At 41.4% G+C, this 144,179-nt stretch overlaps 2 protein-coding genes across 7 annotated transcripts; one reads left to right on the top strand and one right to left on the bottom strand.

Moving 5' to 3' along the window:
* Nucleotides 1–47,358: 47,358 nt before the first annotated feature.
* LOC142095291 (uncharacterized) lies at nt 47,359–66,479 on the top strand. 6 transcript variants are annotated; one of them, XM_075178244.1, is made up of 5 exons: nt 47,369–47,412; nt 51,371–51,570; nt 55,663–55,709; nt 59,800–60,006; nt 64,610–66,479. In XM_075178244.1, the coding sequence occupies exon 5, from the start codon at nt 64,672–64,674 to the stop codon at nt 66,289–66,291; it is 1,620 nt and encodes a 539-aa protein (XP_075034345.1). In that variant the 5' UTR covers nt 47,369–47,412; nt 51,371–51,570; nt 55,663–55,709; nt 59,800–60,006; nt 64,610–64,671; the 3' UTR covers nt 66,292–66,479. The 6 variants fall into 6 exon arrangements, with proteins under 6 accessions (XP_075034346.1, XP_075034348.1, XP_075034343.1 ...); XM_075178245.1 differs by lacking the exon at nt 51,371–51,570 and having other exon boundaries at nt 47,359–47,412; XM_075178246.1 differs by lacking the exon at nt 59,800–60,006 and having other exon boundaries at nt 64,615–66,479.
* An 18,735-nt stretch (nt 66,480–85,214) lies between these two features.
* LOC142095290 (uncharacterized) lies at nt 85,215–122,855 on the bottom strand. Its single transcript, XM_075178241.1, has 3 exons — nt 122,749–122,855; nt 93,682–93,728; nt 85,215–92,907 (listed from the first exon to the last, which is right to left on the bottom strand). The coding sequence occupies exon 3, from the start codon at nt 92,843–92,845 to the stop codon at nt 91,205–91,207; it is 1,641 nt and encodes a 546-aa protein (XP_075034342.1). The 5' UTR covers nt 92,846–92,907; nt 93,682–93,728; nt 122,749–122,855; the 3' UTR covers nt 85,215–91,204.
* Between the last annotated feature and the right edge of the window lie 21,324 nt (nt 122,856–144,179).

The raw sequence follows: 144,179 nt of genomic DNA, 5'->3' as shown, positions 1-144,179 counted from the left end.
CTGTACTTCCCGCCCCGACCGAATTTGTCGGGGGCGTGTTTGCGCTCAAATCGCCACGCTTTGCAACGCACACTTCCGGAATGCTTGTTTCCGGTACGCTTACTTCCGCTGAGTGCGCGCTTCCTTGCCACGTGTACCCTTCTTGTTGCCACAATTTTAAACAGTCATCATGTTCAATTCTCGTTTTTGTTGATTTAATCAACCGCACTTTATCTCTAACATTATTTAACACCTCTGAGTCAAGAGTACCTATGTTTGGGAAAGGTTTCACACACTCCCGGGTCATCTTGACCCATTTGTCTCAATATGCCGTAGCATACGCACCGTATTTATTATACATAACATATTTTGCCGAACCAACCGGCCATTCATTAGGCAGCACAACATGAACTATCTCTAGCGTTTGCTTCGTATCCATTGTGAAAACAACCTATTTCTCAACGCTACACAAAAAGACTTTTTACCTGTTCTCCTTTCAAACAGAACTTACTAGAGATTTTTTTATTCATGGACGTTTTCAACAGGCATGTCCCCTTAAAGATATCAATGCCCTTCCTAGTTTGGGTACTTTACCACTGTTAGCACCCGATATCAATCAAGAATATCAGTGGTTGCAGCGTATTTCCTCCCACATCTCCCAAGTCGCAATCACGGCTGCACTAAATCAACCATGCGGTCCGATCGCACCGCTTACGGATATTAACTATCTGTAAGCTTTGCAATTAATATTTGGGAATGCCGCGAAAACCTGTTATTTTCGCTTTGAGTATGCCATGCATACTCTGTGGTGTCTCTTTATCACCTGCTCTTTGTTAGAACAGAACACCACTCACACAAAGGTTTCTTTATATCCTGCTCAGCCCTAGAACAGAACCTTTGTTGTCAGGTCACCTTTTTTACCATGCCCCGTCAGACACACCTGAACTAAAGCGCTATCAATTTTCAACAGTTCCACACTGCCCTCCCAATACTTAATCAAGGCCCTGATATGCGGTCCAACCGCACTGCTCAGAGATACTAGTTATCTGTGAACATCGTGATTAGTATTAGGCACACGTGTAAAAACCTATAGTTGCCTATAGTTACCAGTATATTTTTGCCTTTATATATTCATTCACATACACACACATAACCTTTGTTTTCTGTACAGAAAATAAATTTCCCAAACAATGGCACTATCTTTTCAGAGATTTTACCAAGTGATTACACTATGCATAGCTAACAGACTTTGATCATGACTATTTACACACGTGGCAACAATACCAGAAGTTCACACTAAACAGGAAGCACACATACACTAGGCAATGCAGTACCCTTTAAAACATAAAATGACAATAAAAAGAAACATTTTTCTTTCTTGTCCCTAGATTCTAATTAGCGTTCCTTAAGTCTATGCAACAACGGACATTCGGTTTCGCAACACACAGTGAACCACAGGTCTTAAACGTATTACGTTCTTTCCTGCTTTATGCGACGCGTCCGTCAATCCACCCTTTGTTGAGGAACCGAATATCGTAAGCGTTGCATACCTGCCGGTAACGTAACTCCTAACTCATGAACCCCCAAATTATTAAAGTAATTGTATCGTTTTTAAATAAGCATTGCTCAATCAATTGTATGTGTGTCCAAAGCACATGGTGGTTTATTTTAGCAGATGTAAATAGTCAACAATTTAATACATTAACATATTATAATACAGTACAGTACAGCACAGCCAATACCAAAAGTTACATACATACATACCGCAGCAATCGCTGCGCTTCCATGGGTCCCAATGGAACAGTGTATCTGTTAGATAACTGTGGTCAGAGTAGACTGAGAGCCAAAGGAAGCGCAGCTATATTATATACAGTATAGTGTTACACTTGAACAATAGAGATGACGTAGATTGTTTCTATAGGTCCAGACGTTGGGTGGGTCCATGCCAGACAGGTAATAGGTTGATTCAATCTAAGGAATCCAAAGGTGGGGGTCTTCTCTCCAGGGGGTCTGCTCCTTTCATAGCCAGTATCATACAAAGGTTTACACTCTAATATCAATAACTAAAGAATGCAATGTGCGATCTCTTCGCTGACTGCACCGGACAGCTGCTGATGATTAGGGCTTCAATATGACATCAGGCATGACACCTTTCCTATAACCTAAACCTTTAATGACAGTACAATGTACATATAATCACTCTATATATATATATATATATATATATAGACTAATAATAAACCGAATACTATCTGCTCCTGAATTACAGTGTAACAGAACCAATATGAAATTATATAAATAACTAATGTTGTAATGAGAGTGTGTGCGTGCGTATTTTACCGTGCGAACACACCACGCTACGTAACACGTGGCGTACGCTTCGCAATACGCACGGCAAACCAATATTAAACCAATATACTTTCTTTTATCCAATTATACGACTTCAACAGGACGTAGTCTTTCCAGACGCAAAGAGTGGGCTGGTTCCTGAAGATCTGACAGCTTGAGTGTTTTCCTCTGGGCTGGCTGATGCTGTGGTTGCTGGTGATGAATGTTGTCTAGCAGCTGTGATCTTTTCCTCTGAGCTGGGTTGTGCAGTCAATATCGTGAAGACTGTTGTCTGGCAACTTGGCTCCGGGTAATGGAAATGAGAAATGTGCTCACAAATTTATCTTCAACATCGTTTCCCAAGATCACATCGGTTGGAAGTCCATCCATAATTGCAGCATCTCGAATCTCCTGACCATCTCCATCAACCAGATACACCCTTGCTACACTAACTTTGTCAGTGTGACCCTGCAATACTGTAGCAATATCAAAAAGATGTGGGCTCATTACAGTGATTGAGGCCCCGGAATCACTAAGTCCTTCTCCCTGCAGGGGTCCTACTTAAATTGGCTACAGGTTCCTCCACATGATTTTGCAGAATCTTTTGGTCAAACAAGTGACTCTCTCCGCTGAGCCACTTTCCCCAGCGCCATGCTCCTCTAGAATGTCTTGTGTGTGAACTGTCTCTATTGGCTCACCTATGCCAGTTAAACAAGCCAGTCCAGCCCCAGGACTCGGATTAGGGGCATGAGTCTGGGGTGCTTGGGTTGTGGGACAGTCCATCCTCAGGCGGTCAATTTTCCCTCAGCCAACACTCTCTCCAGCCATGGCTCTGGTGGTCTCTGATAACTTCTCAAGTCAAGGCGGAGCGGGGGCTGGCTAGATGCACCCAGCATTGTGGGTTCTTGCTTGGAGGGTAAAGAAGAGGGGTGTTCCCCTGTTACTGTTCATATAGCCCTTTGGGGCTGGCTGCTAGACTGGCGTTTCTCCCAGTGTGGCCGGACCGCCACATTAGTTTAGTTGTTATGCCCACATATTGAAAGGGTTAACTTTTCCTTTATGCTGTTTCACTATAGTATCTTATAGTTGTCCTTCTCTAAATGTCTGTAGAAAACAGAGATCATTGTTCTAAATGAGAGCTCTCCTTTTTATATAAGCTTACTAGTATATTCAGGGTGCATTGCTAAACTTGTATGAAATCTAAACTCTGGACTTGCTACAATTATTCTATTACAGCCTTATATGTATAATCAATCCCATCTCACAGTTATACATATATTTAAAATATGCGGAATGCATACCAGGAAATTCCAGTTCTCAAATATTTAGTTAAAATAACTCTGGTGCATTCCAGTCTGGGATGCTGAAGCTCACATATGATCCAACATCAACCAAAGTCCTCCTCTATCTCCTGGACATATGTCACCCCACTTTATTGTGTAAATCTGTTAGGAACTTACCTTGTTCCCGTTCCGCTGCGCTGTCAGCGTGATCTGACAGCGGTGTCCGATCTGTTCGGCGCTTCTTCTGTTAGCGCTGCCGCACTTCCGGGTTCTCCCTGCTGCCGATCATGTGACTCCTGGGCGGGGAATTCAAACTCCTATATCTCCCCTGCTCTTTCACGCTGCCTGTGTCAGAGCAATGTGTTTCCTGTTCCTGGCTACAGTTCCTGTGTCCTGACTCCTGTGAACCTGCTCCCTGTGTATCCCTCTATTCCTCCTACTCCTGTGTACCTACCTGGCTGTGACCTGACTATTCTTTGGCTTATCCCTGGCACTACGCAACTGGACTATCTCCTGTGTACCGACTCGGCTGTGTTACCGACTATTCTCTGGATCTCCCTCTGGCACCGTATACCTGATCTTCTGTGTACCGACTCGGCTGTGTTACCAACTATTCTCTGGATTTCCCTCTGGCACCGTATACCTGATACCTTCTGTGTACCGACTCGGCTGTGTTACCAACTATTCTCTGGATTTCCCTCTGGTACCGTATATCTGATATCACCAGTGTACTGACCCGGTCGTCTTTATGGACCCAAATCCTGCCACGCACCCATTGGCTCCGTGCATCTACCGGTTACTGTTCCAGACCTACAACGCCTGGAATTAACGGTTAGTGCCTGTACTTGCACCGCATTGTCTATTTTCTTGTCTGCCTGCCATCACTTAGAACTTTCTCCCTTACGTCAGTAGGCTAATCTGGGGGCCGCGACCTGCGGTTCTTCGGCAGCAAAGTCCACACTACCTTGCGGTGGTTCTTGGTGAAGACCGGAAGGCCGTTAGACTCCGCGCCCTAGGTAAGCCTGTGCTAATACTGACTAAGGCATCATAATCATAACAAAATCATGCCATTATACTGACCATTCAGCAAAAACAGCAGTAAGGAATCTCTATATAGAAAATCACAATTTGGCTCTGAATTACACAATGTCAAATCATCAGTTCTTGACTATCCACCCTATAGATGCACATCATCTTCTGGATTTTTTTTAATTATGTATATACTATATTAAAAAAAAATACCAAAGGACCCCATGGTCTCATACAGTTATATAACCTGTATTGTATTAGCTGTGTGACAGAGGGCATAAAGGCGGAATTGTGAGATTCAATATATATAAATTATGTAAGTGGTGTCCTATTGTTATCTATTAATTATCTATCCTATGCTGCCAATTGTAACATGAAGTCATCTGTAATATAATTATGTTATATATTCAGTCAGGCAATCACACTGTACAATTAAAAAGTTTGTGTATATGTATTTTTAGTAGTATAGTATTTTTTAACCATAGTTAGGGAAAATGTGGTTATTTCCGTATTCTGACATAATAAGATTAGCATATGCTGGTGCCAATTTTGACCCCATCGTGGTGCCAGCTAATTGAATATAAGAGGTATAACCATATTTAAAGTAATTATATTCCAAAACCACTTTCAACAGGTTCATTACAAATTCATTAGGTAAATGTGTTGTCCTTCTGCCAATCAGTACTCATCTGAGTGCTTCAACACCAGCTACATGCGGTATAATAATGTATAGGGAGGCCACATCCATAGTAACTAACCAGGCTTCTGCTGGTATGTCTGTTAACTGATACATTTTTGGAAGTAGATCTGTTGTGCCCTTAAGATAGTATGGGAACTCTATTACATACATCTTTAAATATGCATCAAAGGACTGCGCAATTGGTTGGAGTAATGAATCCATCATTTTATGTATTTTTGGACCGTATAGATTAAAGGACATTTGGAATATTCAGATTTTAAACATTCCCCAATAGTCTCCTCCAACCAACCACTTTGTATCCCTTGATCTAAAAGATTGTCAACTTTCATTTTTATCACCTGTGTGAGATTATAGTTTAACTCCTTGTACAGTGTTATATCAGCAAGTTGTTTGTTAATCTCAAAATTGTAATCCACTATATCTTGGATCACAATTGCACCATCTTTATCAGTAGGTTGTATAACTATCCGTTTATTATTTATGAGAGAATTTAGGGCCATTCCTTGCTCTCTACTCAGATTATCAAAAGGATATTTAGACCCATTTTTGATATTTATTTCCTGGTCTATTAGTCTTAAGAAAGTTTTAATACTTGGATTATTTGATTAAAGATCAAATATACTTTGGGACAGGAAAAAGGTCTGGTATTCTTGTCTCTCATATTTAATGAAAAATATTCCCTAGCCTTAATTGTTTCCCTAATTTATAGTGATCGACTGCCCACTGAAAGTCATCATATTGTATAGTTGGAACACAGGTGCGATAGTTTGGATAGCACTTGATTGAGTTGGGGGCAGCGTGTGTGTAAACCCCGGAGTCTGTGTGTTATAGGCGTGTCCACAGGTGCAATTGTTCGGATCGGACTTGCTCTTGATACACCTGGGGGTAAATGTATGAATCTCCAGATTCTTCATCTCCGGCGTGTTCAGCCTCTTCAGCGCTTAAATTTAAAGCGGCGCTGCATTGTAAAGGGAAGTTTCCCTTTACAATGCAGCGCCGCTTTAAATTTAAGCGCTGGAGAGGCTGAACACGCCGGAGATGAAGAATCCGGAGATTCATACATTTACCCCCAAATGTTTTACTCAGAGACTTGCCTTCACTGGTATTGCTTTGGCTCTGGTTTACAGTATTGCATTTTTGTATTTGTATATGTATGTGCCAGTACACCAAAAGATAGATTTTATAAGTTTGTTCTGGCCAGAACTGGATGTCTTATGTTGTTATATATTGAGCTTATCACGTGTTAATAAAAAATTCTCACTAGTCCATTTTAAAACATCTACTTGAGCATCTACCTGTTTTGCCTATTATATTATACACCTATGTGCCTGGGGTTAATTTATCTACAATTATTATGATTGATGTTACGGACCCCCTGTAACGGATTATCTGGATCTGCTACTAATCTTGATTAGCGCTGGCTTACCAGATGTGCGGAGTCTAACAATCTCCCCGTTGTTCACCAAGAACCGCCGCAAGGCGGGATGGGCTTCGCTGCCGGGATTCGCAGGTCACGGGCCTCAGGTTCGCCTCAAGTTGTAGTATAGCGGGAGGAGGAGCATGCAGAGAGAGCATAGTCAGACAGCCGGGACTGGTACACATGGAGAAATACAGTACAGAATCAGCGAGCAGGTTCAGCATGAAGAATATCCAGGTTCAGTACACGGGCTGGCAGCAGAGGTACAGGACACAGGCGATGCAACGTCAAACAAGCCGGGTCAGGGTCATGAGACATCAAAGAAGAGTAAGCAAGCCGGATCGGTACACAGGGGCTGGAGAGGCCAAATAGTCCCACAGTCAAATACTGCTGCACAGAAGTTCACATAGGAGATGCAAGCACAGTTATCCATGAGAGAACAGGAGCCAGGAAGCAGCCAAATTGCTCTGACACTCACCGAGTGTCAGAGTGAAGATTAAATACTAGGTGAGATTCAAATCCCCCGCCCCGAGTGCGGCTTCCGATATCCGACAGAACAGCACTGGAACGGAGAAGAGGTATGTCCATAACACCCCATCTTTTCACCTCCCCAATAAGGCAGCAAAGACCTATAATTATTGGGTAAGCGCTGGAAATCCTCCTTTCTGTTTTGCAAGGAATTTACTGAATCTGTCTTTGATGTAGATTTTGAAGATAGTGTGTCTATTTTAAATGGTGTTCTACGTCTTATGTTTCTTGATGTTCTGAAATTATATGCCGTAGTTGTCTCACCCATCAGCCATCTCTATATCTTGTGTGTTTTGTATGTCTTGGCAACTAAGCAATGCGCTGCAGCCAGGAAATGGAAATCTAGCTTCGATGGGAGTCTGTCATCATTCATCAGGGGGTAGCAAAGGAGAAAGGACTATGGATCTTTCTTGACGGAACAAGGAAAGGAGAGAGGAGGGCCCTAACTCTGTCCAAAAAGGAGGATATATTTGGGAAAGACCACCACCATACATGTAAAAATTAACCATGCTGACTACAGCCACGGCAGCAGGAGGGAGAGCTAGAGGAGAACACTTTGGAGAACTTGCTGGGAGTGAAATACCACCTACAGTACACCTTACAGGTGTTCTTTGATTAAGGTGAATATTGAAGTGGTGGCCACTTCCCTAAACATTTCTCACTAGTCTTACTTAAGTGGGGGGGGGGGTCATGTCCCTCTCCCATTCCCCTCTACCATTCCCTCATGGCTGTGACCAGGAGCCAAAAGAGCATCATGGGTTAAACTGTAAATATCGGGGTGAGGAGAGTCACTGAGTTTCAAAGGGGGCAGAAGGGACACCTCTCCAGAGAGAGCCCACAAAGTGTCTGAGTTGGAAATACTCAAATAATTTTGGACGGATGTTATCATCATCAACAGTTATTTTAATAGTGCCAGCAAATTTCATAGCGCTTTACAATTGGGAACAAACAGTAATTAAACAATGTGACTGGATCACTATTAAATAACTTTTGGTAAAAAATTATTTAAAGCAAATAGCACAGGGCACTTATTTATGTAATTGCATCTGCACTTATTTTTTTATATTGTTTATATTGTGGGATAGGTAATCGTTACTTCTGAGACCAGGGAAGAAATTTGTCTATTGTCTAACTTTGCTGTAGGAAATGCCTATTTCTGATGCATATATCTGACACAATGAGCCTGTGTTTACCAAGCCTTTGGTGTATTGTGGCTTGGGAAACTAGCTTGTTGTATGTCCCTTTTGTTGTTGTGTGAATATGAATTCCGAACGATCTGATGAAAGGCCGTGTGTTAATTACATCTTTTGATGTGTGAGGTTTAACTTGGAGACAGGAAGGTTGTAATTTAAAACTTGCTGCCATTTCCTGCATCTCAAAGGTGCAGGAAATCGCAGCAAGGGGTTTTAAGAATTTTAAAGCCAAGTATAAGTACTAGTGACTTTGCAATGTTTGTAAATTTATGTTTGTATGAATAGAGTATATCTTGTTTCTAAAAATAGACTATTTCTGCACTGTATAAAAGATGTGCTCTGTGAGCATGTAATCATTCTTCTAACTTCATCTGACCTGACCACTGATAACTTAAATCAGTGGGACTGTCCTTGTCAGGACACTTGAGCAATAAACATCTTGCTTTAAAGACCTGCTTGGAATTATCTTCAATATTGCTGTTTCCTGTGATCTACAGATTAGACCCTAAAATCTAATCCGTTCTCCGGCTGTCTCTGCGGTTTGGACCCAAGCTATTCCAGTACCACCGCTCTGCGCTACCCAGCAGCCTGGTTAGTGTGATAGGCCAGGGGGGATCCATTCACAGCATCCCTGATCCATAGTAAGAGGTCTGGAGTTACCAGCCAGGTACCCCAGCAACGAGGTACACTAACAGCATCAGTGACCCAGAAGAAACCCGGTACTGGATGCCGGTAAGGAGCCCAGTGGTGGCAACTTGTTTAAGCCCCTCCTACTGCGGCAAGAGGGCGCATTTGGGATAATGAAAGGGATCGATGGCAAAGTAAGCCCAGCTGGTTCCCAGCAACAACAGACAGGGTGGCATGGGCAGTCTATCCTGTCACAGATTTCTGGTGGCGAGCGGTGGGATAACCGCAGGCGGCTTTTCGTGAACCAATCAGGAGAGCCGAGTTATTCAGGAGAGGAGTAACTGCAGCCAGGAGAACGCACAGGATGTCTGATTACACCAACGTGTCCAGGGCGGATCTCGAGACTCTGTGCAGTGCCAAGGGCATTGACATCAGCCATTCGCTAAACAGGGCGGAGATGAGAGAGGCACTGAGGGAATGGCACAGACAGCTTGGTACCCCAGACGTCCAGACAGAAGAAATCCCTCATCAACAGCCTGCAGAGACCTCTACCCAGCAGACTTCACCCGTACAGCCAGCCCCTCTATCCTATGATGAGCGCAGGGCTGCCGGGCTAAAGATCCAGCTGGAGGCCTTAGGGGACAACGCATCTGCAGCTGAGCGGGCACAGGTCATCGAGGCATGGCGCCAAGAGGGAAGGGCACCAGCTTTGCAGCCCAGGGGGGGAGGCGCCCCCTAGAGGATCAGGGCTGTTATCTTTACCTTGCCCTAAATTTGAGGACTGTGTTGGGAATATTGATGAGCACCTGCAGGTATTTGAAAGGACCTGCAGGCTACACGCTGTGCCCAGAGAGGAATGGGTTAAGCATCTGGTGTCCACACTGCAAGGACGTGCAGTGGAGGCCTACCATGGGGTGCCCACAGAGGACTGTGCGGACTATGATGTAGTGAAAAGGGCACTCCTTAAATGGTACACTATTACCCCAGAGACCTATCGTTTAAAGTTCCGGGACTTTACAAAGGAATTCCACGCCACTCATGAGGACTTTGCCAACCTGCTGCGGGAGTTTGCCAGGAAGTGGGTGCGCGGGGCAGGTGCCCAGACCGTGGATGAGGTAATAGACTTGATGTGCCAAGAGCAGTTTCACCGACAGTGTGCACCGGAGCTGAAAGAATGGGTGCTGGACCGGAAGCCAGGCACCCTGGAAACAGCCACACTGGCAGAAGCGCCAGGTTAACAGGCAACCCCAAAGGACTGTACAATCAGGGGGACACCCCTCTTCTACTCAACCCCAAAAGCAAGTACCTAACCCTTCGGGTACCATTCGCCAGCCACCGCCCCGTCCTGTCCCTGGGAGTTATCAGAGACCACCGGAGCCCAGGCTGGAGAGAAAGTGCTACAGCTGTGGGAAAATCGGTCATTTAAGAATGGACTGTCCCACAGCCCCAGCACCCCAGGCTCGTGCTCCTAATCCGAGTCCTGGGGCCCGACTAACTTGCTTAACTGGTGAAGGTGAGCCACTAGAGACTGTTTTCACCCCTGCCAGCCCAACGGAGTGTGGCGTGTCTGAAAGTGACTCAGCGGAGAGAGTCACCTGTGTGTTTAAAAGACCCCTTAAAAATATGTGGAGGCACCTGCAGCCGGTCCAAGTGGGACCCCTGCAGGGTGAAGGACTTAGAGACTCAGGGGCCTCAATTACTGTTGTGAGTCCCCATCTTATTGATCCTGCTGCTCTATTGCAGGATCGCACTGCCAAAGTTACTGTGGCAGGTGGACTAGAGAAGGAAGTGCCTGTAGCAAGGGTGTTTCTGGACTGGGGAGATGACCAGGAGTTGCGAGATGTTGCTGTTATAGATGGCCTCCCAACTGATGTGATTTTGGGCAATGATGTTGGGGGTGGAATTGTGACCGCATTTCTGAACTCTCTTACCCGGAACCAAGCTGCTAAGCTACAGTCTTCAGGATCTACACCTGCACAGCCCAGCCCAGAGGAAAAGACCACAGCTGCTAGACAACAGTCATCACCTGCAACCATCGTTTCAGCCAGCCCAGAGGAAAAGACCACATCTGCTATTTCTTCAGGAAACAGCTAGCCCTTTGCCTCTGGAAAGACTATGGCCCCTAGCTACGCAGAGGATGTTGTCTCTTGCCAACCTGATCTTGTGGGGGTGCCCGGTGATTCTCCTGTCCCTAGCAGTATGCCAGCTCCAGCGGTGAGTACAGATGACCACAGTGACACCCCTTTGACTGACCCCACTTTAACTGACCCTAGTCACCCCAGCATAGACTCCCCTGCAGCGTATCCTGACTTAGATGATAGTGAGGGCCGCAGGGAAGAGTTCAGGGCAGCGCAGCTCTCTGATCCGTCACTGGAAGGCATGAGGCGCCAGTCTGGCGGCATCCTTCCAGCGAGGGAGTTAGGGAGTGTGACCTGGCATAAAGGGTTGTTGTACTGTGTAGCTAGGAAGGTAGATGGGGATAGACCAGTCTGGGAACAAGTTCAACTGGTGGTACCATGGGGCTTTTGTGCGCAACTAGTGACAGTTGCTTATGAAATCCCTATGGAGGGACACCAGGGCAGAGACCGAACACTGAAGCGCCTGACACAGAACTTTTTCTGGTCTGTAATGTCTGATGACGTCCGGGCCTACTGTAAGTCCTGTGATGTGTGTCAGCATCTTGGGTGAACCAGTGTTTGTGCTCCCCTCAGGTCCTCACCAATAATTGGGGAACCTTTTCAGCAAGTGGCTGTGGATATAGTAGGTCCCCTGCCTGTGCCCATGTCTGACACTAACCCCTTGCCTTGTACTAATGCTTCTGTAGATGAGTAAGGTCGAGTGCAGGGTTACCTAGAGGACATTTCCAATTTCAGTAAGATTTGGGAAGATAAACTAGATCAAATAGGGCTGGTTTTAGGGAAGATGGGGTGGGCACGTTTGATGGTTAGGGCAGAGAAGTGCCAGATGGGGATGTCAGAGGCACAGTACCTGGGTGATCTTGTGTGGGGAGGAAGGGTTAGGTCAGAACCAGCTATGGTAAAGACAATCCGAGCCTGGCCCCAGCCCACGACCCAGTTACATGTACCGACATTCTTAACGACTGCAGGGGATTACAGACGCTCTGTCCCAGACTTTAGTACTGTAGCGAAGCCCCTGACAGATCTCACTAAGCATAAACTCCCCAAAATAGTTGACTGGAAACCCGCTTGTGAGCTGGCATTTCAGTCAATAAAGGAAGTTTATGCTCCAATACTGTTGGCGCCTAATTATGACAAGGACTTTATTGTGCAAACTGATGCGTCACAGTATGGACTGGAAGCAGTACTTAGCCAGGTGGGGCCTGATGGGCAAGAGCACCCCGTGGCCTATTTGAGCAGAAAACTAATAAACTGGGAGGTGTGGTATGCAACAATTGAGAAGGAATGTTTGGCCATTATGTGGACAGTGAAAAAACTACAACCTTATTTGTATGGACAACGTTTTACTGTGGTGACTGATCATATTCCTTTAATGGGGCTACAACACACCTCAGGGGATAATGGACGGTTGTTGCGCTGGAGCCTTGCACTTCAAATTTATGACTTTGACATAATTCACGAGCAAGGAAAGGCTCACAGCAATGCGGGTGGACTGTCTCGGCAGGAAGAGCCAGATCCGTCGGATCACCTCCGGTAACCCTAGGATACTGCGGACCAGGAGCCAAATCGTTGGACATGGCATCCTGGTTGCCGCATGGACAAGGGGAGGGAGGGGTGTTACTGGATCACTATTAAATAACTTTTGGTAAAAAATTATTTAAAGCAAATAGCACAGGGCACTTATTTATGTAATTGCATCTGCACTTATTTTTTTATATTGTTTATATTGTGGGATAGGTAATCGTTACTTCTGAGACCAGGGAAGAAATTTGTCTATTGTCTAACTTTGCTGTAGGAAATGCCTATTTCTGATACATATATCTGACACAATGAGCCTGTGTTTCCCAAGCCTTTGGTGTATTGTGGCTTGGGAAACTAGCTTGTTGTATGTCCCTTTTGTTGTTGTGTGAATATGAATTCCGAACGATCTGATGAAAGGACGTGTTAATTACATCTTTTGATGTGTGAGGTTTAACTTGGAGACAGGAAGGTTGTAATTTAAAACTTGCTGCCATTTCCTGCATCTCAAAGGTGCAGGAAATCGCAGCAAGGGGTTTTAGGAATTTTAAAGCCAAGTATAAGTACTAGTGACTTTGCAATGTATGTAAACTTATGTTTGTATGAATAGAGTATATCCTGTTTCTAAAAATAGACTATTTCTGCACTGTATAAAAGAGGAGCTCTGTGAGCATGTAATCGTTCTTCTGAATTGTCATCTGACCTGATCATACTGGGACCTTCCACCAGTGTGTGTGAGCAATAAACATCTTGCTTTAAAGACCTGCTTGGAATCATCTTCAATATTGCTGTATTCCTGTGATCTACAGATTAGACCCTAAAATCTAATCCGTTCTCCGGCTGTCTCTGCGGTTTGGACCCAAGCTATTCCAGTACCACCGCTCTGCGCTACCCAGCAGCCCTGGTTAGTGTGATAGGCCAGGGGGGATCCATTCACAGCCTCCCTGATCCATAGTAAGAGGTCCGGAGGTACCAGCCAGGTACCCCAGCAAGGACACGCTAGCAGCGTCAGTGACCCAGAAGGAACCCGGTACTGGATGCCGGTAAGGAGTCCAGTGGTGGCAGCTTGTGTAAGCCCCTCCTACTGCGGCAAGAGGGCTCTTTTTGGATAACGAAAGGGAACGGTGGCAAAGTAAGCCCAGCCTGTTCCCAGCAACAACAGACAGGGTGGCATAGGCGGTCCATCCTGTCACAAACAATACTGGGTAATACATACAGACAGAGAAGTAAGAGAACCCTGCACGCAAGCTTTCAATCTATGGGACAATGGGAGTTAGAAACACAAGGGCACGTGCTACATCATATTACACACTGGATCAGTTAGAATGCAAAGGTAAAATTATTAGGTGGGCTGTGTGATCAGTCACACAGCAATGTTGGTCAGAGGGTTTTTGTCTTGTGTTAGCTGTGTAGAGGGTGGTAATAGGGTAACCTATGGAGATTAATATGGTGGTTGAGGAATATCATAAGCTTCCCTGAAGAGGTGGGTTTTCAGAGAACGCTTGAAGGTTTGAAGACTAGAGGAAAGTCTTACTGTGTGAGGGATGGAATTCCACAAAATGGGTGAAGCCCGAAAAAGTCCTGTAACCGGGAATGGGTGGATGTGATGAGAGTGGAAGAGAGACATAGATCTTGTACAGAACGGAGGTGTCGAGTTGGGAGATAGTTTGAGACAAGTGAGGAAATGTATGTCGGTGCAATTTTGTTGATGGCCTTATATATTAGTAAAAGAATTTTATATTGGATTCATTGAAATACAGGCAACCAATGTAGAGACTGACAGAGTGGCTCAGCAGAGGAAGAACAGTTTGCAAGCAAAATCAATCTAGCCGCTGCGTGCAAAATAGATTGTAGGGGTTCAAGTCTGACTTTGGGAAGACCAGTAAGGAGGGAATTGCAATAGTCGATGCGGGAGATGATGAGTGCATGAATAAAGGTATTTGCAGTGTCTTCTGTGAGATATGTGTGTATTCTGGACATGTTCTTTAGATGTATGTAACATGATTTATATATAGAGTTGATGTGGGGAATAAATAATAGTGGTGAGTCAAGGATTACACCTAGGCAGCGAGCTTGCGGGGTGGAATTTATGGTCATTGTAAAGCAACGAGCATGTTGTATGGCGTTACAAACCCTTAATTTAATCCATACCTGAACTGCACTTTTTAGCCATATTGTTATCAGGAAGTATCAGTGATGTAACTATAACATCTTTTTGGAAAAATACTTCAGGGGTTAAATTCTACCTCCACAGGAAACACTCAGGAGTTAAGTGAATTAAGCTATCATTGTTATTTCTGTTTGCTCCCTATTGTCCACTAGTGAGCTCAGCAGACAGCCAGTAGCTGGACTCAGCAAGGGTCACCTGAGGGAAGACACAAGGGGGAGGTAGGGGAGGGGGCTGGATAGTGCGAGAAGCCCACAAATTGAGACCTTTCGCAACTCTCCTAGGCAGTGTTAGGAACCCCTCCAGCCAGTACAGCAAAACCCGGAGTCTGCTTCGAAAGTCCGGTGTTCACTGTTGCCCCTAATGGTGGGGGCAGACTTGGCTGCAGAGTGTCGTGAGATGTGCACTCACTGGGGAGAACCCAGGAATGGAGTTACCGAGGCCGTAGAGTGGGAAGTGCAGGAGGGAGTCTGGTGAGACACTGAGTGGATGGTGTCAAGACTGATATATCACTCGTGGCCACTGGAATAAATAAGGAACAGTTGATAGAGAAGTCCCCTGATACACAGTGACTCCTGTACCGGTGCTTGTCCGGAAAGGAACAGAACTTGCAGTGATAGGTAAAGATGATGAAACTGAACGTAGGCAGTAGCCAAGGGTAACTACAACCCACAGTACCGGTGAGAGTCCAGAGATTTAGGGGTAACAGTTCTTAGGCAGTTGCCAGGGGAACTACAACCCACAGTACTGGTGAGAGTCCGGAGATTGGATGGAAACAGTTCCTTGACGGTTGCCAGGGGTAACTACAATTATAGGCACACGGTGATATATGTAAACAGTCAATAGTACCTGTGGCAAGGCTGAGTCTGGAGCCAAAAGGAAGATGGTTGAAATCTGAGCACAGAGATGCTGTAGGGGCTGCGTCTCCGTATAAGGTAGGATGAGCAGAGGAGCTGCAGATCACGCCGGAGCTATGCCTGGGAGCACGACTTTACCGGGGTCCAGGAGATAGTTGACTGGAACTGGTGAGTAGATAGTAGAATAGTCAGGAACAGAATCAGGTCTGGCTCACGGGATATCAACACAGGAGAAGAGTCAAAGCAGAGCCAAGTCGGTACACAGGGAATTCCAATGAAAAGTAGTCAGGAACGGAAACGGTCAGGTACACGGGAATACACTAAGATGGCAGAAAACAACAGAAACAGGTAACAGGGCAAACACAAGGGAGCAGAACACTATGGTAAACATATTACCGGCAATCCTGCAGAGGATTAGTCGGCTATTTAAGGAGAGCAGAACCAATAGGCTGCAGGTGATAATGAGGAAATCAGGTGAATGAGGTAGGAGAAACAGACTGGCCAGGTGAGGCATAATATAGAAATGACAGCATGAATTGAGGGCAGATTCTGACAGAGAACAGACCTAACTGACCTTATCTAATACCTATCTAATCTATCTAGCTAATCTATCTGATCCACCTAAACTAATCTATCTATTCTATTTAAGAACTAAACTAACTACCTATCTAAACACCCAGTGGCTATCTAACACCTACCAACTACCTATCTACCTATCCCTAACTAACTAACTATCTATCTATCTAGTTACTCTGACAGAGAGCCCAGTGAGTCATAACAGTTCCAAAGGTGGGATTAGGAGGTGATAGAAGAGGCTATCCTGGTAGCTGGAGACAGTGTGACTGACTTTCGGCCAAGAGGTGATGCTCTGCCAAAGATTCGCTCTGGAACTTATCTCACTTGTTGGAACTGCTATTGTTAAGGAGCCGTGCTGTATTTATCCTGTTCTGCAGAATAAATCATCCTTCTATTTTTCCTCTAATACTGTGTCTGGTTGATTTGGGAACCACGTATCTTCACACTAACATTAATTACATGCACACACTTGCCCACATCTACACCATACAATCATACCAATCTCATCGTACCCACTCCCCTCCACCACATTGTCTGCCTCACACATACCCCACCGTAAAGATCCACCATACGGCATAAGAGCAACATCCCTAATGAAGTCCATTTGGAAAGGATGAAACTAGTCAGATATAAGGATATAAAATCTCCAACAAAAATATGGCTCCATCCCCCAGTGCCTGTGTGTTCCCCCATACAGGAACTAAAGATAGTGGAACACACTCTGCCTTCCACTGATGACTACAGAGCAGCTGGAATTGCCCGCATCTACTACCAACAAGAAAACCTTTAAAAATAACTGTTCTTATAAGAGCGCAGCCTTTACACCACCCCCCATCTATTTTTTCACCCCCCCACACTGAAGATCAGCAGCGCTCCCACCTATACTATCACCACTATTATCATATCAAACACGCCACTGCCCTAAGAGCATAACACACATAAACATTACAAACCTGCATCACTAACACTATAACTAATATTTGTTGCTCAAATAGAAACAAAAAATCTGAGAGCTATATAACACTAAATACTGAACATTGTGAACAATAGAGCTACGTACCCAGGGGTTATAAACATATTTTTTATCTCTGCAGAACTTATAAACTCTGGGAACCTTTCCAGCTATAAACAGATAGCACGCAAATATGCTATAAATCCAGGTTCTATCTACATTACACACTTTAGACCATTTTTTACAAAAGAACACTGCTCAGTATAAACATTGTAAACTGCTGAACCCGGAATATTTACACTGGAGCTATATAGAGTGTGCAAATGAGTCAGACTATAAACATTGTTAGCTATTAAATGTCTGTTTACAATACAAGCTGTTCACATTGTGAAAAAGAGAGATAACACAACAAGGAAAAAGCCTTAAAATCACAAGACACGGAAGAATAAAATTACAAGGATAACAAATACAGTTTTTGTTGAGAACAACCCCCAGGACTTCCCTATATGCACAATACATTCTTCATTATCACCCCAAAGGGTAAACCCTTCCCTCACTACCACTGCGGCATGGAAAGGTCCAGCAAACCCAAAACACAAGACAGGAAATTCTACAACCTCCGTCAGGCAGCAAACACCACACAAGACCCTTCACTCACAAGTGTAGACGGCCCAGATCCTCTCTCTCTATTTAGTCACATAGACAACTTATGGCTTATACAACAGCTCTAGATCAGCATCAACTGTGCAAATTGTAACAGTATTCATTCTCTTTACCAATAGTATTTTTATTCTGGTTATAAACTGAATCCCCAATTCCCATATTGCTCCATTACTGAATGATCAGCAACTGGGCCATTGTATTAGTATTTCAGGTTAGATAAATTATTTTTGCAATTTTTTACTTGCTGTTTTTATTACAAAATATCTTTTTTATTAAGCCTACCGGTGTCTTACCACCTACAAACACCTAACAACAACTGAATTATCATAGGTATCAAGTGATGTCATCGCCTCATATGACATATAATGTGCTGGAGGTGTGGCCAACAGTTTTGACAGCCTCCAGTTCTCGGAACACATAGGGTCTGATCCATGGAGGGACTTGCGCCCATTTACATAGCGTATCTTCCATGAAATAACTTTGCCCACGCTCATAATCTGACATTACGCCAATGATCCCAACTTCATGCAATTCATGTCTGATCGCAAATGACTGACTAATGCCTACTATACACCTCGAGAGGTGGAATGGTAAAGGAAAGGGGTGGACTAACGTAGACCATTTACAGCAGGGGTATTTGGACACAGATGCGTCCCATTCAAATCCTGACTTTATTGTAAGAGCGCTTCTTTTCAGACGTAAGGTTTACATCAGCTCCAGTGCAGGTGTAACTGAAGGATGATAGTGATGACCAAACTCGGGATTGTCTCTCATAGTATAATGTGATGATTGTCAATTTACCTGCACACCTGACAGCACTCATCTCATCAAACACTATCACATCATTGGTTGGAGACATCTATTGTGTCATTTCACTTCAAATGACCACATACCGAGTTAAAGACGTAAGTGAAACTTTCACATGAGAGTCTCAGCAGACGCAAACAAAAATTTTTTTTTTTTGCTGTTTTAAGCATTTGTATATGTCAGCATTGTTTTTTTTAAATAAATAAATAAATAAATAAAATGTTTTCTGCTCCCTTCTGAGCATAACAGAAGCTATTTAACAGAAAAGATATCAAAGATGGAAGTTGTGCTGCTAAGAATTGTTTGGTTATAATGCCAAATTTTAAAGAGCTTAGAAAAACCTTCAATGCTGTATTTTTTATTTAGCCATATGCTCAGATATAGTGACATTTTGCATAATGTGTAATTCTGTAGGATGAAAGACGTCGTTCCCGCCAAAACCAGCAACTGCAACACCGTCACCCGCCCAGAGAGCATGTCTCCAGGCACATATCAGCCTCTTTGGGATTTCAGGTGCTGAGGTGATCCATCACTATTGGTTTCCACCTCATGTCATCATGGACACTCTGCGCATTGTGCAACATCCCTATATCAATACCACCACTGACCAAACTATGGGCGATGTTACATTTCTGTGCTTCTGGGCAGGGCCGCCGAGAGGGGGGGGGAGCGGGTACAGTTTACCCGGGCCCGGCCATGCCAGGGGGCCCGGGCCGGGCCCTCGCTGCTAATTAAATTTATTTTTATTTTTTTATTATTTTTCTCTGTTGCGCTATTTTTTTTAAAACTTTTTTTATTTTTTTTTCCCGCGGGGGGGGGGGGGGGGGGGGGTTCATGGGAGCTGGAAGAAAAAAAAATAAAAATAAAAAATACTCACGTGATCGCGCGGCGCCGTGTCCCTCCTCTCCTCCATTCACACTGACTGCTGGGCGTGACGTCATCAAGTCACGCCTGTCAGTCAGTGAGGAGCGCCGCAGCCAGCAGGAAGAAAGAAGACAAAAGAGGAGACAGAAGAGCAGAAAAGAAAAGAAAGAAGTTGACAAAAGGTAAGTAAAGAAACGGAGAGGCAAGGGGAGGAAAACAGGGAGGGACAGTACTATAAAGAAAGGGGACAGAGAAACAGAGGAGGAAAAAAAGGAGAGAGCCACAGAGTAATAAAAAAAAAAGTGGGAGAGAGGAACAGAGGAGGAAAAAAAGGAGAGAGCCACAGGGGAATAAAAAAAAATTGGGGAGAGAGGAACAGAGGAGGGAAAAAAAGTGGGAGAGAGGAACAGAGGAGGAAAAAAAAGTGGGAGAGAGGAACAGAGGAGGAAAAAAAAGTGGGAGAGAGGAACAGAGGAGGAAAAAAAGGAGAGAGCCACAGGGGAATAAAAAAAAATTGGGGAGAGAGGAACAGAGGAGGGAAAAAAAGTGGGAGAGAGGAACAGAGGAGGAAAAAAAAGTGGGAGAGAGGAACAGAGGAGGAAAAAAAGGAGAGAGCCACAGGGGAATAAAAAAAAAATTGGGGAGAGAGGAACAGAGGAGGGAAAAAAAGTGGGAGAGAGGAACAGAGGAGGAAAAAAAAGTGGGAGAGAGGAACAGAGGAGGAAAAAAAAGTGGGAGAGAGAGGAACAGAGGAGGAAAAGAAGGAGAGAGCCACAGGGGAATAAAAAAAAATTGGGGAGAGAGGAACAGAGGAGGAAAAAAAAGTGGGAGAGAGGAACAGAGGAGGAAAAAAAAGTGGGAGAGAGGAACAGAGGAGGAAAAAAAGGAGAGAGCCACAGGGGAATAAAAAAAAATTGGGGAGAGAGGAACAGAGGAGGGAAAAAAAGTGGGAGAGAGGAACAGAGGAGGAAAAAAAGGAGAGAGCCACAGAGGAATAAAAAAAAATTGGGGAGAGAGGAACAGAGGAGGGAAAAAAAGTGGGAGAGAGGAACAGAGGAGGGAAAAAAAGTGGGAGAGAGGAACAGAGGAGGAAAAAAAAGTGGGAGAGAGGAACAGAGGAGGAAAAAAAAGTGGGAGAGAGGAACAGAGGAGGAAAAAAGTGGGAGAGAGGAACAGAGGAATAAAAAAAGTGGGAGAGAGGCACAAAGTAAAAAAGAAGGGGGAAAAGCAGCATGGAGGTCGCAGTGTGAGCATAAGGGGGTACAGTGTAGTTGTGATGAAGGGGCACAGTATTGTGTGTGTGATGGCACAGGGGGCTTGTTGCAATGTAGTGTGTGTGAGGTAGGTGGCGGCTAATTAATGGGCGCTATTTTGTTTGTAGGGTGATGGTGAGGCAATTTAATAGTAGGGACTATTAATTTAAGATGGGGTGGTTTGGGGGCTATTGAATCTTGGGGTGAGTTTAGGGAGAATGAGGTCTATTTATTAAATGTGACTATGAGTTATTTAATGGCAGTGATGGTTGTGGGAAATAGGTATTGCTGGGGCTGTTTGCAGGAAGTGAAATAGGTTTATTTATTAAATGTAAATAGTATTATTTTAATGTTGGGGCTGGAGGAAGGCCTAATTATTAATCGTGGGTGCTATTGATTTAACGCCGGGGCTGGCTGTAATTTTCTAAATGTAGCCATTTTTTTTTCAAAATAGGTCCTTCAACATTTCTGGATCCGGACAAGCCACAACTAAAGAAACCAGCAGCCACAGGTGGAGAAAGTGAGAAGAACAGGTAGGAGAGAGCAGCACAGTGTGTGAAATGTTGTGATTCTAGTAGGGACAATACCAATTTTTGGTGAATGTTGTGCCCAATGTAAGGTGTAGGCCAAGACTGAACTGTTTGTGTACACACTGCATTGTTTGTATACTACACTGTGGTGGTAGATGTCCTGAAAGTCAGGAGTGCTTGAACATATGTGACGCTCCGGCGAATTGAGAGCCTAGTGGTTTTTATGTTAGCCACGCCCCAATGGCACGTTTGCCACGCCCCAAAATGCATGACCACACCTCCCAAAATTTTTGTACCGCCGTTTGGCTAGCTACGCCCCTGAATGCATGACCATACATTTAAATTTTTTTGCGCCGCCGTAAGGCGGCGCAAAAAAATTTTGGGGCTTATTTGACTATGAGGGGGGCCCCATGAATTTGTTGTACCCGGGCCCTGAATTCTTCTTGGCAGCCCTGCTTCTGGGTCATCCAGACCACAGTAGGTGTGACAGACCTTTTACCTGCTTAAATGATGATGAAATAACGAGGGAATAGCCTACACATGTCCATGAAATAGCTTTTGAGTCGATTGTCCCATTACTTTTGGTCCCTTAAAAAGTGGGAGGCAGATATAGAAACCGTTGTAATTCCTACACCGTTCACCTGATTTGGATGTAAATTCCCTCAAAATGAAAGCTGAAAGACTGCAGTTAAAGCACATCTTGTTAGTTTCATTTCAAATCCATTCTGGTGGTGTATAGAGCCCAAAATATGAGAATTGTGTCGATGCCCCAATATTTATGGACCCGACTGTCTATATAATGCACTTCTTATGCATGAGTGTATATTGTGTTATACAGTTATTACATTATTTTAAAATCATGAGATTCCAATGTGTAATCACTAGTGTAGTTACATTTATTTATGACAATCATTAAAGTGTTTTGAATAGTTAATGCATGTATTATGTATTATGATATAATAATTACCTGATGGTGATTATTGTGTGGCTTGGGGAGGACTTCACCAGTGTCCCACACCCTGCACTTGTTGTTCATCAACGCAGACCAATGCTGTGCGCTTCAGAGGTGTCAGGTCCAACAATCAACGCAAACAACCTAGCGCACAGAGATATGATGATTAAATCAATGCAGAGTAAGGGTAGGTCAGCGTCTGCAGCCGTGGAGATCAGTGAGATTACTTGGTGCTCATTTGCAACACTGTTTGGGGCATTTTGTTACAGCAGACAATCGGAGGTTGCAAAGGTTGTAAAGACCGGACTCTCATTGTGGCGTCATTTGGAATTTGACATCGAGTGGTACCGGATGCAGCTTATTTATGTGTAAGTAACGGATTGTGCCGTCTTTATTTACATTGTTCTAAGCTGATTGTGTTTTTCCTTTAATACACATATGGAACGGGATGAACATCGGTGAGACCCGTATATATGAAATTTGACAAGAGGAACTACGGACAATACAGGACATTGTGCTTTTAAGATGCAGTCCATAAATGTGTGGTAAATTAGGTGTTATATACATGTATAGATGAATTGGCTGAGCGCTGCAGTGTATTGATAGTGTGAGATATCCTGTCTGCCCTGTCTGATTCCACTGCGCTGGTGACCTGCTCTGCCCTGTATGCTTCCGGGTGAGCAGCGCCCGCATTTCATTGCATGTGAGTATTGTGCTCAGATATGTAATTTAACGGTTGTCTTTTGGTTTTATTTCCTCTGGGTGTAGAAATTTTCTCTCCCTAACGCTTGGTTCCCTTAATCGGGCTGTGTGATTTGTGTACAATGGCCGTTATGATATGCTGCAGCCAGCGGCAAACTTATACATTGTAACTGGGCTCTGAAATAATTATTTCACTTGTGTAGAAAGCTTTAAAATGTTCCTGTATCACAGTAATCCGGAAAAAGTGGTATTCATGTGAATTGCGACTGCATAGCTTATATGGTACTTAACTCAAATTTGTGTCTATTGCCACATTACAATTGATTCGTCCTGTGTGCTATACTGTACTTTGTGGTGTGAAATGACAGCTTTGAATATAACAAAAAATAACTGCACAAAGAGGATTTAATGCCAAATGTCTCCCCCATGGAGGCAGAACGTCTAAGAACATAAATTATTATTCATGTCACGATTGGAATCAGTAACTGGGATATAATCTGCCTAGAATTTATTCCACCTATAGAATAAGTTTGGTGTCTGGATTTTTATATAAACAAATGGACCTGTAACAAATCATTAAAGCACGGTATGTCAGAGCCAGTAGCTGCTGCATTTCCCTCCCTAGGCTTATACTCGAGTCAATACGTTTTCCATTTTTTTTGTGGTAAAATTAGGTGCCTCGGCTTATATTCGGGTCGACTTATACTCGAGTATATACGGTATATATATACATACACATACATACATACATACATACATACATATGCTGTTCATGTGTGTATTTAGTTATCTTTCTATTTATTCCTCTTTATTGGGTACCTATTTGATTGTATCTAATGAGATCTTCTTTAAATATTCTAGATATAGATCGGGAAAGATTAATAATGTAGGCATACATCCAATCCTATATCTTATTTTGAAGATGTAAGCTATAGGGATTAAATATGTCTAGTTCATTACTATATTGTGTTTTGTGCTTAATTTCGTGGTACAGAGTTTTGGTTTTCAATATCTGTACACTTACATTTGCATTTTGGTGTTTGGTAGTATGATAGGAGCCTAATGCCTACCGCTAATGTTTTATTGATATTTCCATTTTACTTAGTATTTTACTCTATGTGGGATTACTATTGATTCATATCTTAATTAGGTTCTGGTAAAACTGGTCAATTAATTTTTTTGGAGTTGATCCATATATGTCAGTGTGAGAATAAGAGAGGAGGGATTGTTTCCTACACCTCTAATTAAGATTTTATGATTCAGGAGGGTGTGAGAATCATTTTTATTTTTTATTTTTGTTTAATAGTATTTTGTATTTGCTACTGTGATTTTTATGTTTACAATTTATTATATCCGTTCGGTTTTTTTTAAACCTTAAAAGTGACACCGCTTTTGCTATTGACATATGAATTAGTGTGACGATCAGTATGAGATTACAAGCATTATACTTATGATCCAAGCGGTGAATGCTGTGTATCCAATGGAGAAATATATGTCTAAAATGAGACTATCTTCAGCTTTTAAACCAGCGGTTGACTAATTGATCAGGATGAAGGTTTATAACAAAAACCTACGATGTAGTAATTACACCGCCTCTGATGAAATCACCCACAGGTGATGAAACGCGTCAGGCTGAGTGAGATCTCATTGTGCCATTTGACTTCTTACTGCACGCGAGTCTATTGCTGCTGTTACATTCATTTGTGTATTCAAGTTACAGTCATCGGGAATCAAGCTACTTGCCGTTTCTTAGCCCACAAACACTTTCCTTAGTTCCAGCACGGTACTTATCTACAGGAGCTCCAGTGTTTCTCTTGGGGCAACGGACTCGGATCCAGTGTCCAGCGCTGGACAGATATAAGTGTGCTGATTCAAGTGTTTCCAGGCTCCTGCAGACCATTGTACGGGGTTTACTCTTGCGACCCAGGTCTGCACTACACGCCGCTCATTGTGGACAGCGGGACATTCATCTTTCATTTGAGCCGAGTCGTGGACTAACGGTAATTATTCATCCATTCACTACTTACCTGCAATCTGAGGATTTTTGACATCATCCCATTGGAGGGGTTATTTGTATTACAACTCAGGGATTTCATTATTCATGACATTTGGTGTGGCCACACCGCTATTTCTACTCCCTCAGGATTGTGGTTATTTGAGTCATTGGACGCTTTTATCATCCAGTCACTTAGAATCGTGACTTAATAATCACCGATGTATCTCATTGTCAACTATATCTGAATATTCTATCATTATTAATATACATATATTTATATTTTTTGCAGCATTAGTCACCAATACATCTCGCTTGTCTATAGTTTTTATATTTTTCACTGGCCAGTGATTTCTTTCACTATTATGTTTTTATGAATAAACAGTTTGTTGTTTGTATCAGGTCCCACAATACCTTGGGTCCACCACCTGCCATCTTTGCATGTTTGCTGCTGTCACAGATTTTATCTTTAAGGCGTCATTTAATATTCTGCCACCTGTGTGAAATTTGCAAATTTTATGTTGCTATGGATTTTTCCAATATATGCAAAATACTAGTGCAGACAGATATATAGATATGTATGATTATTTATTAGCTAATGGTCACACAATAGACAGCGACACTGGCATAAAAGTTTTTTCATAAACACCAAGGGCCTATACACCAACCATACACGTTCTTAAACTTCTTGTAATATCTACTGCATCTTATGTATGATGAAATAAAGACACAGACACGTATGTAAATTTGGCGAAAATAAGGTCACAGTTTATTTATTTAACCAAAAAGTTGTGGCAGCGAAAGCGAGTGCAGGACAGCTACCAGTCAATATAAACAAACAAAAAAAGTGGGGATGGGCAGCCGGCCCTGAATCCCTGGCCCTACTTTAATGGCGTCAGAAATCTCCTGGCCTCAATAAGGGCACGCTTCCACAAGCGGTACCACGGGCACATTCACAAGTGACCCTGGGAGAGACAAGATTGAAGGGGAAGGAGAATCTGCGGCCTAATATACGCCATGTATTAGACTGCTGGGCTGCACTGCTTCCACCCAACGCTGGCCTCCTCTAAAGGAACAGCCAGACCGCCACCCAGACCTTTTAGAGAGAACGTGGTTTAAAGCTCAGGAGGATTAGGCTCAGAAATTCGATGATTAATTAAATAAATTCTTCTCCTAATTAGGTAACAACTGTTGATTCGAAGATAATATATAGCTCAATATCCTGCAAGTAAAAATGTAACTTCAGGAAGCAATGCTTCACATTGAAAGCCAGGTTACAGCTGTTTAATTAATGACAAAGTATCAATTAGAACGGCCTTTGATATTGAGACTCTAAATGATTATACTAAGTATATGCTACTAGGCTTCACTGGCTACTGAATCTATTCGCTTTTACAAACTTGTGTGTTCTATATCATTGGTGCTTACAATTACGCACAGTGAATTACTATATTGTATACACATCTTCACTGACTCACAATTTTGAGAGAAATTGAATTTGTAAGAACACAAAATAGACTAAAGGACCTTATATTCATTTACAGTTGAGATATTATTGCAATATTGTGACCTAAGATTCTGGTAACAGGTCTATTTGGAAACAGAGATGTCTTAGTGTATAGGAGCGTGCATAGGCAGGGTTAACCACTAGCATAGTATACAGATTAAACAGACCTACTCATCAGCTGCAGTACGGGCATTTCACATCATCCTGCGGATACAAATATGCTAAGGTTCAGTCTATATCTGACATACCATCATTTATCTGAAATATTGGGGCAGTTCTCACGAGTAACATCTGAATAGACTCGGATTATAACAATAAGATGTCCCTGCTAAGCTGCAGATCGTGCCGGCTTTAATTAGATTTGTCAATTACTATAGTGATCACAGTGGACCTTAGTGTCTAAAAGTCAGCACTTTATGATCGGAACATAACAGTACATTTATTAGCTGTCAAGTCCAACCATGTCGTATTCTGCATGCTATTAGGATTCCTTAAGGGAACAATATAATCACCAATTGATACACATTAGCTATTGTTATATCAGTAGTTGCATTTATTTTGCAACATGTAACATTCAAGTATCAAAATATACCTGTGAGAGCAGCTTCATGCAATTGATATAACTGACTAGAGACTGAGCCTGGCAAATAGTACTGAATCCCTAAGAGGAACATTGAATATAAGAATATACTCCTGAGCTTCCCACAGACTCAAAATTTTAATATTTCGCTTTTTATGATTTTAACCAAAATCAGTAAAATTTGTTTTTATGTGCGTCTAAATTGTTCAAGTCTAAAACTGAGGACAAAGTGATAGATTTAAGGGAAGGCTTTTATATTGGTTATTTACCAAGTGTAGTCACATTATAAACCATATACATGAGATGTGTTTTCCATAGATAGTATCTCTGTCCTCTCTGCTGTATACTAGGACATAATACTACTGGATGTAGCACCCTTATTTGGTCATAATAATATTATTATCCTATTTAGGATTAAGAAAGATGCTAAACACTTGGAAAACGGGTAAATATTGCAAATTAAATGTAGAATATAAGTCACTTTAAAAAGGAGTATAAAACAATCACTTCTAATTGTGGAGTCCATGACCTCGATGGGTCAGAGCTGTTTTGGCAGCACGAGGGGGGACCTACACAATATAAAGTCAGGTGGCTTTAATCTATAGTGTATATATTATATATACACACAACACAGTTATTTCTATCACACTGCAGTGTGAATCTAGTAAACATATATTGTACTATTGTTACAGATATTTCAGAAATAATCCAAATACTCAATTTATTGTGTATGCGCAATACTGACCATTCAATTCAAAAAGAACAATGGTAATTTCAAATTACTTTTGCAAGCCTTTTATATCTTAAAACCACAGACTAATACGTAAATAAAAGCATCATATAAGACTTTAGACCAATAATATCACTCCACATACCAGGATCTCTCAACATTTCCCCTCACCGCCAAATATCATCATCATCACCATTTATATAGCGCCACTAATTCCGCAGCGCTGTACAGAGAACTCACTCACATCAGTCCCTGCCCCATTGGAGCTTACAGTCTAAATTCCTTAATATACATACAGAGACAGACAGAGAGAGAAAGTCACTAGGGTCAATTTTGATAGCAGCCAATTAACCTACTAGTATGTTTTTTTGGAGTGTAGGAGGAAACCAGAGCACCCGGAGGAAACCCACACAAACACAGGGAGAACATACAAACTCTGCACATATAAGGCCATGGTCGGGAATTGAACTCAGATATAGGCATTAATCCAACTGTACCCCAGCTTCCCTGTTCCCTAACATGTATAACGGAGGGCACATTTTAGTGAAATAAATTACGCGTTGCAATACATTTAAGACATGTTTCCCCACACACCTTAAGCAACACAGTCTGATAAAGAGAAAAACAGCTTAATTTGTCAATATATATTTATGCACTATAGCTCATTTAACTCTTAAGCATCCTATCATTATTTTAGAATCGGCTTTATTTCAACTTTCATTTTGTGTGAATTGTTTATCCATATCACTATGTCTAGACAAGTGCCATTAATGTTATGCAATCAATGTGCAATACTAAGTGCGCCAAAGACCTAATCCATTTTGGATAGTGGGACTGTGACTGGATCACTTATAACTTCTGGTATAAATTTAAAGGAAATAGCGCAGGGCGCTTATTTATATCATTGCAAATGCACTTATTTTTGATATTGTGGTTATTTTTAGGGGTGTGCACCGGCCACTTTTAGTGTTTTGGGTTCTGATTTGCTTGAGGTTTTGGGTTCTGATTTGTTTTGCCAAAACACCTGACGAAAGGTTTTGGTTCTGATTTAGGGTTTTAGGTTCTGATTTATTTTAAAAAAAAGCATAAAAAGCGCTAAAATCCAGTTTTTTGTTTTTTTTTTCACTCCTACGCTATTATTAACCTCAATAACAATCATTTCCACTAATTTCAAGTCTATTCAGAACACCTCACAATAATGTTTTTAGTCCAAAACTTTGGACCGAGGTAGCTGGATGTCTAAGCTAAGCGACACAAGTGGGCGGCACAAACACGTGGCCCATCGTAGGTGGCTGTGTAGGCTTGAATGGCCTTTTTCTGCTCCTCCATCCTCTGCAGCATATAGAGGGTGTAGTTCTAGCACGTCAATACCTCTTGTTTTCGATCATGACAGTGCATTTTAATTATTTTTGGATTTGGCCGCAACACTGAACATAGTTTAATATCTGATACGCAGCTATCTGGACTGCGTAGTGGAGTGGCCCCGGTACCCAATTTGGTATCGGGGCCACAATACCTCCTTCAACTAGTCTAAATTCCACTGCACAGATGGCGGACACCGGACGCACGTCTAACACCAACATAGCTGTGCCGGTGACATGGCCTGCAGGAATATCTCTGATGGAGATAGAACTAGGCCCCAAAGAGCACATAATGCCAAAAAAAGAGTTGCAAGATGGAATTGTCCATGGGCCCTCCCACCCACCCTGGAGTTATACAGCAGTACCTAGTATTTTTTGGTACAGCAGCAACAGTGAACGTAGTTTGACTTTTAAATAGCAGTACCTAGTATTTTTTAAACTAATTTTTTTATATTTATTTTCAATTATTTTTGGATAATTTTTTTACAATTTTTTTATATATTTTTTTTATTATTTTTTTATAAGAAAAATTAATTTTTTTTTAGAACTTTTGGATAATTTGGAAATAACAATGCCCTTAGCAGAACAGAGCACAGGACACAGGCAGCACCACTGGACTCAGCAGGACAGAGCACTGGACAAAGCACCACTGGACTCAGCAGGACAGAGCACTGGACAAAGCACCACTGGACTCAGCAGGACAGAGCACTGGACAAAGCACCACTGGACTCAGCAGGACAGAGCACTGGACAAAGCACCACTGGACTCAGCAGGACAGAGCACTGGACAAAGCACCACTGGACTCAGCAGGACAGAGCACTGGACAAAGCACCACTGGACTCAGCAGGACAGAGCACTGGACAAAGCACCACTGGACTCAGCAGGACAGAGCACTGGACAAAGCACCACTGGACTCAGCAGGACAGAGCACTGGACAAAGCACCACTGGACTCAGCAGGACAGAGCACTGGACAAAGCACCACTGGACTCAGCAGGACAGAGCACTGGACAAAGCACAAAGCAACACTAAACTGAAAAGCAGGACAGGAGCTCCCTAACTACAACCTCCCTCACGAGTGATCGCAGCCAGAATGAAGATGGCGGCCACGAGCGGTGAATTTATGACATCCGAGTCTCGTGAGATCCGACGCGAGACTTGGATGTCATAGCCTTGGTTTGGCTTCATTTGCCGCCCGGAAGTTCCCGAACAGTGCTCGGATCCCGTCGGATCCGCACTGTTCGGGTGGGCACGGATTTCCGAAATCCGAGCCCGATCATCTCTAGTTATTTTGGTAAAGGAAATATCTTTATTTCTGAGACCAGGGGAGGAAATTCGTTGGTTTTTTTTAACTATTGGAAATTCATTATTTCTGAGGTATATATCTGATGTAAAAAGCATTTGTTTAGGAAGTCTTTTGTGTATTTTGTAACCTTTGTTTGTGAATTCTCAAGATGGCAATAGAGCGGAGGAAATGTGTATTCTGCAACTGTCTGAAGAAAGGACCCATATTAATCTCATGTTAATTAGACCTTTTGATGAGTGAGCGTCCCCACACACCTGGAGGTACAGGAAGGTTTAATTAGACTTGCTGTTAGATTTCCTCTGTGTTTAAAACAAGATACAAGAATTCACAGCAAGTTTTAGGATATCACAGATAAGTGTAAATTTTTTAAGCTTTGCATTGCATGTAAATCCACGTTTGGGTAAACATATATTGCATCCTGATACTAAAAATAACTCAGACACAGGGGATTGGCTTACCCTGTGAGGCTGTGCTCAAAACTGTATAAAAAGAGAGCTCTTGTACACTGAAATGTATCATTCTTGTTTCTTCTGATCACTGGTACCTTACACCAGTGTGGACGCAAATAAACATCAATTGCTTCAAGGACCTGCTTGAAAACTTTTCTATGCTGAAAATCTTGTGACCTACAGATTATACCCAAAATCCAGTCTGATCCCGGTTGTCTGAGGTTTGGACCCAGATTTCCAGCACCACCGCTCTGCCCGCTGCCCAGCAGCTCTGGTCAGTGTGATAGGCCAGGGGGATCCATCCACAGCAACCCTGATCCATAGTAAGAGGTCAGGGGTGCCATCAAGGGGTTAACCTAGCAGTGACAGTTACCCAGAAGGAACCTGGTCTTGGATGCCAGTAAGGGAGTCCAGTGGTGGCAGTATTTGTAAGCCCCTCCTACTGCGGTTAGAGGGCGCATCTGGCATAGCGAAAGGGAATGATGTCAAAGTAAGCCCAGCCAGTTCCCAGCATCGACAGACAGGGTAGCATAGGCGGTCCATCCTGTCACAGGGACCTATGGTCCCAAAATGTACTAATAAGGGGTCTGACTTATTAAGTTAAGCAACAAATTTAGTAAGTTTTCTTACTCAAGTTTTTCTTTCCCTTGAGAAAGTCCGGATTCATATGAAACGCGTTGAGTCCGCCCATTTTAACACAGATCCAGGAAACCCACAGCAGTGTGTACATTCCACAGTAAAATGCACGCGATATCTCCATTGATACAGACACACACTGATCACTGAGCCTCTCCCCGCTGGGTACCCAGACCGGACAAAAACTCAGAGTAACAGCAAGTATTTGAACTATATATAATCTATCTAACTTACCAACTCAAACTTGGACATTTAAAGATAACAATCAAATTCTGTAAGGTGACTTCGAACCCAGGAGGATTAGCCATCATCCTCAGTTGGGTACTGTTTACCAATCACCCCGCAGTCGGGCATACAGACAATCACTGTGTGAACTCTTCATAACTAACGGGGAATCCAATAAGACTGTTAAAGATGTGTTATTACTATCAGATTATTTGGTTTGAAATTTTAAGAGCTGTATTAATTTTAGTGAAATGTCAGATCTCGTGAGCTTTGGATTGATATCATCATGAGCAGCAGCTATTTATATAGCGCCACTAATTCCACAGAGCTGTACAGAGAACTCATTCACATTAGTCCCTGCCCCATTGGGGCTTACAATCTAAATACCCTAATATACACAGACAGACCGAGAGAGACTAAGGGCAATTTAATAGCAGTCAATTTACCTACCAGCATGTTTTTGGAGTGTGGGAGGAAACCAGAGCACCTGGAGGAAACCCATGCAAACACGGGGAGAACATACAAACTCCACACAGACAAGGCCATGGTCGGGAATTTAACTCATGACTTCAGTGCTGCGAGGCAGAAGTGATAACCACTAAGCCACAGTGCTTCCCTTGTGGTTTCATCTGCTATTTTAGACAAAAGAGTGTAAGAAAGAGTGTGGCTGCTACACCCCAAAAATCGTGTTAATGCTGGAACTACAGTGTTAGACAAGGTGAAAGAGGGAATTTACATAGAAAACAATATAACAGCTGTGATTAGTTTATTGCAGCATATTTCTGTAGAGGTCAGTCAGCTAGAATAGTGTTCCGCTGATCAAATGGGCATCAGTCTGTCAGAGTGTTTAGAGTAGTGGCTATTGACTGATATATATATATTATATATATATATATATATATATATATATATATATAATTACACACATACATATACACACACACACAAAAACAACAGGTATAATCTGCACTCTCCAAACACATGAATAATGCTGTACTAGCTACTTTTCTATATTAAAGACAGAGAATGTTAGTTCCACATATTGCAATATATGTTAGGCTGACCAACTCACACCAAAATCTTCCCAATGTGGTCAGTTCTCACATGATCAACTGCACTGCTATGCTTTTAATCAGGGCTAAAGGCTTACCTTCACACAGCTGTTAAAGGCAAGTCGTTCTCAAGCAATAGCAGCCATGGGAGACCTGGAACTCACCTGACACAAGTTGGAAGCAAGTAATGTAAAGAATGGGGTGCAAGAGTGATGGGACTTACATTGTATAAACAAAGATTATATATATATATATATATATATATATATATATATATATATATATATATATACACACACATACATACACACACACACACACACACATACATGAGTGAAAAGCACACCAAACAGACAGCTCCTCACACAGGTTTTGCTGAATCACTTTGCCGTTTATTCACTTGTCAGGATGGATCACACAGCTTCTGTAATAGCTTCAGCAATCACATCAGGTATCACACCAAAACAATTTCAGAATATTTACAAAGTCCAACAGCCCTAATGCAGGCTAAACAGTTAGTTCCATAGCTGGACACAGACCACTTACTGGCACCAGTCGTATCTTACAACAGGAAGGACAGGTTTAAATACACAAAGCCCCTCCACTTAATCTAATTACCTCATTAAACCATGAGTTTAGCCTAGGAGCAAATTTTCAACCATGTTGCCAATCTTCCCCTGCAATCTTCCCAGGAAGTCACCTGTCCCTATGTAGGAGAGGTGTGGCAAACAGGCCTCTTTGCCACATACCCTTCCCCTTAGTGTCACCAACCTTGGAGACCCAGACACTAGACCGCTGAATATATACCACATCATGAATGGCGCTGGGAGTGACCTCGGGGTGAACCTTGACAAGCTCTTGTTTCAGCATAGCAATTGCTTGGTCTTTCTCCACTACTATCTCTTTAAGAGCTTCTACTGCTCTTTCTTTTGCCTCAAACAACTCTCGCAATTCTTTTCTCAAGGACAGTTTCTTGGGCTTTTATCTTTTCTACACATTGCTGCTTTGAGTCTCTCAACTCTTTCAAGCCAGGAGATTTCTTCTCTAAAAGTTCTCTCCATGCAATCATACTTTGCCGGATAGTCTTCTATGAAAACATAGTCTTCTATGAAAGTTTTCTCCAAACATTCATACGCTTTTCTGACCACATAGTCTGACCCAGGTAACACTAGGCTTGCGCAGAGAGCATGAGATTTTGCGATTTCATTCCCACTCTATAAATGTCCATGACATTTTTCCTCTATCAGTTTTCTCCCATTCACTCTGCTGGGACTCAATTTCAGACACACCTGTTTATAAAAATTTCTTTCTGACACACTTTTTTCTCTCTTGTTCATCTTGAAGTAAAGAAAATTTATACTGACAGCAATTGCAATTGATTTCTATTTGCAGCTTTTAAACATCAAACTTTTCACTTCCAACACTTTCCACAGGCAATTAGAAGGACATACAGGTGTTTTAGCCTGAACACACAGGTAAACAGCAGACTTCTGAGGACCGCACCCAACTCACAGCTCAGTGAATAATCAAGGTGTGGTACTACAATGCCCAGCAATTTTTAAAACTTTGGCTTTCCACACAGGTAAAACAAACAAGTGCTGACCAGTTTCACAGTTATTGCTCCAAACTTCTCTGCAATTACAGCAATCTCCTCACACTGCAACTGACAGCTTAATACACAGTTTGGTGTGATAGTGGCATTCAATACTTTCCACTCACCACACTTGCTTCTGGAGACAGCTGTGCATTGGCGGTCCTTTACAGATCCCATCATGACACCACTTGTGGCAAGAGCACCCTTCTTGTGAATCGGGCCCCTGCAGATATCAAACACGACAACTACTTGTTGTAAATCAAACGTACATTTATTGTTTGCATCACTTTAAATGGCAACATTTCTTGTCAGGATGACACCAGTAAGCAATACCCTTTGCTTGCACCTCCTGGTGACCCTAGTACTAACTAAACATACTCCAGCTCTCTCATAACTGGCCAACTAGCCCAGCATCAGTCACAACATAAAATGAACAACACCGTTTTTTAACCCCCACCTAAACAATGCAAACCAATCACAGACAATAAACCAAATAACACACATATGGCACACCTGTGTGGTGGTGTGCTATGGGAAAGACTGTGTGGGGATTAACTCAGCATGCACCTCTCCCCTGCAGCATTTTTCCCGGGACCTCACATGTCCCTATGCAGGAGAGCTGTGTCAAATAGGCCTCTTTGCTACTATGTATATATATATATATATATATACATTCAAGATAGAGAGTGTACTCACTACTCTGATTAATTTTCTTTACTTCAGTCCAATATCCTTACATATTAGTCAATGTTTTGGTCTAATATTTACACCTTTCTGAAGACAGCCTTTCACATAGAACAATAGACAAGACAAATTTACATAGAACAACTTTGTGATTATCTGACTTTATATAATACACAAAGGTTATCAGATGTAGCTCATCTCAGTGGATAAATTACAAGGCTGCATGGAGTTGTTAGGGCAGATGTATTTGCCCATATCCTATTGAACTCCATTGGTCATTATAAACAACATGTGTTCCACCCTGGATCACATGGGGAAGTTATAATACCCTGGACTTCCGTTTTTTAAGTCCTAAGAGACTCTCCAGTTTTTTTAAAGGTGTTTCTCTCTTATTTAATAATTACTACGGCCATTCTCTTATTCTCTTATTCTCTTATTCCATATATCCCTAAGGTTACTGTCTGTGCATATCAACTATTGGGTATCTAATTTTTAATGTGCTATTTTCCGATGTCGAACAGGTATGTGTAAGTTATGCGTTTCACTGCAGATCCATACCAGGAAATTCCAGTTCAAATATTTGGCCAATATAAATCAGGTACTTTCCAGCCCGAACAAGCTCACATATAATGCAACATCAACCAAAGTCTTCCATCTCCTGAACTTATGGGTACTAAGACTAGGGATGACCGCACTAAGTGGGTTAATAAAATTGACTAGTATTTAACCCCAATTTACTGATTCTGTATTCCAGAATTTATATAATATACTGACTGGAGGGTGCTCCCTTATACTAGTAAGTTAGAGTAAAGAACCAGGGAAAGAAAGTATATGTGGAGGCACTCCGGGGTATAAAATTAAAATAACATTTTATTGATATACATTAAAAGTATTAACCTGATACAACTAGCGAAATAATAGTAAAAACATGTGCAAGGTGAAGTTAAAATGCAGACATAGCTGCAATCGCTATGTTCACACGTCGTGTATAATTTATCGTATATAATCATCATCATCATCATCATCATTTATTTATATAGCGCAACTAATTCCGCAGCGCTGTACAGAGAACTCACTCACATCAGTCCCTGCCCAATTGGGGCTTACAGTCTAAATTCCCTAACACACACACACACAGACAGAGACAGATAGACATAGACTAGGGTCAATTTGTTAGCAGCCAATTAACCTACCAGTATGTTTTGGAGTATAGGAGGAAACCGGAGCACCCGGAGGAAACCCACGCAAACACGGGGAGAACATACAAACTCCTCACAGATAAGGCCATGGTCGGGAATTGAACTCATGACCCCAGTGCTGTAAGGCAGATGTGCTAACCACTACGCCACCGTGCTGCCCATATAATGCTCTATAGTTAGTAGTGTAACTATAGAGCATGATACACACATGATACACATTGCTAACTATAGAGCATGATATACGTGTAAAAACATGTGACCATTAAACTAGCTCATTTAGAAGGCAAAGATATATATAGAGTGATACTAGCCATAGATAGCTGAATCGCCGCATTAATTACTATGCGAGCGATGCTCTCTACCATACTATTTCCACAGGTATTCTAACACACTACCTTGTCCCAATTGATACTTATTCATTAATTAGGACAATCATATTACTTTTTGGGCAAGTGAGTGCTCTAATACCAATCAGCAGAATAAAATATAAATATTATCAAGAAATGTAATACTTATCTCAATATAACGACGTGTGAACATAGCGATTGCAGCTACGTCTGCATTTTAACTTCACCTTGCACATGTTTTTACTATTATTTCGCTAGTTGTATCAAGTTAATACTTTTAATGTATATCAATAAAATGTTATTTTAATTTTATACCCCGGAGTGCCTCCACATATACTTTCTTTCCCTGGTTCTTTATCTCCTGAACTTATGTCATCCCACTTCATTGTGTGAATTATGCCTTGTTATACTGATCATTCAAAAAAAGACCAAAAATGAAACTCTATATAGAAAATCACAATTTGGCACTGGATTGCAGTGTAACATCATCTGTTTTAATTATGTTATATAATAAATTAATTATATACCAAAGGACACTGTGGTCTCATACAGTAATATAACCTGTATTCTATTATTGTATTATTATTTTCATTAAGCCCGTTTGGCATTATAGTGTCCAATTGATGAATTCATTTTGCCTTCTTTTTTAACATTAGTTCTCTATCACCTCCTCTAGATGGTAACGATACCTAATCTATAAGTAAACATCTCAATATTGAAGGTGAAAATTAGTAGAACAATGAAAAGACTAAATGATTGTTTTTATGGATAATTATTGTGAAATCTGGAGGAGCTGCAGCATGTTGTGAAGACACCGCAATCTATATTGATGAATTATAAATGAGGACATTTTCTACCACTACATGATGAAAAGTTATTTTTGATTATATAAGAGAAAACTGTGGACTATACTTAGTAAAGTAATATTGGTATAACCACTGGAAGATACCCATCATAAACACATTTTTCACCAACTAAAGGAATACTACCCTGTGATCTCTATTTGGTCCTTGTGTTCATTCTAATGACAATATTAGTGATTGTATAAGTTGTATATATAGGACTTGTATATATAGGACCCTATAGGGTATTGGGAAATCTCCTTGTGATAGCCTTAAATAGAATCTGATTCAGAGTGTGAAAAAATACTATGTGGTATGATAATGGTTATTTGTAGCAAAAAAAAAAACCTTTCAACGTATATGCACTGTGTGAGGCCTCTAGATCAAGGTCAATACATTTGATAACTTGAGGTGCTTTGTGTTAATTACCTTATTTTTTTTTCATCTTGTCTTCCCTACCAATGTCTCAAAATAGGGTTAGACGTCTTGATGAGGAACTATTGAGGCAGAAAATACTCAAATTAACTTTATAGATGATTATGCAGAAAAGGTATTTTTTGGTCAATTGGAATTTTCAGATTTACCAGCAGAGAGTCCACTAGATCTATATCACAAACTATTGAAACTATGTAAAAGGGAAAATGATTTGATACCACATAGCCAATTTCTCTCTAATTAACACAGGAAGAATAAAAAATCTCAAAAGGTTTTAGAGTACACAATACACCTATAATTGTTAGAAATAATGCCACATTTTGTAATAAATGGTGTGGGATTCTATATAAATGTTCTTTGGACCTTATACTTTTGATGGTTGAAGAGGGTTGCAATGAGTTGCCAAAATCCCATCCTTTGTTCATTAGGAACAGTGTGGATTTATCCCGGGCCGTCAGGTAATCTGATTCATATCATCATACTAGGAAAGCTTCGACCATTATTCTTTTTCTTGATGCTGAGAAGACTTTTGAGAGGATTTCCTAGATTGTTATGCCCCGAGCCTTGTTAGCGTTTGCTATATCTGGACGCTTCCTTACTGGTATTAAAGCCCCGTATTCTCACCCCTCAGCAAGAGTCATGATCAACGGCTCTCCTTCTGACCCTATTTCCTTCTCTAATTGCACCCATTAAGGCTGCCCCCTTTCCATCTTATCTTCGCCCTCATCATAGAGCCTTTTGCTGCAATGATTCGAGCCTGCCCTAACATAAGGGGTGTGCGGATGGGGGACCTCGAAAGCTAACTCTCTCTCGTTTGCTAATGATGTCCTCTTGACCCAACAACATTCGGGAACGTTGCTTCCCAGCCTCTTCCAAATTCTACATCATTATGGTAACCATTATGGCTTCAAGATTAACATTGCCAAATCGGAAACTGTATTGCTCAATATACCCTCATCTCCCAATTCAACTTCTAATGGCAAAGAATTGAAATTAAATAAAATTAAATTGGAGTCTTTATCACCAACTCCTATTACTCCCTGTACCAGGAGAACGATCCGTTTTTGTGCAAAATTTAAGTCGGAGCTCTTCTCTTGGTGCCCTTTAATTATCTTGTGGCTGGGCAGGATCATTTCTGTCAAAAGGAACCTCCTCTATAAGCTTATTCATTTCATACTCTTCTCATCAGGGTTCCCCTTCTGGAACTGTCCTCTATCCAAAAATGCCTTTCTAAGTTTGTCTGGAATGACAGGTCTCCCAGGGTCAAACTACTGTAGCTCTTCATAAGAAAACCACTAAGTGTGGTGTCAGGGGCTTCCTGAATTTGAAGTTTTACTACTGGGCTGCCAATCTGAGCCAGACTGTAGCTTCCTTTGCTTCCACGGCATCTCTGTTATGGGTCGACCTTGAGTCCACTTACCTCAAACTCCTTTTTCTCTCTTGCATCTGAGGTCTTCCTAAGAATTTTATATCACCCCTCATTGGCCACTGTCCCACCCTGTCCTTTTCGGCTATAGTTTTGGGAGACCTGCTGGCCCCATCTCAACATACAGCCATCTTCCCCTTCCATCCTGCTTCTTTGGGGGAATCCTGACTTCCTTCCAGGGCTCTCCAGCACTTTCTCAAATGCCTGGTTTGCTTCTGGTATCCGGTTTATTGGTGATCTTTTGCATCAAGGCATATGTATCTCCTTTGATGATCTGTGATCTAAATTTGCAGATCTCCGTCCAAAAATATTTGAGTATTTCCAACTCAAGCCCTTTGTGGGCTCTCTCTGGAGAGGTGTCCCTGCTCCCCCCTTCGGCCCGCTTTGAAACTCTGTATCTCCCCTCACCCCTCCACAAATGTATAATTTCCTATATTTACTGATTATCCCTTAATGCTGTTTTGGCTCCTGGACACAGGCATGAGGGAATGGGAGAGGGAGCTGGACCACCCCTAAGGAAGACTAGTGAGAAATTGTTAGGGAAGTGGCCACCAGTTCAATATCCACCTTGTTAAAAGAACAACTGTAAAGGTGTACTATAGATGGCACTTCACTCCCAGCAAGTTCTCCAAAATGTTTTCCTTTAGCTCTCCCTCGTTCTGCCGTTGCTGTGGTTAGCATGGCTAATTTTTACATGTATGGTGGTCTTTCCCAAATATATCCTCCTTTTTGGACATAGTTAGGGCCCTCCTCTACTCACTCTTTTCCTTGTTCCATCCAGAAAGATCCATAGTCCTTCCTCCTCTGCTACTCCCTGATGGACGATGACAGACTTCCAGCTAAGCTAGATTTCCATGTCCTGGCTACAGCACATTGCTTAGTTGCCAAGACATGGCAGCAGACTGACTCCCCTAAAATGTCTGTCCTATGGTCTTATATTTGGTTTACTGCCTGGAGGAAAAAAATCTGCCATCATTTTCACGATAAGGATGATATTTTACATCAGATCTGGGCTCCCTGGCTCTACTTGTAGTTTACAAATTCGCCTACACTCCCCGTCGCTTTGTCCATTCTTTCCTTTGTCTCCATTTCACAATGGTTCCTTATATGCTTGACATTCCGAGTTGTGCCCATCCCCGAGGCAACTTTCTCTGTTTACTTCCGATTTGTAATTTTCTCCACTGGCGTTGACTAATTTCCTCCCCTAGCTCAATTCCTCCCCTTCCCCTACTCCCATTTTCTATTCTTAAAATGTTGTTTCAACAACTGAGCAATTATTGAAATAGTATTATTTTCTGATTATTTTATTGCTCTGTGTTTCTGTTTGGCAGTTCTTTGTATTTCATTATAACTCTGCCTGTCTTTGCAATATTCCATTTATTGATCAATGTCTGTATTTCTGTTACAATATTCCAAAATAAAAAAAAACTTAGAGAGTAGCTAGAGAAATGTGATAATTTAGAACAACAACCTCTGAGAGACAATAAATCAAACAAATGAATTGATACAATCCAATCCCAGATTGAAAATTACGACCGTGAACTAATAATATTTAAAAGGAAAACAATTGAGACAGTGAATAATAGTTACAAAATGCACAAGATATATGATTGGCTGATGGCTGAGTCCACTACGACACGTAACTTCAGAACATCAAGAAACATAAGACGTAGAACACCATTTACAATAGACACACTATTTAAAATCTACATCAAAGACAGATTCAGTAAATACCTTGCAAAACAGAAAGGAGGATATTCTGCGCTTACCCAATAATTATAGGTCTTTGTTGCCTAATTGGGGAGGTGAAAAAGAGGGGGGTCCTTTACCTCTATCATAATAACTGTAGATAAATTAACCCCAGGCGCATAGGTGTATAATATAATATGTAAAACAGGTAGATGCTCAATGAAAAAGTAGATGTTTTAAAATGGACTAGTGAGAATTTTTATTAACACGTGATAAGATCAATATATAACAATATAAGACATCCAGTTCTGGCCAGAACAAACTTATAAAATCTACCTTCTGGCAAACACATATACAAATACAAAAATGCAATACTGTAAACCAGAGCCAAAGGCAAGTCTCTGAGCAAAACATTTGGTGTATCAAGAGCAAGTCCTTTCCGAACAGTTGCACCTGTGGACACGCCTATAACACACAGATTCCGGGGTTTACACACACGCTGCCCCCAACTCAATCAAATGCTATCCGAACAGTCGCACCTGTGTTCCAACTATACAATATGGTGACTTTCAGTGGGCAGTGGATCACTATAAATTAGGGAAACAATTAAGACTAGGGAATATTTTCCATTAAATATGAGAGACAAGAATACCAGACGTCTTCCCAGTCCCAAATTGAAAAAAATCAAGTTTCTTTAATACTCAATCAAATAAGTATTAAAACTTTCTTAAGACTAATAGACCAGGAAGTAAATATCAAAAATGGGTCTAAACATTGTTTTGATAATCTGAGTAGAGAGCAAGGAATGGCCCTAAATTCTCTCATAAATAATAAACGGATAGTTATACAACCTACTAATAAAGATGGTGCAATTGTGATCCAAGATATAGTGGATTACAATTTTGAGATTAACAAACAACAAGTTGACAATCTTATAGATCAAGGGATACAAAGTGGTTGGTTGGATGAGACTATTGGGGAATGTTTAAAATCTGAATACCCCAAATGTCCTATAATCTCTACGGTCCAAAAATACATAAAATGATGGATCGCCCTTCTGGCAGCCCTATCATATCTGCAATTAATTCAGTATTTAAAGATGTATGTAATAGAGTTCCCAAGCTATCTTAAGGACACAACAGATCTACTTACAAAAATGTCTGAGTTGACAGACATACCAGCAGAAGCCTGGTTAGTTACTATGGATGTGACCTCCCTATACATTATTTTACCGCATGTAGCTGGTGATGAGCAATGATTGTCAGAAGGACAACAAATCCCCTGAATGAATTCGTAATGTACCTGCTGAAAGTGGTTTGGGATTATAATTACTTTAAATATGGTTATACCTCTTATATTTAATTAGCTGGCACTGCGACGGGTTCAAAATTGGCTCCAGCATATGGTAATCTTTATATCTCAGAATACAAAAAGAATAACATTTACCATAACTATGGTTCAAAAATACTATACTACTAAAAATACATATTCACAAACTTTTTAATTGTACAGTGTGATTGCCTGTCTGAATATATAAAATAATTGTAATACAGATGACTTGATGTTACAATTGGCAGCATAGGATAGATAATTAATAGATACAATAGGACACCACTAACATATGTTATATAGATTAAATCTCACAATTCCGTCTTTATGCCCTCTGTCACACAGCTAATACAATACAGGTTATATAACTGTATGAGACCATGGGGTCCTTTGGTATTTTTTTAATTTTAGTATATACATAATTAAAAAAAATCCAGAAGATGATGTGCATCTATAGGGTGAAACGTCCAGAACTGATGATTTGACACTGTGTAATTCAGAGCCAAATTGTGATTTTCTATATAGAGATTAATTACTGGTGTTTTTGCTGAATGGTCAGTATAATGGCATGATTTACACAATAAAGTGGGGTGACATATGTCCAGGAGATAGAGGAGGACTTTGGTTGATGTTGGATTATATGTAAGCTTGATCGGTCTTCAGCATTCCAGACTGGAATGCACCATAGTTACTTTAGCTAAATATTTAATAAACGGAATTTCCTGGTATGCATTCCGCATATTTTAAATATAAGTTTAATATATGTATAACTGTGAGATGGGATTGATTATACATGTAAGGCTGTAATAGAATAATTGTAGCAAGACCAGAGTTTAGATTTCATACAAGTTTAGCAATGCCCCCTGAATATACTAGTAAGCTTATATAAAAAGGAGAGCTCTCATTTAGAACAATGATCTCTGTTTTCTACAGACATTTAGAGAAGGACTACTATAAGGCAGTATAGTGAAACAGCATAAAGGAAAAGTTAACCCTTTCAATATGTGGGCATAAAAACTAAACTAATGTGGCGGTCCGGCCACACTGGCAGAAGTGCCAGTCTAGCAGCCAGCCCCAAAGGACTATATGAACAGGAACAGGGGAACACCCCTCTTCTTCAACCCCCAAGCAAGTACCCACAATGCTGGGTGCATCTAGCCAGCCCCTGCTCTGCCCTGTCTCTAGAAGTTATCAGAGACCACCAGAGCCACGGCTGGAAAGAGTGTTGGCTGATGGAAAAATCAAGCAACTGAGGATGGACTGTCCCACAACCTAAGCTCCCCAGACTCGTGCCTGTAATCTGAGTCCTGGGGCCTAGCGATTCAGGGGCCTCAATCACTGTAGTGAGCCCACATCTTATTGATCCTGCTACAGTATTGCAGGGTCACACTGACAAAGGTACTGTGGCAGACGAACTGGAAAGGGTAGTGCCTGTAGCAAGGGTGTATTTGGACTGGGGAGATGGTCAGGAGATGCGAGATGCTGCCATTATGAATGACCTCACAACTGATGTGATCTTGGAAAACGATGTGGAGGGTGAAATTGTGACCGCATTTCTCATCTCCATTACCCGCAGTCAAGCTGCCAGACTACAGTCTTCACGATATTCACCTGCAGAAACAGCCCAGAGGAAAAAAACCACAGCTGCTAGACAACAGTCATCACCAGCAACCACAGCATCAGCCAGCCCAGAGGAAAAGACTCAAGCTGCTAGATCTACTCTAGCTACCAGCCCACTCTTTGCGTCTGGAAAGACTACATCCCCAATCAACACAGAGGATGTTGTCATCGGCATATCTGATCTTGTGTTGGTGCCTGGTGATGCTTCTGCCCCTAGCAGTATGCCAGCCCTGCCTGTGAGTATAACCGACCACAATGACCTCCCTTTAACTGAACTCGCTTCGACTGAACCTAGTAACCCCAACATAGACCCCCATGAAGAGTTCAGGGAAGCTCAGCTCTCAGATCACTCAATGGAAGGCATGAGGTGCCAAGCTGGTAGTGGCCATTCAGAGATGGAGGTGGGGAGTGTGACAAGGCGTACAAAGTTGCTGTATCAATTAGCCAGGAAGTTAGATGGGGATAGACCAGTCCAGAAATAAGTTCAACTGGTGGTCCCACGGAGCTTTCGTGTTCAACTGAAAATCCATATGGCTGTACACCAGGGTAGAGACCGAACACTGAAGCACCTGACACTGAACATTTTCTGGCCTGGAATGTCGGATGATGTCCAAGCATAGTGTAAGTCCTGTGACGTGTGTCAGTTGCTTGGGTGCCCCAGTGCTCGTGCTCCCCTCAGGTTCTTGCCAATAGTTGGGAAACCTTTCCAACTAATGTCTGTGGACATTGTGGGTCCCCAACCTGTGCCCAGTAGATCAGGGAAGAGATACATCCTCATTGTGGTGGATTATGCCACCAAGGTACCCTGGGGCTGTAACTCTGTCCTCCATAACTGCAGAAAAGGTAGCGGACACATTGTTAGAAATATTTAGTAGAGTAGGGCTCTCTAGTGAGATCCTAACTGATCAGAGGATACAGTTCATGAGTGAACTGGTCCAGTTTCTCTGGGCAAAGGAAAACTCATCCAGTCACAGTATGAATAAAACGTTTTGCTCCCTCTTGTCTATAGGCTTGTAGTAGGTTTTGGTTAGAGGGAGGAAACCCTGATATTTAAAAAGAATTGTGCCTAGTGTAAACTTGCCTGACAAATTCTAATGTGATGCAAAACCATTGGAAGAGACTTGGGGCTAAACTACTAAGTATTGTGTTTGGCGGCCGTTTGAACCCACCGCACAACCCTCCAAATTTCCAGCAGTTTAGTGCCTTATTTCCTATAGGTCAGTTTGAGGCTTCAATGTAAAACCACCACAATACTGCCTGAAAAATAGACAACTTTTTTACCCCTGCTTCTGATAGACTAGTTAGCTCAAACATGCTGTTTGAGATATCTTGTCATTCATAACATAAGATCAGACACCATTGACATATGAATCACTGTGGCAATCATTATTTATTTATTAAAATTAATTATAAATGGCTTATGGGGGCAATTTTTATTTTTCATTATATCAAGGGGGGGAAATATTATTGTCTTATTATGTTATGGGGTAATATGAATATATCATTATTTTAATGGGAAATAATATACGATTGCTAACGGGGGCAATAATATTTATGATGGGGACACCACTTATTATTTCATGATGGGGCACCATTTATATTGCACACATGAGGCACTAAAAGTGCCCACATGCATATGGGCACAAGTGCATGCTGGCACTTGTAGAGCCATATAATAAATGTTGCCCCATCATAAATAATTATTACCTCCCTTAGCGATCAAATATTATTTCCCTTAATATAATTATACAGTATATTCATATTGCTTCCATAATATAATGAAAAATGAAATTTGTCCCCAAAAGTTATGTATAATTAATTTTGTGCCCATAATCTGTAAATAATCATTAGCGATGTATTTCATAAATCAATAGTGACTCCTCTAATTTTATAAATGGAAATATAGCTCAAAAAGCATGCTGCAATCTTGTCTCACAACCACCTCATTTGTTTTGGCTCCTTTGCAGGAGGTTTTCCGGCGTTTTGCTAAACCGCAGCTCAAGAAATCTGATGGTTTGTGTATTATGGTGTTACATATCGGGATGGCTATTTGTACAGTGGTGGCTTGTAAATCTGTGGTTTTTAGAATGTTTGGAAAATATGGAAAAAAACTGTGGTTTTCAATCCGCCAGATTTTTCGTATATTGGTGGTTTAATTAATTTTAATGAATTAATTAATTTCTTCTAGCCGACAGGCTGTTATACAGCAGCGGGATTCCGGACATTACCCAGCTGTCTACTAATAAGACAAGTGTTACAGATATAAGATTTTTTAGTAGTTTTTGGTACTAGTGATCTCCAGAAAGTACAGATGGAATAATGATACATTACATGGTCAATCAGTGCTTTTTTTTATACAGTCTTGAACACAGCCTGGCAGGGGGTAAACCAGACCCCTTTTCTGATCAGGCACTAAAAAGTCTGAATTGTTTAATTCAGATATTTACCATCCGAATGTGATATATCCTCCAAGCTTGGAGTTAACGCGATTGTAAACTTCACATCAGTCTGTGATATCCTCAATCACTTGCTGCATGTATTACTCAGACAGGTTCTAAGATGCAGGATGAAAAGCCACACAAGAAAGAAAGGCAGTAGCCCCCTGCTGTGTACAGGCTAAAGTGTTTCTCACTTCACATGAAAAGGTCTAATTAGCCTTTATGAGTATTTCCTCTCGAAGTTACACAACATATTTCCTCAAAAAAAATGCCTATTGCATCAGAAAAAAATACCTCGGAAATCAGTACATTTATAATATACAGAATAAAAAATCAGTACATTTGCAATGATATAAATTGGCGCCTGTGCCACTACTTGAAAAAATTCTACAATACGTGTTTCTACGTCATCTAGCCACAGTATTTATTGATGATAGGTTTGTTTTATTTAAGAAAGTTATTTTCACTATGGAGTGTCACTATCTGTCTCCATACTGGGCTAATGTGTCCAAAATAGGATCAGATTACAAGGGGAAGCTGTAGATCAAAATATGATCGGAGCAGTTATTGATATCTTTTACCACTATTAAACGATTACACAAAATTATACTCACTTTATGAAAAGGATAAAGGTAGAAATTTGTATGTTTATAAGACAATGAAGTGCATTTCATACATATATAATATAACATAGTACAGTGCACAACATGTCATTACACCACCGTACACAGGTAAATATTATGTATATGTTTTATATTGTTTTACCTTTTATTTTTATAGAGGGACAGTTCTGGGAGGGAACATGAACAAATGGAATCCTGGGAGTGTCTTTATAAGTGAGCACAGCAGCTTATTGCCTAGTGCGATATATGCAGTGAGCACAGTGCAAAGCCCGGAGTGAACAACCAGGTATGTATATACATATTACACACAGTGATAGTCCTGTACTCTATGTATATCTATCTATATATCTATATATACACTGACACACAGCCAGGTATGTATGTACATATTACACACAGTGATAGTCCTGTACTCTGTGTATATCTATCTATATATCTATATACACACTGACACACAGCCAGGTATGTATATACATATTACACACAGTGATAGTCCTGTACTCTGTGTATATCTATCTATATATCTATATACACACTGACACACAACCAGGTATGTATATACATATTACATACAGTGATAGTCCTGTCCTCTGTGTATATCTATCTATATATCTATATACACACTGACACACAGCCAGGTATGTATATACATATTACATACAGTGATAGTCCTGTACTCTGTGTATATCTATCTATATATCTATATACACACTGACACACAGCCAGGTATGTATATACATATTACATACAGTGATAGTCCTGTACTCTATGTATATCTATCTATATATCTATATATACACTGACACACAGCCAGGTATGTATGTACATATTACACACAGTGATAGTCCTGTACTCTGTGTATATCTATCTATATATCTATATACACACTGACACACAGCCAGGTATGTATATACATATTACACACAGTGATAGTCCTGTACTCTGTGTATATCTATCTATATATCTATATACACACTGACACACAACCAGGTATGTATATACATATTACATACAGTGATAGTCCTGTCCTCTGTGTATATCTATCTATATATCTATATACACACTGACACACAGCCAGGTATGTATATACATATTACACACAGTGATAGTCCTGTACTATGTGTATATCTATCTATATATCTATATACACACTGACACACAGCCAGGTATGTATATACATATTACACACAGTGATAGTCCTGTACTCTGTGTATATCTATCTATATATCTATATACACACTGACACACAGCCAGGTATGTATATACATATTACATACAGTGATAGTCCTGTACTCTGTGTATATCTATCTATATATCTATATACACACTGACACACAGCCAGGTATGTATATACATATTACACACAGTGATAGTCCTGTACTCTGTGTATATCTATCTATCTATATATCTATATACACACTGACACACAGCCAGGTATGTATATACATATTACACACATTGATAGTTCTGTACTCTGTGTATATCTATCTATATATCTATATACACACTGACACACAGCCAGGTATGTATATACATATTACACACAGTGATAGTCCTGTACTCTGTGTATATCTATCTATATATCTATATACACACTGACACACAGCCAGGTATGTATATACATATTACACACAGTGATAGTCCTGTACTCTGTGTATATCTATCTATATATCTATATACACAATGACACACAGCCAGGTATGTATATACATATTACACACAGTGATAGTCCTGTACTCTGTGTATATCTATCTATATATCTATATACACACTGACACACAGCCAGGTATGTATATACATATTACACACAGTGATAGTCCTGTACTATGTGTATATCTATCTATATATCTATATACACACTGACACACAGCCAGGTATGTATATACATATTACACACAGTGATAGTCCTGTACTCTGTGTATATCTATCTATATATCTATATACACACTGACACACAGCCAGGTATGTATATACATATTACATACAGTGATAGTCCTGTACTCTGTGTATATCTATCTATATATCTATATACACACTGACACACAGCCAGGTATGTATATACATATTACACACAGTGATAGTCCTGTACTCTGTGTATATCTATCTATCTATATATCTATATACACACTGACACACAGCCAGGTATGTATATACATATTACACACATTGATAGTTCTGTACTCTGTGTATATCTATCTATATATCTATATACACACTGACACACAGCCAGGTATGTATATACATATTACACACAGTGATAGTCCTGTACTCTGTGTATATCTATCTATATATCTATATACACACTGACACACAGCCAGGTATGTATATACATATTACACACAGTGATAGTCCTGTACTCTGTGTATATCTATCTATATATCTATATACACAATGACACACAGCCAGGTATGTATATACATATTACACACAGTGATAGTCCTGTACTCTGTGTATATCTATCTATATATCTATATACACACTGACACACAGCCAGGTATGTATATACATATTACACACAGTGATAGTCCTGTACTCTGTGTATATCTATCTATATATCTATATACACAATGACACACAGCCAGGTATGTATATACATATTACACACAGTGATAGTCCTGTACTCTGTGTATATCTATCTATATATCTATATACACACTGACACACAGCCAGGTATGTATATACATATTACACACAGTGATAGTCCTGTACTATGTGTATATCTATCTATATATATATATATACACACTGACACACAGCCAGGTATGTATATACATATTACACACAGTGATAGTCCTGTACTCTGTGTATATCTATCTATATATCTATATACACACTGACACACAGCCAGGTATGTATATACATATTACACACAGTGATAGTCCTGTACTCTGTGTATATCTATCTATATATCTATATACACACTGACACACAACCAGGTATGTATATACATATTACACACAGTGATAGTCCTGTACTCTGTGTATATCTATCTATATATCTATATACACACTGACACACAGCCAGGTATGTATATACATATTACATACAGTGATAGTCCTGTACTCTGTGTATATCTATCTATATATCTATATACACACTGACACACAGCCAGGTATGTATATACATATTACATACAGTGATAGTCCTGTACTCTGTGTATATCTATCTATATATCTATATACACACTGACACACAGCCAGGTATGTATATACATATTACACACAGTGATAGTCCTGTACTCTGTGTATATCTATCTATATATCTATATACACACTGACACACAACCAGGTATGTATATACATATTACACACAGTGATAGTCCTGTACTCTGTGTATATCTATCTATATATCTATATACACACTGACACACAGCCAGGTATGTATATACATATTACACACAGTGATAGTCCTGTACTCTGTGTATATCTATCTATATACACACTGACACACAGCCAGGTATGTATGTACATATTACACACAGTGATAGTCCTGTACTCTGTGTATATCTATCTATATATCTATATACACACTGACACACAGCCAGGTATGTATATACATATTACATACAGTGATAGTCCTGTACTCTGTGTATATCTATCTATATTGAAACAGCCACTGGATCAGTTGTGCAAAATAGCCTTTTAGATATATGATATACTTACCCTTTAACTATTTGTTTGAATTAGATTTTTATTTCTTTGTAGTATGTGTGATTAGTGGGGGTTAATTCAAGAAAGTGATCACATGGCTCTGTGACCCTGTTTAACTAGCAGTCCAAGGCTGTGTAAGCCTGTTAGGCTGTGTTAGGAAGTGAGGATTTCTTCCAAGTGAGGATTTGTTACAAGTATTTTAAAAATGTAGATAGTATAGTAAGGATTACACAAGAGGAGATCATTCTACCTGGAGACACTGCTACATGAGGAAAACATTTAACAATCATCTGTGAGCTCTGATATCCTCCACCACCTGCATTGCGCACTGACTGTACACACTCTGCTGATCTGTTTCTCAACCTTATTTCTTGCAGCTGCTGTTTTATTTTGACAGCATAAGTGAAACCAACACTTGTTGCTCCACTTGCTGAGAATCTTTAACTAGTTCCCTTGCTCCCCCCTTGCACACTGTTCATACACAGCCACCTCAGTACACCTTCCACTGTGACTAATGTTATATAATCTCTCTCCACTCCTGCCCTATGTCACTGTTTTACTGTTTCTTACTCACCCATCTTTTATCGGGTGTAGTACCTATTTATGGTACTGACTACCCCGACAGAAGACATGTCGACATGAGGACTCCGACCTGCCAAAAGAAGTACTTACCAGAATGCAGATGTCTTCACATGACGGCTTGCTGTCTTGCCGGCTCCCGAAAATGACGTCATCCTGAAGCGCGACTGCCCTTTAAGGTGGCGATGGGCGGAGCCGCCTGTCATTTGTGACAGGTAAGTACTATTTTAAGGGTTAAGGGTGTTAGGGATATTAGGGTTAATCATTAGGGTTAACCCCTAACCACTAATATAGTACTTACCTGTCATAAATGACAGGCGGCTCCGGCCATCGACGCCTTAAAGGGCAGTCGCGCTTCAGGATGACGTCATTATCGGGAGCCGGCAAGAAAGCGAGTCGTCATGTGAAGATATCTGCATTCCGGTAAGTACTTCTTTTGGAAAGTCGCCCTCCTCATCAGTCGAGTCCTCGTGTAATCATGTCTTCTGTCGGGGTAGTCAGTACCGTCTTACTGACTACCACCGCTTTTATCTCTACTGTTCTAACTACTTCCCATACCCTTGCTGATCCTTTTACATCTTTTCTTCCTCTTCACTCTCCTACTACTTCTATAGTCTCTCAATTTACTCACCTGTCCTGTTCTCAACTGTTTCTCATCTCACTTATAACCTGTCACAGTCCTTACCTTCTGCCATACTCTCATTAGTCTTTTCCAGGCAATTTTTTTCCCCCTCCTATTTCATGACTCTACAAGGTCTCAGTTGCTACATCTCCTGTACCTTATTACTCTCCATTCAACACTTCCACCCATTCCCTCTCATGGATCCCCACATCACCACTGCATACTACAGACCCAAACCTATCCCCTGTCGCTCCCCCCTCCACCATATATCACCCTGTCACCCCGAACATCCAATCCCTCCAACCTTCTTCCAATCATTCCTCTTACTTACCTTCCTCTGTCCTGTGAACTCTGGAATGCAAGATCAGTTTGCAACAAACTCACTCCCATTCATGACCTCTTCCTCTCCCATTCCATTGGTCTCCTGGCCCTTACAGAAATGTGGATCTCCCCCTCTGACACTGCTTACCATGCTGCACTCTCCCACAGGGGGGGGGGGGGGTGGCTCTCCTTCTTACACACTTCCCATCCTGGGGACCGCCAAGGAGGTAGTGTACAGTCATGGCCAAAAGTTTTCAGAATGGCACAAGTATTAGTTTTTATAAAGTTTTCTGCTTCAGTGTTTTTAGATCTTTGTCAAATGTTGCTATGGTATACTTTATAAAAAGAGTCAATATTTGCAGTGTTGACTCTTCCTTTTGAAGACCTCTGCATTTTGCCCTGGTATGCTGTCAATCAACTTCTGGGCCACATACTGACTGGTCACCCATTCTTGCTTAATCAATGCTTGGAGTGTATCAGAGATTGTAGGTTTTTGTTTGTCCACCCACCTCTTCAGGATTTATCACAAGTTCTCAATGGGATCAAAGTCTGGGGAGTTCCTGCCCATGGACCCAATATTTCTATGTTTTGTGCCACTTAGTTATCACTTTTGCCTTATGGCTAGGTGCTCCATCATGCGGAAAAGGCATTGTTTCTCACCAAACTGTTCCTGGATGGTTGGGAGAAGTTGCTCTTGGAGGAGGTTTTGGTAAAAGTCTTAATTCTGCATCTAGCTTGCCTGAGAATACTGGTCGTGACCTATGCATTCTCGTCAGTAACTATAACAATATTAGTCGTACAGGACTCCAGTTAGCTATGGGAGCTTTGTAGAACAATTTTGTGTCAGTGAATGATGTGGCCATGTATAGTCGACTCTCAGCTGCACCAAGTACTATAAAGTTGGCCAGATTCTGTCCCAAAGGCACTTAATAGGTGTCAGGCAAAGGGGCACATACCCCTTGCCCAAAGACCCAGCCCACACATCTCCATGAACCCCTCTCCAGAAATCATTCCAGAAATGTGAGGTCTGCACAAAACCACCTGACCCATGCAGGTGCCCAAGTATTTTGATCTATATACAATACAATATGATGGTCTTCAGTGCCATGCATAGACAACAAGGAGACATGAGTGAAATGCTAATATGGGCCACACCCTCTCTCCCCATAGAGACATACTAGAGAATTAATGTGGCCATTAAAAATATTGTGAAAGAGCTCTTATGTTATAGGTGGAGTGAAATCATCAGGAGGCAGCACCATGCATACACTGACAGTGTAAATGCATCCACTGGAGTTGGCATGATGTATATTCAAGGGGTGTGGCTATCTCGTTACTGTAAGGTAGACGCAGCACCCCATTCACAAACAGAGCAGCATGGAGTAGACAAACCGTCCAACTGTACATGAAATCGGGACACAGTTTAGACAGCACAGGACAATCCCCCAAAATAAGGATTGTCTTACCAGAATCAAAATTGATGGCAAACAGTGCTGCTCTCGCGTCCTATTTTTACAGCTTTCGCAACCTGCTGCTGATGTCTTAATCACATTTGCTGATTGTCTGGATCCTGGAATGTTGAGGCCCTGCTTGGAAAAAACATAGGTACTATTCCCCTCCTGGAAAGCTGAGAAAATAGTGAACACCCTAGACTGCTTTAGCCCCCAACCAGACCTGACATTAAATGAATAGCATTTTTTAAAACCATCAGTCCTAAGGACAATTTCCCAAGTTCCACACGTTATTAGTAATGACGTGGTTCAAAGTACTTAAGACAATATTCACCTTTTACCCACTGGTATTTCCTGTCAGTGGGGGCCCAGAGAAGAGGCTGACATTGATTACATCATTGTGCCATTGAGCAATTGCGTTAATGAGGTGGTGGAGATGGGAAACTGACCTACAGAAAACAATCAGTAGTGCAGGGGATGGATGAGGGCACAAAGTAACCTACCACCCCACCCTGGTACATCTCCGATTTTTCAAACCCGCAGGTTAGTAAATCTAGCCCTAAGACTTTGAAGTTGCAGCAGAGCTATCTTCTTCAGTCTAAGGCTGAAACTAATTTTGAAACACACCATTATCTTGTCCCAGAATTTTCTAATTTTCCTAAGTGGATCTAGATTTCATAGATTATGGTAAAAGGTAACACTTTTTCACTTATACATATTTGTATATGTATATATTTTTTGAGATTGAGAAATATAAACTATTGTTGTGATATGTGCTTCTTGGAACATTGTAGAGTAAAGAAACGTCATTACCTTATCAAAATTGCCTAGTACTATCTCTGGGTCATCTAGGTTAGCAGGTAGTAAGGATATTTTATTTAATATGGACATTATAGGACATTATAAATGGCAAGTCTGCAAGTACATGAAAATAGTGTGTTGAAAGCTACCCAACACCAGTTGCCATATAACCTCAATTCATTAATTCCTCAATAACATAACATTAATATCCCCCTAAAGCCCACTAATATATTATGTTACTACTTATATCCTTGCCCAACACAGTAACCGGTTCTGCAGAATGCTGTGGCGAGCAGATAGGTGGAGAGACAATTGTGGGATAGAAGGAATGGAGGCAGAAAGAAAAGGAGATGGTCAGTTCAGGAGGCTGATCCGGGTGCAGCAATTACATTGAGGTCCCGAGGGAGGGGTTAGTCCCTGGTGATCTGATCACCAGACTGGTGCCCTCAGCATGTACTCAAGGCTTTGGTCCCATCTGCTCTGAGGATGTGCACAGGTGAGAGATAGTGGCCCAGTCACCCATTAGTCTGCTGTATAATGTGGACGGGTGACTGGGCGAACTAGTAGCGTAGGTCACTTACCCCATTTTTACCTTAAACTGAGTACGCAGCATCAATGTATATATATGTCTAATGCACTTCATAAGGCAAATGTGGAGGAAGAGTATTTCTCTGGGCCTCCACTATTTCCTCTATATTTACCTGCTGTGCACTGCACAGTGTCTATGTAAAGTGTACACTCATATCTGTTGCCATTATGTAATTTAAATTGTTGCATTATTTAATTTAATAAGGAAATAGTTTTGTTGTATTTGGTTCTGTTGTCTCTTTTTAATATTGTAAGTTTTATATTGTTTAATTTCTTACATTTATCATTTGTGGCTGTATGATTTTCATAGAAAATCAACCTTAAATGATGTTTGCTCCCAACTTTCCACACACGATAGACAGAGCATGTTCTGGACCTTTCTAGGAAGGAGTTGGACATGTTTTGAGCTTTGTAGGAAGGGACGGGCTTGTTGTGTATTTTTCGTGAAGGGTATGGATTTGTTTGGGGTTGATGGGAAGGGGTTTGATTTGTTTTGGAACTTAGTTGCTTATTTTCAATTTCAGACTTCGCAACGCTGCCCTCTAGCAACAAGCAAAGGACAAACAACAAGGTGAGCAAATATATCACACATACACACAAAGAGGTCACAAGTACATATAGATAATAAAATCAACAACTATACATAAAGAGATAAAGATAGCAACATAAAGATTGGCACATATAAAACAGACACACAAGTCAGAATTTTCACTATAGGTCAAAGTAGGGCTGGGAAACAATTAAAACAAACATAATGATGATACATTATACAATAGAAAGTATGGTAGTTACTATTCACATACAGCAAAACGTCAAATTCCATATTGCAGCTGTTGGAAGCCTCATAGACAGTTTATAGATCGACAATACTTTTATTTTAAATAAACTGTGACCTCAGGGAAGACAAGGATCCTCAATACAGTGACTGTGATACAAGACGGTCACTATTATGAGCTGATTAATGATTCCTGTATATTCTGGGCCTGATTCTTTAAAGGACATAAACTGAGATTCTGTGCATATAATCAGCACAATTACTCTGCGTAGCCCCAGAACTGGATCATACGCCACAAATTGCAGCAACGTTCAATTTATCTTCAAGCACAATGGACACTTACTACAGCCTATGATTTCTGGGAGGGAACAGGGTGAGGAGGGGCGTATACAGGTAGTTAATGTACAGCAAGGGCGCGCCAAGCTCCAGCGCACGCAACAGTGTCAGATTCTAGCTCTGGGCATCTCTCAGGAACGTGATTTTCAGCCGTATCTCTTGCTCCAGCTACAGATGGAGTCTAAGTGCCGATTACTAGTGATGGCGGCTGTGTATACAGCTAGAATATGTGTTTGCAATCAGGAGCAATAGTAAAAAGATTTTATATACAGAAGACATTCATAACATCCTAATATATGTATTTCATTGAACAAAAAAAAAAAAAAAAACCACTTTATTTTTTATTATTTTATCATTAATGCCTATATTATTATCAGGTGATATTAATTGAATAGGTTTTTTTTTCCCGCACGTTTTCTTGTGAGTTTATACTCCACATAGGTATTGGACGTATCCTGCAGTGTCTAGTAGAGCACAGCAGACCTGCACCCCGAGTCATGACCACACTTATCTTCACATCCGCTCCTTGCTGAATTCATTTGTGCGTATACCCGATTTACTCGCTCTCCAGTGATAGCATTTGTCAGGTATCACCAGCAATCGCTTTTGCTGGGTCTCTATTGCTAAACCTTCCCCTTATAAAGCATAGTGAAGCCAGTTTAACAGGGAGCCTGGCAGTACATCTACTGCTGCTGTCCTCCTTTTACTATCTACATCTCAGGATGGTGATAGGAGGTGCAAATGATAGGAATAATGCATTATTTATTTATATAAAGTATTTTTTCCAATGATGAACATTTAATAATTATTATCATTATCTTTTATTTATAAGGCACACAAAGGGTCCACAGTGCCACACATAGGTCGCTGAACGCAGTTACAAAATGAAATGATAAATACACAATTACACAATACATAGTGTCACAAGATCGTATTGTGGTTACCGTCCTCTGGGGTAGATGACTGCACTTCTCTCACGTCAGCCAGATAAATAACACCGGTCTCCAGTGCTTCAATTTAAATTGCCTCGGCTAGTTTTATTCACAAGCATGAAAACAAAACAAAACATAAACAAATTCCTTGCCGACTGACTTCTAACCAATACATGGGTACTCCCTCTCTAAAGTAAAGGGCATTGTGTCCCACACATAACCAAAACAACAGAACTTACAGATCATAAATTGTAGTCTCTCTCATTAGCCATCTGACCTCCTCCCCAGACAATGAGAGAAAGAGTGAACTGCCTAGTAGCCTTTTAAAGCATCTTGCAGGTGCAAATCCTGACTAGTCTGCTGTGAGACTGGGAGATCAGAAGACCCGGACTGGGCCTTATGTATGGAGCCCACCCTTCTCTCTCCATTCATAACACAGGGGCCCTTTCCACATTTTCCTATAGCCGAGAAGCACTTTGGTGAAGCTTTCCTTCAGACACAAACAAACAATCTCCCTGGTGTTTTAAAATACAAATGACGGGAATTTAGGACTTGTATACCTGCCAATCACTTTTTTCCCAGTACTTCTGTCACAATAGTTATATGATGAAAAAAAAGCTAAGCATTAACAATTAGGCAAAAAATACAGTACATGAAAAACAGTAAGCAAACATGGGTAAGAACAGAATAATAAACGTATGGATACAAGTCACATGACGTACAGAAACAAGCATAAGACATAACAGGGACAAGTGAGGAAGACAAGAGACATAGTCTAGAGGACATAAATTTGTTTAAGTGGACGGCAGCACAGAACCCATCATCATCATCATCATCATCATCATTTATTTATATAGCGCCACTAATTCCGCAGCGCTGTACAGAGAACTCATTCACATCAGTCCCTGCCCCATTGGAGCTTACAGTCTAAATTCCCTACTATAGACACACACTCACACACAGACAGAGAGGGAGAGACTAGGGTCAATTTTGATTTCAGCCAATTAACCTACCAGTATGTTTTTGGAGTGTGGGAGGAAACCGGAGCACCCGGAGGAAACCCACGCAAACACAGGGAGAACATACAAACTCCACACAGATAAGGCCATGGTTGGGAATCGAACTCATGACCCCAGTGCTGTGAGGCAGATGTGCTAACCACTAGGCCACTGTGCTGCCCATCATGTCTTTTATTTATACTGTGAAACATCTGCTTAAACAAAATCTCTTATATATAGTTCTCTCATATCTAATTCCATATATTAACTTCAAATATATGGCAGGAGGTGCACCCGAAGACCTATAATAAAGATCATAAGAGGAAAGTGTTATGGAATAATTCAAGGATGAAATCTCTTCAGAATATGCTCAGTTTACCTTGTACGTACAGTACAGAACATTCAATTCAAAATGAACAAGGGCAATTATTCATTATTTTTGCATGGCTTTTGTAAGATTAGACCACAAACTTAATATGTAGATAAATGTATCATTAAAGACTTATAACCAATCATATGACTAAATATGGGCCCACACTACCTACATTTTATAACTTGTTTACCAGCATTTAGGCCAGCCGCACTTTACTTTTTCCCATGATATAGGTAGAGTATATTTCTAAATAAATTGTAAGATTAAATACCGTACAATATATTGCAGCATAAGCACTTGAGTAATATCTGTTAGCTGAAAACCAAGTTCATTTGCTAATATATATTTGACAAACTCTTAACATCCTAAGCATTTAATATTAGCATTTAATATATCCTTCCTTGCTTATTCATCTTCCATTTTAAGTAATTGATTGTCCATGTTAAAATATTCTCTTAATGTAGGGGCATTCCAAGGTTCACTTTACTAATTATAAAACTTCATTCAGTGCTTTTTTTCTTTATTTAAAAACATTTCCACAATAAGTCTCTTAAGCAAAATATTAAAATATAGAAAGAAAATTGTGAAAAAGGTTAAGAAAGGTGAGTTATAAATTGTGTATATTACACAATACCAACAAGATCCTGATAGTATATAGCATGCAGCAAATAATGGTTTCTATTAGATTTACCACTTTGACACTTATAACCCTTATTTTTATTTTAAAATGAGTAATTTGGTGGAAGTGTTGAAGTATATTGTTGCTTCAGTCAGGATCATAGTAATCTTTACTTAGTAATCTATGTTCTAATAGTTAAATATCTGTACAGTATATTTCAAACAGTATTTATATATTGACAAATAAAGAGTATTCTCGAGGCACAAGAATAGATAGTGTTATGGAGTGCACATATATCACCTATGGAATAAGAGGCAATGATGCTAATAATCAATATGGGAGGAATAAGACAGCAATATTGAAAATAAAAGAAATACAAACAAATTAATAAATAAAACAAATTAATTGGAATAGTACTAGATCACTGCACTGGATGTAGCAAAAATATTGAGTACTCAAAACTAAACACGATAAAGGACGGTATATACGCATTGTGACACAGTCACTGGATTAGTGCTGAAGGGCAGAGGTATATGTCCCAGGCTTTCTGCCTTGGGTATGTTAAAACACCAGGGAGAATGTGTAGGTGTCTGGGAAAAGTTTTCAAATGCGTGTTTCCCATTTGTAGGAAAACATGGTAAGGATCCCTGGTGTTATGAATGGAAAGAAAGGGCGGGCCCATTAGGCCTATAGACCGGGTTTCAAGGTTACCTGTAAACCTGCTGGCAATCAGGAGTTGCACCTAAGTGGTGCTTGTAAAAGGCTGCAGCTCTGATCACGCTGTCTCTCAGACCTGGGGAGGAGGTTGGATGCCTCCTGAGAGAATCTGCTTATGGTGAGCAAATGTCTTTATGTTTGGTATGTGTCTGGGACACAAGGTCCCAAACGTGAGAGAGGGTGTTGGTAAAATGTTTAGTTGGTGCCAAACAGATAAGGCCTTTTATTTTTCTTTGTTTGTTTTGAACATGCTTAATAAAACTGACTGAGGTCAGTTGTGTTGAAAAACCCGACTTATGTGATTCATTGCTGCTGTTCACTACCATCTACCCCAGGAGATGGCACCTACTTCCCTCATTAACTCACAGTACATGCTACTAGAGTATCGATTGCGGTAATCAAAACAAAGTCCTCCAAAGGAATTGGATCCAATCGGCAGTAGAGTCTGACTGTCAAATAATGGAATCCTGAGGCTGATAAACAGGTAAAACCATAGAGTGGTGAAAGTCAATGAATAACAGGTTGCGATGTAGGCTATAGAAGCATCCAGCCAGATGCAATGTGTGATAGAATAGCGGAATCTTGGTGATACATAATAATAGTAATAATAATAATTTAACTTTTTTCACGAATGACAGTTTCTTTATCCCACATATGGTTAAATGGGTTTGTTAAGCACAAATTATATTTTTTAATCACTTTTAATATTTTAATATTTAATATTAATATTTTTTAATATTTTTATTGTGAGGATTATTAATTATTTTTGTTTTACTGTTATATCACTTATAACACATAATGTCTTGCACACTAATATTATTTAGGCCCTGTAATAAGCATATATTATTATAATACTATCATGGATATATCACATAAAATGTATTGTTACACAACACTTTGATAAATAAGTGAAATAAATATGGTAAATTTTATACCGTTATATCACACTAAACATTATGTTGCCCATTAATGGTCTTTGATGGTTTATCACATTTTCATCTATATTAATATTGAAAGGATTATCAGCCTCCCTACAAATATATCTAGATTACTTATCTATTACAGTTTTTAAGATCATATATTTATATATCATTTTTAGTTTACAGTTGTGGTTGGTTTCAGATTTGACATTCTGCATTAAATGCATGCTTTAAAAACATAAAAAATACATATCTAATACATGTCAGCACATCGTGTTGACGTCTACCTGGAAACAAAAACATGCTAAAGATTAGGATTGGTAGCCTGGGCTGTCAATCAAACAGTTTCATGTGTGATTGGCCACAGGAGATTTAAAAGTCCTTTAGGAACAGGAAACAGGTTGGTAACCTAATGAAGCTTAGCGAAACGCTCATTGGTTAGCAGCATCATAAGATCCTGTCAGGAATGCAGCATAACATGTTTATATAAAGAATAAAGGAAATTAATATTTTCACCACTTAAAAGTGTACCACATTGGGACAAAAGACAGTAACAATGAGAGTATGAACTGCCAAGTCTCATGTGTCATTCATTATGCAGTACGATCAGTGTACTGACCGCAAATCTGTGACAGGATGGACCGCCTATGCCACCCTGTCTGTTGCTGCTGGGACCCGGCTGGGCTTACTTTGCCACCGTTCCCTTTCGTTAACCTAAATGCGCTCTCTTGCCGCAGTAGGAGGGGCTTACAAATGCTGCCACCACTGGACTCCTTACCGGCATCCAGTACCCAGGTTTCTTCTGGGTAACTGATGCTGCTAGTGTCCCCCGTTACTGGTGTACCTAGGCTGTTACCCCTGACCGCTTACTATGGATCAGGGTGCTGTGGATGGATCTCCCCTGGCCTATCACACTGACCAGAGCTGCAGGGTAGCAGGCAGGTTAGTGGTACCGGAAAGCTGGGTCCAAACCTCAGAAACAGCCGGGAATGGATTAGATTTTGGGCCTGTATATCACAGGATTTTCAGCATGGAAGATATTTTCTAGCAGGTCTTTGAAGCAAGTGATGTTTATTTGCAGTCACACTGATTGGAGGTACCAGTGCTAAGGTCAGATGAAATAGTAGAACAACTTTTAATACAAAACAGTGCTGTTTTTTTACACATTTAAGCGCAGCCTCACTGGATAAGCCGCCCCCTCGAGGTCTGAGCTTTTTTTAGAATCAGGATGTAATTTGTTTATCCAAACATGGATTTACATGCAATTCAAAGCTAACAATATTTACACTTATCTGTGATACCCTATAACTTGCTGTGATTTCCTGAATCACATGCTGTTTACAATGTTTAGAAAGGTTTGAACACTCTGGACAAAAGGACACACAGTAACGGCCCCCTGCTGGGCCTTTGGCCAGAGCGGGCATTTGAAACTTCATCAAAAAACTTAGTTAGCATTTCCTGCTATCAGACTCCCTCCCCATAGGCCTCATTGGAGGTTTCCTCTAGCAACCTTACAAACCCCAAACAATGACACTTCCATACAAAACACATCCCAATGTAACAGGATAAGTGCATTTCAAATTATACATTGGTGCCTGCACCTCTTATTGAAATACATTTCTACAATAAATTATTTCCACCTGATCCAGCCACAAATAAGTTATTCATCAGTGATCCAGTCACGAATATGGAAGACGAATGTTCGTTAGAACGTATACCCACAATATAGACTGTAGTAGATACATTAAGTGGAAAGTCAGCCTATACATGTTAGTGGGATAAACAAATGAGATAAATGATATGGATAGTCAGTGGCACACGCAGGGGGGGGGGTTTCTGGGTCTCCAGAAACCCCCCCTCCGCTAAATAAGTGCCCTGCATATCGGCACTGTAGTATACAGCAGTCGCAGCGCTGTCTAAGAAGCGTCCGCAGCGGTGCTGTATTGTATACAGCACCGTCGCGGACGCTTCTTTGACAGCGCCGCGACTGCTGTATACTACAGTGCAGCTGAAACGGAGCTGCCGCGCATGCGCGGCAGGTCTCTAGGGTTTTTTTTGTTCGGGGGTGGAGGAAACCCCCCCTGAAAAATCCTCTGTGCGCCCCTGATAGTAGCCTAATAATACAAGCATTGCCTGTTGGTAACTGACCTGAAGCATAGTGACTTGTGGAGGAGCGTGCTGAGTCCCTGCAGTCTATGTGCTTGCTGATTCCTCACAGACATATAAACATTTGAATTGCTAGTTTGAGATTGCTGTGATCCTGAGTGGGGCAGCAATGCACCAAAATATACAGTATGATCGGTGTATTGATCGTAATACGGAGGATGGGTGCCAGACATCACATGTACCCACAATATAGACCCCTCAATTTACAAGTTAGTTTATATATACCAAGAGGATGAGTGAATGATATAGGTGGCAGTCTAATATATAAATACTGTCTGTTTGTAACTGATTTGGAATATACTGTACAGATATTTAACTACTAGAACATAGATTACTAAGTCAAGATTACTATGAATCAACAATATACTTCAGCACTTCTATTAAATTACTCATTTAAAAATAAAAATAAGGTTTATGAGTATCTGAGAACTATATGAGGGTTAAACCTTTACTCACAATCGGCACTAACCAAACGGTCTTCTTACTGTTATAGAAGATTAAAAGAATGAATGAATGAAATTTGGATAAAATAGAATCCACAGTTCTCAAGAAATAATTGATGCTATATATAGGAGGGCTGTTATATGACTTAGATTTGAAACCTTTTTGTCAAAGTAGTATATATAATAGAAACCATTATTTGCTGCATACTATTTACTATCAGAATCTTGTTGGTATTGTGTAATATATACAATCATTAACTCACATTTCTTAAACATTTTCACAATGTTCTTTCTATATTTTATTATTTCAAGATTATGTGGAAATTTTTTTAAATAAAAAAAATAAAGCATTGATTGAATTTTATTAGTGTAGTGAATTTTAGAGTGCCCCCACTGTAAGAGAATCATTCCTCTTATGTTCTTTATAGTGTAGAGGACCCAGCCCGTGAGAGATAACATTTGAAAGGTTGAGGTAATGAAAGACAATAGGAGCTAATGGTACAATAGGCATAGTCGGGTCCACTATGGTGTCTGTAAGATGCTGAGGCTAGGATGGTACAGAGTCCTGTAAGGTCCAGTTGGTGCAGATGCCTAGAAGGTATAGAGGACAATATGGTGTCTGGTAGAGGTGGTGCAGAAGGCTAGTTGGTGCTGGGGCCTAGCTGGTGCAGGGGCTTGGATAGTCTGGGTGTGGTTTGTACCTTGTCTGGTTAGCAGAGGTAATAGATGGAGTAAAGACCTAGGCGGTGTGGACCAAGATGGTGTAGAGGCCTCGTTGGAGGAGACCTGGGTGGTGCAGGGAACCGGTGCTGGGCCTAGATAGTGCAGAGGCCTACTTAGTGGAGGTAAGTGTAGGGGTCCAGTGAGGACTGGAACTGAGTGGAACTGATAGCCCAAGTCAGAGCTTCCAATTTCCCTATGAAATGAGGTATCTTGCCACTTTGACGAGTGGCAATAGAAAACCTGCTCTATTGTCACTTCATAGTTTATAGACCCGACAATTAACCCCAAATGTTCTTCTAGCCACTTATTGAAGTACAGAGTTGTCTGACCCACATACTGCATAGTAGATTCACATTGTAATAAGTAGATGACATCGCTTGACTTGAAATTGAAATGCTGTTTGAGATAGAATTGTTTGCCCTGTTTTGGTGCAAATAATGATTTATGTGAATGTTTTACTCTTCTCTAGTTCAGGGTTCAACAGAATCTGGGAACTCCGAGGTCGGTGCTCCAAGTGATGAGACTGTAGTCATGGCAACAAAAGAAACATCTTTGAATATCAAATATCGACTCAAACAAAATAGCACGTTAATAAATGAAAAGGAAAAAGGAAAACCTTCTGTATATCAGCTGAACATGAATCTGTGTGAATCTGGATATGGTAAGTTCAACATGGGAAAAGAAAATCATCAGATACCTAATAAAGTGATTCTATTAGTAGGAGCTACCGGAGCAGGAAAAACAACACTGATCAATGGAATGGCCAACTACATCTTGGGTGTGGAATGGAAAGATGACTTTAGGTTCAAACTTGTACACGAGGTTACAGATAAATCTCAAGCTCACAGTCAAACCTCTGAGGTTACAGTCTACAAGATGAATCATGAAAGTGGGTACAAAATCCCTTATACCCTCACCTTGATAGATACACCAGGATTTGGAGACACCAGAGGAATAGCACAGGACAAGAAGATCACAGAGGACATCCATGCATTTTTTACAGCTGATGGTGGCATTGATCAGATTGATGCTGTGTGCTTTGTAGTTCAGGCTTCTATGGCTCGGCTAACACACACCCAGGAATATATTTTTAATGCTGTATTTTCTATCTTTGGAAAAGATATAAAAGACAACATATTTATTCTTACCAATTTCTCAGATGGTGCGAGACCTCCAGTACTGGAGGCCATTAAAGTTGCTGACATCCCCTGCCCTCTGGACAGTAATGGTGACCCCATTCACTGCAAGTTCAACAATTCAGCTCTATTTGCCAACAATCAGGCGAGTAACATGAGTATTAATGAAATGTTCTGGATCATGGGGGTAGAGAGTATGGAAAAAATTTTCAGTGTTCTGAGTACAATAGAAACCAAAAGTCTGAAGCTGACCAAGGAAGTCCTCAAGGTACGGAAACAGCTTCAGATAACTATGCAGGCCTTACAGCCACAGATAGATGCTGGACTGATGAAACTGGATGAAATAAAGAAAACACAGGAAGCTCTGGAGAAGAACAAGGATCTAATGGAGGCAAATAAAGACTTTGAGTATGAGGTAGAGATAACTGTTCCAGTAAGGCGAGAGGTAAATAACAACACAACAAACTGCTCAAAGTGCAAATTTACATGTGAGACTGTCTGTACAATGAGTCATGACAGTATGAAGATGTGTGTTTCTATGTGTGATGGAAACTGTACACAATGCCCAGGTAGATGCGTCTGGAGTGATCATACCAATGAAAGATATAAGTGGGAATATGTGATTTTAAAAGAGAAAAGAACCTATGAAGAGCTGCAAAAAAAATATGAAGCCGCTTCTGGAGAGGAGATGACTGTGGAAAAAGTGTTTAAAGAACTAAAAGAGGAACATGATAATGTGATGAATACAGTGACTATTCTTGTTAGCAAATCCTCTGAGAGTCTGAATCATCTCCGTGAAATCGCCCTGGTACCAAACCCGCTGTCAGTCACAGAATACATTGATCTGAGGCTACAGAGTGAGGAGCAAGAAGCCAAACAAGGATTTCTGGAGAGAATCAAGTCACTGATGGAGGTCAAATTGTATGTAAGGAAAGCAAAGAACATCCAGAATCTATGTGTACAATATGCAAACAAATTTGTGTCTTCATTCTTCAGCAAAACTAACATGCACTGAATAACCTATGGAGCAAACTACAAGAACCAGCAGTGACTAAGCGCATAATGAGAGAAGATACCAGTAAGAAGTGGTCATACGGGTGTATAGTCCAGACCACTACACTCTCATATACAGGGAAGACGTCATTTTATCATCAGATCTATGGTGTCACATATTTACTATATAAAACTCATTCTTTACATTTTCTTCTGCCTGTTTCTAGATTTTTTTAATAACAAAACATTTTAATATGTTATATAGTAAAAAGGTTTCATTTTTTCTGATTTGTGCTATTCTTTCAGTTACCTCTACTATTTTATTCACTGATATTCATCAGCATATTTACCATAGCACACATCATCATCATCATTTATTTATAAAGCGCCACTAATTCCGCAGCGCTGTACAGAGAACTCACTCACATCAGTCCCTGCCCCATTGGAGCTTACAGTCTAAATTCCATAACACACAGAGAGAGAGAGAGAGAGAGACTAGGGCAGGCCTGTCCAACCTGCGGCCCTCCAGGTGTTGTGAAACTACAAGCCCCAGCATGCTTTGCAGGTAGACAACCAGTTGATAGCTGGAAGGGCATGCTGGGACTTGTAGTTTCACAACATCTGGAGGGCCGCAGGTTGGACAGGCCTGGACTAGGGTTAATTTTGATAGCAGCAAATCAACCTACTAGAATGTTTTTGGAGTGTGGAAGGAAACCGGAGCACCCGAAGGAAACCCACGCAAACACAGGGAGAACATATAAACTCCACACAGATAAGGCCATGGTCGGGAATTGAACTCATGACCCCAGCGCTGTGAGACAGAAGTGCTAACCACTTTTATTTACCGTCTTCTATAAACCTTCTTCTGTTATATGTTACAGTATTACTGGTACACATGGGCAGCACTGTATTATTAGAGTATATGTGTGGGGGGTGTGAGAGTGCTGTTGTGGGGGCGATTCAGCATATCTATAACCTGTGTAATAGGTAAGAGAGAGACTGAGTGCTGGAATCATGTGTAACCACATACAGTAAACACCAAAGTCACGGAAGCTGGGAGCGTGTTTGTGACAGCTATAATAAAAATAAATGACATAAAAAAAAGAATTAAGAATAACTGGGATTAGCTAGTTAGATACATTAATCTAGCTTGTAGGAAGTGGTAGTAAACTGCTAAGACAGAACATCGCCTTTGCTGCCAAAGGCATTAATTGAGCAATAGCTAATTACCCTGCAGGCAACAATGTTTGTTTAGCAGTCCTTACAGTACAACATGGTCTGTTCAGCTGCAAATTCTGCACAAAGCTCTAACACAGCCCCTAGATGTTACTCTATCCCTTAGCCCCTCCCACAATCCCATAGCGTTAATTCACAAATCACTGATGATGGTCTGATCTTATAAGTACACACACAAAAAATGTTTAGGCGCTAGTAAGTGAATTCAGGTGCTGCATTTATAATCTAATCTGGTATTAGGTATTAAGGTGCTTCACTTAACCACTGCTCTCTAATATCAGATACTGCGTCTGTTAGCATTCTTATACAAAAAACTGACTAAATAAAAGAGTGCAGGTTAAAGTGATTATAGTATATTATTTATTATATTCCCACAAATCCTCAATTAAAAATATATAAAATCCACATAAAAATGAGTATAAAACACTGAATGTGACAATTTTATAATAATTCTCAATGAATGATACTCAAACACATTCCCTCATACATCACTGATATACAAATCTTCTATTTCATTTGATTACAATGGTCCTGAGATGGAAGCGTACACTTCAGTAGGTCAGGTATGCTACTTTTGGTTATAAGAAACTAAAATCAGCGCTGAGATAGTTTATGTCAAATGGACTAATTGATAATTAAATCCACATAAATGAAATAAATGTTCACATTTATTAAACATTCAATATAACAACACCAATTAAAACAGTATATAAATATACATATCAGTGCACTGATAATAACACTTCTACTCCAGATAGGAATAGACAGATAGTGTAATACATAAACTTCAAGTCGGTTCAGATAATATTATAATGATAAAGTATCTCTATTTGGCAAAACATACTTATGTATCTAACAATCCTCGGAGTAGTAGATACTGAATATAGTGATCACTAATAGGGAAGTGTGACCAACCCAACATATAATGAAAAGTGTTCAATTCTCAAGATCCTTTGGTGCTTAGCACGATATAAATATCCTCCTCACTCATCAGAATAAATCATGAGTAGCAGCAAAAAACTGAGTGATTTTTCTTTGACAGTTGTCATTTATAAAGTCATCCAAACTAGGGATGTGCACCGGCGACTTTTGAGGTCTCGTGTTTTGTGTTTTGGATCCGGATTTTCGTTATTTTTGAGGTTCGGATTTGTCTCGCAAAACACTTGACGAAAGGTCTCGGTTCGGATTTAAGGTATTGGATTCGGATTTTTTTTGAAAAAAACATAAAAAGTTTAAAAATCAAGTTTTTGGGCTTATTTTCACTCCTAGGCTATTATTAACCTCAATAACATTCAATAACAAGCATTTCCACTAATTTACAGTGTATTGTGAACACCTCACAATATAGTTATTAGTCCAAAACGTTGCAACAAGGTATCTTTCTGGACTGCGTAGAGGAGTGGGTCACCACAATATATATTAAAAACCCTGAACTTTTATGATTCGCACCAATAATTGTACCTGGACTGCGTAGAGGAGTGGGTCACCACAATATCTTAAAAACCCTGAACTTTTATGATTCGCACCAATAATTGTACCTGGACTGCGTAGAGGAGTGGGTCACCACAATATCTTAAAAACCCTGAACTTTTATGATTCGCACCAATAATTGTACCTGGACTGCGTAGAGGAGTGGGTCACCACAATATATTAAAAACCCTGAACTTTTATGATTCGCACCAATAATTGTACCTGGACTGCGTAGAGGAGTGGGTCACCACAATATCTTAAAAACCCTGAACTTTTATGATTCGCACCAATAATTGTACCTGGACTGCGTAGAGGAGTGGGTCACCACAATATCTTAAAAACCCTGAACTTTTATGATTCGCACCAATAATTGTACCTGGACTGCGTAGAGGAGTGGGTCACCACAATATCTTAAAAACCCTGAACTTTTATGATTCGCACCAATAATTGTACCTGGACTGCGTAGAGGAGTGGGTCACCACAATATCTTAAAAACCCTGAACTTTTATGATTCGCACCAATAAATGTACCTGGACTGCGTAGAGGAGTGGGTCACCACAATATATATTAAAAACCCTGAACTTTTATGATTCGCACCAATAAATGTACCTGGACTGCGTAGAGGAGTGGGTCACCACAATATATATTAAAAACCCTGAACTTTTATGATTCGCACCAATAAATGTACCTGGACTGCGTAGAGGAGTGGGTCACCACAATATCTATTAAAAACCCTGAACTTTTATGATTCGCACCAATAAATGTACCTGGACTGCGTAGAGGAGTGGGTCACCACAATATATATTAAAAACCCTGAACTTTTATGATTCGCACCAATAAATGTACCTGGACTGCGTAGAGGAGTGGGTCACCACAATATATATTAAAAACCCTGAACTTTTATGATTCGCACCAATAAATGTATCTGGACTGCGTAGAGGAGTGGGCACTGGGCACCACAATAAAATATATAAAAAACCTTCAACAGATCTGCATTACACTACACATACGGCTGCTCCTCCATCCTCTCCATCATATACATGTTGGAGTTTTAGCGTGTGACAACCTCTTGTTTTTGATAATGTCAGTGCATTTGGAATATTTTTCAATTTGCCCCACACCACTGAATGTACTTTATCTATGATACGCAATACGCATCTATCTATCTTGACTGCGTAGTGTGGTGGCCCCGGTACACAATTTGGTACCGAGGCCACAATATAATTTAAAAACCCTCCACGTGTCGGAATTCCACCAAACAAGTATCTGGACTGCATAGTGGGGTGGCCCCGGTACCCAATTTGATACCGGGGCCACAATACCTCCTCCAAACATGCTCCAGACAATTCGTCATTGACAGACCCCAGACAGACAGGGTCGTAGTGTTATTGTTTGACTTTGTAAACCCAAAAAAATGTCCCTGTTGCACATAGTCGTGCAATGAAGACTGACTTTTTCATTTAAAGGCACGATCTTTAAAGTGTAGTGTTTGTAAGTCTAAGTCATATTATACTTTTGGTAAAATTGGTTTTTTTTGTTCCTCTTTATGGTAATTAATTAGTAATAGAATTAAAGTAGGAAATAGAATTAAATAGAATTAAAGTAGGAAATAGAGTGGTATAGAGTTGTAGTGTGGTATAGATAGAGTGGTCCACACAATATAATAATAAAACCCTCAACTGGTCTGAATTCCACCAAACAAGTATCTTGACTGCGTAGTGTGGTGGCCCCGGTACACAATTTGGTACCGAGGCCACAATATAATTTAAAAACCCTCCACGTGTCGGAATTCCACCAAACAAGTATCTGGACTGCATAGTGGGGTGGCCCCGGTACCCAATTTGATACCGGGGCCACAATACCTCCTCCAAACATGCTCCAGACAATTCGTCATTGACAGACCCCAGACAGACAGGGTCGTAGTGTTATTGTTTGACTTTGTAAACCCAAAAAAATGTCCCTGTTGCACATAGTCGTGCAATGAAGACTGACTTTTTCATTTAAAGGCACGATCTTTAAAGTGTAGTGTTTGTAAGTCTAAGTCATATTATACTTTTGGTAAAATTGGTTTTTTTTGTTCCTCTTTATGGTAATTAATTAGTAATAGAATTAAAGTAGGAAATAGAATTAAATAGAATTAAAGTAGGAAATAGAGTGGTATAGAGTTGTAGTGTGGTATAGATAGAGTGGTCCACACAATATAATAATAAAACCCTCAACTGGTCTGAATTCCACCAAACAAGTATCTTGACTGCATAGTGTGGTGGCCCCGGTACACAATTTGGTACCGAGGCCACAATATAATTTAAAAACCCTCCACGTGTCGGAATTCCACCAAACGAGTATCTGGACTGCATAGTGGGGTGGCCCCGGTACCCAATTTGATACCGGGGCCACAATACCTCCTCCAAACATGCTCCAGACAATTCGTCATTGACAGACCCCAGACAGACAGGGTCGTAGTGTTATTGTTTGACTTTGTAAACCCAAAAAAATGTCCCTGTTGCACATAGTCGTGCAATGAAGACTGACTTTTTCATTTAAAGGCACGATCTTTAAAGTGTAGTGTTTGTAAGTCTAAGTCATATTATACTTTTGGTAAAATTGGTTTTTTTTGTTCCTCTTTATGGTAATTAATTAGTAATAGAATTAAAGTAGGAAATAGAATTAAATAGAATTAAAGTAGGAAATAGAGTGGTATAGAGTTGTAGTGTGGTATAGATAGAGTGGTCCACACAATATAATAATAAAACCCTCAACTGGTCTGAATTCCACCAAACAAGTATCTTGACTGCGTAGTGTGGTGGCCCCGGTACACAATTTGGTACCGAGGCCACAATATAATTTAAAAACCCTCCACGTGTCGGAATTCCACCAAACAAGTATCTGGACTGCATAGTGGGGTGGCCCCGGTACCCAATTTGATACCGGGGCCACAATACCTCCTCCAAACATGCTACAGACAATTCGTCATTGAGAGACCCCAGACAGACAGGGTCGAAGTGTTATTGTTTGACTTTGTAAACCCAAAAAAATGTCCCTGTTGCACTTGCACATAGTCGTGCAATGAAGACTGACTTTTTCATTTAAAGGCACGATCTTTAAAGTGTCAGAAAGAGAGAGAAGACACAGGAGAGGAGAGTTGTAGCTGGGGACCTGGGGTGGAAGCTCCCAGGCTCCCCCAGCATTGCCTGGAAGTCTGAGCGTGGTGACTGAGCCAGGGCAAGGAATGTGTGCCCTGGATGAGGGGGAGAACTCCATGCCACTATAGTGAACCCAAGAGAGAGGGGGACACTGCACATGGAAGAGGCCCTGGAGTGAGGGCTGCTACAAGAGGCATGGTAGCTGTAGTGTCAGATCCTGAGGCTGAGAGTACACAGAGTGACGTGTCAGAGCACAGGAGACATTATCCCCGCAGAGGAGGGATGAGCTGCAGTTGAGAGGTATGTTGTTGAAATAGGACATGCACACTTTAACAAACCAATCATTTCAGCGACAGGGCCTACCAAACAACTTTGACTGAAATGATTGGTTTGTTTGGGCCCCCACACCAAAAAAGCTATTCATCTCTCCCTGTACAGACTAAACAGGCTCTACTGAGGCAAGATGTCGTCCTCATCCTCAACCTCTGATTCCTCTCCCCCTACAGTGTCTACTTCCTCCTCATCACACATTATCAATTCGTCCCCGCTGGACTCCACAACCACAGGTCCCTCTGTAGTATCTGGAGGGCAGTGCTGTACTTCATTGAGGAATTGATTATTCATTTTTATAAACATCATTTTTTCAACGTTGTGAGGAAGCAACCTCCTTCGCCGCTCACTGACCAGGTTCCCCGCTGCACTAAAAACTCTTTCCGAGTACACACTGGAGGGGGGACAACTCAGGTAAAATAGAGCCAGTTTGTACAGGGGCTTCCAAACTGCCTTTTTTTCCTGCCAGTAACAATATGGACTGTCTGACATGTCTACTTGGATGGTGTCAGCAAAGTAATCATCCACAATTTTTTCTATTGTCACAGCATCCAATGCAGCGAGAGTAGACATGTCTGCAATGGTTGGCAGGTCCTTCAGTCCGGACCAGATGTTATCAGCATCCCCGCCAGTGCCTCTTTTGGGAAAACTGAGCTTTTTCCTCGCAGCCATAGATGTGGAAGAAAATGAGGGTGGAGCTGTTGGCATGTCACGGTCCTCTTCAGAGGACAATCTCCTGACCAGCAGGTCTTTGCACCGCTGTAGACTTGTGTCCGCCGGAAACAGAGACACAACATACGCTTTAAACCGAGGATCGAGCACGGTGGCCAGAATGTATTCCTCTGACTTTAAAAGAGTGACCACCCTCGGATCCTGGCAAAGCGTACGAAGGGCTACATCCACAAGAGCTACATGCTTGCTGTAATCGCAATGGCTTACCAGCTCCTCCCTCACTTTCTCCAGCTGCTTCTGCAACAGCCTGATCAGGGGAATGACCTGACTCAAGCTGGCAGTGTCGGAACTGACTTCTCGTGTGGCAAGTTCAAATGGCTGCAGAACCTTGCACAACACGGAAATCAGTCTCCACTGCGCTTGACTCAGGCGCATCCCCACTCCTTTGCCTATGTCGTAGGTGGCTGTGTAGGCCTGAATGGCCTTTTGCTGCTCCTCCATCCTCTGCAGCATATAGAGGGTGGAGTTCCAGCGCGTCACAACCTCTTGTTTGAGGTGATGGCAGGGCAGGTTCAAGCTTTTTTGATGTGCCTCTAGTCTGCGGTAGGCACTGGCTGAATGCCGAAAGTGTCCAGCAATTTTGCGGGCCACCGCAAGCATCTCCTGCACACCCCTGTCACTCTTGAGGTAATGCTGCACCACCAAATTAATGGTGTGGGCAAAACATGGGACGTGCTGGAAATTGCCCATATTTAATGCCCGCACAATGTTACTGGCATTGTCTGACACCACAAATCCCCATGAGAGTCTAAGTGGGGTAAGCCACTGGGAGATAATTTCCCTCATTTTCTCTAATATGTTGTCAGCGTTGTGCCTCTTATTAAAGCCTGTAATGCACAATGTTGCCTGCCTTTGCATGAGCAGCCATTTTGTAGATGCTGCTACTGATGCAGCTGTTGCTGTTGCTGCGGAAGGGGATGCATCTACCCAGTGGGCTGTCACAGTCATATAGTCCTTCGTTTGCCCAGAACCACTTGTCCACATGTCCGTGGTTAAGTGGACAGTGGGTACAACCGCATTTTTAAGAGCACTGAGGACACTTGATCGTACTTCTCTGTACATTTTTGGTATCGCCTGCCTAGTGAAGTGGAATCTCGAGGGGATTTGGTACCGGGGACACAATACCTCCATCAACCCTCTAAATCCCACTCCACTGATGGCGGACACCGGGCGCACGTCTAACACCAACATTGCAGTTACAGCCGCAGTTATACGCTTTGCAATAGGGTGACTACTATCGTATTTGGTGGTCATGGCAAACGACTGTTGGACGGTCAATTGTTTGGTGAAAGACTTAGCGGTCTTACGACTTCCCCTCTGGGAAGATGACCGACTAACAGCAGCAACAGCAGCAGTGGCAGTAGTAGGCGTACCGCTGCAGGATTCCTCGGATAAATCCCGTATTGAGGAGGACTCAGTCTGGCTGCTGACTTGGGCTGCAGGACTGAATCTGATGGAGATTGTGGAGGAAGTTGACGAGGAGGGTGTTGCTGGTGTGTATCCAACTGGACCACGGGATTTAGGTGTCCCTGTACCGATGAGGGTCCTAGCCCCAGTTCCTGAACTAACCACTGAACTATGAAGGTTATTCAGGTGACGTATAAGGGAGGATGTTCCTAGGTGGGCAAGATCCTTACCCCTGCTTATTTGAGCTTTACATAAGCTACATATTGCCATACATTGGTTGTCTGGATTTGGATAAAAATAACTCCAGACCGAAGAGGTGCATTTTTTGGTCTTCTGACCAGGCATGACGATGGGCTTTTTCATCCCATGGACATCAGCTGTTTCCCCCCCTGGTGCCTCATTTACAATAACCACATCACCATCCTCATCATCAAGTTCCTCCACAGCGCCAGCTACATCATCAATAGCCTCCTCCCGAGCCACCTCTTCCCGTACAGTGATGGGAAGGTCAGGCTTGACAACCACCAACACCCTTGGACTCGCCTTGGGGATTTGTGATAATTTCTCTTTAGAAGGCAGAGTTGTTTGCTGTTTTGTTGCTGACAGCATAACTCTCTTCAATTTTTTGTAGGGGGGGGGAGGAGGAGGAGGGCTAAGATCCGTGGGTGAAGCTGAACCACTAGTCATGAACACGGGCCAGGGCCTAAGCCGTTCCTTGCCACTCCGTGTCGTAAATGGCATATTGGCAACTTTACGTTTCTCCTCAGATGATTTTAAGTTTCTCTTTTTGCTACTTTTTCTTAACTTGGGCTTTTTGGATTTTACATGCCCGGTACTACGAGATTGGGCATCGGGCTTGGAAGACGACGTTGATGGCATTTCATCGTCATGACTAGTGGCAGCAGCTTCAGCATTAGGAGGAAGTGGGTCTTGATCTTTCCCTACTTTATCCTCCAAATTTTTGGTCTCCATTATATGTAGCACAAGATACTGCAGAATGTGTGAACTTGGTAATATTGCAGTACCAATGGACTTATACTGCTGGATTGGTTTTGCAAATTTGGTTATAATTATTATTTTTTTTTTTTTTTTAAATTTTTTATTTTTTTTTACTTTTTTCTTATTTTTAAAAAACTTGGGAATAGTGGGGAAATAACTATGCCCTTAGAAGCACAGAGCACAGGACACAGCACCACTGGACTGAACAGGACACGGCACAGGACCCAGCAGCACTACGGAACTCAGCAGGACAGAGCACAGGACACAGCACCACTGGACTGATACTGCAGAATGTGTGAACTTGGTAATATTGCAGTACCAATGGACTTATAATGCTGGATTGGTTTTGCAAATTTGGTTATAATTATTATATATTTTTTTTTTTTTTTAAATTTTTTATTTTTTTTTACTTTTTTTTTATTTTTTAAAAACTTGGGAATAATGGGGAAATAACTATGCCCTTAGAAGCACAGAGCACAGGACACAGCACCACTGGACTGAACAGGACACGGCACAGGACCCAGCAGCACTACGGAACTCAGCAGGACAGAGCACAGGACACAGCACCACTGGACTGATACTGCAGAATGTGTAAACTTTGTAATATTGCAGTACCACTGGACTTTTACTGCTGAATGTGTGAACTTGGTAATATTGCAGTACCAATGGGCTTATACTGCAGGATTGGTTGTGAAAATTTTGTGGTAATTAAAAAATATTAAAGTAGTTTTTGGTATTTTTTAAAAAAACTTTTTTTTATTTTTTTAAACACAGGGGAATATTGGGGAAATAACTATGCCCTTAGAAGCACAGAGCACAGGACACAGCACCACTGGACTGAACAGGACACAGCACAGGACCCAGCAGCACCACTGACCTCAGAAGGACAGAGCACAGCACACAGCACCACTGGACTGATACTGCAGAACACAGCACAGCACAGCACAGCACAGCACAGCACAGCACTAAACAGCACAGCACAGCACAGCACTAAACAGCACAGAACTAAACAGCACAGAACTAAACAGCACAGAGGACCACCTAACACACCCTCCCTCTACCCTGATCAATGCCCGAGTGAAGATGGCGGCGACTAGCGGGGAATTTATAGGATCCGAGTATCGCGAGATCCGACAACGGGATTATGAGTCAGAGCCTCAGTTTCACTTTTGAATTTGGCGCCAATACCCGGATCTGTCTCGGATCCGACTCGGATCCGCAACGTTCGGGTGGGCTCGGATTTCAGAAATCCGAGTGCGCTCATCCCTAATCCAAACCCGATATTTTAAGCAATTGATAACAATGCATATACATAAATGGATAAATACCGTAGGTTCCCTCCGTATCTCTTACACAGGCACTAAAATCCAGCACGAGTCATCCAGCTGGATTGTCTGAACCGCCGCTTAGTCTGTAATCTCAGGCGGCGCTGCCAATCTAACTCCGACAGTTCCATCCGCGTACTAATGAATGAGTTGACGGTCAAGTCAAAAAAAGCTGTTTGGACCCAACATGTGATAATAAATTACTGGTATCAGATACTCAGATGGTCTTATATTGCGGTTCCGTAGAATCACCTCTCAAGATAAGGCTTGATCACTGCAGTAGAAACTCCGTAGCAAAAACCGAGAATGAAGTAAATAAGGCATATATTACATCCAAAGCGTGCCTGATAGTCCTTATTGTGTCCTGACGCGTTTCATCATGCAAAGATGAGTTCATCAGAGGTAGTGAAGTCTCTGTCCCACTGAGGCTCTTTATATAGCCTGTCAGATTTCTCTCCTGCCGAGATCTGTAGTCTCAAGCATGTCTTTAATTACTTGATTAGATGTTAACCCATTCATTCAGATTTCCAAAAAATTACACATAATGAGATTCACTTATTAAAAATCTATACATAACAAAGAGTCTGTTTTCTAATTTCTTCACAGAAACATTATCATTACATGGATTCAAAAAGCAATATCTACCATAGTTGGAATTAGCAATATATTTTTATATATATATATATATATATATATATATATATATAATATATATATGGACACATAGATCTCCCAATACGAATATCATCACTTCAAAATAATAATTATATATATATATACACGTATACATATATACGCATACATGTATATACATAATATAAAAATATATATGTATACTATATTACAGGAAAATAAATAAAATAAAATAATCTAAAAATCTTATAATAAAAAATCATAACAAAAGATATATATAAAAGTATGTGAGAAATGTGTTTATTAATATTGACTGATAGGGTCACTGTAATTACATTACCAATATTAAACACATTGGCAATCCAAAATCATACCAACGCTCTTATTCATAGGAAACAATTAGATTAATACAACAATCTCTACATAGGGATTCCACATACTCAAATAATTCTATATCAATAGTGCCATATAAAATGCTGCCCCCTCATTGTCTACAGTAAATCATGGGGATCCTATAACATCAGACCCCAAAATAGACCAATTAGGTTTAGAACATGTGAACACACAAGCAATTCTGGATGTAAATACTGGTGTGTGAGCACAAGTACAAGCGTGCCCACACATATGCATACATTGCACACATGCACAGGCCCTCCCATACCTGTAATCAACCAGTCAGTGTTTCTAAGAAAACACTTAATTTAATTCCACCACTTCATTAAGTCCTGTAGGATTCAGTGTATCTAAGAGTTGAATCCAAAACACCTCCTGAGTACAAAACTTATTATAGCGATCCCCACCTCTAAGAGTGCTCTTTATATGTTCCACAAACCGACAGATCTTTAATATTCCCTTCATGTACCAGATTAAAGTGTCTTGAGACACTATGGTTCATCCTTTTGTTAATAATGTTTCTTCTATGTTCCAAAAACCTGACCTTGAGAGGTCTGGTAGTTCTCCCTACATAGATCATATTACAACTGCATCTCAATATATATATAACGTAACATGTATTGCAGTTAATGAACCCCCTAATACTGTATTTCTTATCCATGTGAATGATTTCTTTCTTTCTATTATCCAAATGAGAACAGGTAATACATCTTGTGTTCCCACACTTAAAACAACCCTCTGTTTTATTAGAAATCAAATTATTCAAATGCGATTGTCTCTCAGAATCTGTTTGATCTTTTTTAAGAAGGCTCGGGACGAAGATGTTCTTTAAATTAATATTTCTCTTGAATATCACCTTAGGATTCTCTGGTAGCACCTTTCTGAGTACATTATCCTGTCGTAAGATAGGATAATTCTTTTTGATGATGTTTTTTATTTCCATAGATTTCTTGTTGTACTTAGAAATAAAGGCAATAGGTGATAGTGTATCTTTAGTTTTTCTTTCTGCACACTCTTCATCTATTTGTTTATTCAGCATAGTATCTCTGTTCATATTCTTAACCTCCTCCAGAGATTTGCTCAGTAATATTTCTGGATAGCCTCTCTCCTTAAAATCGCTCAACATATCCTTAACCTGTATATCAAAAACATCTCCTGAGGTACAGTTTCTTTTAAGACGCATCAATTGCCCTTTCGGTATATTGGTCTTCCATTTAGAATAGTGTGCACTTTTATAATGTAAATAGTTAGCAACGACCACCTTTTTCTTGAAGGTAGACGTCTCCAACCTACCATCTCTAATCGAAAACTGTAAATCCAAAAAATCCATATCTGTTGGACTATAATGACTAGTAAATCATAGATTGTAATCATTATCATTCAATGCAGCCACAAATGCCTGAGCTCAGATTTCACCCCCTCTCCATATAATAAAAGATCATCGATATAGCGTCCATAGAGGACCAGGTCCGCGCCAAACCCGCCCTGCCACACATGGGCCTCCTCAAAGGAACCCATGTATAGGTTGGCATAGCTCGGTGCGAACCTGGTCCACATGTCCGTACCCATGATCTGCAGATAATAGTTCTGCTCAAACAAAAAATAATTGGGTGACAGTATAAACTGTATTGAATCCACAATAAAGTGTCCATGTTCCATAGTAAGAAGGGGATCGTTAATGACCAACTCTCTAATTACCTCAATTCCTTTGTTATGCAGGATGTTACTTTAAAGCCATTCTACGACCAGGGTTATAAAGGCATAGGTCTCTTCCCACTCTAGATTTCCTATCTTCTCTATTAAGTGCATAGAATCTTGAATATAGGACTTTAGCTTAACTACTCTCGGTTGTAAAACTGAGTCAACATATAAAGACAGAGCAGAAGTCAGTGACCCTCTCCCCGATATTATCGGTCTTCCCGGCGGTGAGATTAGATTTTTATGTATCTTCGGCAGATGATAATAAATTGCCGTTAGCGGATACATTGGAAAGAGAAATTTATATTCATCTTTACTTATAATGTTATTTTCTAAAGCTGAATCTAATAAGACTTTCAATTCCTTTTGAAATGAAATCGTGGGATTCTCAAACAGTTGTTCATAAAAAGATCTGTTGCTAATCTGTCTATATGCTTTCGACATATAGTCTTTCCGGTCTTGGACCACAATTCCGCCTCCCTTGTCCGCGGACCATATCACTATAGAAGTATCATTTTTGAGTTCCTTCAAAGCTCTCCTTTCCTTAATATTTAGATTAGAATAATTATTCTCAGGTTTATCACCGATTGTTTTAAGATTATCCAACGTAATCTGATAGAAGCACTCTATATGAGGTCGTTTAACTGAAATTCTGTTGAATGGTGACTGCTCCCAAAAACGAAGAGGAATGCAAAGCAGCAGATATCCACGATATCTGCTGCGATGCACCCTTAATAAATTTGCGGAGGACAGGAGGCACCTTAATGACCCGTTAAAAGCACTATCGTGCTTTATTAAATATGACCCCAAATCTTTTTCCTCCTCTTTTCCCTCTAACATACTGGGTGTTTGAGGCTGAGGGTTCTTCTTCGGTTTATGCGACATGCTCACTCCGAGAAAATACACAATCGGAAGGAGAAAATAGCGGCAAAGGCAGTGAGGTTATTTTCAGGGTACTGCTTCAGAAAGTGACCCGTTCCCACGAGTCATGTAGGGTTAGAACATGCAAAGCTCGGACTGGAGTATCAGAGGGAAATTAAATCACATGAGTATATCCTCCAGACGGGATAGCGGACAAAGTCCAAACAGTGGGGTGCTGAGTTGAAACACAGAATATAGATCCCAGAACACCAAGCCAGGACAGCTGTGCGTCCAGCGTTGAAATACAGGTTCACGTGTGGGGGAGTATCTTGCCACCCAGTAGGGATGAGAATAGAGGGATATGGATGGCTGATGATGATGTTGTAGCTGGAGGATCTCCGTCTGGGAGTGCCACTCCAATGAGTGTAGCCCTGCCAGCAGCTCGAGGTTAGAGGGTTAAGTGAGGGCACTCCTACTCTCTGGCTTCAGAACCAGCGCTCAATGAATGGACCACAGGCAGCTCTGGAGATCCTCTACACGCTTAGCGTAGTGAGGGATATGTAAGGCACGATATGTGGAGAGCTGGTTGGGCAAAGCAGACGATTGTGCATATATATGCACACCACTTGTCAGCAGGTATATTGTGGGCACAGGGTAGCTACAATCTTCCGGCCCAGAATACAGGCAGTGAGGGGGTTAATATCTCCAGGCGTCCCCCACCTTTGTGGCCCAAACTGTGTAGCGTCGGGCCCCCGCGAACTAACCTGCTTCTGAAGTACTGCAACGCAGAGCCTGCAGCTGATGAGGGCCTGTGCCGGGCAGGGGGAGATCCAGAGAGCGCTGGGCCTCGGCTCGGCTAGTCCCCTGCGATGCAGACACCTCCGTGGCCGACCAGAAGTTAGGCAACTGCACTTTCGGCGGCGTGGATCGCGGGCACCAGGGGAACCAGACACATGGCCAGGTGGGTTGCTGGTCCCATTGTAATAGGGCGCTTCGGCTGGCAGGTTTCCTGATTGTAGCGCCAGGCCAGGGATTCGGGTAATGAACCGCCTCACGGCCATTTGTGTGCTGCGTAGCAGCCAAAGGGGCGAGAATGGCACCCGATTGTAGAGGGGAGATTTGCACAGACGGTGGCTCCGAACAAGTGCAATTGAGTGGACAATAAAGTAGGATAAAGGCTCGTTTAGTGGAGAGCCAGAAGAGGAAACGTCCGTCTCAAATGGCCGCCAAGCCATGCCCCCAACCTTTACATTCCTATAGACCAGGCCTGACCAACCTGCGGCCCTCCAGATGTTGTGAAACTACAAGTCCCAGCATGCCCTTCCAGCTATCAACAGGTTGTCTACTGGCAAAGCATGCTGGGGCTTGTAGTTTCACAACACCTGGAGGGCCGCAGGTTGGACAGGCCTGCTATAGACCAATGTCCATCTAGAGACATCTGGCATCAGTTTAAATTCCTATTCATGAAGCTAAAAACACTGAAATATATATTTTAACCCATTATACTTCTCAAACTATTAATTCATTCATCCAACTTATAATATGCCAAAACTTGACATAAATGCCGGACACTTTGCTGCCTCCAAGGTAAACAGGTTCCATATAATGTGGATAGGTTTGGTATAATGTGGATCAGGTCAGTTAGTTGTAGGGGAAGGCTGAGGAGGATCCAAATATCATAGTACATATCAATACTAATTATAAAGTTAAAGGTATATGGACAGTCATCTAAAAAATGTCTGCAAACTTATACCAGCACCTACAAGGTCGCCTTATCTAATATATTATCTGTGCCATGTGCTACACCTACAAGACAGCGGGCACTTAGGAAGATTAAAATAGGACAATATCTCTCTTGACTTCAGGTTCTACAGTAAGGACGGACTAGACCTGGATGGGGAAGGTGCAGCTTTTCTAGGGAGAAGGTGATTAGATATCTGGAGGAATTTTTAAATTAGGAGCCAAGCTGAAGGTAGAAGCTGTGTGCAAGATGGGAACAGGATCTAGTTGAGAGAAATGGGGGAAAGTGCATGATATTACAAGTGTAGGTAAAAATCTAATATATAAATGCTTAGTGGCGTCTGTGTGTGTGTGTGGAAAAAAAAACCAAGTTGCAGCACCACCTGCTGGGCAGAGTTATACACTGACCTACTAAATTCTTAGTGTGTGTGGGGAAAAAAAAAAAAAAGGGCTGAAATTTGGTAGGGCTCAAACTCATTTTCGTGAGGTAATTTTACCTCATGAACACACATGTGTAGAGGCGTGCGTTAGTGTGTGTGTGTGTGTGTGTGTGTGTGTGTGTGTGTGTGGAAAAAACTATTTTCTCAGAAAGGGCTCATCCAATTGACCTGAAATTTGGTATACTGACATTATTTGACAAAAAAATTAGAATAGTCAAGTCAGTTAACTTCCATCATCCCCTCTTCCCCCCGTGGGAGGGGTAGTAAAGGCTAAATTTACGAGTTGAGGGGTCAAACTCATTTTCGTGAGGTAATTTTACCTCATGAACACACATTAAAAAGGCCGCTTGCGTCGGGAAGTAACGATCTTCCCCTGAGGAGGCCTGGGCTAGGTCCAAATGCATGACAAGAACCTTATTAAGACCTTAAGTAGCTTGATTTGACTAGAATGCATGAGTATCATGCATGGGTTAACTTGTATAAAATATATGGTAACAAATGTTGGGTTCTGAGAACAAAACAGGGGGACTATAAATAATGATGTTGGGGGATAATTATGAAATGACCACGTCTAACAGATGTGGCTGGATCACACTCATTACTGGGCAGTGAATTTGGAAGGTTCCTTCATGTTAAGGAAGGAGGTCGGTGTATGTGTAGAACCTGTACAAGAGTCCGTATTGGTAGATATACATGGAGAAAAAGACACATGAAAAATACATATTAGGATTGTCACAAGCCACCTGGTACAAATGATTATGCTGAAATTCATTGCACAACTAAAAGAGCAGCAAAGAATGACGTATTCCTCATCTGCTTCATTGTATTTATCCAAATCCTGTATAAGCTGGGATAATGGGACAATGAGACGGGTAGTTCTGTCAAAGGAAAAGCCGATGTTTGTGTATTTTATTAGACAATGAGGTTTCACGGGTGGTAGAAGATCCAGTTAGAGGGGGATCTCTTCTGGACTTGGTCCTAATATGACTGATAATAAGTTATTATATAGGTGAGAGGGGAATAAACGGAACAGGTATCACAACATGGTAATATTTGACTTAAAATCAGCCCTGTTCATAGATAGATTTTATTATTTTATGCCTGAATATATTTCTCTGATTAATGATAATGTGAATCATTTTAAGAATTATGAATAGAAATTATGATTTTATTATAATCCACACTAATTAATATACAAGAACTGTGGAGTGCCCACTAAGTAAGAGAACCTTATCCCTTTCTTGTATATTTGTGAATGCACTTTGTCTCTAGGGGTAGCGCCCTCTGCTATAACTAATAAGGAATTATACTGTCATTAGGTGTTATCTTCCTGAGCATATTCTGAGCAGATGAATTCACATTAATATTAATATTTCACTCTTACATCCATTATAGATAATTCTGTGCGGAGATTTCACGTCTCTTTTCTTTTATAAGTCTCAGATACACCTACATTACCTGAGGGACTAATAATCCTCTTCTACTAATAACCTGCAGCCAATACATATTATTATATAATGACTAAAACCGGCTTTGTCACTTACCAGGAAAGATGTAAATTACACTATCACTAGCTCTACTTATGGAAGTATTATATCTGTTACATCTTCTTTATTAAATAAACTCTCTATTGAGCCTATAGACCTCTCCTATTACTTCCTGAGACAACATCACATTTACTCAGTTTGATATAAAGAAAAAACTGGAGAGATAAATATAGAATAAAAACGACACTACAAGAACAGTATATTTTCTCAGGTGAGGCTTTTCTCACCCCTCTGCTGAGCCTATTATGGCATCTTTGAGCTGGTCACATTCCCACATTAATATCAGTGATATGTTTATGCAGAACCCACACAAATTATCCCTTATTTTTTCAGAAGACTTTGAGTTTTCAGAAAAACCTTTACTCTGCTTATATCTCCTGACACGGCAAAAAAAATCTACCCAAAATTTATAAAAGTTTTTTATTTAATTAAAAGCAAAATCAAATGTGTGATTTTTTGTTATAAACACCATAAGTTCTTGCTTTGACATTAATACATCTTATCACAGTAAATTTTGTACTTGAAAATAATGAATCATTTTTTGCTAATTTACACTGTCTTGAAGGAAATACATAACATGTTTAGGAATAATCTGGGTAGCCCAACAAGGCATAGCATTGTAAAAATTAGAAAACATACAGCATCAAAGGTGGTTTATCCTGAGTTTATTGAAGCCAGAATGGGGTACAGGATTGGTGAGTTTTATTTTTCCCCTTTGAAGTCCATGAGCGCAGAGGACGAGTGAAACTTTAAGGATTGGGTTAAACAATAAATCCTTTATTACAATATCCAACTGTTCAGTTTTACAGAAACACTGTACTCAGCAAAACAGCGAATAGGAAATGTATCTATTACTGTATCAGACGTCTGTGCGCTCTGGGGGAAGTGATGTATTTCCTGCACTACTCTCACATGAATCAGTTACATGATGTTATGTATCCAGACAGTGAATTACATGCAATATTTTGTTAAATGAGAAGCAGTGTTTCAATTGGCTTTTGTATTATCCTTATGTAAGTAATTGTTTCCCAATCATGAAATATTGACACTAATTTGTACTGATGATAACAGACACAGATTCAGGCAGATTTAGTATTTAACTTCAATTACAGGTTATCACACAGGTAAAAGTGTCTGTAATTAGTGAAAGAAATCCCATCACCAGGTAACGAACCAAACGTTCATACACTTCCCCCATGTGAAGAGTTATCAGGGCTCTTAACTTCAAAGTCCTCTGCAGAGATTTCACTGAACTTCCACCCAGCCCACATTACATATCAATCAGATGATGAGAAGATTACAGCAGATGGCTGCAGCACTACATGTAAACTTACATCATAAGAGGTATAAAAACAGAGTTAAATGTGTGTTTATTTCAGGTCAAAATCTATTTAGAAAATAACTTCTTACAACAACAAATCTAAATACCAGGTGTTTTATCATATCCTGTCTTGGTTTACAAGCTATACAAGTTTTTCTACAATTAACATTCTAATACAATGTTTATTAAAATCAGAATATATTGTCAAGTATATATAATTATAATTATGCCTGCACCTATCAATTAAAATGTAACATGTGTGGTAAAGCCTTGTGTTACATATATATGTATATAAGCTTAATGCAATGATCATTGTGAGCAAAAACTTCTTCTCTGACAGTTACTATAATAATACATCTCAGGAATGGAGCCTCAATGAATAGTTCAATTGGTAAGAACTGAATAATTGATATTGTGTATGCAGGCCCGGTGCTCCCATTAGGCAAGGTTAGGCACTTGCCTAGGGCGCTGGGCTCTGGAGGGCGCCACAGAATGGTAAATGACTTTAAAACTGTGCGGCGACCGCTGACCATACCTGTCACGGCCGCCGCACAGCATTCAGATGCACGGTGTAAGGAGAGGAGGGAGGAGGGCGGCGATTTTTGCGGGGGGGGGGGCGCCTATTTTGGAAAAATGCCTAGGGCGCCGTGGACCCTAGCACCGGCCCTGTGTGTATGACACGTTTCACCAAAATGGAAATAATGATGAGACAAGAATAAAACAACATCAATCATTGGTGTTTAAATTGAAACTGTAAAAACATAAAGAAAAAAAAAAATCATTATTCATGGTAAATACTGTTACTCATTTACATAATAATTAATAAAAAATAGACATCTTTATAAAAAGCTTGCTATACTAAGGCATTAAATTAACCCCCAGGGTGGTGACGATTTGACTACAGACATAGGGGTAAATGCATCATACTCCGGTTTCTTCAACTCACGGGAGTTCGGCGAGATGACAGCTAAAATTTAAAGCGGCGCTGCCTTGTAAAGGCAAGTTTCCCTTTACAAGGCAGTGCCGCTTTAAATTTTAGCTGTCATCTCGCCGAACTCCCGCAAGTTGAAGAAACTGGAGTATGATGCATTTACTCCATAGGGTATTCCAAGATATATGTAGATAACAGGGAATTCTGAGCTAGTGGTAAACTTTTTAGTGCATTTAGCAATTTCATTTAGAAGACTTGGTACCTTCACCTCAGCTCTGCAGGGGATGTTATGAGGAGCGCTGGATGTGAGGAGCGCAGGATATGAGGAGCGCAGGATGTCAGGTGTGCTGGATGTGAGGAGCGCAGGATGTGAGGAGCGCAGGATGTCAGGTGTGCTGGATGTGAGGAGCGCAGGATGTGAGGAGCGCAGGATATGAGGAGCGCTGGATGTGAGGAGCGCAGGATGTCAGGTGTGCTGGATGTGAGGAGCGCAGGATGTGAGGAGCACTGGATCTGAGAACCGTTGGATGTGAGGAGTGCAGGATGTGAGGACCGTTGGATGTGAGGAGTACAGGATGTGAGGAGCGCTGGATGTGAGGAGCACTGGATGTGAGGAGCGCAGGATATGAGGCGCGCTGGATGTGAGGAACGCAGGATGTGAGGAGCACTGGATCTGAGAACCGTTGGATGTGAGGAGTGCAGGATGTGAGGACCGTTGGATGTGAGGAGTACAGGATGTGAGGAGCGCTGGATGTGAGGAGCACTGGATCTGAGAACCGTTGGATGTGAGGAGTGCAGGATGTGAGGACCGTTGGATGTGAGGAGCGCAGGATATGAGGAGCGCTGAATGTGAGGAGCGCAGGATGTGAGGAGCGCAGGATGTCAGGTGTGCTGGATGTGAGGAGCGCAGGATGTGAGGAGCGCTGGATGTGAGGAGCGCAGGATATGAGGAGCGCAGGATGTGAGGCGCGCTGGATGTGAGGAACGCAGGATGTGAGGAGCACTGGATCTGAGAACCGTTGGATGTGAGGAGTGCAGGATGTGAGGACCGTTGGATGTGAGGAGTACAGGATGTGAGGAGCGCTGGATGTGAGGAGCACTGGATGTGAGGAGCGCAGGATATGAGGAGCGCAGGATGTCAGGTGTGCTGGATGTGAGGAGCGCAGGATGTGAGGAGCGCAGGATGTGAGGAGCGCAGGATATGAGGAGCGCAGGATGTCAGGTGTGCTGGATGTGAGGAGCGCTGGATGTGAGGAGCGCAGGATATAAGGAGCGCAGGATGTGAGGCGCGCTGGATGTGAGGAACGCAGGATGTGAGGAGCACTGGATCTGAGAACCGTTGGATGTGAGGAGCGCTGGATGTGAGGAGCGCTGGATGTGAGAACCGTTGGATGTGAGGAGTGCAGGATGTGAGGACCGTTGGATGTGAGGAGTACAGGATGTGAGGAGCGCTGGATGTGAGGAGCACTGGATGTGAGGAGCGCAGGATATGAGGAGCGCAGGATGTCAGGTGTGCTGGATGTGAGGAGCGCAGGATGTGAGGAGCACTGGATCTGAGAACCGTTGGATGTGAGGAGTGCAGGATGTGAGGACCGTTGGATGTGAGGAGTACAGGATGTGAGGAGCGCTGGATGTGAGGAGCACTGGATGTGAGGAGCGCAGGATATGAGGAGCGCAGGATGTCAGGTGTGCTGGATGTGAGGAGCGCAGGATGTGAGGAGCGCTGGATGTGAGGAGCGCAGGATATGAGGAGCGCAGGATGTCAGGTGTGCTGGATGTGAGGAGCGCTGGATGTGAGGAGCGCAGGATATAAGGAGCGCAGGATGTGAGGCGCGCTGGATGTGAGGAACGCAGGATGTGAGGAGCACTGGATCTGAGAACCGTTGGATGTGAGGAGCGCTGGATGTGAGGAGCGCTGGATGTGAGGAGCGCAGGATATGAGGAGCGCAGGATGTCAGGTGTGCTGGATGTGAGGAGCGCAGGATGTGAGGAGCGCAGGATATGAGGAGCGCAGGATGTCAGGTGTGCTGGATGTGAGGAGCGCAGGATATGAGGAGCGCAGGATGTCAGGTGTGCTGGATGTGAGGTGTGCTGGATGTGAGAACCGTTGGATGTGAGGAGCGCTGAATGTGAGGAGCGCTGGAAGTGAGGAGCGCTGGAAGTGAGGAGAGCTGGATGTGAGGAGCGCAGGATGTGAGGAGCGCTAGTTGTGAGGTGCTCTTGATATGAGGTACAATGAATTCAGTTATTATAAAAATATTGATAATTAAAGCAGGTAAGAAGCACTAAATTTTAAAAATGTTATGGCTTACCAGCAACTGACATGAGCTTTTAGCGCAGATGGTGCAGATGGTAGAGGTCGTCACCTATAGCAGCCTCCTTCCCCATAGAGTTGCACTCGCTGGTACTCAGATGGCCACGGTGCTTAACTCTAGTGTAGTAAAAGCTTATGTTCAATCACCCTAGCACAGTGGTTGGAGGCAGTGGACCCAGCGACACAGCACACGGATAGCCAGGACAGGCCAGAGTTCGATGATCAGAAGCAAGCAGGGTAGTCGCAGACAGGCCAAAAGATCAGGGCTGGTAGGTAGCAGGGAAAATCCAGACATAGCCAAAGGTCAGGGGCAATCACAATTCAAGCAGGTGCAGAAACAAGCCAAGGGACACAAAAGGAGCCAATCAGAACAGGCAGAGCATCCACAGGAAACAAGTAGCATGTCAGCAAATGTGTGGCACAAACGCTATAATCAGCAGGGAGGCTAAGCCCTTAAATGCTGAAGGGGACCAATCAGAGGGCAGAACATCAGCTTCCCTAACCAGCTGCAGGAGGCTGTTTATTAATTAGTAATCGGCGCACACCCCAGCTCTCCGGCTAATTGCTGGGGCAAGGCGGCAGAGGAGAGAGTAGAGCGGCCAGCAACAGATCCAGCTGAGTCCTTGAGGCTAGCGCAGTGGCTCAAACAGATAACAGTTATTTTTAAGAATGATTACTGACCCCGAATATGAGTGTGCTAGCTTCATCAAGGAATGGTTAGACTAACATGGGATAACAAAAGCTATTATTTGTGCAAAGAATTCAAGGTCCATGATTATTGGTATGATATGTATAAATACAATGAGTTGTGTTCTTACTGATGCTCAACCTTTCTAAACACAATCTACTGCCTTATTGTACTCCTGGAAGAAGTAAAGTCAGGTATAGTTATAGTAATATGTCCAGGGGTGCACGCAGGATTGTCAGGGGGGTTGTTTCCCCCCCTAACCCAAAAAAAAAACAAGCAAAAAAACGCGAGAGAGAGCAGCAGCTCCGTTTCGGCAGCACTGTCCTATACAGCAGCCGTGGCGCTGTCAAAGAAGCGTCCGTGGCGGTGCTGTATACACTACAGCACCGCCGCAGCTGCTGTATAGGACAGTGCCGCTATGGTGGCCACTTAGTTAGCGCAGGGGGGGGTTTGTGGAGACTCAGAAACCCCCCTGCGTGCGCCACTGATGTCAATCAAATATTTGACCGAATTCTATGGAAATAATCTTCATGTGGTGACATCTAGTGGACTTTGCGGGTATGACAGGAACCTATAATGTTAGAAACTTCAGTTACTTAAAATATCAGACTAAGGCATAGATCAACTTCTAGGGGCTGGTTTAGAATTATGTGTATAATCTGCAGCCGAGCAGACCATGTTGTACTGTAAGGAAAATAACAAACATGTTTGCATGCAGGGCAATTAGCTATTGCTCAATTTATGCATTTAGCTGCCATATGTGATGTTCTGTCTTAGCACTTTATAACCACTTAATACAAGGCAGATTAATTTATCCAATTGTAGCTAATCCCAGTTATTCTCTGTATGCTAATGTTATGCCATTTATTCTTAATAACCATTTTAACAAAACATTTTAAAGACATCAGCAGCAGCTATTTACTTTGGGTTATCTGTATCACAGTATTAATTACACAATGGTGTAATTTACTTATATCTACCAGCTACAGAAAAAGCAAATCTTATGCACAAGAATCACATAAGATATAATAAAGGAAAACCCCCCATTACAGTTGGATTCTGTGTCTGATAAATCTGGTGCAGATGTTTGTACTGATCCAGCTGGGAGACTTTACTGACTACCGACCATTGTGTCTGCTGTAGATACAAATAGCAACACTGTCTACCTCCAGAGGTTTTACCTGATACTGTAAATACAAATAGCAGCAATGTCTACCTCCAGATGTTTTACCTTATAATGTAAACGTCATACAAAATATTTGTTTACTCAATACTGAAATGTGTTTGGAATTTCCTGTCTTTCTATCCCGAACAACTGTCCAGACAAACACTGTAATAAAACAACATTGCCACCTATTTGTACTAGTAATACTGTCACATATAGCAGGAGAAGGTTTATAGAAGAAGGTAAATAAATGTGTGTTATGATCAATATCCTTGAATAAAACATTAGAGGTATTTGGAAAAATAGCCCAACCCAGAAAATTAAATCCTTTACTACTATATAACATATTAAAATGATTTGTTACCAATTCAATCTAGAAATAGGGACAGAATGTAAATAATGAGTTTTATATAGTAAATATGTGACACCATAGATCTGATGATAAAATGACGTCTTCCCTGTATATGAGAGTGTAGTGGTCTGGACTATACACCCGTATGACCACATCTTACTGGTATCTTCTCTCATTATGCTGGTTCTTGTAGTTTGCTCCTGTTGTAAATCAGGGTAGATTACTTTTTACCCAGCTGCAGAGGGAAGAAACCATTTCCTTTGCTTTCTTTAAATTATGATTTGGCATCTTCTGGATCTCCTGTAACATCTCCTCCTGCTCTCTGACCTCCATCAGTGACTTGATTCTCTCCAGATACCCTGGTTTGGCTTCTTGTTCCTCACTCTGTTTCATCAGATCAATGTAATCTGTGATTGACAGCTGGTTTGGTATTAGAGCGATTTCATGGAGATGATTCAGACTCTGAGTTGATTTATAAATGAGTAAAAACATTGCATCTGTCACAAGGTCATATTCCTCTTTTAGTTTTTTAAAAATCTTTTCTGCAGTCATCACCTCTCCAGAAGCTGCTTCATATTTATTTTTCAGCTGATCATAGGATCTTTTCTCTTTTTTAGTCACATATTCCCACTTATATCTTTCATTGGTATGATCCCTCCAGGCACATTCACCTGGGCATTGTGTACAGTGTCCATTCTTCATAGCATCACACAACCTCTTCATAAAGTTAAAAGGAATTCTGCAGAGATCGTCACATGTAAATATGCACTTTGAGCAATTTGTTGTGTTGTTATTTACCTCTCGCTTTTCTGGGACAGTTATATTTACCTCATACTCAAAGTGTTTATTTTCCGCCATTAGATCCTTGTTCTGCTGCAGAGCTTCCTTTGTTTTCCTTATTTCATCCAGTTTCATTAGTCCAGCCTTTATCTGTGTCTGTAAGGACTGCAGAGTAATCTGAAGCTGTTTCCGTTCCCTGAGGACTTCCTTGGTCAGCTTCAGACTTTTGGTTTCTATTGTACTCAGGTCACTGAAAAATGTTTTCATACTCTCTACCCCCATGTTCCAGCACATTTCATTAATACTGATATTTCTCATCTGATTGTTGGCAAATAAAGCTGAATTGTTGTACTTGAAGTAAATGGGGTCACCATTACTGTTCACAGGGCAGGGGATGTCAGCATCCTTAATACCCTGTAATACTGTTGGCATCTCCCCATCTGAGAAGGTGATGTGAAAAAATATGTTGTCTTTGATATCTTTTCCAAAGATAGAAAAAACAGAATTAAATATATATTTCTGGGTAGGTGTCAATCGAGCCAAAGCAGCCTGAACTACAAAGCACACAGCATCGATCTGATCAATGCCACTGTCAGCTGTAAATAATGCATGGATGTACTCTGTTGTCTTCATTTCCTGTTCTGTTCCTTCCGTTCCTCCAAATCCTGGTGTATCTATCAAGGTGATGGAATAGGGGATTTTGTACGCACTGTCATGATTCATCTTATAGGCTGTAACCTCAGAGGTTTGACTGTGAGCTTGAGATGTATCTGTAACTTCATGTACAAGTTTGTACCTAAAGTCATCTTTCCATTCCACACCCAGGATGTAGTTGGCCATTACATTGATCAGTGTTGTTTTTCCTGCTCCAGTAGCTCCTACTAATAGAATCACTTTATTAGGTATATGATGGTTTTCTTTTCCAAAGTTGTACTTACGAAATCCAGATTTGCAAAGATCCACTTTCAGCCGATATACTGAAGGTTTTCCTTCTGCCTTTTCATTTATTATTGTGCTATTTTGTTTGATAAGTTGATGATTGATATTCAAGGATGTTTCTTTTGTTGCCATGACTACAGTCTCATCACTTGGAGCACTGACTTCGGAGTTCCCAGATTTTGTTGAGCCCTGGACTAGAGAAGGGGAAACATTAACACAAATCATTTTTCGGATCAAAACAGCCCAAAGCATTCAATCTTAATCAGTATTTCAATTGCAAGTCAAACGATGTCCTCTACTTATTACAATATGAATCTACAGTAATATGTTGCTGTGTGTCAGACAACTAAGCACTTCAATAAGTGGATATAAGAACATTTTTGGATTATTAAGAGGGCTATTTACTATTTGGTGATAGAACACATTTTCTATTGCCGCTTATCACATTAGCATGAGAACTCATTGTGCAGTAGAACTTTAAAAACTGACTATGGCTTTCAGTTCCACTTATCAAAAAATAAAATGAAAATAAATAGAAACTATATTTACAAATAAATATTATATAAATATATTTTCGGCTGATTAGCTCATAATAGTGACCGACTTGTATGACAGTCGTTGTATGGAGAAGCTTTATGTTCCCTGAGGTAACAGTTTATCTAAAATAAATGTATTGTGGATCTATAAACTGTCTATGAGGCTTCCAACAGCTGCAATATGGAATTTGAAGTTTTGCTGTATGTGGATAGTAACTACCATCCTTTCTATTGTATAGTGTAAGATCATTATGTTTGTTTTATTTGTTTCCCAGCCCTACTTTGTCCTATAGTGAAAGCTCTGACTTGTGTGTCTGTTTTATATGTGCCAATATATCTATTTTGCTATCTTCCTCTCTTTATGTATAGCTGTTGATTTTTTTATTTATGTGTACTTGTGATGTCTTTGTGTGTTTGATGTATTTTTCTTACCTCACTGTGCTTCCTTTGCTTGTTGCTAGAGGGCAGCGTTACTCAGTCTGAAATTGAAAACAAGCAACTGTAAGTTCCGAAACAAATCAAACCCCTACCTATAAACGCCAAACAACTTCATCCCCCTCACAGACAACCTGAAACAAGCCCGTCCCTTCCTACAAAGCTCAAATCAAGTCCGGCCACTTTCTAGAGAAGCTCAGAACAATCTCTGCCCATGGTGGGGGAAGTGGGGAACAGACGTCATTTTAGGCTGATTTTCTTGCTAATGAGAATCATACAGACAGAAATGGAACATTTAAGATATTGAACAATATAAAACTTACAATTTTAAAAAAAGACAACAGAACTAATTATAACAAAACTATTTCCTTATTAAATTAAATAATACAACAATTAAAATTACATAGCTGCAACAGATTTGAATATATTATGTGACAGAAGCACTGGGAAAGTGCTGAATGGTAGATGTTTATGTCCCAGGTTTTCTACCTTGAGTACATTAAAACCCCAGGGAGATTGATTGTGTGTGTGTGGGAAAAGCTTCCCAAAGGGTGTTTCTCAGTAGTATGAAAAACAGGAGAGGGTCCCTGGGGTTATGGATGGAGAGTGAGGGTGGGGTCCATCCATTAGGCCCATTTTGGGTCTTTAGGGCCTCCAGTCTAAGAGTAGGCAGATTAGCATTTACAGCTGTGTGAGGACGTTGCTGAATTCTCAGAATAAATTTATATTGTCCAGTCCCATTGTAGAGGTTGCAGCAAAAGGCATTTACTTCTCACATTTTTAAGTTACAGAGATATAAAGCTCACAGCATTGCATAGAACCTGGTCCATCATGATTTCTAGTGGAGAGAGACCTCTGGGGGTAAATGTATGAAGCTCCCGATACTTCAACTCCGGCGTGTTCAGCGTGTTCGGCGAATAAATTTAAAGCGGCGTAAAGGGAAAGTTTAAAGCGCCGCTTTAAAGTTAACTTTATCTCAGCCTCTTTGGTAAAGCAATTCTCCATTCCCACCCGACCTTTGGAATAACCCATCTCTCTCATGGCCATTGATGGGGGTAAGAATTCTGAAGGATCTATTCTAGCTCGTACCTCTACTCTCCCTTTCAAGATTGGGGCACTTTATCAGAAGTCATTTCCTTTTTAGTGATCCAGAAAACTACCAACCAGGTCATTCTAGGACTTTTTTGGTTATGTCTCCATTCTCCCAACTTGGACTGGCAATCTGGCCATATCTTGTCCTGGGGGCAGTATTGCCATTCACACTGTCTTCAGAAGGTGGTTCTTAAAGACACTTTCAAGCCTCACAAGGTAATTCCCCTGTCACTTCTGCCTGTGCATTATCAGTCCTTCGCTGATGTCTTCTGTGAACAAGAAGCCACAAAATTACCCCCTCATAGAATTTGGAATTGCGGTAGTGACCTCATTCCTGGCAAACCCATTCCTCGAGGTTGTGTATATACTCTTTCCATCCCTGAATCTAATGCCATGGAGGAGTATGTTCAGGAAAACTTAAAAAGGGGTTTAATTCAAAGATCCTCCTCCCCCGCTGGTGCAGGCTTTTTTTTTGTAAAAAAGAAAGATGGGGGCCTTCGCCCCTGCATTGACTATAGATGCCTGAATGCCATTACCATGAAAAATCGATATCCATTGCCATTGATCTTGGAGCTATTTGATCGCATTAAAGGTGCCGTCATCTTTTCCAAGCTTGACCTCAGAGGAGTGTAAAACGACATTTGACACTTGTGACGGCCATTTCGAATATCTGGTCATGCCCTTTGGGTTATGTAATGCCCCTGCTGCTTTTCAAGGCTTTATGAATGAGTTCTTCCGAGAACTTTTGTATCAATTTATGGTCATATACTTGGACGATATCCTCATCTTCTCCAAAGACCTGGTATCTCATCGCAAACATGTGGTGCAGGTTCTGTCTCGTCTCAAAATGAATCGTTTATTCTGTAAACTGGAAAAGTTTGAACAGAAGCAATTACCCTTCTTGGGGTATATCATTTCTGGGACTCTAATACAGATGGACCCCACTAAGCTGAAGGCCATACTTGATTGGCCCCAACCTTCTGGTCTTAAAACTGCTCAACTATTTTCTACTTATTATCACCAGTTTATAAGGGGATACTCTACTTTGGTGGGACCCATAACGGCATTGACCAATAAGACTGCCAACGCCAAGGTGTGGCCGTCTGAAGCTGCCGAAGCTTTTAGTACACTTACGGCTCTCTTCTCCTCAGCTCCCATTCTTCAACAGCCTGATTGCTTACGCCCTTTCTTTCTTGAAGTGGATGAGTCATCTGTTGGCACTGGAGCTGTACCATCACAGCGAGATTCCTCTGGCAAACTCCATTTAGGTGGATTCTTTTCTCGTCACCTATTACCGGCTGAAAAAAATTATGGTATTTGCGATAAGGCGCTCCTGGCCATTAAATTGGCCCTTTCTGAATGGAGGAATCTCCTGGAGGGGACACAATTTCCTATAACTATCTATACTGATCACAACAATTTGTTATACTTACATAAAGCCTGCTGCCTGAATCCTCTGCAAGCAAGATGGTCTCTATTCTTCTCCAGCTTTGATTTCAACATCACCTTCCGTTCTGGATCTAAAAATCTCAAGGCAGATGCCCTATCTCGCTCATTAGATCTAGCTAACGCGGAACCATTAGAGGAGAGTAAACTCATTCTGGACCATAGCTGTATTCTAGCGGTTACACACCTTAACAGAAGTTGTCCTCCAGGCAAGACCTTCATTTCCTCTCATCTTCATACCAAACTCCTACGATGGGCTCATTGTTCTCTCTTTTCTGGCCATGCTGGCATTCGCAAGACTTTGTATTTGTTATCTTGAAATTACTGATGGCCTTCCTTACATGATGATGTAAAAAGATTTGTTTCAGCCTGTTCCGAATGTGCACAACACAAAACTTCTCGTAGGAGGCCTTACGGACACTTGATTTCGTTACCTGTTCCTGAGTATCCCTGGTCTCAAATTTCATCACAGCCCTTTCTCCTTCCAGATAATGTACAGTTATTTGGGTTGTAACCGATCGCTTCTCTAGAACAGCCCATTTTATTCCTCTCAAAAATCTCCCGTCTTCCTCCTCATTAGACGATATTTTCATTAAGGAGATACTCCGTCTCCGTGGTTGTCCTCAACACATTGTTTCCGACCGAGGATCCCAGTTCATATTAAGGTACTGGAGGGCTTATTGTAACAAATCTGGAATCAAACTTGAATTTTCCTCCGCGTGCCACCCTCAGTCCAATGAATTGACTGAGAGAACTAATCAGGAGTTAGAGAAATTCTTAAGGATGTATGTTTCGGCTAATCAAGATAACTGGGTGGATCTTCTCCCATGGGCTGAGTACGCCCACAATAATCATTTCCACAAGGTCATTTCCAACTCTCCTTTCTTTGTTCTATATGGCTGTCACTCTAGACTACCCATCTTCTCTCAGATATCTTCTTCCGAGGTTCTGGCAGTGGATTCTTTATTTTGCAACGTTTCACACATCTGGGAACAAGTCAAGATTAATTTGGAGAGATCTGCCATCGTTCTAAGGAATATTACGATAAGAGGAGAAAGCAGGTCCAAATTTGGCTATGTGAGACAGGGTATGGCTATCCATCCAAAACATCCGTTTGAGAGTTCCTAGTAAGAAAATAGCTCCAAAGTTCATTGGGCCTTTTGCAATTTTGGAGGTCATCAATCCAGTAACCTTTAGGTTAAGTCTGCCCTGTTCCCTGTGTATACCTAATGTTTAACACGTTTCCTTGCTGAAGCCAGTGGTCACCAACAAATTTCCCACTCCTTCCAGAATACCTCCTCCTAATGTTGATCAGGACGATATTGAAAATGAGGCAAAACAGATTTTAGACTCGTATATACAGAGATTCCTTACAATTCCTGGTGGACTGGAAGGGTTAATGTCCTGAGGAATGCTCCTGGGTTAGAGCTTCTGACCTGCTCAAACTATTTCATAAGACATTTCCTATGAAGCCTTTTAGGTGCTCGGAGACCACCCTTAGGGTAGAGGGTACTGTCACAGACTTACCTCTTCTCCCTCCAGCACTGCCCGTTCTCGATGTCAGAAGCTGTGCTTCCGTGTTTGTGTGGTCACATGACCGAAACTCTGGGCGGGGAATTCAAACTTACCTATTTAATCTTAACTCTGACACTCAGTTGGTGTCAGAGCAACTTTTATGCTTCCTGGCTCTTGATTCCTCGTGGATCTCTGTGATTCTCTGTTCCAGTCCTGATTCTAGTGTACCAACCCAGCTTGTTGACTCTTCTCCATTGTTATATTGTGCCCCTGACCTGGCTTGTTTGACGTGGCTTCTGTCTCATTTCTTGTACCTCTACCGCCTGTCTGTGTACCGAACATGGAAATCTCTCACACCGAGTCTGCCCGCTCATTCTGTACTGTGTTTGCCCAATTGTGTACCAGTCCCGGCTGTCCGACTACACTTCCTACATGCTCACCCTCTCCGCTAATATTACATCTTGAGGCGGACCAGAGATACGCGAGCTTCGTGCTCCTGGCAGCTAAGCTAAGCTGTCCATGAAGATCAAGAAGCTACAATCAAATTGCTGGAAGATCTGACAGCTCATTATGGAGTGTCCAAAGAGATCCAATCAGACAATGGAACTCATTTCACTGGCGAGCAAGTCAAGTAATGGGCAGCTGATCGGGAGTGTACTGGTTGTACCACATTCCCTATTATCCACAAGCAGCAGGCCTAATTGAACGGATGAATTGGCTCCTGAAGGACCAGATTAGAAAGAGAACGCCCATGCATACTTTGATGGGACAAGGTTCTTCAGGATGCACTATGTTTGTTGGATGAAAGATCAGTGGGAGGGGACATATCATCTTTTGAAATATTATTGACTCTTCCAATTCCTAGGCCTCCACATGCTGTAATCATACGTACAAAGAGACATTTAGATGTCAGTCGTCAACATACCATTTTACTTTATTCACATTTACAGAAACATATAGTGCAGATATGCCTTCATGTGAATATAGAGATAAAGGGGTGGTTGGTTTGGTTTTTGCTACATTACAGGTGGAGGACAGTAAGGTTCTGTATTTCATCCCTATGCACAAAATACTGAAATCATGTGAATGGGAACATAGAGCTGAAGAGGATGAGACAGGGTTACAAGAGGGAAAGCCCATAGGCTATTTAATGGTTATGTCCTAATCATTGCATATCTTTTAAGAAATTGAATACTCAATACCTGGTGGGAAGGTTTGGGTGCTCCCTGCAGGACAGCAGACAGAGAAGCCGAAGGGAGAAATTGTGGCTCAAGATTTAGGACACACTTTTTATGTATTACTGGAAGGTGATAATAATCCTGTCTATTTTCCTTCCCACAGGTTGTACCACAGAACTACATAATGGCAGGTGATTGGAGAAGAGGTCCTTGGTTTTATCCTGTGATATGCTGTGTGAGTGCCGGTCTCTTGCTGATAATGATGGGTATCACCTATGGAGCAGAAAGTCTAGTGGGGTATATAAGTGTAATAGAAGAAGAACTGTACTCTCCTAATAACTTGAATTTTGCATTGTATGGTGGCAGAGGAAAGAGAGATGCAGCAGTTAAAAACTGTGAGAATTGAGTCACCTGTGGAGAAATGCAATTGTCTATACTGTGGTCTTCATCCTGAAAAGCGTTGCACACAGTGGTGCCAAGACCCACAAAACAAACAAATGAGACACCCGAACACTTTGTTTACACAATGACTACTGCCAAAATATTACCTGTGAAAAGAGTACATGGTGAACTCTACTAAGTACCAATATCGACATAATACACCCATAAAAGTGAAGGTGGTTTGTGACAGACCAAATGACCACTGAACGCCATTTTGTTGTTTTTATACTTTTATACTTTGGGCAGCACGGTGGCTAAGTGGTTAGCACTTCTGCCTCACAGCGCTAGGGTCATGAGTTCAATTCCCAACCATGGCCAAATCTGTGTGGAGTTTGTATGTTCTTCCCGTGTTTGCGTGGATTTCCTCCGGGTGCTCCGGTTTCCTCCCACACTCCAAAAACATACTAGTAGGTTAATTGGCTGCTATCAAAATTGACCCTAGTCTCTCTGTCTGTGTATATTAGGGAATTTAGACTGTAAGCTCCAATGGGTCAGAGACTGATGTGAATGAGTTCTCTGTACAGCGCTGCAGAATCAGTGGCGCTATATAAATAAATGGTGATGATGATTTTATGTGTATGTTACAAAAAATTTATCTAACCAAGGTCGAGACATCTCCACATATTTTGCTAGGTTGCTGTCTCAGATGTTTGCTTCACGTGTGCAGGAATGTATTCTTCATATCAGTAATGTACCAATAGAGAGTCTGAAAATCATGTTTGTACCGTTAAATGTAGGTGAGTTCTGGGACCCTTTGTCTTCTGATTATAAAAGCTGGAATGGAGCCAGACAGGTTTCAGCCTCACGACCAGACCTGTCTACAGAAGGTGTCGGATTTTATCTTGATTATTTTTCCAGCTTTCCTAACAGAAAGTCGGGGCCCTGGAATTTGGCTGTTGCTTGAACATATTGCTGAGATTCAATATTGGCAACTAAGTATTTAATTTACTCTCACTTTATATTTTATTCACTGTAAGTAAACAACACACTTGTTGCGACCCCTGGTGTCACATGTTAACTACTTGTTACCTGAAGCTGATTGTTTCCACCTGGAACACCCTTATCGGTCTAGGTAAGGCCATGGACACACTTATTGATGGATTTTATCGTGGATCTACCCTGGATGTTGGGTCATAACACCATCTGAGTTTGTGTCACTCACCGGACTGTGAGTGCCATTTCCCGTGTGTTCAGGAACCGTGGCCGTCCGCCATCCTGAGGGTCTGCGCATGTGCAGCCCTTATCAAACCTTCAGTACCTGTTGCTTTTATTTGATTGGATGATCAGGCAACCCTCCCTATTTAAACCACCTGTGATCATTACCTGGTTGCCTGATCTTGGAGTCTCATTCCCCATGAGCCTCTGAAGGTGTTCCTGTGTTTCCTCGTGTATTCAGCTCCAGCTGATTCCTGTTTACTGCTATTGTGGTTTCCAGACCACTTCAACTCTCCTGTGTTCATCGTGCCTGCACTCAGCTGATTCCTATCTGCTATTACTACCGGACTCCTGTTCGTTTCAACTCTCCTGTGTTCATCATGCCTGCACTCAGCTGATTCCTATCTGCTATTACTACCGAACTCCTGTTCGTTTCAACTCTCCTGTGTTCATCGTGCCTGCACTCAGCTGATTCCTATCCGCTGCCTCCGTTACTACTACAGAGTTCCTGATCGTCTCAACGCTCCTGTGTTTATCGTGTCAGCTCTCCGCTGCCTCCGTTACTACTACAGAGTTCCTGATCGTCTCAACGCTCCTCTGTTTATAGAGTCAGCTCTCCGCTGCCTCTGTTACTACTACAGGGTTCCAGACCACCTCTACTCTCCCGTGTTCAGCGTGCCTTCTCTCCGCTGTCTCCACCACTACTACTGGATACCAGACAGCCTCAACTCTCCCGTGTTCTTCATGTTTCCAGTTCCACTTACTACTGCTTCCTGAGTATTGCTTAGTGGATTCTGGATTACCTGCCGTGCGCTGCACCAACCTGATTACCGCTTCCACCCTCCAGTGGTCTCTCCTCCTGCCGGCCTTCAGCCGTTCAGGTATCCCTGCACATCTCTCTGACAGCCTGCTCTCCTGAACCGCGGTATGCATACTTTCCATTGACTTTGCTTTTGTATTGCATATCCATCTGGACTGAGTTGTGTTCTCCTCCGGAGTCTCCTATCCACTGAAGCTATTGTTACCATTGACTTTGTTTCCTATTGCCTGGATAGCTATTGTGACTTTATATACTTCAAGCAGTGCTTGTCAGTTATCGTTGTATTGTGGATATCATCGTGGGATCCAGTTCTGTGTTCCCCGTGTATACTCTGCTTTACATTCATCTCCTCGTGCCCCTCCTCACATATATATAACAGTGGTACAACTTGCTGACGCAGACCACTGACTCCTGTTCCCTGTGACACCAGTTTCAAGTATCCTCTCACATAAGCAGTGGTACAACTTGCTATACGCAGACCACTGACTTCCCCGTTACCTACCTTCACCTGGATTCCATTCCTTCACTATAGACAGCGGTACAACTTGCTATACACAGACCGCTGACTCTCACTACCTCCTCGCTACTCCTGGACATTCCTCCTCACTATAGCAGTGGTACAACTTGCTATACGCAGACCACTGACTTTCCGCACGTTTCCTTGTCCATCTGGTTCCTCGTGTACATTCATCTACTCATTACCAGTTGCTGCTAGTCATAGACTTTCCTCGAGCATTCTCTCACCATCTGCTGTTTCTCCTGTTCCGTTGTCACCCTGCTACCAGAGAACCATAGTACCAACTATATTACTCTGGTAAGTCCATCATCTGGTGATATCCTGGGCAAAGACTCCTAGTGCCCGTGACAGTAAGATCAGGCATGACAGACCCAGGTGCGGAACCTACAGCTAAAGAGATGCTGCAGCATCTGGTTACCCGTATTGAACAACAGGATGTTCGCCAACAACATTTGCTGCAATGTTACCAGGCGTTAGCCTCCCAAGGAACGTCTGTGCAAAATATCACAGCTACTGTTGATGCTCCTGTGCCTTCCTCCGTTTCCCCAGTGCCATCCCAGGTGTCTACTGCTTCCACGCTTCACCTGCCTACTCCGTCAAAATATGATGGAGACCCCAAAACATTCAGGGGTTTTCTAAATCAATGCTCAGTTCATTTTGAGCTTCAACCTTACAATTTCTCTACTCATCGTTCCAGAGTGGCCTATCTCATTTCCTTGTTTTCCGGACAAGCTCTCGCATGGGCTTCCCCTCTGTGGGAAAGAACTGATCCATTATTACAAGATAGTGCCAAATTTATTTCCACGTTTCGAAGTGTATTTGATGAACCTGGTCGTGTTATTTCCGCTGCATCCAGCATCCTCCGTCTACGTCAGGGTTCTCGTACTGTAGGCCTGTACGTCATTCAATTTCGGATATTAGCCTCTGAACTTCAGTGGAACACTGAAGCGTTAATTGCCGCCTTCTGGCAGGGGCTTTCTGATAAAATTAAAGATGCACTGACTACTCAAGAATTACCTACTTCTCTAGAAGATTTGATTTCTCTTTGCCACCGTGTAGACATGAGATTTCGTGAAAGAGAGTCTGAAAAAACAACTTCATTTAAAGCACCTCTTCGCTCAAGCCCTCAAGTTCGCCCAGTTTCATCTCCGGTGATACCCATGGAGATAGGTCGCTCCAAATTAACTTCAGAGGAGAGGGACTGAAGAGTAAAAGATAGACTTTGTATCTATTGTGCTGATTCTACTCATATGCTCAATTCATGCCCTAAAAAATCGGGAAATGCCAGGCCCTAACCAGTTCTGGAGAGGTGAAGTTAGGGTCCCTGGAGTCCTCTCCATGTTCTACGAAATTAAAAGTTTGTGCTTTTGATGTTACAGTTTCCTTTGCTACCAAATCCTTTAAGTCCCAAGCACTTATTGACTCTGGAGCTGCAGGAAATTTTATTTCTAAATCCCTTGTGAATCAATGGTCCCTACCAGTGATTACTTTTAAAATACCTATTACTGTGACTGCTATCGATGGATCACGCATTATTAATGGTCCTATCACCCAGAGTACGTCTCCAGTAACCCTTCAAATTGGTGTATTACACCAGGAAGAGATTTCATTTTTAATTCTTCCTGTTACTACCAGTCCTATTGTATTAGGCCTTCCATGGCTTCAACGTCACTCCCCTCAGATTGACTGGCACACTCCTCAAGTTACGTCTTGGGGGCCTGAATGTCATCATTGTTGCCTCTCTCAAGTCGTTCCTCTCAAAATACAGCAATCCTCCATTTCACCTTGTTCACCGGGACTTCCTCCTCAGTATGCTTCTTTTTCCGATGTATTTGATAAAACTCAGTCTGAACGTCTTCCTCCTCATCGTTCGTGGGACTGTCCGATTGATCTTCAACCTGGCAAGACTCCTCCCAGGGGACGTGTGTATCCACTTTCGTTACCTGAAACTCAAGCTACATCTGAATACATCCAAGAGAATCTCCAGCGAGGATTTATTCGACCTACTACCTCTCCCGCTGGAGCAGGGTTTTTCTTCGTAAAAAAGAAGGATGGGTCATTACACCCCTGCATAGATTTCCGTGGACTTAACGCCATAACTATCAAAAATCGGTATCCCATTCCATTAATTACTGAGTTATTTGATCGTATCAAGGAAGCCCGGATCTTTACCAAGTTGGATCTTCGTGGTGCCTACAATTTAATTCGAATCAGGTCCGGTGACGAATGGAAGACAGCTTTCAACACCAGAGACGGTCATTATGAATATTTAGTAATGCCCTTCGGGTTATGTAATGCCCCCGCTGTTTTCCAGGGTTTCATTAATGAGATCTTCCGAGACTTGTTATATGTTTGTGTCGTCGTCTATCTGGACGACATATTGATCTTTTCGCAGGACCTGCCTTCTCATCATCAACATGTGGCAGAGGTCCTTTCCAGACTCCGGAAAAATTCATTATTCTGCAAGTTAGAAAAATGTTCATTCGAGTTGCCCCAGATTCCATTTCTGGGATATATTGTCTCCGGAGTTGGTCTTCAGATGGATCCAGAAAAGGTGAATGCTGTGCTACATTGGCCTCAGCCAACTACTCTTCGTGCAATTCAGCGTTTTTTAGGTTTTGCCAATTACTATAGACGCTTCATTCAAGATTTTTCCTCGATTGCATCTCCTATTGTGGCCCTAACTCGTAAAGGGGCCAACACTAAACAATGGTCCTCTGAGGCTCTTCAAGCCTTCCAGTTTCTCAAAGAGTCCTTCTCCTCTGCTCCTGTTCTTCGACAGCATGATGTGACGCTTCCCTTCTTCCTAGAGGGAGATGCCTCTAATGTTGGTTTAGGAGCCATTCTCTCCCAAAGATCGGAGCAACAAAAATTCCATCCTTGTGCCTTTTACTCTCGGGGTCTTCTGCCTGCGGAGAAGAATTATACCATCGGGGACAAGGAGTGGCTGGCTATAAAAGTAGCATTAGAGGAATGGAGATATTTGTTGGAAGGAGCTCGTCATCCTGTGACAATTTTTACTGATCATAAAAATTTGTCATATTTACAGTCTGCTCAATGTTTGAATCCTCGTCAAGCAAGATGGTCTCTTTTCTTTTCTCGTTTTGAACTAATCATAACCTTCAAACCAGCTGCGAAAAATAAAAAAGCAGACGCCTTATCTCGAGCTTTTGTGACGTCCTCAGACGTTGAAGATGTTCCCAACCACTCTATACTAGACCCCAAATGTGTTTCTCTGGCTGCTTCTTCCACTAAGGTGCTACCATTTGGGAGAACCCTCGTGCCTCCTGCTCTTAGGAAGAAAATCCTTTCGTGGTTTCACTCTTCTCGTTTTTCTGGACACTCTGGTGAACGCAAGACCTTTGAAATTCTTTCTCGAAGTTACTGGTGGCCTTCTATGAGGAAAGATGTCAAAGATTTTGTGGCTGCGTGTGATTTGTGTTCCCAGTTCAAGACTCCCCGCAGAACTCCAGCGGGTTTGCTTCAACCACTACCCATTCCTTCCAAGCCGTGGACCCATATTAGTATGGACTTTGTTACTGATCTTCCTCCTAGTAAAAACTGTAATACTATCTGGGTAGTGGTGTACAGATTTTCGAAGATGGCACATTTCGTTCCTTTGAACGGTTTACCTTCTTCATCTACTCTGGCTGATTATTTCATCAAAGAAATCTTCCGTATTCATGGATGTCCTTCCGAGATTGTTTCAGATAGAGGAGTACAATTCGTTTCCAGATTCTGGCGGGCCCTCTGTAAGACCTTGGGTATCCGATTATCACTCTCATCCTCCTACCATCCTCAATCTAACGGACAAACCGAAAGGGTCAATCAAGATCTTGAGACTTTTATAAGGATGTTCTCTTCAGCCAACCAAGACAACTGGGTAGATTTGCTTCCATGGGCTGAATTCGCTCATAACAACATGTATCATGAATCATCTGCTAAAACTCCATTCTTTGTGGTTTACGGTCACCATCCGTCTTTTCCGGAATTTCCTGCCCTCCCTCCCACCCAAGTTCCTGCTGTAGAGACTGTTTGTCAGACCTTCAAAAATATTTGGTCTCAGGTCAAAAAATTTTAAAGAAAACATCTGCCAGATATAAGTCTTTTGCAGATAAAAAGAGACGGGCTATTCCACCACTGAAAATCGGAGATCGTGTTTGGTTATCAACCAAAAATATTCGTTTGAAGGTTCCATCTATGAAGTTCGCTCCTGGTTTTATTGGTCCGTATAGGATCATTCAAGTGATAAATCCAGTTTGTTTCAAACTTCTACTACCTAAGAACTTTCGTATTTCCAATGCCTTCCATGTGTCTTTGCTCAAACCTCTTATCATCAACCGTTTCTCGGTCCCTCCTTCAGCACCTCGGCCAGTTCAAGTTCATCAGGAGGAGGACTTTGAGATTACTCACATATTGGATGCAAAAATTTCGCGAGGAGTTCTTCGTTTCCTCGTTCATTGGAAGGGCTTTGGTCCTGAGGAGCGGTCATGGATCAAAGCAGAAGATCTCAATGCTCCAGCTCTTCTTAAGAAGTTTTATTCCAAGTTTCCGGACAAACCCGGTTTCAGGTGTTCTGTGTCCACCTTTAAAAGGGGGGGTACTGTCACTCACCGGACTGTGAGCGCCATTTCCCGTGTGTTCAGGAACCGTGGCCGTCCGCCATCCTGAGGGTCTGCGCATGTGCAGCCCTTAACAAACCTTCAGTTCCTGTTGCTTTTAATTGATTGGATGATCAGGCAACCCTCCCTATTTAAACCACCTGTGATCATTACCTGGTTGCCTGATCTTGGAGTCTCATTCCCCATGAGCCTCTGAAGGTGTTCCTGTGTTCCTCGTGTATTCAGCTCTGCTGATTCCTGTTTACTGCTATTGTGGTTTCCAGACCACTTCAACTCTCCTGTGTTCATCGTGCCTGCACTCAGCTGATTCCTATCTGCTATTACTACCGGACTCCTGTTCGTTTCAACTCTCCTGTGTTCATCGTGCCTGCACTCAGCTGATTCCTATCTGCTATTACTACCGGACTCCTGTTCGTTTCAACTCTCCTGTGTTCATCGTGCCTGCACTCAGCTGATTCCTATCCGCTGCCTCCGTTACTACTACAGAGTTCCTGATCGTCTCAACGCTCCTGTGTTTATCGTGTCAGCTATCCGCTGCCTCCGTTACTACTACAGAGTTCCTGATCATCTCAACGCTCCTGTGTTTATCGTGTCAGCTCTCCGCTGCCTCCGTTACTACTACAGAGTTCCTGATCGTCTCAACGCTCCTCTGTTTATCGTGTCAGCTGTCCGCTGCCTCCGTTACTACTACAGAGTTCCAGACCGCCTCTACTCTCCCGTGTCAGCGTGCCTTCTCTCCGCTGCCTCCACCACTACTACTGGATACCAGACAGCCTCAACTCTCCCGTGTTCTTCATGTTTCCAGTTCCACTTACTACTGCTTCCTGAGTATTGCTTCGTGGATTCTGGATTACCTGCCGTGCGCTGCACCAACCTGATTACCGCTTCCACCCTCCAGTGGTCTCTCCTCCTGCCGGCCTTCAGCCGTTCAGGTATCCCTGCACGTCTCTCTGACAGCCTGCTCTCCTGAACCGCGGTATGCATACTTTCCATTGACTTTGCTTTTGTATTGCATATCCATCTGGACTGAGTTGTGTTCTCCTCCGGAGTCTCCTATCCACTGAAGCTATTGTTACCATTGACTTTGTTTCCTATTGCCTGGATAGCTATTGTGACTTTATATACTTCAAGCAGTGCTTGTCAGTTATCGTTGTATTGTGGATATCATCGTGGGATCCAGTTCTGTGTTCCCCGTGTATACTCTGCTTTACATTCATCTCCTCGTGCCCCTCCTCACATATATATATAGTAGTGGTACAACTTGCTGACGCAGACCACTGACTCCTGTTCCCTGTGACACCAGTTTCAAGTATCCTCTCACATAAGCAGTGGTACAACTTGCTATACGCAGACCACTGACTTCCCCGTTACCTACCTTCACCTGGATTCCATTCCTTCACTATAGACAGCGGTAAAACTTGCTATACGCAGACCGCTGACTCTCACTACCTTCTCGCTACTCCTGGACATTCCTCCTCACTATAGCAGTGGTACAACTTGCTATACGCAGACCACTGACTTTCCTCACGTTTCCTTGTCCATCTGGTTCCTCGTGTACATTCATCTACTCATTACCAGTTGCTGCTAGTCATAGACTTTCCTCGAGCATTCTCTCACCATCTGCTGTTTCTCCTGTTCCGTTGTCACCCTGCTACCAGAGGACCATAGTACCAGCTATATTACTCTGGTAAGTCCATCATCTGGTGATATCCTGGGCAAAAACTCCTAGTGCCCGTGACAGTTTGAACCTTGGATCAAGCATAGTTGCCAAAATGTAGTGATCCAATTTCAAGATGCTGCAAACCCTTAGTACCTGGCGAAGTGAATAAAGAACTTGATCCACAAGGCCAAAATACTTTGCTGAATCACCAACTTTCATCTTCTCCTTCAATTTCACAAGCAACTTTTCCAGCAGTTTGATTAGGGGTATGACTTGTCTCAGGCTAGCAGTGTCTGAGCTCACTTCATTTGTTACAATTTGAAAGGGTTTCAGTAGCTTGCATAAAACTGTAAGGATTCTCCATTATGCTCCCTCTCCCAATCTCATGGTTTGCTGTGTAGGTTTTGATGGCTTGTTGCTGTTCCTCTAGTCGCTGAAGAAAATGAAGTGTGGAATTCCACTTTGTTACTACTTTTTGCTTCAGTTGGTGTCATGGCAGATGACATTCTTCTGCAGCCGCTGCAATGTTCTATATGCGGTCGTGGAATGTCTAAAAAGGCCAGAAAATTTATGGGCCACAAAAAGCATCTTCTGCACTAACCTCTAATTTTTTAATAAATTCTGCACCACCAAGTTGATTGTGTGCAAAGCAAGGTACGTGGTGAAATTCATCAATTTGTAAGGCACACACAATGTTTTCTCCATTATCGGCAACGAGGAATCCTGAGGAGAGTCTTAGCAGGGTGAGCCATTTTGCTATCACATTCCTGAGTTTTTCCAAAAGATTGACACCAGTTTCTGTGTGAAACTAGCGATATACAGAGTAGCTTACCTGTGAATGACCTGGCAGTTAGTGCTAGGTCTACTATGCAGAAAGGATGAGGAGGATGATGGTGAAGCTACTGGTGCTGCTGCTGATGGCGATACACCTATCCAGAGGGCTGTCACGGTCATATAGTCTTTGTTTTGACCACTTATCCACATATAGTTAAGTGGACTGTGGACTGTCAGTACAATGGCATTTTCTAGGGACTGAATGACTTTGTGCTGACCCTCACAAACAACCTTCTTTAAAAATACACAAGGGTTACTCAGGCGCTAAGAATCATAAAAAATGGCATATAATGATGGATCGCAGCTCCCTAAAACAGATATCCAAACTGTCAATATAACATATAAAAAAAAAGAAAAAAAAAGGGGCGCAGTTTCCAACAATATTATTTATTATTCCATTGGAATGAAATATATAAAACAAATAAAATATGAGTTAATACTCTATAGATCCAACTGCACTTCAGGCGCAGTGGAAAAACTCTTAATAACAAATGTTACACACTAATTGGCATTCTCATTCTCAGAAGTTAGATTAACTAGCAATTGAATGCATCCGGAGATGGAATTAGTAGATGTAGATATCCGCTGCAGTAAGTAAGACACTGGGAATCTTATACCATAGAAAAATAACAGTCAGTCTTTTGTGTAGGCATAAAGAAATTCCCTTAAACTTTTTCAGATATTCAGCAGCCCAATCGGCATGTAAGTATACGCTGAAACAATATTAGAACAAGTGGATATCTTCTATAATGAAGCGGGAGTATGCAGTCTAATAATCAAAGGAAAAGACGCTGTCCTGGTCTTACTATGTAGTTGACGGCCAAGTGTAAATGAAATAAACGTACAGTCCAACTGCATCAGCAGTAATAGATGATTTTTGTTTAACAATCATACACTCTTCATGGCCCGTATAGACATCTGCACGGAGGCAATAGAAATATAGATCCGCTTTATCCACTTAGTCCACTTACTTGAATTGCAGCTTGATACCCCGGGGTATAGATAGAGAATGCCAGACTTAATGTGTTCGTAGAGTCAGATAGAGATATCCTGACGCGTTTCTCCGTATCAGTCACGGTTTCATCAGAGGAGTATTGCTAATGGTTTTCCAGATGCCATTTAAAGCCGGCCCGAGTGTCACATGACACCATCCGGCCAATCAAGAAATAATGATTCCAATCGTTAATAAGCTTCCAAGCTGTGTGTAGCTGAAGCTAAATAGATGCATACAAAACAGCTGCTCAAATTAAGCTACAAAGCAGCAATCACAGATGGCCCAAATGTAATAAACATCCCATGTGGGCCTACAAAATGATAATAATCAATGTATGCATACTGCATTAACAGCTATATACACTTAAACATAATAATTAATAATAAATAAATAAATAAAAGTCTTGAGCCACAAAATCACATCTTAGTCCCAACAATGTATTGTTGTGGGACAATCTAAAAAATTATATAATTCCAAATGGGGCGCCCTCAGTCTAGAAGTTGCAGACGGTCTCCCATCCAGGTGGCAACCCTACTTGGATTTGCTTAGCTTTTAAACTATCTAAGTAGCACTAACGATGGACCAAGCGGGCCACTGATAAAATATTTGCAAAGAAACACAGTATTGAATATATGCATGAAAAAGTCAAAAATAAAATCATGCATATATAAGGAATATAAAATATAAAATACTCTAAGTCTACCTCGAGATGTATGTGAGTAAACAATTGACAACATGTAATAACAATATAGGCTGGGAAATAATGAAACAACATAAAGAGGATATAATAATGATAAGTATAATCATATGTTATTGAGTTCTATACTATCATTTAAACCAAGAGGAACCATAGAATTTAGTCTAAAAATCCAATAAGCCTCTCTACGGCACAAACGATTAAATCTATCACCTCCCCTAGGGGTGGTGTCTATTTGTTCAATTGCCCTAATACGAAGTCCCTCTAAAGAGCCACTCTTACAAACATTAACATGCTGTGACAAACTGTGTGTTTTCACGTTTTTAAGGATGTTCCTACGGTGCTCTGTGAAGCGTACTCCCACAGAACGAATTGTACGGCCCACATATTGTAGGCCACAGGAACAGTTTATCAGATATACCACAAATGTAGATTGACAATTCAATATTTTATCAATAGAAAACCTCTCTCCAGAAAAGTTTGAAACAAAGGAATCACATCCATGATCCGCAGACATACATGTTAAACATTTCTTCCTACCACAACGGTAGAAGCCATTAGATCTAGTTGTTAACCAATTCTTCATTAAGGAATCATTGGGTGGCTTACCCAATCTTTTTGAATCATAATAGCTTGGTGACAAAAATTCTTTAAGGTTGCGCGACTTTCTAAATACAACATTGTTATTCTTAGAGATAGACAAACTCAGTAAATCATCAGCTACCAGTACTGTAGAGTTCTTATTAATAATGCTTCTAATCTGGTGAGCATAGCTATTATACTGAGTAGTGAACATTAAAGGTCTCACATCATCCTTTTGTTTATTCATAGACGACTGATTGATTAGAGGATTTCTATCAATATCCTCTACAGCATTTAAGGCACGTTGTAACACTTTAATTGGATAGCCCTGTTCCACAAAAGATTGATAGACAGTTGTAACATGTTTCTTAAAATCACTTTCAGATGAACAATTTCTTTTCATCCTCAGAAATTGGCCCTTCGGGATATTATCTTTCCAGGGCCTAAAATGGTTACTCTTATAATGCAAGAAACTGTGTGCATCGATTGGTTTGGAATATGTCTCAGTACAAATAGTACTATTACTTACCTTTAATGTGATGTCCAGAAAGTTGATGGTACTATTACTGAAATTACTCGTAAAACGTAAGCCAAAGTCATTGGAATTAAGGTGAGACAGAAAGGAAAGAATAGAAATGTCATCCCCATCCCAAATAAAAAACAAATCATCGATATATCTACCATAGAGGACCAGGTTCACCCCAAATTCAGAACCCCAAATGTATTGCTCCTCAAAGAGCCCCATATAGAGGTTCGCAAAACTCGGGGCGAACCTGGTCCCCATGGCCGTGCCAAGTGTCTGTAAATAAAATTGTGTGTCAAACAAAAAGTAGTTGTGCTGAAGAATAAACCGAATAGAAGACAGAATAAAGTCGCACAAAAAGCTATTCATATCTGACGATTTCAAAAATTTAGAAACTGCCTCAATACCTTTATCATGTGGAATATTTGAGTATAGCGCTTCTACATCGCATGTCAGGAATTGATATGAGGCTTTCCATTGGATTCCCTCCACAAGTTTCAGAAAAGCTAATGTATCTTTAATATGCGACTTTAAAGAAAAAACATAAGGTTGAAGATGTGTATCAACAAAATAAGACAGATTACTTGTTAGAGAACCTACACCAGAAATAATGGGTCTACCAGGAGGTGCGTGAAGGGACTTGTGGATTTTAGGCAAATGATAATAAGTAGGGATCACCGGATGTGTTGTAAAAAGGAACCAAAAAGTATCTCTGGAGATCACATTATCGGCAAGAGCTGCATCTAAATGATCCCGCAACTCTAGTAAATACACCGATGTTGGGTTTGAATCAAGTCTAGTGTAAAACTTAGTATTACTAAGTTGTCTCGTTGCTTCAAGGATATAGTCGTCCCTATCTTGAAGGACCAGTCCCCCTCCCTTATCCGCTGGCTTAATTATAATATCGCCATCTAGCAGAAGGTCCTTGATGGCCTTTCTCTCCATTGGAGTTAAATTATCCTTTAAGGGTTCATTAGTTGCTTTTTCGCATAATTTTCTAAAGTCATTCATAGTGGTTTTATAAAAACTCTCCACGAACGGACCCTTGAATTGTAAAGGGTAAAAGTTTGAAGGGTTCTTAAACCTTTTTAGGGGTTGTGCAGCATTTACATCATTTACATCAAAAAGATTTACAGTCTGAAGATCGTCCACTACGTTGTCAATTGTATTTTCTGCCCTTAGAGACTCTAGATGATCAAGAGCTATCATGTCATCTGAATCTAGAATAATGGGCATACCTTCCATTTTTGATTTTCTCAAAGCTTTATAGGCAAAATATCTTTTTCTGCTAAGACCCCTCATGTATCTATTGAGGTCTACGAATAAATTAAAGAGGTTAGGCTTAGAAGCAGGGGCAAATTTTAGACCCTTGTTCAATAATCTTAATTCTGATACAGATAATTGTTTCTTTGATAGATTGAAAATGCCTCTGTTACTTAGAATCGGCGTATACTTTTTACGAGATTTGAAGGATCCTCCTCTGTGTCCCCTAATTCCAACTCTCTGTTTCTTTTTAATATTTGGGGGCCTCGCCCTTGAAATATTTGGGCATAGGTTTGTGTGTTGGGGCAACCCCCTAAAAAAGAGGATGTAGAGGATGCGGTACCAGATTTGGGAGAGTTGGAGCCTCCTGAATTGTCTATAGTACTAATAGGTTCACTGTTTGTTCCTTTTGGTCTCGCTCCTTCTCTTGTCCTCTCTAAATGGCTTTTGTCGAAATCCACATTTGAACCTCTCATTTGTCTATTAGTAAAAGAGGTGCCATTAGGATTTTCCCATTTATCATCAGAATTTGGACGATATGGTGATGTAGAAATTGATTTTTTATTATTATATTTTGAAAAGGAGGCTGGACCGTGATCATTCTTAGAATAATTTCTGGAATTTTTATTGTTATTAGTATTGTAAGGCCGGGGTCTAGATATAGATGATCTTGATCTAGACCTAGCTGTCCTAGACCAATTCCTTGGTTGTCTATTGTAAGACCTTACCCTATCATTAACATAATCATCTTTATCTCTTACCATCTTATTATCCTTCCTCAGGATTAGTGACCTTTCAAATTCCTCCAATCTTTTATTAATTTTATAATCACGCTCTTTAAAGCCTTCCTCTTGTTCAAAATCTTTTAAAGAGACCTGAATTTTGTCAATTTCAGCCTCTATAGAATGAACCTTATTGTTCCTATATTGAACCAGGAGTTTCATCAAATTAAAGGAACAAGCATCAAGAGCAGAATTCCACTCTCTAACAAAAACTGAATCATCCTGAAAGGATGCTGATTTAAAAATCCTTAGACCTCTTGGAATGATTTTTTCATCCAGATATTTCTGTAGGGTTAAATGGTCATACCAATGTCTGGTTTCTGCCAGACAAAGAGTTTCTAATCTATTAAACAATTTGTACATAGCTATACTGGGATCTTTATGAGTGGTGTCAGAAGAAGGCAGTGGCAATCCCAAATAACCCTGTCTCCTTTCAGCTCGCTCCGACACACATCTCAAGGTAGACATAATAAATGAAATGATGTAGCTCAAGACTCACACGATTGGTTAAGCAGCCCAAAATACAAATAGATAAACACACATATACACAAGGGTTACTCAGGCGCTAAGAATCATAAAAAATGGCATATAATGATGGATCGCAGCTCCCTAAAACAGATATCCAAACTGTCAATATAACATATAAAAAAAAAGAAAAAAAAGGGGCGCAGTTTCCAACAATATTATTTATTATTCCATTGGAATGAAATATATAAAACAAATAAAATATGAGTTAATACTCTATAGATCCAACTGCACTTCAGGCGCAGTGGAAAAACTCTTAATAACAAATGTTACACACTAATTGGCATTCTCATTCTCAGAAGTTAGATTAACTAGCAATTGAATGCATCCGGAGATGGAATTAGTAGATGTAGATATCCGCTGCAGTAAGTAAGACACTGGGAATCTTATACCATAGAAAAATAACAGTCAGTCTTTTGTGTAGGCATAAAGAAATTCCCTTAAACTTTTTCAGATATTCAGCAGCCCAATCGGCATGTAAGTATACGCTGAAACAATATTAGAACAAGTGGATATCTTCTATAATGAAGCGGGAGTATGCAGTCTAATAATCAAAGGAAAAGACGCTGTCCTGGTCTTACTATGTAGTTGACGGCCAAGTGTAAATGAAATAAACGTACAGTCCAACTGCATCAGCAGTAATAGATGATTTTTGTTTAACAATCATACACTCTTCATGGCCCGTATAGACATCTGCACGGAGGCAATAGAAATATAGATCCGCTTTATCCACTTAGTCCACTTACTTGAATTGCAGCTTGATACCCCGGGGTATAGATAGAGAATGCCAGACTTAATGTGTTCGTAGAGTCAGATAGAGATATCCTGACGCGTTTCTCCGTATCAGTCACGGTTTCATCAGAGGAGTATTGCTAATGGTTTTCCAGATGCCATTTAAAGCCGGCCCGAGTGTCACATGACACCATCCGGCCAATCAAGAAATAATGATTCCAATCGTTAATAAGCTTCCAAGCTGTGTGTAGCTGAAGCTAAATAGATGCATACAAAACAGCTGCTCAAATTAAGCTACAAAGCAGCAATCACAGATGGCCCAAATGTAATAAACATCCCATGTGGGCCTACAAAATGATAATAATCAATGTATGCATACTGCATTAACAGCTATATACACTTAAACATAATAATTAATAATAAATAAATAAATAAAAGTCTTGAGCCACAAAATCACATCTTAGTCCCAACAATGTATTGTTGTGGGACAATCTAAAAAATTATATAATTCCAAATGGGGCGCCCTCAGTCTAGAAGTTGCAGACGGTCTCCCATCCAGGTGGCAACCCTACTTGGATTTGCTTAGCTTTTAAACTATCTAAGTAGCACTAACGATGGACCAAGCGGGCCACTGATAAAATATTTGCAAAGAAACACAGTATTGAATATATGCATGAAAAAGTCAAAAATAAAATCATGCATATATAAGGAATATAAAATATAAAATACTCTAAGTCTACCTCGAGATGTATGTGAGTAAACAATTGACAACATGTAATAACAATATAGGCTTTAGATTTCACTGAATGACCCTTTCAATATATAAAAGTATTGAAAAATAAAAAAGATGAGAAGAAAATAATACAGCCTTTTTTGGGGGCGTGCAACTGCTGCTGAATCACACACGCAAACACTGTTCTCTTCTAAATTATTTCAGTTGTCACTCTTCCACACAAGATTACTTTTACTAGCAAAACTTTGAAGGTTAAAAGAAAGAAATTGAATTCTGCTGCTAATAGTCTGATAGCCAAAGCACTGTTTTTGTCAAAGAATTTACTAGTTAGTTCAGAATGATACCTATCTAACTCAGTCTGTATATACTGTCTAGTATTATTATATATATGCAATGCATTAACAACAACCAGTAGCCACTAGTCCATGTAAAGTGTATTTAAGATAGAAATTAAAAGCAATTGATCAGCAAACTATTGTAGCTGACTATACTCTAGAGAACTGCATTACAATAACCTCCCCCGTACATGCTGTCTCTTCTAAACTGGCACTGAAACAATTAAACAGGACTTACATATATATGGAGCACGTGTTTGTAAAAAAGATTGCAGGAAATAACGTATCGCTTCGTTTTGCAATCCGACTTTGGCGGGAGAAGTCACGACTTGATTGTACTTCAATCCCGAACGTTGCATTTGATTGGATTTCAAGGAATCCAAACCACTCATCTCTAATACATAAATACATTATATGAGGGAGACACCACACACAGTACAACAGATACATAGTATTATCCTCACACCCAGATGTATAGGGTGTATATTAGAGATGGGCGGGTCCGGTTCTCCGAGAACCGAACCCACCCGAACTTTGGGTATCCGAGTACCGAGCTGAGCAGCTCGGTACTCTCCCGCCCATTCCGAATCCAAATCGAGGCCGAACGTCATTGTGACGTCGTCGGATCTCGGGGCTCGGTTCTCGCGATACTTCAACTTTATAAATACACGCCTCCACAGCAATCCATCGCCATTTGACAGAGGGAGAGAGCAGGGTGTAGTCATAGGCTAATTAGAGCAGGGACAGAGAATACAATATTGTTCTTGCAATTGCTCTAACCAAAATCGCTAGTGCAGAGAGGAGGATAGAGGTTTATTATTTTTTCTTCATATTTGGCACTCCCCAGCGCTTTTGGGGTGTCCCCCATAATTGTGCATAAATATTTCTGGCTGTCAAAAGTCATTTCTGTCAGCAGTATCTACTAAATAATTTGTAGCACTCCTCAGTGCTTTTGGGGTGTCCTCCCTAATTGTGCATTAATATTTCTGGCTGTCAAAAGTCATTTCTGTCAGCAGTATCTACTAAATAATTTTTAGCACTCCTCAGTGCTTTTGGGGTGTCCTCCCTAATTGTGCATTAATATTTCTGGCTGTCAAAAGTCATATCTGTCAGCAGTATCTACTAAATAATTTGTAGCACTCCTCAGTGCTTTTGGGGTGTCCTCCCTAATTGTGCATTAATATTTCTGGCTGTCAAAAGTCATTTCTGTCAGCAGTATCTACTAAATAATTTTTAGCACTCCTCAGTGCTTTTGGGGTGTCCTCCCTAATTGTGCATTAATATTTCTGGCTGTCAAAAGTCATATCTGTCAGCAGTATCTACTAAATAATTTTTAGCACTCCTCAGTGCTTTTGGGGTGTCCTCCCTAATTGTGCATTAATATTTCTGGCTGTCAAAAGTCATTTCTGTCAGCAGTATCTACTAAATAATTTTTAGCACTCCTCAGTGCTTTTGGGGTGTCCTCCCTAATTGTGCATTAATATTTCTGGCTGTCAAAAGTCATAACTGTCAGCAGAATCTACTAAATAATTTTTAGCACTCCTCAGTGCTTTTGGGGTGTCCTCCCTAATTGTGCATTAATATTTCTGGCTGTCAAAAATCATTTCTGTCAGCAGTATCTACTAAATAATTTTTAGCACTCCTCAGTGCTTTTGGGGTGTCCTCCCTAATTGTGCATTAATATTTCTGGCTGTCAAAAGTCAAAACTGTCAGCAGAATCTACTAAATAATTTTTAGCACTCCCCAGTGGTTTGCGCTCAGAATGGATTCAAAGCAGTCCACATATGATCTGAATGAGCAACCAGGTTCTGTCACCAGTCCTGATGTTAGTGTTCCCAGTACGTCATCTGGCCAAGGCGATGTTAAACAACAGAGTGTTTTCAAATTAGTGCAAAAAACAAAAACCCAAAAAAAAAATTCTGTATTGAAGCGAAAAAGAAGTGTAACTGAGCAAAAGTTAAGTGACGATAAAAAAAAAATTGCAAGCATGCCATTCTACACACGCAGTGGCAAAGAGAGAATGAGGCCTTCACCTTTGGCTATTAGTGGCAGATCCCAAAAAGTTACCCAGCCTACAATTGGTGCACAACTACTGTTACGCGTCAAAGCCGAGCTGCAAGATAACAGTGAGGCATTACAGGAGAATATTTGCTCTGATTCACAAATGACAACAATCCCTGTGGAGAGTCCATCCAACAGTGGGATGTCTAATCGTGACCATTCTGTTAGTCTACCCATAAAGAAGGGCCCTTTCAGCAGTTCTGCTGATGTGTGCCTGAACAGCCCGAGTGTAGCCGGTGATACACCAAGTGAGGATGACACTTTGTCTTTAGAAGAGGATGTGGGGGAGATTTGGGTATCCGACGATGAGGATGCGGTTGATTGTGTAAGTCCTGCAGCAGTGTGGCACCAGTGGGAGCAGTTCTGGCATGTGAGGTTCTGGCACCAATATGCACTTTCCAAACACAAGCAGGGATGACGCAGGGGGCAGACCACAACAGTTTGACATCTGGGCTGGTTTGAAGGATTTGTCAAAAAAATGTGTGACCTTGACCATAATTCCAACCAATCCTACTATTAACATGCAAAGGATGGTGGAGGGCCTATCAGGGATTAAACTGTATTTTTCATAATTTTCACTAATAATGTTTGGGTGTAATATACACCCAAAGACAAGTGCTCAATTGCTAAGAGTCATTGATGGAGAGGAAGACAAGCAGGCTTGTCTGTAGAATTTGCAGGCAAATTGTGCTGCGTTATATAGGTAACACCCAAAGAGAAGAGCTCCATTGCTCCATTGCTAATTGTAATTGCTGAAATAGAAATAATAGGGCTGACAGTCTTGGTCTAAATCTGCAGTTACATTTTATTGTACCATAGCTCACTGCGAAACTGGAGAGGTGGCAGGGTTTAGTGATAATCTTCCTCCAACAATACTAATTCATCCCAATATCCCAATATCATAGAAGTCTGTGTAGTATGATGTAATTGCTGATAATGGCCTTCCAAAGGGAATGACTAGTTGATTTTAGGGCAGAGCTGTCACGGTTTTTGGGCAATTCTTTTACAGCACAGCAAATATCAAAATGTTTAGCGGACTCATCTGCATCACCACTGGGTGTCTTGGGAAAGCAATTTCTTTTACAACAAGCAGTTGCCAGAGAAACTGAAGGAGAAGACGTCCCAACAAGATGTTGATAAGTCTGGGATCCTTGCAAAGAAAATTAAGTATTTCATCTACAATTAAAATATAGTTAGCACATTTACTTTGTTTTATTGCACACTATAATTTTATGTAGCACCTTTTCAAAATCTATTATTAAGGCAATCACTTGACTCAAGCTAACCGTGTCTGCACTTTCTTCACAGGTAACTACTTCGCTGGACTAAAGTATATTCCCCTCAAATGCTAGTCTTCTTGCAGCTGCTGTATTCTCCTACATGCTGTTGCAGAAACCACAAATTGACCCTAAATGTTTATGGACACAAACAGCATCTCCTGCATGTCATTTTTCAAAAGTTCTGTAACACCAAGTTGATAGTGTGTGCAAAACAGGAAATGTGATGGAATTCAGCCCCGCTGTAATGCTGGACCAATATTGGGGTCGTAATCAGAAATGACATATCCTCAGGAGACTCCAAGCAGGATTAGCCATCTTTCAATGACATCCCTTAGTTTTTGGAACAGTTTGTCAGCTGTATGCCTCTTAGTGAAGCTGCTGGTACACAGAGTAGCCTACTTCTCAAAAATGTGATGTACCTGGGTACATGCTGCTGCTGTCCATGCTGGGGAAGGCGAATGACCAACCCAGTGGGCTTTCACAGTCATATAATCTTTTGTTTGCCCAGTTACGCTTGTATACATATCTGTGGTTAAGTGTACAGTGGGTAGAATACCATTTTGTCACCCAATAATGACATTTTTAGGAACTTTCCGGTACAGGAGAGAATTAGCTTTTCTAGTAAAATGGTATAGTGATGACATTTGCTAACAGGGACATAACACCTCAATTAAATGTCTTAAACCAACTGTATTAATAGTGGACATTGGACGCAGATCTAACACTAGCATAGTACCCAGGGCGTCTGTGATCCGCTTTGCGACTGGGTGACAGGTTTCATTCTTGCTTCCTCTTGCAGAGGATTGTTTAACTGCCAATTGTTGGGGGGGAAGACTGCAGGTGCTGGGATGTAGATGAGAGAAGGGAGGTAGATTATGCTGGAATGCTTGTTGTTATTTTTTTTTTAACCAAAGTTTCTGATTTTCCCAACAGTTTTCCAATAACTCGCTGAAAAATGACGAAACATGGATGAGGATCCCAGATGGTTAAGGTCCCTACCTCTACTGAGTGTGGCTTTAAAAATGCTACAAATGGATAGACAACTCTTGCCAAGATTCGTGTAAAAATAATTCCACACTTAAGAGGTGGATTTTTGGTCTTATGCCCAGGCATGACAATGGCCTTTTTGTTATCACTGGCAAGAACTGCAGCAATTTTTCTTTTCAAGTGTATGAAAATCATATTGTGACATAGGAGGTGTTCAAAATTGAATAAAAAATGACTGGAAATTAGTGTTACTGAGGTTAATAATAATGTAGCTACAAAATAATACCTAAATTATGTTATTTTAGCACCAATAAATGTAATTTTTATAACAAATTGCAAAACAAAACCAAACAAAACCAAAACCAAAACCAAAACACGCAATGGCGGTTTTGCAAAACCAAAACCAAAACCAAAACACAACGGTAATCCAGATCCAAAACCGAATCCAAAACCAAAACACGGGGGTCAGTGACCATCTCTAGTGTATATGTATATACAGGATATGAGGGAGACACCACACACAGTACATCAGGTACATAGTATTATCCTCACACCCAGATGTATAGGGTGTATATATATATATACAGGATATGAGGGAGACACCACACACAGTACACCGGGTACATAGCATTAGCCTCACACCCAGATGTATAGGGTGTATATATATATATACAGGATATTAGGGAGACACCACTCACAGTACACCAGGTACATAGTATTATCCTCACACCCAGGTGTATAGGGTGTATATATATATATATATATATATATACAGGATATGAGGGAGACACCACACACAGTACACCGGGTACATAGCATTATCCTCACACCCAGATGTATAGGGTGTATATGTATATACAGGATATGAGGGAGGGAGACACCACACAACACACAGTACATCAGGTACATAGTATTATCCTTACACCAAGATATATAGAGTATATATGTATATACAGGATATGAGGGAGGGAGACACCACACAATACACAGTACATCAGGTACATAGTATTATCCTAACACCCAGATGTATAGGGTGTATATGTATATACAGGATATGAGGGAGACACCACACACAGTACATCAGGTACGTAGCATTATCCTCACACCCAGATATATAGAATGTATATGTATATACAGGATATGAGGGAGGGAGACACCACACAACACACAGTACATCAGGTACATAGTATTATCCTAACACCCAGATGTATAGGGTGTATATGTATATACAGGATATGAGGGAGACACCACACACAGTACATTAGGTACGTAGTATTATCCTCCCACCCAGATGTATAGGGTGTATATGTATATACAGGATATGAGGGACACACCACACACAGTACACCAGGTACATAGTATTATCCTCACACCCAGATGTGTAGGGTGTATATGTATATACAGGATATGAGGGAGACACCACACATAGTACACCAGGTACATAGTATTATCCTCACACCCAGATGTGTAGGGTGTATATGTATATACAGGATATGAGGGAGACACCACACATAGTACACCAGGTACATAGTATTATCCTCACACCCAGATGTATAGGGTGTATATGTATATACAGGATATGAGGGAGACACCACACACAGTACACCAGGTACATAGTATTATCCTCACACCCAGATGTATAGGGTGTATATGTATATACAGGATATGAGGGAGACACCACACATAGTACACCAGGTACATAGTATTATCCTCACACCCAGATGTATAGGGTATATATGTATATACAGGATATGAGGGAGACACCACACATAGTACATCAGGTACATAGTATTATCCTCACACCCAGGTGTATAGGGTGTATATGTATATACAGGATATGAGGGAGACACCACACATAGTACATCAGGTACATAGTATTATCCTCACACCCAGATGTATAGGGTGTATATGTATATACAGGATATGAGGGAGACACCACATACAGTGCACCAGGTACATAGTATTATCCTCACACCCAGATGTATAGGGTGTATATGTATATACAGGATATGAGGGAGACACCACACACAGTACATCAGGTACATAGTATTATCCTCACACCCAGGTGTATAGGGTGTATATGTATATACAGGATATGAGGGAGACACCACACATAGTACACCAGGTACATATCAGTTTCCTCACCTCGCAGTGACAGGGGGTATTAGGTTGTATCTGGCATAGGAGCTAATATGATATTTATGGATCAGTGAGATGGGACATTATAGTAAAATATCTTAGGAAGAAACTATTTGAAACCCCTGAAATAATACAGTCGCTTTCATCTTACCTGAGAGTCCAGAGATATGTGCAGACTACGATGACTGATAATAATAATGTCCCTTACAGAATTAGAGGGTGGAAATAATATGAAGAATGTAGATTGCAGAAGTTTGACTTGTACATTCTCCCTCCCCCTCAGTGGATGTGACCAGGAACTCCCACCCTTATATTATTATCCCAAGCAACAATCACTGGAGATATTCTCTTAGAATAACAGGATGGGAGTTTCCTTTATGTAAGTTAAACTTGGAACCTTTGTGTGAAACCAAAAATAAAGGATAATAAATAAAATATATGGAAACATTTTTTAGGAGTCTATTGAGAGCCATTATTGAAAAGTATAATGATAAATACTAGATGAGGGGTTCGGATTCAGAGAAATCCATCAGATGTGATATTTGGGGTTCCAAGTGAAGCTGAGTTATGACTCGATGTCGTGCACAAATTAGGGATCTCAAAGTGCGACAAAACCTAATCTCCGTAAAAATATTGATACAAAACTTGCAAGAGTTTATATCTGCTATATATATAGCATACTTGCCAACTTTCCCGGAATGTCCGGGAGTCTCACGGACTCCCGGGAAAGCTGGCAAATCTCCCGCATCCCGCTATAGCCACTACTAAATGACGCGTTTCGCTGTGAATCGCGTCATTTTGGCCCCGCCCCCCGCGACAAATCGTCATTTCCGTCATGGAGACGGAGCCAAAATGACGCAATTCACCGCACCCCGCCCCCTGCCTCCCTCCAGTCATGTCCCTCTTCTGGAAAGAGATTCTACAAAGTAGGTAAGTATGATATATAGTCCTCCGTCGCTTTCTCATGCGAACAGGCAGAGTGTAGGGAGGATGTTAGCTGTACTGCTCTGCTCTTAAAATAGTGTTCAGGGTGAAAGAGGGACATAGAAAACAAAAGAACTGTTGTGATTACTGTAAAGCAGTTCTGTAGGGATCAGCCAGCTAGAATAGTTTGCAGTTCAATTGGTTTTAATTTCAATCTGTCAGAGAGTGTAGACGGAGTAGCGGCTGCTGGTTGTTATTAATGCCTATATATCAGGGTCGGACTGGCCATCTTTCACTTCTGGCAAATACCAGAAGGGCCAAAGTCTAGTTGGGCCGATCCAGAAGCCAAAGTATGCCCAATCTGTCCACCGAGCAGCTCACTGCACGCTGCTCGGCTGACGGAGTTTCAGTGTTGTGCGGCCACGTGATTTTCATCACATGGGACGGCACCTGTCACGCAGTGCACGTCCCATGTGATTACTTGCATCGTTCACACATCACTGAAACTCTGTCTGTGGAGCAGCATGCAGGGAAATAATAAGGTAAGTGTGTGGCTGGAAATGTTGTGAGTGAGTGAGTTTTCATAGAGTGTGTGTTTTCATACAGAGTGTGTGTGCTCGTACAATGTGCATGTAGGGGCCATGTTCATACAGTGTGCATGTGGGGGCCATGTTCATACAGTGTGCATGTGGGGGCCATGTTCATACAGTGTGCATGTGGGGGCCATGTTCATACAGTGTGCATGGGGGGGCCATGTTCATACAGTGTGCATGGGGGGGCCATGTTCATACAGTGTGCATGTGGGGGCCATGTTCTTACAGTGTGCATGGGGGGCCATGTTCATACAGTGTGCTTGTGGGGGCCATGTTCTTACAGTGTGCATGGGGGGCCATGTTCATACAGTGTGCTTGTGGGGGCCATGTTCATACAGTGTGCATGTGGGAACCATGTTCATACAGTGTGCATGTGGGGGCCATGTTCATACAGTGTGCATGTGGGGGCCATGTTCATACAGTGTGCATGTGGGGGCCATGTTCATACAGTGTGCATGTGGGGGCCATGTTCATACAGTGTGCATGTGGGGCCATGTTCTTACAGTGTGCATGTGGGGGCCATGTTCATACAGTGTGCATGTGGGGGCCATGTTCATACAGTGTGCATGTGGGGGCCATGTTCATACAGTGTGCATGTGGGGGCCATGTTCATACAGTGTGCATGGGGGGGCCATGTTCATACAGTGTGCATGGGGGGGCCATGTTCATACAGTGTGCATGTGGGGGCCATGTTCTTACAGTGTGCATGTGGGGGCCATGTTCATACAGTGTGCATGTGGGGGCCATGTTCATACAGTGTGCATGGGGGGGCCATGTTCATACAGTGTGCATGGGGGGGCCATGTTCATACAGTGTGCATGTGGGGGCCATGTTCATACAGTGTGCATGTGGGGGCCATGTTCATACAGTGTGCATGGGGGGCCATGTTCATACAGTGTGCTTGTGGGGGCCATGTTCATACAGTGTGCATGGGGGGCCATGTTCATACAGTGTGCTTGTGGGGGCCATGTTCATACAGTGTGCTTGTGGGGGCCATGTTCATACAGTGTGCATGTGGGGGCCATGTTCATACAGTGTGCATGTGGGGGCCATGTTCTTACAGTGTGCATGTGGGGGCCATGTTCATACAGTGTGCATGAGGGGGCCATGTTCATACAGTGTGCATGGGGGGGCCATGTTCATACAGTGTGCATGGGGGGGCCATGTTCATACAGTGTGCATGTGGGGGCCATGTTCATACAGTGTGCATGTGGGGGCCATGTTCATACAGTGTGCATGGGGGGGCCATGTTCATACAGTGTGCATGGGGGGGCCATGTTCATACAGTGTGCATGTGGGGGCCATGTTCATACAGTGTGCTTGTGGGGGCCATGTTCATACAGTGTGCATGTGGGGGCCATGTTCATACAGTGTGCATGGGGGGGCCATGTTTATACAGTGTGCATGTGGGGGCCATGTTCATACAGTGTGCATGGGGGGGCCATGTTCATACAGTGTGCATGGGGGGGCCATGTTCATACAGTGTGCATGTGGGGGCCATGTTCATACAGTGTGCATGGGGGGGCCATGTTCATACAGTGTGCATGTGGGGGCCATGTTCATACAGTGTGCATGTGGGGGCCATGTTCATACAGTGTGCATGTGGGGGCCATGTTCATACAGTGTGCATGTGGGGGCCATGTTCATACAGTGTGCATGTGGGGGCCATGTTCATACAGTGTGCATGTGGGGGCCATGTTCATACAGTGTGCATGTGGGGGCCATGTTCATACAGTGTGCATGTGGGGGCCATGTTCATACAGTGTACATGGGGGGGCCATGTTCATACAGTGTGCATGTGGGGGCCATGTTCATACAGTGTGCATGTGGGGGCCATGTTCATACAGTGTGCATGTGGGGGCCATGTTCATACAGTGTGCATGTGGGGGCCATGTTCATACAGTGTGCATGGGGGGGCCATGTTCATACAGTGTGCATGTGGGGGCCATGTTCATACAGTGTGCATGTGGGGGCCATGTTCATACAGTGTGCATGGGGGGGCCATGTTCATACAGTGTGCATGTGGGGGCCATGTTCATACAGTGTGCATGTGGGGGCCATGTTCATACAGTGTGCATGTGGGGGCCATGTTCATACAGTGTGCATGTGGGGGCCATGTTCATACAGTGTGCATGGGGGGGCCATGTTCATACAGTGTGCATGTGGGGGCCATGTTCATACAGTGTGCATGTGGGGGCCATGTTCATACAGTGTGCATGTGGGGGCCATGTTCATACAGTGTGCATGTGGGGGCCATGTTCATACAGTGTGCATGTGGGGGCCATGTTCATACAGTGTGCATGTGGGGGCCATGTTCATACAGTGTACATGGGGGGGCCATGTTCATACAGTGTGCATGTGGGGGCCATGTTCATACAGTGTGCATGTGGGGGCCATGTTCATACAGTGTGCATGTGGGGGCCATGTTCATACAGTGTGCATGTGGGGGCCATGTTCATACAGTGTGCATGGGGGGGCCATGTTCATACAGTGTGCATGTGGGGGCCATGTTCATACAGTGTGCATGTGGGGGCCATGTTCATACAGTGTGCATGTGGGGGCCATGTTCATACAGTGTGCATGTGGGGGCCATGTTCATACAGTGTGCATGTGGGGGCCATGTTCATACAGTGTGCATGTGGGGGCCATGTTCATACAGTGTACATGGGGGGGCCATGTTCATACAGTGTGCATGTGGGGGCCATGTTCATACAGTGTGCATGTGGGGGCCATGTTCATACAGTGTGCATGTGGGGGCCATGTTCATACAGTGTGCATGTGGGGGCCATGTTCATACAGTGTGCATGGGGGGCCATGTTCATACAGTGTGCTTGTGGGGGCCATGTTCATACAGTGTGCATGGGGGGCCATGTTCATACAGTGTGCTTGTGGGGGCCATGTTCATACAGTGTGCTTGTGGGGGCCATGTTCATACAGTGTGCATGTGGGGGCCATGTTCATACAGTGTGCATGTGGGGGCCATGTTCTTACAGTGTGCATGTGGGGGCCATGTTCATACAGTGTGCATGAGGGGGCCATGTTCATACAGTGTGCATGGGGGGGCCATGTTCATACAGTGTGCATGGGGGGGCCATGTTCATACAGTGTGCATGTGGGGGCCATGTTCATACAGTGTGCATGTGGGGGCCATGTTCATACAGTGTGCATGGGGGGGCCATGTTCATACAGTGTGCATGGGGGGGCCATGTTCATACAGTGTGCATGTGGGGGCCATGTTCATACAGTGTGCTTGTGGGGGCCATGTTCATACAGTGTGCATGTGGGGGCCATGTTCATACAGTGTGCATGGGGGGGCCATGTTTATACAGTGTGCATGTGGGGGCCATGTTCATACAGTGTGCATGGGGGGGCCATGTTCATACAGTGTGCATGGGGGGGCCATGTTCATACAGTGTGCATGTGGGGGCCATGTTCATACAGTGTGCATGGGGGGGCCATGTTCATACAGTGTGCATGTGGGGGCCATGTTCATACAGTGTGCATGTGGGGGCCATGTTCATACAGTGTGCATGTGGGGGCCATGTTCATACAGTGTGCATGTGGGGGCCATGTTCATACAGTGTGCATGTGGGGGCCATGTTCATACAGTGTGCATGTGGGGGCCATGTTCATACAGTGTGCATGTTGGGGCCATGTTCATACAGTGTACATGGGGGGGCCATGTTCATACAGTGTGCATGTGGGGGCCATGTTCATACAGTGTGCATGTGGGGGCCATGTTCATACAGTGTGCATGTGGGGGCCATGTTCATACAGTGTGCATGTGGGGGCCATGTTCATACAGTGTGCATGGGGGGGCCATGTTCATACAGTGTGCATGTGGGGGCCATGTTCATACAGTGTGCATGTGGGGGCCATGTTCATACAGTGTGCATGGGGGGGCCATGTTCATACAGTGTGCATGTGGGGGCCATGTTCATACAGTGTGCATGTGGGGGCCATGTTCATACAGTGTGCATGTGGGGGCCATGTTCATACAGTGTGCATTTGGGGGCCATGTTCTTACAGTGTGCATGGGGGGGCCATTTTCATACAGTGTGCGTGTGGGCGCAGTATTTTAATATAATATGTGAGGGAAGAGAGGATCTTAATATAGTGTGGAAGGTAGGCTTTTTAATGGTGAGGTGAAGGAACCTCTAATTTAATGCTGGGGTGGTTTAGGGCTATCAATTGAATATGGGGCTGATTTTGGGGAGGAGGGTTATTTATTAAATGTGAATATGAATTATTTATAGCCGGGGATGGTTGTGGAAAATGGCTATATTTATTAAAATTTAATGCTATTTAATTTATCGCTGGGACTGTTTGGAGGGAAGAAAATATTTTTAATGTTGGGGCTGGTTGGAGGGAAATATGTCTAATCATTAAATGTGAATATTATTATTGTGGGGACTGGAGGGAGGCCTAATTATAAAACGTAAGTGCTATTGTTTTAACACCGGGTTTGGTTGGAGTTTTCTAAATCTCATGTACCCAATTTTTTTTGTTCAAAATAGGGCATCCAATATTCCAGGATCAAGACAAGAAGGAACTGAGCTAAATAAGCCAAATGCTACAAGTGGTGAAAGTGACCAAGACAGGTAGGAGAGAGCAGGACAGTCTGCCAACTGTCCTGAATCTGGTGGGGCAGTCTTGAATTTGGGCGACTGTCTCACTTAGTCAGGATTTGGTCTGACTGCAAGGACAGTTGGGAGGTATGTCTTGCTTCAAAACCTACTGCTTGTGAAGGCAGAGCTGTGTGCTTCTAACAGTAGTGCACACAGTATTGTCTGTGTATTTGTCTAAAATGATACCCATGCTACATAATAGGGGCCATACTATCTTAAATAAACTGGGCTGCCTGATCCTTATTCCACCTCTGGTTAGGGGAAGGAACTGATAGCTGATCCCAGTTCTTGGACAGGACACAGACTGCAGAGCAAGCCGAAGAGCTCTAAGTATCACAAGATTTGGCAATCTTGTGAGACAAAGAACTTCCCTGCTCACTCTACCGGAAGTTCCCACCCTTATGGATGTCTGTAGCACCAGAAGCATAGATAAGTACAGTGGGCTGGGGGTGTCATAATATGCCTCGGGAAAGGTGTGATGTGGCTGGGAGGGCATGATAAATATAATGTTTTATTATAATGTATGTATCTATGCCCATTGTTGGCCACACCCACAACACAATGTGGTCTCGCACTTTTCGACACCGATGCTGCACGGCAGCACACAGTTTCTTTCCTGCTGGAACTAAGGTGGGCCTGTGCACTTTAAATGCCAGGGCTGATTTTTAGTCCCTGTCTGGCCCTGCTATATATAGTACTAGTATATAGACTGAGTTAGATATCATTTCTGAACTAATTAGTACATTTAGTGGAGAGAAAAAAACATTGTGCTTCTCGTGGATGACTACTAGCAGCAGACCAAAAAAACAAAAGTTGAAAACTGACATTGCAGCGGTAGATGCAGCCACCAAGTAAAAGTCAATGCCAGAGTGCAAAAGAAGAAGCAGCAAAACTGAAGAATGAAAGGAAAATCCAAAAAGAACTTGATGCCAAAGTCACAGATATACAAGAGAAAATTAAGACCATAACCCAGACTAAAAAAATTGAAAGCCGAGACACAGTGTGAAGCATTAAAGATTCAGCATGATAAGTTGGGTGCTGAGACCTTCTCAGCCCAAGCAGCACAGTCTGAAGAGTGAGTGTGATGGGATGAACCTCCTATGTCACCCTGTCCGTATGTTGCTTGGGACCTGCTGGGCTTGCCTTGCCACCGTCCCCTTTTTATATCCCAAATTGTGCTCCTCTAACTGCAGTAGGAGAGTCCTGCTGCCACCACTAGATATCAGCACTGAAAAGCCTTCACAGACACCTAGAACCGCTTCCTTCTGGGTAACTCTCATTGCTAGCGTACCCCTTTGCTGGACACTAGAACTGGTACACCTGACCTATTTCTTTAGATCAGGGTTGCTGTGGATGGTTCCTCGTGTCCTATCACACTGGCCAGAGCTGCAAGCGGTCAGAGCGTTAGTACTGGATGATGGGTCCCAGCCTCAGAACAACCGGATAACGGATTAGATTGGTCTAATCTGTAGGTCACAGGAATTGCCGCAGGTAAGTAGACGTCAAAGCATGATCTTGAAGCAGTCATGTTTTATTAGCTCAAGTGTCCTAATAAGGACAGTTACACTAGTTTGTGGTACTACTGATCTACAGAAAGGTACAGATGGAACAATACATTTCAGAGAAAAACAGGGCTCTTTTTATATAGTTTTGAACAATAGCTTGGCAGGATATAATCCAGCCTCCTGCCTCTTTAACCAATCCAGACTGATTCAAGCAGCCTGCATGTGAATCAATCTGGAGGGGATAACACCTTTTTACATTGAGGCTAGTAACAGGGTGATTGTACCTCCCTCCTGTCCAGGAGCTGACAGTGAGGGGGGTGCTCAGCCTCCTCTCCTCCCCTGGTGCTGGTCTATCTGATGCAGGAGATTTATCTTTTATATTTCCAAGAACTCTGTACCGGAGTCTGGCTCTCCCCCTTGGCCGAAAAATGTATCAGAGGGAGAGAGACCAAATCCCGGGCCAGCATTACAGACATGTATTTCACTTATTAAAAACATTTAAAATGTTTACTTTAGGCATGTGACGCCTAGCACTGGTGTTTTTAGCCGCTCTGCAGCCGGGTATTAACCCTTCAAGAACCAGTGCTCCATTTCAGGACTTGGGAACCCGACCACAGCGAGCTTCTAAAAAAGAAGCTCAAGAGTTAAGAGATTCTAGTGCCCAGGATGAAGAAAAGATATCAGCACTGAAAAGCCAACAATATTCTATAGATGACAAAAAGTTAAATCACAACAGGAACAAACCTCAAAAATTCAGTCAGAGTTGTACAAAGTTAAAAAAGATCTTCATTACAAGACTAAATCTATTCAAGGCAATGTGGAGCAGGTTAAAAATGTCCTGTCTGAAAACATCAGCAAAATACAAATCGCTATAGATAACTGGGAGAGATTTGACCATGACTTTGAGGCACATTCCTTTCGGATTTCAGAAAAAGAGAAGGAACTAAGTGATTTAGAACTATACAATATTTTACTAGGGGTCCAAGTCACAAGAATCCAGGAAGTTAGTAACCTTCTCCAAAAGGTGGTGCAAACCATGACTATTACCAACCTGCCTCTGCAGCAGTTGAAGGGCCAAAAAGTCACCCGCATCAGGAAGCTGATTTCCTGTCCCCGTCTATTGTTAGGCTGAAAGTGGTGTAGACCAAGTATGAGTCAGCAGAGGAACTGATGAGTACCCCCCACCAGTTCTGCAACGGCGATCTCCAGTGGATTCTGGTAAGACTATTCCAGGGGAAAAGGGTGCCGGGTGGTGGAATGAACTGAAACGTACTGAGGCTGTAGGCTCAAAATATATTGGCCAGTTATGCCAATAAGGTTCCTGCCTCATATGAGTTGTGATCAATTGTTGTAGATGTGATGATTTAGTCCCTATTGCTGCTGTGTCCTTTTATCTTTGAAACTATACAATGTGATAATGCAGAGTATCTTTATTTGGCCAGTTAGCCTGCACTGAAGACTGTCAGATTCAGACAGACAAACAAATGTGTAACATTACTGTAGAAGGCAACTGAGTCAAGGCTCTGCTAGAATCTGGTAGTATGGTTTCTCTTGTTAAAACTGAGTTGGTGAACCCCTTAAAACAGCAAGGGAAAACTGTTGGGGTAACCTGTATACATGGGAATACTATGCATAATGTTACCACGGAAGTGACCACAAAAACACAGTGTGGTCATGTGGTAGTCACTGTGGAATTAGTTCCTGGTTTGGGGTTTGATGCGATATTGGGGAGAGATTTTTCCTACTTCTAGAAGCGATGGGAAACCCAATTGATTGCAAAAGTAAATAACCCAGACCCACTTGATAAAGGTACTGAAACAGTGGCAGTGGGTATGTTTCCTGAGTCTGAAGGGTTTCTCTTTGAAGCGTGATTGGAGAGTCAGAAGGGCAGCAGTGGAGCAGAGGATGATGTCCCTCCTACTGAAGTAGGAAATGTTGTTCAACCAGTTGCCCGATTCGTAGTGAGGAAAGATACTTTTGCCTCAGAACAGTTATAAGACCCTACGTTGGTAAAAGCTGGAAAGATTGTAAAAGTGGTTAATAGAAACCTAATAGAGCCTGATAGTAGGTGGTCATACCTGTACATGTCAATAAGTTAACAGGTGGAGAAGATATTTTGGTTAGTAGTTCCTAAAGCATATAGAAGAGCAGTGTTAGACCAGGCACATGGTTTCTTAACTGCAAAGCATCTAGGGCTAGAGAAAACCTCAGATAAAATTTTGCAGCTGAATTTCTGGCCAGGGGGTTGTAAAGAGGTATCTGACTACTGTGCATCCTGCCCTGAGTGTCAGTACCATGTTCCCAGGCCTCATTATGAATGTCCGCTTGTGAAACTACCCTGTGTTAAGATGTACCACCAGGGGAAAAACAAGCCAGAACGGATCTACCATGCAAAGTTTAAAAACCTATGAAAATATAGACTAGCTCTGTCAGCTACCCTGGTCCCTCCACTGAGTGCTATTCCTTTGGTTCTAAAAGGAACCGTAGCTAATACCCTCGCATCCATTCAATGGCATAAAACGGAAGGGTCCCTGGGATTATGTATGGAGAGAGAAGGGTGGGCTCCATACATAAGGCCCATTTCAGGTTTTCTAAATTACCTGTGTCAGTGCTGGATATTCAGAAGTTGCACCTGCATGGTGCTGGCTAAAGACTTCAAAGCAGCTCCTTCAGCCTCTCAGACCTTGGGAGGAGGTTGAATGTTTCCTGAGAGACACTGCAAACTGTGACCAGTAAGTTCTGTATATTTTGTATGGGTGTGGGACACAAGATCCCTCACTTGAGATAGTGTGTTCCTGTGTTTAGTTAGTGATGGACAGGCACAGCCTTTTATTTATGTTTTGTTTGTTTAACATATGGTGAATACAACTAACTTCGGCTAGTTAAACCAAAACAATTGACTGGTGTGATATCCTTGACTGAAGTGTATGAAGTGCAGCCGTCTACCCCAGAAGACGGTAACCCCAATACGATTTTATGACACTACTTACACAGATTTCATGATAATCTTTGTAATATTTGTGAGGAACAAGTGGAGATGTTTCATCAAGATATAAAGGTGATGGAGGAAAGGTACCAAGGCACATGGGACAGGCACATGATGGCAGAATATTGCTGGAGCCTCCAACGTGATTGTCCTGATAACCCACATACAAGAAAATCATACAAACAGCATTTTACTATGCACTAATTGTAATTATCCAAATCAGCTTACTATGTTTACCTGTTATTATTCAGAATAAAATGCCATTATGTATTTTATATGTTTACTTTTGTATGATTTGAGACAATTTCAATGCGATATGTAAGTAGGTTCTGCCGGACATTAACATTTTGGAATTTTTATGCTTTTCAATGGGGTACTAAGTAACTAGAAATTAAAGCTAATCTAGCAAATCCGATGTCATATTCGGAATCAGCATCACAAAGTTAGCCCTAAAGCACTCTATTATAATTGGCAATAAAATGAATGTTGACCAGTGTAATAAATATACGTTATATTAGTGAAGTATAAGAAATATGTTAACCAGACAGTTCAGATAGGACAATAGTTGGCCATTTAAATAAAGAAGATATACCAAGTAAGTAACTGTTAGGAAGCATGTGTGACACATTGGAAAGGGTTAGCAGCAATACACTGGAGATGGTTAGCAGCAATACACTGGAGAGGGTCATCAGCAATACACTGGAGAGGGTCAGCAGCAATACACTGGAGAGGGTCAGCAGCAATACACTGGAGAGGGTCAGTAGCAATACACTGGAGAGGGTCAGCAGCAATACACTGGAGAGGGTCAGTAGCAATACACTGGAGAGGGTCAGCAGCAATACACTGGAGATGGTTAGCAGCAATACACTGGAGAGGGTCAGCAGCAATACACTGGAGAGGGTCAAGAGCAATACACTGGAGAGGGTCAGCAGCAATACACTAGAGAGGGTCAGCAGCAATACACTGGAGAGGGTCAGCAGCAATACACTGGAGAGGGTCAAGAGCAATACACTGGAGAGGGTCAGCAGCAATACACTGGAGAGGGTCAAGAGCAATACACTGGAGAGAGTCAAAAACAATACATTGGAGAGGGTCAATAGCAATACCTTGGTCAAAGTTAGTGAAAATTTGGACATTTATGAAGAGATCATTAGAAAATAGACTGTAAATGACTGTTAATGCTAAAAAATTGTAACATAGGAGAAAAAACAGCTTAAAATCACATAATTTTACCTATTTTTCTATTTTTTTAATTAAATCCATATCCAAAACCAAACCAAAACATTTTATGATTTTGGGGCGAAACCTACAACACAACCAAAACACGAATCCAAAACAAAAACATGGAGGTCGGTGCACTAATAAATACTGCTACATGTGTTATTAAAACATACTAGTTGGAACAATCAGTCATGTAAATGTTATTGTTCAGGATATGTATAAATAAATGTTTTTCTATCCAGTGTATTAAATAGCAGAAGACCATTTAATCTATGAAAATATTACTTCTCATTTACTGATCTGCTCTCAGTAGTAAAATAAATTATCTTTTCTGTAGTACAGTAAAATACTACATACATTACCTGTACATAGAGATGGGGCACATCAGTATAGTAATCTGTAATGGTAAATAAGAAGCAGTCTAAGTAAGGTTCTCTATATAGCGCTGTTAGGTAACAAACACTGTGCTGTAAAGTGTGATCTGTTATTATAATCTATTATCTGCAAGGTAACAGCAGCCAGAGCCTCTGTAGCAGGTAATAAAATGATACACAGAACACTCTCCAGTAATGGCTGCCCCCATATTAGAGAACTCCAATGGTGCAGGCTCCTGTCTTTTATACCCCAGCACCTCTTCTCCCCTGAGGACTAACCAGTGTTCTGCTTTGTGATTGGCTGTTTTCTCCTCTGAACACCTCCTTAGCATCACCTTAAATCTCCTAACCACACATACTTGTTTTTCTTGCATCATGAGGACCCATATATGGAATATGCCTCATAGGAAAACTTCTTTTATAATGCCCTATCAACAGGACAATTAAAAGGGAATGTTTGGGAGCTGTTTGTCACCATGGTTATCGCTTGAGATTTTCAGTTTGACCTAGACCAAGACATTTCATTGCATTGTGAAAATAGTTTCATGAGTTCCGTCCATCTGAGAAGGTGGATCGGGGGAGGGGAAGTTGTGGTCTAAGTATAGTAAGGGTATGTTCACGTAATTGTTATGGAGGCAGACCAGTACAGAGATGCAGATAGACCTGTCATTAGCCATATCAATTGTGGCAAATGATGATGACGATTGGCACCATTAGCTAGTTGCTTCTGATTTGATGATTTCGACTTATTCACCTCTCCAGCTGATTGCACTTTCCTCATTGAACATGGCTATATATTAGGATTCAGTGTTTGTGTGACTTTTTGTTATTTCTATCCAGACCAACAGAGGACTGTAGTTCTATAGTAGTATGAACATTTTTATTTTTTACTCCAAACTGAAAATGCTTGTTACACTTGCAAAACGAATGTCAGCAAATGTTTCTGATTAGGAAATTTACATAACAATTATGTTTTTATAGACTTATGTGATTGCGTAATGCTAATGTGCTTGGCTGTGTTATCTTTCTATATTCTTAGCTCATTCCAGACCACAGTAGCTGTGGTGGCAGGAATGTCCCTGGTACCACCAGGAAGAAATTAATACATTTCTCACAATCTGAAACACTTTCATGATGTTAGCGATACTTCTTCAGTGGTCAGTGATCAGATAAGATATATCATAAGGGCCACAGAGACAATAAATGCATGCACAGGTGGGGAGTAGAATATGCTCTGAGTTTATTAAAACAAATCATCATCTATATATAATGTTTTAGTCACATGGACATTTTAGCACTGCGCAAGCGCGAATCACAAAGTCCAACATCAGCAAATATTACAAAGAACAAAGAAAGATATACATGTCTGTTACAAATCATAGTTGCAGTTCTTTCATGTCCTTGAAACTTGTTAATAAAACTAAAGACTATTTTGACTTGAAAAGCTGTAGGCCTGAACCTTGAACAATATTTTTCTGAAGAATCTAAGTTAACTCTTTCAAGCCCCCTCTTTTGTTCAAAAAAATCACCCTAACTTACCTCACTATCAATGATTGATACCCATAACAATCCGTATATATCGCAATTTCGAAATCCTATTGATCTCCAAATTATGGTAATTAAAGATCCATTAGTACTGCTGTATGGTTATCAATCATATGTACCTAACTTCTGTCCCTTCCTCACCTTTCCATCTGGACCTCACATCATCATCATCATTTATTTATATAGCGCCACTGATTCCGCAGCGCTGTACAGAGAACATCTGTCCCTGCCCCATTGGAGCTTACAGTCTAAATTCCCTAACACACAGAGAGAGAGAGAGAGAGAGACAAGGGTCAATTTTTTTTTTTTTTTCTTTTTATAGAAGCCAATTAACCTACCAGTATGTTTTTGGAGTGTGGAAGGAAACCGGAGCACCCGGAGGAAACCCACACAAACACGGGGAGAACATACAAACTCCACACAGATAAGGCCATGGTCGGGAATTGAACTCATGACCCCCCAGTGCTGAGGCAGAAGTGCTAACCACTAGGCCACCGCGCTGCCCTCACATCTAATATCTACACCTATATTCAAAATATCTACACACTCCTGCTTAGCTACTGCAATGTAAGCAAATTTGACTAATCAGTAATATATCAATATATATGTGAGTTGCAATTAATCATTAAATATCTTAAATCTGTAGTATAATAAGGTCATTATAAGCATTTCTTGTTTCTATTACTAATCTAGCTAGTGTCACATGATCCTCTTTAAACTAGGGAGGTAGAAGGAGACAGACAACAAAGGTAAAAGGTAGATGTAATTATGATTAGGATAAAACTGCCAATAATCAACATATCAGACATTAGGGGGCCATTACCATGAACCACTTGCGACAATCATTGGTTTCAGCATAGCTAATTGCAAATATAAAAACAAAAAGTTAATTTGGAAAGTCTGTTAAAGCACAAATTTTTCTTGTAGGCGACTACTACAATGCAGACAGGTCTGCAGTCCTCCTGGTTGCAGATGGTGGTAATTAGGACAATGTTCAGTGGTATAGTCAGTACAGGATGAGATTTCTGTCACAAGTCCTATAACTGTCTCAGCTGAAGATTTGGCAGATTTGCTTCCATTGAGCGAGCAGAATTTTGTAGTTAGTAGTTTCTTTATCAGATAGATTCCCAATTTAACTAGAATGAAACAAACAAGTATTATAACCAGTACAAGAGTCAATGAGTGCAAAATACCTTTAAATAATTTTTAATTATTTAATTTATTTATTTATTTTATTTATTTATTTAATTTAATTTTTTTAGGCCTACTATTCAGCACACGCCTCCTTGGGCTTCTGTAAGATTATCAAGTACCAGCTGATGTTGTCTAAGTACCTTAACATGAAAACGCAAAGTGTCAGTCTGAATTTCCAGAACGTTTAGAATCAGGTCTGTGACATCATCAAATAATTTGGTCAGATCCTTTACGTTGTTTGCATTTTTAACAGATCCCTAAAAAGTTTCAATGAATATCCCTTTTTAGTATATCAGGGTTAATAAACTAGATCATGGGCTTTGTCTTTTTACCACAAACCAAGGAGCATGCATCCATCCTAAAAATCGCCAGAGGCTTTCCAGCCCTTGTTACCACTTAGCTCCTCTGGTGACACAGGGTAGCTAGAAATGAAATAATTTGAGATAAAATAGGAGAGTGAGTGCAAAACCAACAGTAAGAAAAATGTCCTGTCTCTGCAAGTGCATGTGAACTAGTCTATTGTCCCTATCCGGACCCAGACACAAACTCAGGGTTAGCATTAGCAACAGGAAATACATCATTACTCCCCTTATTCATTTTCTTGCAGTGAGATGCGTGAATCCAGGTATCTCCTCCGGCCCCCTGGACAAAAGTTGGCCTGGTCAGGAGAATTTGATATGACCCCTCAAATCGAGGATCCACTCCCTTTCTCCCGTGTTTCCCCATACACACGTCTCACCTAGTTGGAGGTTATGCATCTCCTCAGATAGGTTGGGATCTGGAATAGTAGCATATACACTGTTGTGGATTTGTGTTAGTTCTTCTGGCAATTGCTAAGGAAAGTAACATCCTGTCCTAGCAAGGGTTCCAAAAAAGATTTCATAAAGAGTTAAACCATGATTTTTATTAGAACTATTTCTTATTGTGAAACCAAAAATGAGGTGATTCAAGTGCTCCAAATATTTCCCATATAGAAATGTGAATAACATACATAAATAAATAAATGTTACACTTAAATAAATATTCGATGTATACTTCCAATTTTCTTCTCATATTGATAGTGAACATCCAACACGGATCATATATAGCAAAAACATAATATAATACAGTGTAATAACATCAAAATAACAATGTGTCAAAAATAAACTGTATATGATGTATTCATACTGCTCTTCATTTTTTCGGGGTGGTAGATCCAGAGTCCCCAATGGTATTACACTCACCAAAAGAAGGAAAAAATGTGCCTGAAACATGTATCTTGGACTCCTCCCTTATATGGATCTTGAAGAAAAATGATGCTTATCCCCTCATTAATCGAGCATAATAGAAAAAAAACGAGGAGAAACCCTCGTGTGATGTTGTACAGCAAAATAAATTTTAATAAAAATACATATAAACACACAAAAGAGGCATAATAAAAAACATGATAAAATATCCTGAATTAAATGTGCAGAATACTCATACCGAAAACTAGGATTATTCAAGCAGAAAAAGATCTTATGTCCTTCCTGGGATAAGAACAATTGTAAGAAATAGTCCTAGAAGGCAATGGTATTGTAAAGCGCTATGGAATTTGCTGGCGCTATATAAGTAAATGTTGATGATGATGGCATGGATCGGTTAGTATATCTATAGTTTCATCGCCCAACGCGTTTCGACAGAAGTGTCTTTATCAAGGTGGTTGAGTCCAAACAAAAGTGTCATCATCATCATCATCATCATCATTTATTTATATAGCGCCACTAATTCCGCAGCGCTGTACAGAGAACACATTCACATAAGTCCCTGCCCCATTGGAGCTTACAGTCTAAATTCCCTAATACACACACACACACACACACACACACACACAGATCCACAGACAGAGAGAGGGAGAAACTAGGGTCAATTTTGATAGCAGCCAATTAACCTACCAGTATGTTTTTGGAGTGTGGGAGGAAACCGGAGCACCCGGAGGAAACCCAGGCAAACACAGGGAGAACATACAAACTCCACACAGATAAGGCCATGGTCAGCAATTGAACTCATGACCCCAGTGCTGTGAGGCAGTAGTGCTAACCACTGAGCCACCGTGCTGCCCGAGTGTCACCATTTTATAGCTCCTGTATACAATCATCGATCTCCCTTCTCTCCTTCAATCAAAATTGTATAAACAGAACAGACCAGGGATCTCGAACTTCAAAACTGTACATAACAGATATTTTCAAGCTACTTGTGATGTATTGGTAAACTTGTCTCTCATCTCTAAAGAAGAACCCTTATGCATAAAACATCTATGATAACATGATATTCGTTCCATCCCGATCACAACCAATTGAACTTCCGGTTTGCGTTCCACTGGGTACTTCTAGTTCGAGTATTAAACAATTAAAGAGAGTCAAGTTTTATACCAAAACAAAACAGATCACTTACCAAAATAATAACATAAATAAAATATACAATAACAAAACATTTTCCATGATATAATAAAATAGAAACTATATCAGGAACTTCCGGCTTCCATTCCAACAAAGACTTCTGATTCAAAATCTATAATACAATTTCTTTGAGGCAATTAGATCAAATCACCTACTGAGATATGTATACAATAATACATTATTAGATACTGACTACATAACAATAAAATTCAATCATTGCAGATAAATAACAATGTAGATGACAATATACATGACAATACAGGTAATACATAGAAAGAATCAAATTCTTCATTTCATTATCCACTCCTCTGAGGTCAAGCTTGGGAAAGATGGTGGCACCTTTAATGCGATCAAATAGCTCAGAGATCAAAGGCAACAGATATCCATTTTTCACAGTAATGGAATTCAGGCCTCTATAGTCACTGCAGGGGGGAAGATTAGATATGTGGGGTTACTGAGGACGTAAGCTCAGACTACAGTTACATGGTTGGCTTGGACAGAAGCTAAACACACAGCAATTGTTTAAGGACTCTGCCATAGTGCTCCCAACAAAGGCAGAAACCAGCGTCTTAACCTCAGCCTAGCAGAAGGGAACATGGGACTGTGCACTACTATTATTATTAACATTGTTTAATGTTTTAGAAAAAATAATTAAATGAATGGTCCTTTGTTTCATAAAAGGGCACCGATGTGGCATGTTACCGTGATGACTGCGTCACATCCACAAGCCATCATTATAAAACACCCAATGTTAACAGAGAATTAATACTCCCTAGTGTCCTGGTAGGCAAGGATCACTATCACTACCCTCCACACCAGCAGGACCTTACATAAGTCTAGGTCATATATGCATATTGTCTTATATAACGGCATCTAGTAATGACGTGTGACAATGGAGAACTGGTCTGTTATTCTTTTTGTGTAAAGATTGTATCACTTCATATTGTTGTTATTTGACAGCATGATTAGGTATGCTGCACATGATATATTGAATATATTTTTCTGTACTACCTAATCAGTAGAACTGCCCCATTGGGTGTTGAAGAGCAGAACACTGTTTCCAGCAAGTGATTTCTCTAATGGATGAGTGACAATGTGAATTGTGTTGCATGTCACAGCGTCATTACAAAAACATACTTAGCTGGTGCATTGATTTCATTGTAATACATCGGTTATGTTCACACGGTGTAAAGCAGTTCATGCACTAATATATGGACCTGTGTATATGCTTCCAGAGAAACAAGTATACCTGGAGATCCTGCTAGCAACGTGCCTCAAGTACCACCTTACAACCAGGTGGCGGCAGAGGAAAGTCACACTAACGCTAGAGTAATAGCAATCCTGTGTCGTCTTCAGCATCGTGGAATTATATTTTTCTCGCAAATGCATCACCATTATTTGTTAGCTCTCCATCAGTGTCACTATAAACAATAGAGTAGAAAGAACTTGACCCCCAAAATATCACCAGAGCAGGACATGAATCGGACAGGTCCTGTTTCATTAATTAAATGTAAAATGAAATCCATTTGCACCTATCAGCCAATGCAATATCTGTGTCACGCTGTGTGTTTCATTCAGCAGGACGTTCAGTATGTACAGGGGCATCTGGGGTAGTGTAGTTCTGTCCAACTCCACTATATAGTTTCCCCAGGCTTCATAAAGTGTGGGGGGGGGGATTTTGCTTGAGTCTAAATTAAGTCCCAAAATAAATGAATTCTATTTTAATTTTAACCTCACATATTACTTTATTCCACTTTATTCTGGATCGTTTTACAGAGCACAATAGTGTACGGTATCAATGTATAGGACAAGGAAATGTGCCTAGATTTCCAACTGACATTGGGAGGTGATTTCTGTCCACAAGTCATGAAACTGCAACTTACTATGAATTGTCCTTCATAGGTTTATGTAGGTAACCGCCTCCCCGTAAAAATGTTATAGGAAAAGGATCAAAACCTGCGCTCATAGAACAGGTTGAAATAAATGTTTTACAATAATATGCAGCCAGCAATTAGTGTTCATACTAAGCAAGATCTCCGCAAATGTGTTATTTATGTAGTTAATCTACATTGGTCATGTTAAAATTCAGAAAAGAAAGTATCTTCTACATCAAATAGTTTCACTTGCATGATCCAGCTATTTTTAGTAGGATATAAGCGCTGTCTGTAAGATATCCTGTGTCTGACTGGGTCGCTGGGTGTGGGGAGCTGCAGGCGGCATCACTGCACCCACCAACAGCATGACTATCAACCAGCAATGCAAGGGTTAAAGCTAGCCGCTCAGAACCCACAATTTTAAAACAATAATGTTCAACATCTTATTACATGCAGGAAAAATATAAAAATGTACATTTCTCACGATTAAATATAGAGTCACATCTTATATACAGGTTTGCGGTTCACAAATCATTGAAGCAGATTTGTCGTTGAACAATCCTTAAACTTTAAACTTCAGAACCAATAATCAAATGTATGATTTAATATCACACCTATGTTACAGTATTGTTGTGTATACTTAGTAGTATCAGCTAATTTAACATGACTGAAATAATCAGATTACAAGCCATCAGGGGCTAGATTTACTAAGCTGCGGGTTTGAAAAAGTGGGGATGTTGCCTATAGCAACCAATCAGATTCTAGCTTTCATTTCTTTAGTACTTTCTACAAAATGACAGCTAGAATCTGATTGGTTGCTATAGGCAACATCACCACTTTTTCAAACCCGCAGCTTAGTAAATCTAGCCCCAGGTGTATCTCAATCAGCCTATCAGGATTGGATACTAGTGTCCCTTTAGCGCCTGTCTCACATTGCTTTTAACTATCTATACATCTAAAAAGGTTGACAAAATAATATTCACTTATTTATAGTCGCTGGAAGAGCTGTAAGTGTGTCATAAGTCTGGTCAATATTCAGAATAATTTGGCACAAAATCAAACAGGTACTGAAATAATGACTGTCTAAATGTGCTATACAAATCTGAAACATGAAAACGTTAAAAGTATTAAATTTATTATAAAGTGTCATTTAGTGGCTAAATTAGGACTTTCAGAAGCATTCATATGAATAGGTCTGATACGGATTGCCGTTCAAAGATCATTATGCAGATATGTCCTTCAACAATCCTTGGTGTTTAAACATTAAATTTAATTCATTGAATGTGGAGCTTAAAGTAAATGAATATCATACTTATGGTACTAAATAGCAATAATTACTTAGGTGTAGCAGCTCGCTTTATATTGACATCAGTGCGCCCTTGATGCCTTTAAATTTAAAATGGCAAAGTCGGGACCCTACATCAAGGGCGCACTGACGTCACACAGTACTGCCGGAGAGCTTGGCAGTCGGATGAATGTCATGTCATGCTTCTGATACCATCGGAGATGTGCATAGTCGTTTTCAAGGTAAGTAGGTTAATATACCTGTCGTTTTTTCATTCAATCATGTTTTTCTTGTAGGTCTCATGTGTGTCGGTGTTATCGTCATCAGGTAAGCGATAACCACCGATGTAAACCGTGTAGTAACTGATGGAGGTATAATAGGGGCCTAAGAAGTAACAATGTATCCATCATGTATCATACATGGCAATATTACATTCTGTTGAAAGAAGTGGTCTTGTGATTCCGCTATCTGCCAAAACTGGAGTTAAAATGAATATGTAACTTTGAAGTAGATTATCAAACACTTCAGAAATAATATCTCATATGTACGGTGACCTAAGGCTCTATTGAAGTCCAGGTTTGCGCCGAGCTACGCCAACCTATACATGGGAGCCTTTGAGGAGGCCAGTGTTTTGGGGGGTTCGGCGTGGACCTGGTCCTCTATGGACATTATATCGATGATTTGTTCATTGTTTATATTATATTGATTTTCTGGATCTGCAGTTTTCAGTTAAGGATGGGAGGATGGAGACGTCCACTTTTAAGAAGAAAGTAGACGTCGCTAACTATTTACATTTTAAGAGTGCACATTATTATAAATGGAAAAATAATAATCCAAAAGGACAGCTAATGCGCCTTAAAAGGAACTGCACTTCAGGGGGTAAATGTATCAAGCTGAGAGTTTTCCGGCGGGTTTTAAAAACCAATCCGATTCTAGCTATCATTTATTTAGTACATTCTACAAAATGATAGCTAGAATCTGATTGGTTGCTATAGGCAACATCTCCACTTTTCAAACCCGCCAGAAAACTCTCAGC

This window comes from Mixophyes fleayi, chromosome 6 (genome assembly GCF_038048845.1).
Source record: "Mixophyes fleayi isolate aMixFle1 chromosome 6, aMixFle1.hap1, whole genome shotgun sequence".
Lineage (NCBI taxonomy): Eukaryota > Metazoa > Chordata > Amphibia > Anura > Limnodynastidae > Mixophyes > Mixophyes fleayi.
This window is presented reverse-complemented; position numbering and strand designations above follow the sequence as displayed.

Bases quoted from the DNA above. Each gene is read 5' to 3' on its own strand.
- LOC142095290 (XM_075178241.1), bottom strand. From the start codon at position 92,845: ATGGCAACAAAAGAAACATCCTTGAATATCAATCATCAACTTATCAAA.
- LOC142095291 (XM_075178247.1), top strand. From the start codon at position 64,672: ATGGCAACAAAAGAAACATCTTTGAATATCAAATATCGACTCAAACAA.